Here is a 119230-nt window from a genome sequence, read left to right as displayed (position 1 = left end):
ATAATAATAATAATAGTTGTTTTCCTCATTTCTGAGGGTAGTGTCCCCTTTCCATTAATAACACAATGGTAAGAATTATCTTGGGATAATAATGCAGTGGGTTCTCAGATCCTTCCACATACAACTCGATTAAGAGAACGAGGTTTCCAATCTTAGGCCAGGCAAGAGCAAAGGTAATGCGGCTGCTAAAATCTTTTTAAATGTCCTTGTGCAAGTGAGCCTTAGGTTTTTACCTACCGTCAGATTTTTAGTGTTACTTACCGGGACACTTATCTATAGAAATTAACAAGTAGAAACCTACCTGGTTTTACCCATTGTCTAATACTAGCACAACCTTTCGAACCATTTTCGTACCTATTTTTACGTGATTAATGGTACACTAAATACAAAATGAAGGATTCGCAGATGATTGATCTTTTTTAAAGCCTTTTGTTACAGTGTTCCTTTAAGTACCAATATGATGGCTTAAACCACAAGGAGACGACATCGCGCACATTGTTGTCACTGTCTCACCTGAGTCGTTTACTGCTACACTCTATCCACGGAAGTGGGATTATCTTTGTCATTTGTAAGAGATTGCGTAACAGAAAGAGCCATAATTTCTTACCACGGCTAGAGTATAGACGAAGGTCTCCTGCAAGGATCTCCTTCGATTGTCATCATTCAAATATCGATAACCTTTTGTATGAATTGATCACTTGACCAGTTTAATCAATAGAATCGCCTGTTTCCGCAAATCTTCGTCCGTTCTATAGAACGATCGCGGCGGTTTACGTAATGTCTTACTCCTCAGAAGAAAATCGACATTTGATGTTCTTGGTTGTCTAAAGCTGAAAAATGAATGAACTTTTGTACTTTTACCTTTCAGAAAAATGCAAATTCTATTTTTATAAACAGGCCATGGTACAGGTGCGGTACCATAGTTATGACATAATAAAAAATGTTGATTGATCGTTGGCTTAGAAACTTGGGCTTCAGGTTGACCTGAGACCTACCTGAAGCCCCAGTTTGTAGTATAACGCGTAAAATTTAACTCCTCGCGCGTCACTTTAATTTTTTGTGTCAATTTTCATGTCAAAAGTACGATTTTAGTCCTTATTTTAAAGGTGAACCCGTGAACCGTACTTTTGACATGACAGTTGACCCATAGAGTTAAAATGGCGCGTGAGGAGTCATTTTGTACGGACTATATACCTAAGTTTCTTCTTTTTGCTGTGTTTAGTGTCACTGAAATTAGTATTCAGAGATCGCTGTTTTAAGACCTTAGACCAATTGCATATCAGACGGTTCAAGTTACCTACTTTTTATTTTTTTAATTTGCATGACGGCCATTTTGTAATTTATTATTAACTAGATGATGCCCGTGACTTCATCCGCGTCGATTTAGATTTTTGAAAATCCCGTGGACACTGTTTCATTTTCCGGGATAAAAGTAGCCTATGTCCTTCCCCAGGATGCGAGCTATCTCTGTACCGAATTTTGTTAAAATTGGTTGCACGGATGAGCCGTGAAAAGCTAGCAGACAGACAGGCTACTTTTGCATTTATAATATTAGTATGGATTAGTATGGATATGGATAATAGCGGCACACTGTGAAAATTTCAACTTTTTATTACGGTTCATGAGATACAGCCCGCTGACAGACATACAGACGGATGGACCGCTCGTCTCTATATGTAAGTTTAATAATAGGGTTCCGTTGCCATCCTTCGGGTACGGAACCCTAAAAACGAAGGTCATCAAAAATTCTACAAGGATACCAAAAGCCGTTTAACCCGGTTCTTTCAGGTTTTAATTACCTTTGAACAAAGCCAATCAAAAATCAAACGCCGACAACAGCCTCGGGCCTTTCTCAATTGTATTTTATGTCACACCCACCTCAAAATAGCTCTTATACAATTTTACCGTGATTAATAGCTAACCTAGGTACCCATTTGGATTCTAGACACTACGAAAAAGTGTGAAATACGGCGTTTCGTGAACAAAAGATTTTCTTTGATACGATTCCTTTCCGAAGAAGGATTGTCGTATAAAAAAATCAAGAATGCTGAATTTATTTATTACTAGCTGATGCCTGCGACTTCGTCCGCGTGGAATTAGGTTTCAAAAATCCCGTGAGAACTCTTTGATTTTCCGGGATAAAAAGTAGCCTATGTCACTCTCCAGGTCTTACACATACCCATGCAAACAATCAGGTCAATCCGTTGCACCGTTGCGACGTGATTTAAGAACAAACCAACAAACAAACACACTTTCTCATTTATAATGGGGGGTAGTGATTTTCACTAAAAAAACTTTCAATAAGGCAATAATATGATCTCAACTTTCAACGATGCATTACAAACAAACGAGCCTCAATAGCTCAACCGGTAAAGGAGTGGACTGAAAACCGAAAGGTCGACGGTTCAAACCCCGCCCGTTGCACTATTGTCGTTCCTACTCCTAGCATAAGCTTTACGCTTAGTTGGAGAGGAAAGGGGAATATTAGTCATTTAACATGGCTAATATTCTTTAAAAAAAAACTTCTAATGGCTACTCCATCGTATCGTACCAAAGCTGTTACATAATATTTTAGCAGACAGCGCGAATTCAGTTCATTAGTGCGATACGCTTGTGCAAATTTGCCTCGACGATCCGCTTAATTTGAACGTTCGCCTAGTGCCTACACTATACAACTCTATAACTCTGAAACTAAATTCTATACACTACAGTATCACTGACTTACGCGAAGTTTCTGATTTGTACCTACTGCAAATTTGATGAAGGATTTCAGTACCTACAACTCGTTTTGAGCCTTGAAATTCGAAAGTGCAAAATTGATACTGAATAAGGTATTATTAGGTACATTTATTAATATGCACTCAGAATTTCTTAATTGAATTTAATGTTCAAAATAATAATCATAAAGGAAGTCTACAAATAGGTACTTTATAGTAATCTACTCTTAGATGCACAAATATTATGAACTTGCTTAGTTGACTGTAACAAAAACTTACAAAACATCAAGATTAGATTTAAAAAATAGGCTTAGTCGAATTAACTACATAATAATACTATATTCGATTCATCTCTCATGATTGCAAGTCTGATAGATGTACCTACTCTGTCTCCGTAATGGCAGTTTCGTCCGACAGCTGCATTGATTGTGGATTAAAACCGCAATCGATTGAGCCGATACTACGATCGCAATCTGCTTAGAATGGAATTAATTGAATGCAGCGCTCAAAGTGGGCTCGGACATATTATTGGGAAATATTTTTTAAACTGATAATTTTGTAAGTAACTAATAATTAGAAAGTTAATAGAATATCTATCGAGCATGTAGCGTTTTCCTCGCTGTAGTGAAATGAAAAGTTGTGTGTTTCGCACGACTGCTTTATTTGCGCTCGAGCCTTTGAATCCCTCGTTACGCTCAGGATTCTATTTTTAAACCACTCGCTTCGCTCGTGGTTCAACCTTAGACTCCTTCGCTGGCTCGGAATTCAATACAAACTCTCGCAACAAAATAACAACTTTGCAGCCTTGCATAACTACTTATTGTGAGTTATCGCCAAAAAAACATGGGAATTAAAAACTTTGATGTTTATAAAAGTGATTGCTACATGAGGGGAAAAATCTAAAAACCGTGAATTTGTGGTTACATCATGTAACCAAAAAATTTAGAATTTTAGAAAGAATATTGATACTTATTTTCAACTTTCAAAGTAAGATTACTATACCAAGTGGGGTATCATATGAAAGTGATTTACTTGTACATTCTGAAAAAGATTTTTATTTATTTTTAGGCATAATAGTTTTTGATTTATCGTGCAAAGTGTCGATAACAACGATTGTAGTAGGTACGGAACCCTCAGTGCGCGGGTCTGACTCGCACTTGGTCGGTTTGTTTTAGTAAAAGGAACACAGAATAATTGTCCACCTCGCTCGGCCTATTAAAGACAAAACAATCGCACTCCTCGACGATTATTCATCATCAGGAGAATGGTCATGATAAGCTTTTATTCCATTATCCGTGATACATTCCAGCCATCAGCAAGCGTCGCCGACAAAATGGCCGTCCCTTTTCCCAAAACAATTATCATTATTGTTTCCCACTGTTAGTGTTATTACAATATGATGGGGATTAATTTTCTCGTGTTTCCTTTTGGTTTTCTCACAAGTCACAGCTGATTATAGTTAGCTACTTCATATATTTCTCTCTCTCTCTTTTTATTAACTACTAGCTGATGCCCGCGACTTCGTCCGCGTGGATTTACGTTTTTCAAAATCCTGCGGGAACTCTTTGATTTTCCGGAATAAAAAGTAGCCTATTAAGCCTATGTCACTCTCCAGGTCTTAAGCTATACCCATGCAAAAAGTCACGTCGATCCGTTGCTCGGTTGCGACGTGATTGAAGGACAAACCAACACACTAACAAACCAACAAACAGACACACTTTCGCACTTATAATAGTAAATCTAAAGGAACTCTGAAAATCCAATTATTCTTTTAAAATTTTCCTTTTACTTCATAAAAGTTATGATGATTTGTTTATATTAAAGCCGAAAGTTGTTTTGTTCCTCGCCAAAAGTTTCTTTATCGATGAAAGAACGGAACAAAGTTTCTTAATTTCCGATTCCTTTTGGTGGCAACTTGGCCACCTTTGTGGGCTAAGTTATGTTGTTGTTTTGTAAACTGTTGTTTGGAATCTGATAAACGTGTTTCCTGCCGCCTACAACTTCGAGGAATGAGTGCATATAGACAGTAGACACCCACCTTCTAGTACGACCAAAGAACTCTAAATTAGGTAATACCTATATAGGAATACGATAGAAATGGTAGGTATGTAGTCTTTAGTACGGGAAACGCGCGTGCGTCTACTTATTCAGTTTTATTTTTTATTTTTAGGGTTTCGTACCTCAAAGGAAAAACGGAACCCTTATAGGATGACTTTGTTGTCTGTCTGTCTGTCTGTCTGTCAAGAAACCTACAGGGTACTTCCCGTTGACCTAGAATCACAAAATTTGTCAGGTAGTTAGATCTTATAGCTGAGATTTGGGGAAAAAATCTGAAAACCGTGAATTTAGGGTTAGATCACACAAAAAAAATTAAATTGTGGTCATGAACTAATAATTAGTATTTTCAACTTTCGAAGTGAGTGACTATATCAAGTGGCGTATCATATATGAAAGGTTACCTATAGTTTCTAAAACAGATTTTTATTTATTTTCATGCATCATAGTTGTTGAATTATCGTGCAAAATGTCGAAAAAATACGACTGTAGTACGGAACCCTCATTGCGCGAGCCTGACTCGCACTTGGCCGGTTTTTTTATTGAGCTGAGACACCTAAAATGTGCATTTAAAGTTATAGGTATCTGTCGTCTTTAGTACGAGGAAAGCGAGCGTCTATTCTGTACATATTAATTTTAAGATTTTTCAGTCTAGATCAGACAACTAAAATAGCTACAGTTAACAAAGATATATTTTCCTTTCTTTCTTTAAAATCCAAGTACTTACGTAACTTACGTTGCTATGGAAAAGTCAATGTCTGGAAATAACACGTATTTCCGTTTTGAAATGAGAGCTAGTGGAAAATTCTACGGAGATGCTTTATCAAAATTTTTAGTCCTGATTTACCGTGGCTAATATTCTATTTTAAAATAAGCTTTAAGTTTCTTTGCTGCGTTTTTTTGTTTATAATGTAAAACTCTAGATCTAAGAGCTGGGCCACGGCGGGTTCGAGAATAAAGATTAATTTAATATTTTTTCGCAACCCATTGAGCTATTTAGGTTCCTCTGGTTCTCCTACTGAAGCTGAAGTTACAATGTGCGGGGCACATAATTCAAAAAACCGACAGACATTGGGTCCCGAGGTATTTATCCTTAGAACAATGGCGACCTCACACCGGAAAGCGCACTGTCTACTGCCACAGACAGGGTGCAAAAGTACAATGTTCAAAATTAAAATCCCTCTCTGTAAAAGTAGGTATGGTACGCGACAGGTCAAGATGGCAATCGGGGAGGGAACGCCCTTTACACCCGCACAACCCCATGCTAACGCCGTGCGGGCGAGCGCGGGCGACGAGCGGGTGTGTGGGGTCCCTCCGACTTATGAGTCGGAGGATCGGGGTATGCCCCGATTGCCATCTCAAGCTGTCACGTACTGTACTTGTATAGTTTAATTGAATAAAAGATATTTTGACGGTAGATCCTTTTATACATATAGATTAGGGGATCTATCCCCTAATCTATACATCTTTTATACATATAGATTAGGGGATCTATCCCCTAATCTATATGTATAATAGGAAAAGGTGACGGATGACAATACACAGCTCAAACTACTGGACGGATCGGGCTGAAATTTAGCATGCAGATAGCTAATCATGACGTAGACATCCGCTAAGGAAGGATTCTTGAAAATTCAATCCGTAAAGGGTAAAATATGGGTCAGAAACTTGTGTAGTCCACGCGGACGAAGTCGCGGGAATAAGCTAGTAACATTTATTTTCAGCTTTATCAAGCACCTTCACAAGATTTCCTATGGTCTCTTAGACTATAACACGCTTTTGCCTTTGTCTGTAGCGTCACGTCCACGCAAAGTTCCAATAATTCCACGGTGATTAATGATCAGCCAAATATAAAACGAACGATTTGCAAATGATTAATGTTTTTCGAAATCCTTTTGTTGAGTGCGTCGAGAAAAATTTTGCTTTCATCGTCAATATTCTCTTGATGTTTCAGGAAATTAACCCATGCCAATTAGCGTCAAAGGTAGCTGTTGTGACTGTTCACGGGCCTTTTTTTTACTAATTAGCTTGCGCTCGACTGCAGTCACCTTGTAGCGGAAACCGGGCGAAAATCCCGTGAAAATTTCAATAAATCTGGAGCTTATTCCTCAAGAAAGTAGTATCAATACTACGTCTTGAGAGTGACATAAGGTGCTTTTTATCCTGGAAAATCATACGACTCCCACGGGATTTTTAAAAACGAAATCACAACAAAACAAAATAGAAATCGATATCCCACTCTACTCCTTGTATGGGCTTAAATAATCTGCGGAAGAGTGGAGGAGTCGTCGTCGTGTCCCCCCCCCCCCCCCCCCCCAGATATCTCAATCAGAATTCCAGTCTCGTGTCAGAACATAGCCCCGAAATCGAAATTTCAATCCAAAGCCTCTCTCGACTCTCGAATTCCGTTTGCACCACAGAAATAGCCACATAAAAGAAATAGACTGGACGTTAACGAATTTAAAGCATCATCTGTTTGGACGGTACGCTCTGTAGATACTAACCTCACTGACAAATTTGTTGGGGGACAACAGTGATATTGGGGGACAAGTTGGGAATTTCCACTTCGGCCTTATTTCTCATATTGTTTGTTTGTATTTTGTATTGCGTAGCCCTAATAGGCTATAGGTCCGAAATAAAACACCACTTAATATTTAATAGAACTACAAATATTAATGAACACTCACTCTAATAAATATAAATGTTTTCGGATGTTTAACTTTAAACCAAGTATACTTTCCTGTATTAATTACTATTAATTACTAATTTTCCTTTATAATATTGTCATGCATCGTACGGTGTATATGCGATCACTTTTTCAGTTGTTTCAGGCATAGTCTGTTGGATATCACGCTTAATTAACGCCATTCAAGCCGATTTCGGAACTGGTATAACGGAATTTCAGTTTCAATACGATTTCAGCGGTCTGTGACTGACAATCGAATCGGCAAACTGTCGCTGACAAATTCGTTGGGGGACAACAGTGATATTGGGGGACAAGTTGGGAATTTCCACTTCGGCCTTATTTCTCATAGGTATACTTAGTTTGTTTGTATTTTGTATTGTGTAGCTTTAATAAGGCCGTACGTAAGTCCGAAATAAAGAGTACTACTTCATATTTTAGCGAAGTTCTACTAAATAATTGCTGTAATACCGAAATATTTTGGGATGTTTTGGGATGATTAATGGACTGAGAGCCCATGAGGGCCCGACCTTCGTTATTTTATAAAAGCTAACATATCTATTGCGCATTGCGCAGGGAAGAACGATCAGCGACTATGAAGTGCGGATCATGGTATGGTGGCTAGATGTAATAAAGACGTGTAAAATCTTTCGACACTTTCTCTTGTGTTTTTTTCTTTTGTGTTTTCTTTTTTATATTTTCTTCGAGATAGTATTATAAATCACGTCATGCATTGCCAGACACTTATTATCGTGGCAACCCCCTGCCAGTAGTTTACGGGTGTCTGGTAGGGGTTTGCCAAGGTACGCTCACAGGCTCCAAGTCTATAAGCGGCTGAACCGTGAAAACATAACAAACAGACAGACAGTCACACTTTTGCATAAACAAACGGACACAGGAGCAATATCAGTACCCTTATTATAAATGTGAAAGTGTGTTTGTTTGTTGGTTTGTTGGTTTGTCCTTCAATCGCGTCGCAACCGTGAACGGATTGACGTGATTTTTTGCACGGGTATAGATAAAAACCTGGAGAGTTATAATACCTAATTTTTATCCCGGAAAATCAAAGAATTCCCACGGGATTTTTAAAAACCTTATTCCACGCGGACATCAGCTAATTGAAAAATAAATTCGTTCCCTAAATTTTGGTTTTCCATTAGACGAGTTATCCAGTTTTATTTTTCACCAGGTCACCAATTTTATACATGACTAAATCCAGTCTATTAAAATCCTCGGGCTAAATGGAGCTAACAGCTAACATAATATATTTTTTCAGCGCAATAAAATTCATACCACCTGCGTACTTTTTTGCCGAAAGGGTTAAATTTATTTTTAGATTCATTGCTGCATGCTACGAAAGCGTTTCAATCATGTTTCAATGTATATTATAACAGCTGTCACACGTCTTCTATCAATCATCTGTCACTTCATTTATAAAATCGTCAACTTGTATTCAATATTTTTAATATTCAAAATATCCTCTATTTTATTCAATATTTATTATTAGTACCACAAATATGCTCAAAAGCACGACTGAAGATTTGACTAGATCAAGCGAGAAACGTCCTCGCAGCACCAGCAGGTCTACCAATGTCCCCTTACATTTCACCGTCCACAAAACCGGGTGTCACATTGAGAGTTGCTGCGGAGTCTGCAATCTGTTCCCTGGTGTACTCCTGATAGCTTTCTGCCAAGTGCTGGTTGGATGTATTCTTCTCACTCTGATTCTTACGCATGGAAAGCAGTATGACGAAATGCACCTGACTCCAACTTCGCAATGTAAGATGTTCTAACCTTTTGCTCTTGGAAAAATTCGTCTTATTTTCTTGGATCACGCATTAGCTAAGAATCATACCAGGGTGTCATCGAGAGATGCTGTGGAGTCTTTAATCTGTTCCTCCGTGTACTCCTGATAGCTTTCTGCCAAGTGCTGGTTGGATGTATTCTTCTCTCTCTGATTCTTACGCATGGGAAGCAGTATAACGAAATGCACCAGACTCCAACTTCGCAATGTAAGATGTTCTAACCTTTTGCTCTTGGAAAAATTGGTCTTATATTCTTGGCTCACACATTAGTTAAGACTCAAACCAGGGTATCATTGAGGGATGCTGTGGAGTCTGCAATCTGTTCCCTGGTGTACTCCTGATAGCTTCCTGCCAAGTGCTGGTTGGATGTATTCTTCTCACTCTGATTCTTACGCATGGAAAGCAGTAGGTATGACGAAATGCACCAGACTCCAACTTCGCAATGTGAGTTCTTTCCCCTTTTGCTCTTGGAAAAATTCGTCTCATTATGTTGGACCACAGAGTTGATAGGATTCAAACTACGGTGTCATTGAGAGCTACTGTGAAGTATGCAACCTGTTCCCTGGTGTACTCCTGATAGCTTCCTGCCAAGTGCTGGTTGGATGTATTCTTCTCACTCTGATTCTTACGCATGGAAAGCAGTAGGTATGACGAAATGCACCAGACTCCAACTTCGCAATGTGAGTTCTTTCCCCTTTTGCTCTTGGAAAAATTCGTCTCATTATGTTGGACCACAGAGTTGATAGGATTCAAACTACGGTGTCATTGAGAGCTACTGTGAAGTATGCAACCTGTTCCCTGGAGTTACTGTTGATAGTTTTCTGCCAAGTTCTGGTTGGATCTATTCTTTTGACCTCGATTATAAATTTGTAAAGTATGGAAAGCAGTATAATAAAATGCACCAGACTACAACTTCGCAATATGAGTAATTCTTCTTACCTTTTGCGCTTTGAAAAATTCGTCTCATTTTCTTGGAGAGAGAGCGAGAGAATATCGCACGGGACTGGGATTTTTTTTTACAGATTTTTTTTAAATACTAAAAAGTGATCTTTCATATGGTCTAAGTGGTCAAAATATATCCTACCAAAATATTGCAGTTTATAAAAATTATGCCAAGACCTGAAGTAAGTATATTTACTTTGAAAAGCTTGCACACTTAATAAAATGTTTTCTTTCCAAGTTATGAGCATGGCCACTGGAACAATACTTAGCGGAGTCGCAGGAGCTGGACTCTTGTTGATTGTCGTAGCTCTTACCGAGAACTGCAGAGCTATGTTGGTATGTACTATTTGTTGTGTTCTATATAATTTTTTTACAATAGAACTTTTAGTTCATCATCATCATCATCATCAACCAATAGACGTCCACTGCTGGACATAAGTCTTGTAGGGACTTCCGCACGCCACGGTCTTGCGCCGCCAGGATCCAGCGGCTCCCTGCGACTCGTCTGATGTCGTCCGTCCACCTAGTGGGGGGTCTTCCAACGCTGCGAACTTTTAGTTACCCTAATCTAATAATTACCAATAATAGTGCCAAGAATCTAGCTGCATTTCTAAATAGTTTTTGAACTACGGAACCCTCGGTGAGCGAGTTTGAGGCGCACTTAGCTGGTTTTTTTATATATCACAAACGTCACGAATCATTTGCTGAATCCCGATAGTGCCGAGTGCAACAGCTGTACCATCACTGGCAAATGCATTTTCGGGATATGACACTATTTTTAGGGTTCCGTACCTCAAAAGGAAAAATGGAACCCTTATAGGATCACTTTGTTGTCTGTCTGTCTGTCTGTCGGGAAACCTACAGAGTACTTCCCGTTGACCTAGAATCATGAAATTTGGCAGGTAGGTAGGTCTTATAGCAGACATTAGGGGAAAATTCTGAAAACAGGGCATTTGTGGTCACATCATACAAAAAAATTAAATTGTGGACATGAACTAAAAATTAGTATTTTCAATTTTCGTAGTAAGATAACTATATCAAGTGGGGTATTATATGAAAGGGTTCACCTGTGCATTCTAAAACAGATTTTTATTTATTTTTAGGCATAATTAGTTTTTGATTTATCATGCAAAGTGACGATAAAATACGATTGTAGTACGGAACCCTCAGTGCGCGGGTCTGACACGCACTTGGCCGGTTTTTATGGAAGGGTCACCGCCCCTCTCTGGTGCAGCAAAATAGTTTTGACTAACAAAACATCCCCAGTCAACTATTGAATTCATTGACGTTGTCCTAATATGGAATACCAACAGTTTGAATAGAATATTCAATATTCGTGTACAATATTCAATAGTTGTTTGATTTAGATGTTAACTGTTAACACCGTTAGTTATCTTTATTGGGAATTCCGAATGTAAATACAGTTCAGCGACAAATTTTATTAGGGTACCGGCGACTAAAAATCTTGTTTAGATTTCAAAAAAGTTTTTTTAAAATTATTTTCAATGGTCTCCCTGGCGCAGTGGTGAGCGCTGTATTATCGTTTCTTGGGTTCAATTCTCAGCAATATTAGGTAATAATGGTGTTTTTCTATGCGGTATCGTATCGAAATGCTAAATCGCTTGCAACACGGCTTTGCCGGTAGAATGTTTATTTACATAATATATAGAAGGAAAAGGTAACTGACTGACTGACTGACTAATCTATCAACGCACAGCTGAAACTACTGGACGGATTGGGCTGAAATTTGGCATGCAGATAGCTATTATGACGTAGGCATCCGCTAAGAAAGGATTTTTGAAAATTCAACGCCTAAAGGGGTGAAATTTGTGTAGTCCACGCAGATGAAGTCGCGGGCATTAGCTAGTAAATTATAGCGTTTAAACTACCGTGAGTACAGCCGGGATAGATAGATATTATTTATAATAGTAAATTATAAATTTGCAAATTGTCCCTGCTGGGTATGAAACCCAGGGTGCTTAAGGATAGTGCTCAAAATCGAACTTCTTAGGAACGTTTTTTTTCTAATAGGTGTACCTTCTCGTCGCATCGTTGGTTTGGGTGGCGATTGTATCGCTCGCAGTCACTAAGATAAGTAGAGCCTGCGTGCGCTTCCAGGATGGTAGGTTTTTGTTTTTTTTGGGTTCCGTATTTTCAGAGAAAAAGGGGAGCCCTTATAGCTTACTAGATGATGCCCGTGAATTCATCCGCGCGGATTTGGATTTTTAAAAATCCCGTGGGAACTCTTTAATTTTCCGGGATCAAAAGTAGCCTGTGTCCTTCCCCGGGGTGCAAGCTATCTCTATACCAAATTTGATCAAAATCGGTTAAACGAATGGGCCGTGAAAAGCTAGCAGATAGACTGACGGACAGACAGACACAATTTCGCATTTATAATATTAGTATGGATAGGATCAATTCGTAGTCTGAATGTCTATCAAGACCTTCAAGGAATCAAAACCTATATGGTACAGACTTCCCGTTGACCTAGAATTATTTGACAGGTAGCAAGGTCTTAAGCCCTTCTCATTTTGAAAAAAGATCCGTTCTCCGTAGTGGACCAGCAATGGGTTGATCATGATGATAATGATAAATGTCTCAAATAACACAAATAAAGGGAAAAATCCGAGAACCGTGAATTTGTGGTTGCAATACAAAAAGATTAAAAAAGTGTTATTTGTTATACGATAGTACGGAACCCTTCCTGTGCGAGTCTGACTCACACTTGACTGTTTTCTTTTCATTTCAGCCCCGAAGATAAAAGATGAGCAGCACCGGTTGGCGAACTTAGCTTGCGTCAGTGGTCTCTGTACATTTATTGGAGCTGGTACGTATTGTTAGGGTTCCGTAGTTCCGTAGGTACTCGAAGATTGATACCAAATCCCTTGGCGGCACGGCTTTGCCGGTAGGGTGGTTACTGGTTAGCCACGGCCAATGCTTCCCACCAGACCAAACCAGAAATTTAGAAATTCCAAACCCCTGCCGGGAATCGAACCCCAGACCCCCTACTAATAAGACAACAGCGCTTACCACTGCGCCAGGGAGGTCGTCAAAATAATGATGATGATGATGTTTTCAGAATACAGACTGTTGTCCAGTTTGTCTGTCACAGTCATTTTTTTTAAAGACTATTAGCCATGTTAAATGACTAATATTCCCCTTTATCCTCTCCAATTAAGCGTCAGGCTTGTGCTAGGAGTAGGTACGACAATAGTGCAACGGGCGGGGTTTGAACCATCGACCTTTCGGTTTTCAGGCCACTCCTTTACCGGTTGCGCTATTGGGGCTAATTGTATTGTTGTTTCAGTTATCTACCTGTTCTCGTTCATGGTGGTGTTCAGCTTCTACCACTTCCGCTACGTCAGACGCGCCATCTTGATGCACGAAGCCGAATGCGAATAACACAGATGAGTAGTTTCTCTAATCTGTTGCGAATTACTACAAGCACAGATTTGAGAAACTAACTCATCTGTGACTACAAGAGTATACTAATGCTCATGGCACGGTCGTATCTTCAGAGGGGTTTTGTAGTAGGTACGCTACAGATCGAGATGGCAATCGGGGAATGAGGTGGGGGGACGCCCCGCTCACCCGCGCTATCCCGCACCGGGTTAGCAAGAAAAGAGAAGGCTGTGCCGCGTGTGCGGGGCGTCCTCACCCCAACTGCCATCTCGAACTGTCGCGTACTATAATTTATGTTTGTGAAGAATATTTTACGTAATATGTATACATACATTATGAAAAATTATTACATATTTAGATATTTTTTTTCAAATAAATATGAAATTTTGTTAAATAAGTAATTTTTGAATTTGAATGAATTGAATTTTAAAGGGTGATTGAAACATAAAAAATTGTTATTTATTAGTAAATCGAGGTGCTAATTTTAAAACCCGAGCCATCAGTGCGAATATGAATATTCCCGCATGGTTTTGTACGCTTATAACTGTGCGGTAATACCTATTTTTACTGCCCAAGGGTAGTAAAAGCCAACATTATTTTTAATAGAAATAAGAAATATTTTACGAGCAATAATTGTCTTGTAAAAATTATAGATTTTGACCCAGTCATCCCTACTTACTACGGTTAGTTAAAGGGGAAAAGGAATTTTTTACAGTTTACTTGATAAACTCTTCAAATTCTCTATTACTCAAATCCAGCAAACCCGAAACCTTTTGAAATGGGCTGACGCTGTCGCCATGTCAAGTTTGACATAATTATCTGGAGTAGAAATGTAACGAGGGGAAAATAATGGTTTTTCCCATGGATATGGCGGTTTTTCCTCATAGATAAGCGAGAATTCAATGGTTACAGTCGTGTTTCAACAAACCTTTATCGACTATGTGATTTATTACTTAAAACCCTTGTTATCTTCTTAAATCATCATTATCCACCGACAGGCGGCCACTGCTAGACATAGGTCCAAGCATAGGTCTCTTGTAGGGATATCCACACAAACCAAAGGGGCATGGGTTTAGTAAAAACTGCCATACCCCTTTTTTTGCTGTGGTAGTATGTCTCATCCACAGAAATCCTAATAACAATAGGATTTCTGTGGTCTCACCTTAATGAAAATGAACAAGCGATAAATAACGTTAGTTCGAACTTTGCAGAGGCCTACAGGGTTTCGTGGGCGCCACATTTTTTGCTGCACGCTCTCTGATTAATGGTTTTCTTATTAATTGGGTGCTTACTGCTCGTCTATCGTTTTTCGTGTAATTAAGACCGATAATTTACATGGAGGATTAAGAAAAAAGTGCCTCAATTTATCTTAGTAGTCTTTTTATTAGCAACATCAGCCATTCTTTTAATAAAACTATCACTAGACTATTTCTGCCCACTGCCACTTCAGCTTTACAACCGTTAAGCTATGTTGGTTACTCTGGTTCTCCTACGAATTGATAGAGTAGCTAGATCCGTATTGCCTCGTTCAAAGTTGAAAGTTATCGGTAATCTAGAGATCAATAAAGATATCTATAGTCCGCGACAGATCGAGATGGTAATCAGGGTATGAGGCGGGGGACGCCCCGCACACCCGCACGTTACACACGCTCGCCTGCACCGGGTTAGCGTGGGAGCTGTGCGGGTGTGCGGGGCGTTCCCTCCCCGATTGCCATATCCACCTGTCGCGTACCTACTATAGGTATATTTTGAAAATTTTAGTCGAAAGAAGCATTATTATTGAATGATAAATTCCGCTCCGTTTAGGTATACATCTTCATTTCTTTACTTTAAAAGTTTCAATTTTGATAGAAAGAATTATTACGTAAACTTCTCAGTAAAATTCCAATACGGGGTAGGTACACAAAATTTCACGGGGAAGGTATAAGTCCCGCAAATTGCTATTGCGCTGGAACCATGTCTCATTAAAATTGAAATGACGTCATTTGACGTATATTTAAGTAAAAATATACCATCAGCTCGAAACTTCAGTCTAGTGCTGACGTCACTAAAATGGCGGCCACGCGCATTAGCAATTTGCGGGACTTATAAGGGTTAACAAGTAGGTACTTACCTAATTGCCGGCTGTAGCATTGCTACGCCGTAGTCGATTAAAAATAATGATAAATCCATCGATATAAATGACAAGATATACCCAAGCGAACAAAATTATTCACGGTTTTGGAACCAAATAAATCAGCGCCACCTCTTAGAATAGAATAGAATAGAATAAATTTTATTGCATTAACTGTGTAGGTACATTAGGTGTTATACTTGTTATAAAATTCTAACAGTTTGCCACTTTGTGGCGTGCAATACTGGTTACATACAATATTTTTAAATATTACAATTTTTAACTATTTTGTTTACTAAACTAAAAAACACATCCTAGGTACTTACATACTACACTTACGTCAATAATTTTCATAAAAATACTCATTAATATTATAAAAGGTACTTAGATACTAATGAACGACCCGTTTGAAATCCAGACCTCACTAAGGTTGCATTGGTGCTAAATAAACATTTTAGGACCAATGAGTCGGTGCCATTTTGCTTGTTCAATGGCCCTGTCCTTACGAAGTAATATATAAGTCTATGGATAAATCAATCTCATATACGTTCATCATCATTAATAACATCAACTTTCGTCAAACAATGATTGTATTCGCTCAGTAAACGTATTGAAAGCATCACGGAACGTATAGAGTCGGAACTCTAGGACATTTTCCCAGTTAATTAAGTTAATTAAAACTGTCACGCGGCTTGTATCGGGCGAACTGCGATGTTAACTCGATATTTCAACCTAATTAGGCGATACCGAGCGTTGTGTACGAAGCCGTATTTGGTACACAAGCGCTCGGTGTCTGTGCTGATTTCAAGGTATGGTCAGAGTGAACTACAATGAGGAAACTCTCGGTTTGATCCTGAATCGACGTCCGTCAAATATTAAGCTAGGGTTGACGTGAATCAAAGATAATTACAGTACGTGGCCGACTGATCGATAGATCAGTCAGTCAGTCAGTCAATCGCCTTTTCCCTTTAATATATTTAGATTTCCATCATCGCCTGCAGTACAGCCCCACAGTGACTGACCTTGGCCCCTGGCGCAGTAAATTCGTTCAATTACTGCAGGATACACGATCCGAACAATCCTTTGTGTTAAACTGCTCGCGCGGTATTAGATACTTGTACGGATTACTCGAGCCGATAAATTATTATTTGCATTAATTTTGGAGCCAATACATCCCTCGAGTGAGTTTTCATAAAGGTTCCTAAAGATATTTTATTTGGCCGTTATATAAGTTTAATATTTCACCCTCCAACCCCCCTGCACCCACTCACACCCACCCTGACACCTACTTACTGGATATATGAGAACGTTTTGTCGTAAAAACTTAAGAAACGCGATGGTGCATGATTTATTGACGACGTTCGTGGCATAGTCCGTGGTTTTTGTCCCACACAAAATTATTAAAAAAATAATTGGCCCACAGCTTTTTTTAAAAATCTTAACAGCATTGTGCTCATAGAGATTATTCATCCAAGATTGTGCTGGTCTGGCACTACAAAAAGCCACCAAACAAGAAAAGAAAGAAAGAAATCAGGTTCTGGGTGGGATACGTACACCCATTTCCCAAAAGAAAAAGGGTAGAAATAATAATTATACTTTTACTTAGTAAAAAATAAATGGTATGAACGTAAATAGTATGAAAGTTCTCACGTATGAAAAATGGCTATAAAGCGTCTATAACACGTCGTGGTCAGGTTACAGCGTCGTAAATATCGTGCACAAAGCACTCGCTAACCGTTGCCGTTATATAAGTTTAATATTTCACCCTCTAACCCCCCTGCACCCACACACACCCACCCACCCTGGCAACGGTGGGATCGGATTAAGGAGACATACTTTTAAACGCGATGTTATTCGATGATACGCGATTGCAGTGCAAAAATCCTTTGTGGGGTCGAGTATACCTACGCTTTTATAACTTGACTAGCTTATGCTCGCGACTTCTTCCGCGTGGACTACACAAATTTCAACCCCCTATTTCACACCCTTCGGGGTTGAATTTTCAAAAATCCTTTCTTATCGGATGTCTACGTCATACCTATCTGCACGCCAATTTTCAGCCCGATTCGTCCAGTAGTAGAGATGTGCGTTGATAGATCAGTCAGTCAGTCAATTTTTCTTTTTATATACTTACTAGCTGACGCCCGCGACATGGTCCGCGTGGATTTAGCTTTTTAAAAATCCCGTGGGAACTTTTTGATTACCCGGGATAAAAAGTAGCCTATGTCACTCTCCAGGTCTTAAACTACCTACACCAATGCAAAAAATCACGTCAACCCGTTGCTCCGTTGCGACGTGATTGAAGGACAAACCAACAAACAAACACACTTTCGCATTTATAATAATATGGGTAGTGATTTAGATTCTGAAAGAGTTCGATTTCTATATTTTTCACTCAACACGATAACAGATTCATTGTTAACCACTTTATCAAGGACTAGCTTATGCTCGCGACTTCGTCCGCGTGGACTTCACAAATTTCAAACTCCTATTTCACCCCCTTAGGGGTTGAATTTTCAAAAATCCTTTCTTAGCGGATGCCTACGTCATAATAGCTATCTGCATGCCAAATTTCAGCCCGATCCGTCCAGTAGTTTGAGCTGTGCGTTGATAGATCAGTCAGTCAGTCAGTCAGTCAGTCTTTAGACTATCTAGAGTATTTAGACTAGCGGCCCGCCCTGGCTTCGCAGGAGTAGCTTATTAGAATTTTCGTAGGGATCTGTAATTATTTTGAAAAAAAATACAGCCTATATACCTATGTAGCTTTCTACTGGTGAACAAACAAACACACTTTCGCATTTATAATATGGGTAGTGATTTAGATTCTGAAAGAGTTCTCAATTGCCTGCATACCTAAATTTAAAATGAAACACCGTGATTTTATAAATCGCCGGCATCCTCTAGTTTATTATAAAGCAACCGCAAATATTACAAAGCCTTTTATTACTGGATCCAGCCGTTATAAGTCTCGGCCTGTCAATTTGCAGTCCTATTTGTCCCGGCGGTGTCCCGGTACTCCCGCCATAGCTTCCGCTCCGTTCCATTCAATAATTAATATCGTTCCATTTCGAGTTTCTAGCTAAGACTTTCAACATAAGCACTTAAGTCTAGACTACATTTTTCCCGACAAATAATAAGCAATTGGTTTTAGGTTTAAATTTTTTTTAATAAAGAATGCTTAGCCATGTCCACTATGACCAATATTCCCCTTTCCCCTCCAACTAAGCGTAAAGCTTGTGCTAGGAGTAGGTGCCACAATAGTGCAAGGGTGGGATTTGAACCTCCGACCTTTTGGAATTCAATCCGCTCCTAAACCGTTGAGCTATTGAGGCTATAATATCATGTTTCATAATTACTGAGGTTTTCTATATATTTCACTCAACACTATAACAGATTCATTGTTAACCACTTTATCAATGACTAGCTACCCGCCCTGACTTCGCACGGGTAGCTTATTAGAATTTTCGTAGGGATCTCTAATTATTTTGAAAAAAAAAATACAGCCCATATTTCTATGTAGCTTTCTACCGGTAAAAGAATTTTTCGTGCTCTGTAGTGAACCGGCGATGGGTTGATCATGATGATGATGATAATGAAATTATTTATTGACCGTAGGTTTTCGTGACCCACATCGAATAGTATTCAACTCCAGGTCGATACTGACAATTATTTCTTGACGAAGAAACCCCAATTTTCTAGTCAAAATAAAATGTGATGAAGTGAGCGAGAAATTTCTTTTCAAGCAACTTAAAAAATATTTTATGTTAATAACTTTAAAAGCAAAACGCTGTACTTATAAAGTTTATTTACATCATAAATCGTTACCTAATCTAACTTCGATAACTTTTAGATGGGTAGGTAACATAAAAATCAAATGAAAAATAAAAAACATCTTTGATAACCTCAAGGTAAGCTAAGCATACTAAAAATAATACCGGGTACAGTACGCGGCAGAAAATAATGTAGAAAGATGTAGTAGCGTTTTTGTAGAGCATTGTCTCTGTCGTTGAAACCGAAAAATGTCACAAAGGTATGAGTGACAGAGACAACGCTCTACAAAGCCGATATGTCATCCCAACAAAAATCTAATGTCCGATGTACATTTCTTCTGACGCATACTGTACATCCGGTACAATATGACGTTGCAAATGCCAGATATGTAATTAGTTCAAAAATCTTCAGAAATTCACTACTTACTTGCTAAGTAACTTGTATTTGCATTTTTGTATTTATTTATTTTTCTATTTTAGACTTATACAACCGCTTACAAAAGTCAGATAAGCATAGGACAATACAATAACAAAATAAGACAAAATAAGAATGTAAACTAGAACCTTTTGCACATTTCGTAAACATTAGGTATGTTAAAGCCTACAAGCTTTTAAGCTTATTGAGGAAACTATTCATCAGGAATTTTCTTGGATATTAGAAAAAATACCTCGTGTATTATAAAATCCGATGCCGATCCTTGATCCTCAAAGTTAATCTGGAATGCCTTTAACAACCCTTTGTCAAAATATTATGCGTGGGCTTTGAACCTGAGGACCGTGAGTCAACGCGAGCGCGTAATTGCTTCAGCCCACAGCCGGACGCAACCGACCGACCAGTGACCGAGCACAAATTACTGTTACTGACGTCACTGACTGAGAGTTTGATATCAAATATGAGTGGGCTCTGTGTTAAGCACAGGTTAGTTGCTCAACACAGTCGGACGCAGCCGACCGACCAGTGACCGAGCACAAATTACAGTTACTGCCCTCACTGACTGAGAGTTTGATATCAAATATGAGTGGGCTCTGTGTTAAACACAGGTTAGTTGCTCAACACAGTCGGACGCAGCCGACCGACCAGTGACCAACCACAAATTACTGTCACTGACGTCACTGACTGAGAGTTTGATATCAAATATGAGTGGGCTCTGTGTTAAACACAGGTTAGTTGCTCAACACAGTCGGACGCAGCCGACCGACCAGTGACCGACCACAAATTACTGTTACTGACGTCACTGACTGAGAGTTTGATATCAAATATGAGTGGGCTCTGTGTTAAGCACAGGTTAGTTGCTCAACACAGTCGGACGCAGCCCACCGACCAGTGACCGACCACAAATTACTGTTACTGCCGTCACTGACAGAGAGTTTGATATCAAATATGAGTGGGCTCTGTGTTAAACACAGGTTAGTTGCTCAACACAGTCGGACGCAGCCGACCGACCACAAATTACAGTTATTGCCCTCACTGACAGAGAGTTTGGTGTAAGTGTGAGAATGCCTACTGCTGCACGCAGACAACATGGGTGGCTCCTCCGACATCAATGCAGACAATACACAATCCACAGAAAACATTGTATAGAATTCAGGCATACGTACTGATGTAAAGTCATAAGCACTAAGGACACAAATTCTTATCCCCGCTGAGGTAGTGTACATAATGAATCAATCAAAAAGTTCTCTATTAGGAACCTAAAGTGAACACGTCTTATTAAAAATCCATATCCAATATTATGAACGCGAAAATGTCAGTCCGTCTGTATGTCTGCTAGCTTTTAACGGCTCATCCGTTCAACCAATTTTGACGAAATTTGGTATAAATATAGCTTGCATCTCGGGGAAGGACATAGGCTACTTCTTATCCCGGTAAATAAGTACCCACAGGATTTTAAAAACCTTAATCCACGCGAGCGAACCCGTTGGCATCACTTAGTACAGAATTGAAAAGGACTCAAGCTGCAGCTCCGAGTTGAATCATTTGTAATAAGTACTAAGTAGTGAAGTATTTTCTAGAATATTCTCTCCTCGTTCCTACTAGTGGGTTGCTAAGTATTTGGAATTTTATTTTAAGGAATAGTGAATGCAATGTCCTTAATAGGAGTTCATCATTTCTGATATTGGCGATTTATAAGGACCAGCAAATAAGATTCCAATGGCTTCAGTTTTATTAAAGAAAAAGCCAAAGCAATTTATAAAAAACTAGCTTATACTCGCGACATCGTCCGCGTGGACTTCACAAATTTCAAACCCCTATTTCACCCCCTTAGGGGTTGAATTTTCAAAAATCCTTTCTTAGCGGATGCCTACGTCATAATAGCTATCTGCATGCCAAATTTCAGCCCGATCCGTCCAGTAGTTTGAGCTGTGCGTTAATAGATCAGTCAGTCAGTCAGTCAGTCAGTCAGTCAGTCAGTCAGTCAGCAAGTCAGTCAGTCAGCCAGTCACCTTTCCCCTTTATATATTTAGACTAGCTTATAGTCGCGTCTTTGTCCGCGTGGATTACATAAATTTCAAACCCCTATTTAAACCACTTAGGGTCGGAATTTCGAAAAATTAGGAAATTTCAGTATATTTGCACTGTAATGCTACAGCCTACACTGTAGGTAGAAATATTATAACTACACGTAGCATTGCTACGAGCACGTACCGTAGACCCTTTACGTGTAGATATCACGTAGAGACTAGAGAGGCAATAGCGACGCAAGAAATTAGAAGCCACGATCCGAGTTAGGTATAAATGTACAATTCGCATGGTTGCTATGCCATAGTCTGTCGTGCACAGAAATAGAGCAACTTAAAAAAAACCGGCCAAGTGCGAGTCAGGCTCGCGCACCGAGGGTTCCGTAGTACAGTCGAATTTTTTCGACATTCTGCACGATGAATCAAAAACTATTATGCATAAAAATAAATAAAAACCTGTTTTAGAATGTACAAGTAAAACCCTTTCATATGATACCCCACTTGGTATAGTTATCTGACTTTGAAAATGCTAATATTTGTTCATGAACACATTTTAATTATTTTTTCTGTGATGTAACCACAAATTCACAGTTTTCGGATGTATTCCTTTACTTGTGCTATAAGACCTACCTATCTACCAAATTTCATGATTCTAGGTCAACGGGAAGTACCCTATAGGTTTTCTTGACAGAAAACCTATAGGGTATGGAGAGATGGACAGACAGACAACAAAGTGTTCCTATAAGGGTTCCCTTTTTCATGGTTTTTTTGGCGGCGTCATTCTATATAGTGCATAGTTTTTATTAACTCGGAATCGTTAGCTAGCCTAGTGGTTTAGCCTTTGCCTTCCTATTCGGGGGATCCAAGGTTCGATCCCGGGCATGCACCTCTAACTTTCAGAATTTGTGCGTTTGAAGCAAATAGGATGTAGGGATAAACTCGTGAGAAAACCTGGATGCCAGAGAGTTCTCTACAATTTGTTTTTTAGGGGTGTAAAGTTTGCCCATCCATCCTTGGCCAATATAGTGAACTACAGCCTAAGTTCTTCCCATTATGAGAGACCCGTGCTCATTAGACTAAAATGTGAGCACCTAAATATCATCATCATCATCATGATCAACCCATCGCCGGCTCACTACAGAGCACGGGTCTCCTCTCAGAGTGAGAAGGGTTTTGGCCATAGTCTACCACGCTGGCCATGTGCAGATTTGTAGACTCCACACACCTTTGGGAACATTATGGAGAACTCTCAAGCATGCAGGTTTCCTCACGATGTTTTCCTTCACCTTTAAAGCATCAAGTGATATTTAGTTACTTATAACGCACCTAACTATTAAATTTGATGATTTTAAGCTTATCTCGTGGTTTAACGACATATTTTAATGTAGATAACGGGTCCATACCATGATTGCACGGGTGACCACGACCCGTGCAATTGGGTTGAAATATCGACAAATAAAAACATCAAATTAATCGTGATATCAGTCCCGCAGATTGCTAATGCGCGTGGTCACCATTTTAGTGACGTCAGCACTAGACTGAAGTTTCGAGCTGATGGTAGGTACCTATATTTTTATTTCAGCTGACGTCAAAATACCGTCGTTTCGATGTTAATGAGACATGATTCCAGTGCAATAGCAAATGGCGGGACTTATATGTACCCGTTATCTACATTAAAATATAACTATAGTTTACTATACTCTGATTTTTAATTCGGTGGAATTCTGACGTTCTGATTTTTATCCATCAGGGGAGTTATTTGTATGAAAAACAGTGTGACCACCACCTGAAGTTCGATTTTACCCCAAATTACATTAAATCCCTATCAATATAAAAAGCCCTAAGACATAACTTCGCACTAAAATAGGGTGCAATTTTTAACAGTGGAAAGTGGAAACTGGCAGCAATGGGATCGGTTGATTTGAGGATGTAGTCTTGACTTAGGTATATGTTGAACATTTCTAAGTCTATGTTTAGTTCCTTTTAATTTTAATCATCTTGATGTGCCTAAAAGTACACTCTTAGATTATGATTCAGGATTTTTAAAGAAATTCTTTCACAAAAACCTTGTTCTTTACGAAAACAACAAAAAATCGGCCAAATCAATTGATTTGTTCTCAAGTGATGATCTTACATAGGTACATGCGGCAATTGATTTATGTACTTAAGTTTACCTATGTACAAAATTTAAAGTTTTCTACTTTGTGGGAATTGTTTTATCTCTGGTAACATTAAGAAACGTCAGAATTCCACGGAATTAAAAATCAGACTATAGGTCGTTACTTGGTCACGACGGAAGTATGAAAGTTTCAATACCCTGAAAACAATTTTAATTTCATTGGTTGTGATTTCAGTAAAATTATGGCTTATAAAATGGTTTCACTGGATAGATGGAATCCATTACGTTGAAGCGTGCTTGGAATGTAAATTGGGTACTTTTTAAAATGACTCCGCCATTTTTGTTTTAATAGTGCTTTTTACTTGAATTTGGCTTGTAAGTTATGTTCTCCTGACAGACTTTCAACCACGGTAATTTGGTACAGAGTTAGCTTTCATCCCGGGGAAGGACATAGTCATACTAATTTTGATAGATTCAAATAACACTAACCTAGTTCAATTCACGAAGCGACCACCAGTCAAGGGCTAAAAAGTCAAAAAGCATATAAAAATGCCGACTCAGCTCCTGTTATAACTATTCTGCCGGTATATTTAACAAAACTCGTTCTATTTATCTTTTCCCCCAACTCCACTCCATTAAGAAGGATTCATTTTTAATTAAAAGAAAATTTTTCACAGCGTGTTAAAAAGCTTGGCAAATGGCGTCGCAAAAACGGGCGCGTTCTAATGACCCCGGTGAAAGGCGCCCGAACTGTTAAACTTAATTTTAAAAGAGTTACTGAATACTCTACTATATTTCACGCTTTTGCCACTTACCTTTTTATTTCGTGCACTTTTTAGGGTTTCCTACCAAAATGGTATAAAGAACCCTTCTTAGTAGTAAGACGCGCCCACTACGCGTTAGTCAACACGAAGACTATTATTGACACAAAGTGTAAATATTATCTCCCGGCACGCTCAGTGGAGCGCTTTGAATCGGCACAAAAAATAGCTGTCTTTTTGTATGGCACACTGTTTCCAGCATAAGTACTTGTATGTATTTATACACGCTGAAATTTTCATGGTTGTTTTCCCGAAGAGAAATGATTTTGGCATGGTATTACAACCGATTTATAAATATAAAAAAAATTGTAGTCAAAAATGGCAAATTTACAATCGAGAATAACAAAACTCGAATGATACCTCGAACCAATAGTAATACAGCGAGCGTGCAGGCTAGTTTATGCCGTATCACTACGCGCGAGAGTTTATTTTGTTCTAAACTTTTTCACTTTATTGTTAGCTCGGTTCGAGGTCTACTGAATTACTATTGTTTCTCACACTTTCGAGTTGATACTTTTTTTTAATTATTTCAAAACAAAAACATTTTTATTTTTAAAGTAAGTAACTCGATGTTTCGATAATACTACTGACGGCAAATCGTTCAGCCGCGGGAAGACAACCACTAAAATTTCAGCGTGTATGCCCAGTACAGTTTTCAGAGGATGGATGGATGTAGAAATGGAAAGCTGAAGTTTTTATGGGAACTATTTGAAAAACTTTCTTTTTCTTAATCACTCGTTCATTTAATTTACATTTCATAGTCATTAGCAAGCAAGTAATACGTATAAAGACTAATTATGCACAGGAAGTGAATATGTTGGAAATTTGAGGGTATGCAATGAAGTTGTGAATACGAACAACGGCACAACTTTTAACGAGGATAGTCCCATTTAACTTACCGAGTTCGCGTATTGAAATTCGTGTAAGCTTTTTGATTACAAAGCTGTTAATTAACAAATTATTGTTTATTATTATATGGGCGGTTGCCCTTTGAATTCGTAAACGTATTTTAAACTCAGCCGGCAATGAAGAGAGGTACCTATTGCTCGGAGTTTCTCTACGTGATCAAATCAGAAATGAGGAGATCCGTAAACTATGAGTGATAATAGACAAGTATAGTTAAGACGTCAGATTCGGGAGGTCGGGGGTTCTAACTTCACGTCTAACTTTTCGGAGTTATGTGCGTTTTAAGCAATTAAATATCACTTGCTTTAACGGTGAAGGACAACATCGTGAGGAAACCTGCATGCCTGAGAGTTCTCCATATTGGTCGCAAAGGTGTGTGAAGTCTGCCAATCCACACAGCCAGCGTGGCGGACTATGGCCTAAGCCCTTCTCATTCTGAGAGGAAACCCGTGTTTATGACATACTAGATGACGCCCGCGGCTTCGTCCGCGTGGATTTAGGTTTTTAAAAATCCCGTGGGAACTCTTTGATTTTCCGGGATAAAAAGTAGCCTATATCCTTCCCCGGGATGCAAGGTATAGCTGTACCAAATTTCGTCAAAATCGGTTGAACGAATGGGCCATGAAAGGCGAGCACACAGACAGACAGACAGACAGACGCACTTTCGCATTTATAATATGTCGTAGATGTCGTATTCTCACGGATGACGGATAGAACTCGGATGACGGAAGTGCAGTGTGTAATCGCCGTAATGGAGAGAAGTCGTATCTAATCTAGTGCGTAAGCTACAATACAAATAGTTCTATGACTACTTCGGAATGTATTTTCATGGATTCAGAAGGACACTGGCGCCGATTCTCTCGTCTTTCTCTAAACTAAATTTAGAGTAGGTATCTGCATCTTTCTCTTTTTAATATTGCTAAAAAGGTCGAAACATGAATTCTATATTCAAAGACCCTAAATTTTAGTGCACGCTACGAATCTAAACCATAGGTTTGCGACTGGCAGCTAAAATCACGAGGTTTGAAGGCTCTAAATTAAATTTAATCAGTCAAACTGTCCCCCCAATTGTGTAAGAATAACCATTTAATGGCTATCGCAATCGTCAAGAAATTCTGCCCTTTGATTGGCTGTGAAAAAATGTAAACAGCGAATCAACCAATCAAAGGGCAGAATTTTTGACGATTGTGAGAGATTTAGATAAAGAAAGAAGTTAAGACAGTGGGCTTTAATAGTGATGATCAATAGAATCTAATGACGACTAATAAAAGTTACCATCTATCAATTATTTGAAATGTAGGTAGTTGTAAATTTTGTCAGGTCATGCCAAGTAATTAAAAATTCAAGCAAAGCATCTGCTGTATTATTTTAAAGTACGAATCCTAATCATCTAAACAGGCTTCTATAATAATTTGAAGCTAACAACCTAGTGTTTACTTTTATCTCAATGTATAAAATAAATAGCAAAAGAGGGTAGGTAATAAATACAGAAGTAAAACCAACTAAGTCGAATAATAATTAATCATTTATTGAAAGATCTTTAATACCTACTTTAATCTTTATAGACCTATCTGTATTTTGTTGTATTTCTCAGCATAGGTCTATTTCATATTAAAATGAATCTACCACCCGTTTCCAAAGGTGTTTCGTTGTGTAGAAGAAAGGGCAAAACAAACTACACAACACACATCTTTAAAAGCATTACAACATTACATTATATTTAAAACATATTTGGTACATGGTTATAACAAATAAACATTAAAAGGCAAGTGATTACATACATTACAATTTACAATAAAATATAAGAATACTTAACTTTAGATAAACCGCCGGCCTCGTTTGCTCTGGGCTGGAGAACCTCACCATTCAATTATAATAATTAAACCGTAATTTGTTGTTAACACAAGGATTGAACTAACACCGAATCAATTTCACTTGGAGACTGTACGATACTGTCGCTCCTCTGTCGAGGTAGCTACTTTTATATCTTCCCATCGCAAAACAGGCGGACGTCGACCATCACATGATATTTTTTTAATAATTATTTATGTTGGTACAATGGTAGGTACCATTGTACCAACATTGAGATTGTTGACATTATTATTAATTTACTTAAATAATATTATTTGCAACATGTATTGACGGTTTACCTATTATTGTTTTACTACATTAATTAAGGACATAATATAATTGATGATTTACATTACAATAAGATACTATTAAATCATAGCCTTTTGAGTTGGGTAACATTGACGTTGTATCCTGTCACGGCATAACGATTCTGTTCAAAATATTACTACAAATATTTATTTTAGACTCCAAGTTTATGATTAGATAAATTTTAGCATAATAATCATGGCTATATTTTTAATCGTGATATGACACGGCCATGCTGATAAGTACTTCACTCCCGAAGTACATAGGGAAAAACAGAAGGGGAGAAAAAAAAAGAAGAAGAAAGATCTAGCTAAAAGCTACAAAAAAAAATATCTGTAAGCTAAAAAAAATATCTATAAGCTACAGCTAACTAACCAGTTGCTACCCCCTCTCGGTCCTCCCACCTGCTGTGCGTGTAGATCTAGACTGAGAGGGTCAGCAACCCCAGCAGACTTTTTGCCTCCGTCCTTTATTGCAGGGTACCTATTCCCCTGCTGGTGGGACATAACGGCAAAGCAACAGGGCAGGACACCAGCAGCCTAACTCCCTAACTGGCTGCACCCCATAAATAGGGTCTTGTACTAGACTCTTGCCTAGTAAAGACTGTACGCTAGCGCCGTCCGAACAAGTCACCTAACATTACTAAACCAAAAATATATATATTTTTTTAGCATTAGTATTAGTAATGATTAGCTTGAGCAGCCCTAACTAACTGGCCTAACCGCTGCCCGCCCATAAATGGGTCTTGTACTAGACTCTTGTCTAGTAAATACTGTACGCTAGCACCGTCCGAACAAGGCGTCTAACATTACTAGCCTAATAATTTATTATTTTTTTTTGCGTTAGTACTAGTAATGATTAGCTCCAGGCAGCCTAACTACCCTGCCTAACTGTCTGTCCGCCCATAAATGGGTCTTGTACAAGACTCTTGTCTAGTAAATACTGTACGCTAGCACCGTCCGAACAAGGCGTCTAACATTACCAGACCAAAAAAAAAGAAGATAATATAATATCATTATTTTCCGTTTTCCACATAGTACAAGGTAATGATTAGCTCCAGACAGACCTAACTAACCTAATCCCCTTTGTTCCACTTGAGAATCACAATTTTTTTTTTTTTTTTTTTTTCTTTCTTTTTTTTTGTTTGTTTTGTTTTGGTTCCCCTTCAAGATAATATTTTTGTTTTCTTTCCGTCATTTAATATAAATGACGGCCATTCGGCCATCTTGATAAGTACTTCGTTCCCGAAGTACATAGGAAAATAAAAAAACTGCAGCCAGTGAACAGTGGCAACAAAAGTACCGACATAAAAAAAAAAGTAAGATTGCTCCATCCACAAAACGATATTCAATGATTCAACGTCAATGTTATTGTCATAAAAACTAGGGTAGCTAGACGTCAGACCGAAATTAGAGTAGAAGAGAATGTTTTCTTTGTTGATTATGTTTTATAAACAAGTGTAGTGTATGTATCTCAAACCAACTCAAAACAAGAATAAATTAAAACGCGTTGTAACGTAGGTAGTTATAAAATTAAATGTTCTGATAGCATCACTAAACAGAAAAGAAATACTTGAGTAGGCAATCTGCTTTACGTTGTTTTAAGAAAAAGAAGTTAGTTGATTAACAAAAGTTACTTGAGCATCTCTTTTTAGAAAAGAAAAATAGTTGAATTATTTTAAGAAGGAGAATGAATAATTAATATAGTTTACGTTTAAGTTACATAAATCAAAATAGTGATTTCTTCTTGTTTTGAGTTGTAAGCAAACGGTACGATGCAATGTCTCTAAAGCAAACCTACTGATTTATTCGTTATTTAGTTTCGGTATATCATAACCTTCTAAATGATTTCACATTGTTATATACTTTATTATAAACCGCTCGGTCAATCTGACGCCTAACTAGACTTATTCTTATCTAAATAAATTATACCACAACACGTGGTTTATCTAACTAATTAAAAATCTTTTATGATTACCCTCACAAAAACTTTTTCATAGAAACAACACCACAAAATCGTGGTTTTAAATTTACACTTTTCTTCACACACAACGCACAAAATTGTACTTAGCTTGATCAAACGACGCGACGTTTCAACCGGCGATGCCACACCAGCACCAAGTGCCACTGACAACAGAGTTGCCCCTCGCTTTGGGATCATCGGGCACCAACATCAAGTGCCACCGACGACAGGCGGTAGCCTGTCGCTTCGAGGAGAAGCCGTATCCACGATTGCTGAAAGCATTTGAAAAGTATTAGTATTGCGACAAGAAAAGAATTATCGTATCCCACTTCTGATGAGAGATTTAGATAAAGAAAGAAGTTAAGACAGTGGGCTTTAATAGTGATGATCAATAGAATCTAATGACGACTAATAAAAGTTACCATCTATCAATTATTTGAAATGTAGGTAGTTGTAAATTTTGTCAGGTCATGCCAAGTAATTAAAAATTCAAGCAAAGCATCTGCTGTATTATTTTAAAGTACGAATCCTAATCATCTAAACAGGCTTCTATAATAATTTGAAGCTAACAACCTAGTGTTTACTTTTATCTCAATGTATAAAATAAATAGCAAAAGAGGGTAGGTAATAAATACAGAAGTAAAACCAACTAAGTCGAATAATAATTAATCATTTATTGAAAGATCTTTAATACCTACTTTAATCTTTATAGACCTATCTGTATTTTGTTGTATTTCTCAGCATAGGTCTATTTCATATTAAAATGAATCTACCACCCGTTTCCAAAGGTGTTTCGTTGTGTAGAAGAAAGGGCAAACAAACTACACAACACACATCTTTTAAAAGCATTACAACATTACATTATATTTAAAACATATTTGGTACATGGTTATAACAAATAAACATTAAAAGGCAAGTGATTACATACATTACAATTTACAATAAAATATAAGAATACTTAACTTTAGATAAACCGCCGGCCTCGTTTGCTCTGGGCTGGAGAACCTCACCATTCAATTATAATAATTAAACCGTAATTTGTTGTTAACACAAGGATTGAACTAACACCGAATCAATTTCACTTGGAGACTGTACGATACTGTCGCTCCTCTGTCGAGGTAGCTACTTTTATATCTTCCCATCGCAAAACAGGCGGACGTCGACCATCACATGATATTTTTTTAATAATTATTTATGTTGGTACAATGGTAGGTACCATTGTACCAACATTGAGATTGTTGACATTATTATTAATTTACTTAAATAATATTATTTGCAACATGTATTGACGGTTTACCTATTATTGTTTTACTACATTAATTAAGGACATAATATAATTGATGATTTACATTACAATAAGATACTATTAAATCATAGCCTTTTGAGTTGGGTAACATTGACGTTGTATCCTGTCACGGCATAACGATTCTGTTCAAAATATTACTACAAATATTTATTTTAGACTCCAAGTTTATGATTAGATAAATTTTAGCATAATAATCATGGCTATATTTTTAATCGTGATATGACAATTGCGACAGCGATGAAATGGTTATTCTTACACAATCGGGGGGTGTGTCTGTCCTTTTCATATTAGGTACATTACTAAGAAGAGGATGCAAATACTCTAAATTTTAGGTGTGCTCAGAATCAGCACCAATGCTCTAAGATAGCTAGGTAGCTACTTGTCCGAGAATTTCCACATTTTATTCGAACTGAATCGCAAAGAATGATACTGTATTTGCATAAATTTCACATCGCGGCCGCTTCGTGGTTTCTGAATCGTACCTACTGAAATAGATTTCGGGACATTTCTGAATTCTGCAGAATATTTCCTCGGCCATTGCTTTAATGTAGTTTGAATTTCTTATGCTAACCCACTTGTGCCAAATCGCTAAATCTGGCACAGTTATATTTTGTAATGCGGTTATATTTTAATATAAGTTTTGGTCTAAGAAAATTTTTAATCTTACTCTAAGAAATGATGCAACTTAAGCTCCATATTGCGCTTGCTTAGAAAACAGAAAACGCCTATTCACTCTTGACTTGAAGGACTTGCTGTCAAGCGATTTAGTTTTGCATTCCTCTGGCTCGAATGTTTGAAAAAATAGAAACCTCTAAGCTATAATTTCGTAGAGTCAACCTCAGAAGGAAGGTCTATATCTTACATAGTAGATTTGTAAAGCGTTGTCCTTGTCGTTGAGACCGACAAAACGTCATATAGGAATTTAAACTGTCATATTTTCTTATAAATAGGTTGTAGAGATTGGAGAATAATTTCAAGTGTTAGCGTATTTATCTAGGCCCACTTTTGCGTCCCGATTGCCATCTCGACCTGTCACGTACTATACTCACTCTTTTACTTTATTCTGAAATGTATATAGACAACCAACGTTCACACTTATAACAAACCCCTTTTTACGGCAAAAGGCAAAGAAAAAATGCCAGCATTTTCGTTTCCCCATTTCCAGGTGGAAAATTCTCGTCAAGCAATCCGTTGTCAAAAACAGTGCGGTATTGTTTTATTATTTGCAGACGAACATTTGTGATAGTCAAAGAGACAGTCGTGAGTCAAAGAGATTTTCTTTAGGTCAAATTCATAAAAAAGCGAGTCAAACTTGCCTACACAGGATCGTCCCTCCTCACTCATCTTTTTTTAGGGTTCCGTACCTCAAAAGCAAAAACTTAACCCTTATAGGATCACTTTGTTGTCTGTCTGTCTGTCCGTCTGTCTGTCAAGAAACCTACATGTTACTTCCCGTTTACATGAAATTTGGCAGGTAGGTAGATCTTATAGCTGACATTTGGGGAAAAATCTGAAAACCGTGAATTTAGGGTTGCATCACACAAAAAAAAATTGTGGTCATAAACTAAAAATTAGTATTTTCAAGTTTCAAAGTAAGATTACTATACCAAGTAGGTATCATATGAAAGGGCTTCTCCTGTGGATTATAAAACAGATTTTTATTTATTTTTATGAATCATAGTTTTTGAATTATCGTACAAAATGTCGAAAAAATACGACTGTACTACGGAACACTCGGTGCGCGAACCTGACTCGCACTTGGCCGGTTTTTTATTTGTAAGACGACAAAAAAATCTCCAGATATATGAAAACTGTTGTCTCTTGCACTATATTCAAATTGCTGATATTTCACCTTTGGCCCGCGTATGAATTTTTTGCGTCCTCCTATTTCCCAGCGAACTTTTCCCGATGCAAAAGTTCAGTTAGTTTGAATAGTTTATTTTTGCGGCCTCCACACAGTAGCCGTTAGGCATAGTTTAGGAAATACATTGTTAGGCGTCCACGTAGACCGCGTTCCGTAAGAAAAAAACTCGCACAGGAAGCGTATCATCTCACCGTACACGAAACACTTTTTCGTGACGTAACCACAAATTCACGGTTTTCGGATTTTTTCCTTTACTTGAGCTATAAGACTTACTTACCTGCCAAATTTCATGCTTTGTAGGTCAACAGGAAATACCCTATAGGTTTTCTTGACACACACGACATACAGACAGACAAAGAACAAAATGATCCTATAAGGTTTCCGTTTTTCCTTCTGAGGTACGAAACCCTAAAAATATTTGTAATACCTTTGGCCTAACTCTACCTTCAAACTCTACACTGGTGCGGTTTCAACTTGAGTTTCAATTTTTGTAGAGTTAGGTTATACGTCATTTATTTTATTTTATTTTATATCTTATTAGAACGGCATTGCCACTTACACTAACTAGATACTTAATAATAAATAATTTAAATACAAATAAAGGTACAAGAAAAAAGACATAAAATACAAAACGAGAAAAAATCAAAGGATTTTGAATATGTACGCTGAGAACATTGAATGACATATTCATGTAATGCTCTCAGCGTACTTCAGTAACTCCCGAACCAGTAATAGACCCATCAATAAATGGGTCCTATTGAGCATCCAAAAGCGCGTTGAACGATGCTAATGAACGGGGTATAGGTGACATAGATCTAGCAACAGTGCGATGATGTGGGACCACGAAAAGTTTATTTTTTCGTGGACGAAGATTACTGTTGGATTCAGGGACACGTATGCGACACAGTTGGTCATGAAGTCATAGCACGCCGAAGCAATACAGGCAATTGCACATGCTTCTACTTAGGTACCTTAGCTATAGTATTACTAACAGATCCACCACTGCTTCGTTATGGTGGAATTTCTGAAAATCCTTTGGGGTGTAATTTTTGAAAGTCCCTTGGATGTGGGATTTCTAAAACCTCTGTGGAGTGGAATTTCTAAAAATTTCTCATGGGGGAAATTTCTGAAAATCTTGTTTATACATTTTTAGATTTTTTTCTCGCTTAGTATTTAACTAGCTTATGCTCGCGACTTCTTCCGCGTGGACTACACAAATTTCAAACCCCTATTTCACCCCCTTAGGGGTTGAATTTTCAAAAATCCTTTCTTAGCGGATGCCTACGTCATAATAGCTATCTGCATGCCAAATTTCAGCCAGATCCGTCTAGTAGTTTGTGCTGTGCGTTGATAGATCAGTCAGTCAGTCAGTCACCTTTTCCTTTTATATATTTAGATTACCGTATTGCCATCAAACAAACAAAAAACATAATTAAGTCATTTGTTACATTCTTCTACTTACCTATACCTATTGGTAACTAAATTGAAACAAACATTTACCTACCTTACCTATTTGTAAAACATTGTTTTCATTTCTACACCGTTTTGGCGCACACACACTATATTTATTTTAAAGGCTCAAACACATTCTCGCTCCACTACCTCACAGTTTAGCTAACATACAGTTAGGTAGCCCTTTGTGGCCGAAAGCAAACCATTTATCACTTTAAACGAGAGAAATAAAGCTAAATAAATAAAATTAATCCTAAGGCCTCTAGAATTTATTTCTATTTGAACTTTTCAACTTAAAATTAAAGCTTTTCAAAAGTTGGCTTAGATAAATAAATATTTTAGTACTTTGTAAGTTCTTATTTTATTTCTTTATGATTTTAATGCAGTTTTTACCATTATTTGGTGACGATACCTACGGTGGCTAACGATTTGTATGTATAGAAGAACATTCTAAATAATTTTAAATACATATCAAAAATTGCGGACCTGGACCTGGGCCAGGAATCGAACCTGCGTCTCCTGGGATCGCGCCCGACGCTCTGACCAGTAAGCTACGGTTCGCTTGCTGCCAGTGTCGAAATTTGTGATATGTATGTTCACTCAGTACTCAAGCGACTGTTAATGCCAGTAGCGACACTTTGCAGCTATCGTATAGGTAAAACACTATAATAATTATAAAAATGGACACAGAAATACATAGCGCCTACCTCACATAGTACCTTATAGGTTACTTGGTAATATGATGAAGGTATACTTATTTTGTTTATTATTCGCATAGAATCCGAAAATCATCTAGGTAGGTGAAAGAAGTCGCGGGAATAAGTTTTTCAGTCATTGAATGCAATATTTTGCTCTACTAACTGACCGAGTTTTTTTCTGTTGTCAGCGTAGTTTGCAATTCCCGACTGTCTCTGAAAGCTCTCGTTCAGGACACACATTCATTACCCCACTGTACGTTAGCTAAGCTGTGATAGCCTAGTAGTTTGAACGTCCGCCTTCTAATCGGAGGTCGGGGGTTCGATCTCGGGCACGCACCTCTAACTTTTCGGAGTTATGTGCGTTTTAATTGATTAAATATTGCTATTGATTGCTTTAACGGTGAAGGAAAACATCGTGAGGTAACCTGCATGCCTGAGAGTTCTCTATAATGTTCTCAAAGGTGTGTGAAGCCTACCAATCCGCAGATGGCCAGCGTGGTAGACTATGACCAAAACCCTTCTCAGTCTGAGAGGAGACCCGTGCTCTGTAGTGAGCCGGTGATGGGTTGATCATGACATGACCTACTGACCGAGTTTTTCCTTTCCCGACTGTCTCTGAAAGCTGTCGCCGCCGTTGTTCAACACACACATCCATTACCCCACTGTACGTTAGCTAAACAGCGGTTACAACAAACGATTTTCCCACGGAACACAATTTCTGTATAAATTTGCATCTATATTGGATCACCGTCGCACGATGCGATGCGATTACGAAAAGAAGGGCTTGTAGACATGGACCATTTCACGGATAGCATGTGGAAAATCACGTGAAAAGCCTTTTCATTTACTTAACTAGCAATTGCTATCTTACTTAAAGTAGTCTGTAAATAATCAAGAAGTAAAATCAGTACCCTTATCATAAATGGGAAAGTGTGTTTGTTTGTTGGTTTGTTGGTTTGTCCTTCAATCACGTCGCAACGGTGCGACGGATTGACGTGATTTTTTGCATGGGTATAGACAAAGACCTGGAGAGTGATATAGGCTACTTTTTATCCCGGAAAATCACAGAGTTCCCACGGGATTTTTGAAAAACCTAATTCCACGCGGACGAAGTTACGGGCTTCAGCTAGTTATACATATATCACACCCGGCTTTACTCACGTGTTTAGTCGACGTTAGCCCGACTAATTTCATACCCATCCGGGGCCCTTTTTCACAGGGACTCAGTTCCCGCACGCGTCGCGGTTGAGTCCCTGCGAAAAAGGACCCCGGATGGGTTCGAAACTAGTCGGGCTAACGTCGACTAAACACGTGAGTAAAGCCGGGTGTGATATATAATAATAATAATAATAATAATAATAATAAATCTTTATTTTCAGATACAAATCCAGCAAGTTATACATTATACATTATAATAAAATATGTCTGATGGAAATCACTCACGATAGTTTTAACGCTAAAATGATGTAAAATCTTACAAAATTTGAAAATTATTATACATCTAATCCCGCTTGCACGGTCATCGACCCGAGCTGAAGAGTGCGCGAGCTAGAACACTTTCATCACATTAATGCAGCAAACAATCGTTTGCTACGTTTCACGAAAAGTAAATTTTTTCACTTACAATCATAAGTGCAAAAAATCACTTTCGGTAAAAAATGAAAACCAACCTGCGAAAATATAACAGCGCCAAAAAATGTTGATTTCTACAAACAATTATTGTACCTATAAGTACGAAAATTAAAAAATCCTTTCCATGAAAAATAGCATACCTACCTAATATGAAATCACTGTAAAGAAAAATAATAATTTCACCAAATGAAGTTAATTTAAAATAAGCAATCATGCCCATCTCTAGCTTTTGGTGTTTCCTCTCAAAATATTGTTGTCGATAACGATTATTTATCGTTAACGATAAGTAAAGAAGGGGCGAAGGAGTGAAGTGAAATGAAGTTCAAACGACCATGATGGGATTTTTACGATGCCAAACCACGTCAAACGGTAATTTCTAAATTTTTTGCTTCAAATACGCATACTTACATCTTATTTTTTGTACTCACCTATGTAAAGTTTCTTATGCGCTGATGAATTATCACTACGACACACTGCTAACTCTGAACTAAATTTAGAGTATCTGCATCCTTTTCTTTTTACGAATGCTAAAAAAGGAACAGAACATGACTTTCACATTTAAAGACTCTAAATTTTAGTGCACAAATAGAAATTTAAACAGTAGGTTCGCGACTGCGCGCTAAAATCACGGGTTTTACCATCTAAAAATTAAATTTAGAACTGTCAAACTGTGTCTCTCCTTTTCATATTACATTAGTAAGAAGAGCATGCGAATACTCTAAAATTAGGTTGTGCTCAGAATCAGTGCCACTTGAGCTACTAAGCTTAGTGATTTTCAAACTTTTATCGATGAGTTAAGTATTTGAAACAAATTCAAAAATTTAAACGGAGATTAAACTAATTTAATCACAAAGATTCTATGGGAATCTCTTACAGCCGTACTCAGAGTCGCTAATCGTTACTTAAGATTGAGTTAAAACGAGACAGATTTATGTGAGATATAGCTCTGTCTCGTTTTAACTAAACTTAAGTAGGTAACGATTAAGTGACTCCATAAATTTCCTACCATAAAGCACCATTATAAAATGGCAGCTTCATTGCTACTACCATCTAGCCTATGGGCTGATAAGTAATATTATTCTAGCTTAAACTTCTACTTATGATTAATTTTTAATTCTTATTTACAGTCCAATAAACTGTCCTTAGTTTATTCTAACACGTACTTACAGTTCACTATGTTCTTGTGACCTAGAAAAATAAAGTAGCACAAGCACTATTACACAAACGCTGCACTTATGTACCTACCTTGGTACTTTTTAACACTAATTCGAACGGCTTGGTTCTTTTGAGCCTCCTTTTGATGTCCATGTTATCTAGAAGCTTCACAGCCTCCAAATTAACATGATGGTGAAGTCGATGTTGGTGAGCTTCTGCGTATAAGTGACTCTGAGTACGGAGGTTTGAGTGAAGATTTTAATCTCCACTTAAATTTTTGTTTTTTTTTTCGAACAACTGAGCATATCCTCAAAGTTTGTATTGGTTTAAAAAAACCAACCTTTTATTTCAGTGCGTTTATTTATTATCTATTTACATTGTTCGTCAAAGATATGTTTATTTATTCGACAGTAATTATATTATTATTCAAAGTCTTACGAAATTATTCATTCTTTTATTACCTACTAAGTATCATTAATAATTATAACTATTTTACTAGGTAGGTATCTACTATTAAAACTAAACTTTTATTGATTTGTTACAGTTAGTTAAAGTACATAATATTATACCTACTTAAAAACTAATTTATCAATTTTCCTCATATTTTTATAGAAAAAGAATATTATTTGGCATGTTTTATAAACACGACTAACATTCTCCGTAGCCCTTTCCCCTACAAGTAAACTTAAAGCTAAGAAGTAGGTGTCACAGAGTAGTTCCAACAGGTTTGAATCTACGGAAATGAAATCATTTTTTATAAAGTACTAAACTTACAATAATTAATTACATGTTATTTGGTATTTACAATTATTTACATGACAATCGCAGTATGAGGCTGGGGGACGCCCCGCACACCCGCACGTTACCCGCGGTACTCCACAGCCCGATTGCCATGTCGACCTGTCGCGAACTATACGTTAGGTTTCAATATTTGCCTTTGTTTTTATGTTGGTATTCATCATCATCATGATCAACCCATCGCCGGCCACTACAGAGCACGGATCTCCTCTCAGCGTGAGAAGGGTTTTTGACTTTTGCCATGTGCGGATTGGTAGACTTCACACACCTTTGAGAACATTATGGAGAACTCTCAGGCATGCAGATTTCCTCACGATGTTTTCCTTCAACGTAAAAGCAAGTGATATTTAATTAATTAAAACGCACATAGCTCCGAAAAGTTAGAGGTGCGTGCCCGGGATCGAACCCCCGACCTCCGGTTAGAAGGCGGACGTCCTAACTCCTAACCACTAGGCTATCACAGCTTATGTATTGTAATGTTGGTATTGTTGCATCAAAATTGCAATGTCTATTTGGTTGGGTAATTAGTTAATTTAATCAATTAGTGATGGCATTTGACTTCGCTAATTGTGTTTGATCATGTTCAGGCATTCAGGCTTCCAGCCAACAAATAATGCGGAACGTATAGACTAGTCTAATACCGGCCTCCCATGATGCGTGATTTGCGGACGGACGCGGAATTTTTACAAATATTAAGTCCGGGTTGTTGGTGAACTAAGTCAAACAAATATAAAGTCTGGGTTGTAGGTGAGCTAAGTTATACAAATATAAAGTCCGGGTTGTTGGTGAGCTAAGTTATATAAATATAAAGTCCGGGTTGTTGATGAGCTAAGTTATACAAATATAAAGTTCGGGTTGTAGGTGAGCTAAGTTGTACAAATATAAAGTCCGGGTTGTTGGTGAGCTAAGTTATACAAATATAAAGTCCGGGTTGGAGCAGCACTCGCTGGTCTTGTCGGGCGTGTCCCCGCGGACCCACTTCCCGTGGCAGTGGGGCGCGACGAGCGCGTAGAAGCGCGTCGTGTGACCCGCCACGCCGTGCCCGCCACACCGCCATTTTAGATCCCGTCGCAGAGCTGCCGTCTCGCACATCACGCATACTGTGCTACCTGGTAGAAAAAAAAAACCAAATTATCATCTTAGAGAATGTTTAACAAGTTCACTTTAAACACAGCTAAAAAAACCACGAAGGTTTCAGGTGAAGTGTGTCATTCCGTCAACTTATCAATAAATAATAACGCTTCTCTAAATAATTTACATTGTTTACAGAAGCACTTATTACGATATTAAATCAGGTAGGTACCCATTTAATTCAAACATGAAACTTCCTTTATTTTGAATTCCATTAAAGCATTGATATACAAGGTAATTCTGAAAGCGAGTCACTGTAAGTATTCATCATTATGAACAATAGGCTAGTTGACACTTTTTTTAAGTAGGTCTTAAATGGTTAATATTTGTCCTATTAGATCAAAAAAATTAACACTATATTTTTTTGCGCCCTAAAATCCGTAAAACTTTAATTTAAAAATATATTTTTCTTAGACAGGTGAAAACACTGTCGGCCATTTTTGGCCGATAGATTATCTGTGCTCTGACGTCTGCATTTGTAAACAACAGCATAACCTACCAAAGTTTAATAAACATGACTTCTATACTAGTTTACATGAAAAATATAGTAATTATCGTTATTGTATCATCCGAGAATGTAAAAACGCATCGATAAAGACCACAGGAAAGTTGTGGATTAGAGTGCCCAGTGAAATAAATACACGTAACACGCGAAGACTTGCTTAAAGGGATCCTATATCACTAACGACTGCAACCCAAATTTATTTTTGCAAAGATCACTTTGTTGTAAGTCTTACTTAATAACTTATTCAATTTATATAGAGAAAACGATAATTTTTTACGTTTACTATGAGTTTTTAGAAATATATAAAAACTAGCTTATGCTCGTGACTTCGCCCGCGTGAACTTCATAAATTTCAAACCCCCATTTAACCCACTCAGGGGTGGAATTTCAAAAAATCCTTTCCTAGTGGATACCTTCTCTTTACCTACAAAGAACACACCCACCAAATTTCATGTATCTAGAACCAGCTGTTTAGATGTTTAGGCTGTGCATTGATATATAAGTTAGTCAGGAGGACTTGAAATTTTATATATATGGATACTACGTTAGTCAATAGGGATGACATTTGTTTGTTTACATATTTAATGACGTCACATCATGGCTGACAGCGTTTTCTGAGTTTCAAATAAAAATAAAAACTGTATTTTTTTAAACTGGATTTATATATCCATCCTGCGTTTTTAATAATTGTTATTGATATATTTCGTTGTCTTAAGCAAAATACTATAATAAATAATCATTTATTGGACGAAATTAGATATGAGTCAAGTAGCCTATTTTTAGTTCGAAACAGATCCTTAAATCGCGAAACAATCTTTTAGAATCAAATCGATGCAATTTGTTTATAGAGGTATTGAATTTTTTGTATGAAACAGTTGGTTATGCATCTATAGTCTATACCTACTAATATTATAAATGCGAAAGTGTGTTTGTTTGACCGTCCGTTCTAACTAAGCAACCAATCGGCTTGATTTTTGGCATAGAGATTGTTGAAAAGACGGAGAGTAACATAGGCTTTATTTTTATCCCGGAAAATCAAAGAGTTCCCACGGGATTTTCAAAAACCTAAATCAAGTAAAGACAAAATCACAAATCACAAAATATTCTAATATCGATATGACATATTCGAGAGAACAATATTTACCACAAACATAAGTAAATGTTTCAAACCACCTGTAGCAATAAAATAGCAATGTTTACGATTCTACGAATGAATAAATTAAAGTAACAGGCGCTATGTAAATTTTATATCATTTATGAGAGAGCCTTTACTTTTTATTTTCCACAAATCTTTATATTACAAATGCAATATAAACTACAAGATAAATAATATTAATTAGCAATGTAATTTTTTACATTTAAAAATTGTTTTTTTAGGGTTCCGTATCTCAAAGGAAAAACGGAACCCTTATAGGATCACTTTGTGGTCTATCTGTCTGTCGGTCTGTCAAGAAACCTACAAGGTACTTCCCGTTGACCTAGAATCATGAAGTTTGGCAGATCAGTAGGTGTTATAGCAGATATTCGGGGAAAAATCTGCAAACCGTGAATTTGTGGTAACATTACACAAAAAAAAAATTGTGGTCATGAACTAATAATAAGACATATTTTCAATTTTTGAAGTAAGATAACTATATCAAGTATGAAAGGTCTTCACCTGTGCACTCTAAAACAGATTTTTATTTATTTTTATGCATCAGGCTGTGTACACATTTTATAGATACATTTATCAGCCTGTGTTTGTTTATAAGTGTCGTAGTTTGTGTTAAATTAATGTATTGTGTTTGTTCCTAATAAATAAATTAAAAAAAAAACATAGTTTTTGAATTATCGTGTCAAATGTTGAAAAGGTACGACTGTAGTACGGAACCCACGATGCGCGAGCCTGAATCGCACTTGGCCGTTTTTTTCTACAAAACTCACAGTGTTATAAAAGAAATTGTCCCACGTAAAAATGAGATTCAGATCCATGTTATACATACCTTCACGCAAAGGTTTATAGTCAGAATCAGCATGACAAGCTTTTGAAACCTTCGTCACTTCGAACTGCACGCAATATCTGAAACAATTCCCAGTGTCATTTCAATCAAGATTTACTTCGCATCCTAAACACATTTATACTAAAATCCGCCTTTGTATGGCCTCTATTGCCAATTTATCCTGGTTTATAGGGACGGAATAGGATTTTCGGAACTAACAATTTTGCTACAGTTCTATTTCAGTATGTATCAGACTGGAATTTAAAAAATTTCGTGCAAAAATTAAAAGATCAACTAAATAACCGCTTTATATCCGCACGACCCAGCTTTTAAAGGCTCTCGTAAACTATAAAATAAATAAATAAATAAATAAATAAATAAGCCTTTTATTACTGAAAAAGGTACAAATTTACAATATTATTACAATTCTAAATGTGTAATTAGATACATGCTTTTTGCTTTAGGTATAAGTACATAATATAGTTGCTTAAAGTTACAGTAAGCAAGTTGGTTTACAATATTTTCTGGTTTTTATTTTATAGAACACAATTTTTGAATTTATTAATACATCTGAATATTTAAAATTTTTGATACTAAATCACAATTTTTTAAAAATTTGAAAAAACATTTATTTTTATTTTTATGGTAAGCTGAGACTTATTATGGTATCTATTATTATTTGCTATGTATAATAGTTATATAATACTAATTTACAATTCAAATTTTTATTATTTTTATCATTTATAACAATATTTATATATAACAATTATCTTGCTTTTTATTATATGATTTATTATTATGTTTTTTTTTTTACGATGTTAAAAGAATGTAGGTACTATGTAAATCTCACATTGCATAATATATTAATCTGAATGTTCTTATTTATATAGTGTTATGCCTATTAAAATTTTAATACAATTTGATGAAATATTACTATTCTATACTGTCTATAACTGACAATAAAAATTAATCACAAGCAATTCTCTTTCCTATCTTCATAATAAGTAAGTAGGTATATAGGTTATAGAATTTATAATGGGCATAACGTTCCACATACAAGTAAATAGATAACTATTTTATTATATTTAAGATGACCTAATTATGACAAGTATATTTTTTAATTCCATGTATTAAAGAGTACAAGTACTTACAATGTAACTTAAAATAACGGCAATACCAGTATAAATAATCGTAAACTATACTCATCTTTTAATAAATAACTATTTGGGACTTATACTATGTTTCGTTTAAGAAAATTCACGAATTCTAATAAGCAAAGCAATTAATATAATATACCGAATACCAGGAAGGCTTCACTCAATATTCTTTAAGAACATAAGTATGCGGTACGATGCCGTGTAGAAACCAAAGGGGTATGAGTTTAATAAAACTGCCATACCCCTTCCAGGTTAGCCAGCGTCCATCTTAGATTGCATCATCACTTACCACCAGGTGAGATTGCAATCAAGGGCTAACTTGTATCTGAATGTTAAAAAAATCAGCTTTACCTCAAAATAGTATTTAAGTATTTCAGCGTTTAAACTATCGTGAATGATTTCCATATTATACATATCTTACACCCGGCTGTACTTACGTGGTTCGAACCACGGGCTGTTCGAGCAGCGGCGCACGCGGCGCGCAGTGTCCACCGCGAAGCGTGCGCGAAGTGACTCCTTGAAAAAGGACCCCGGATGGATTCAAAACTAGTCAGGCTAATGTCAACTAAACACGTGAGTACAGCCGGGTATAAGATATGTATAGTCAGTGGCGTGCACAGGATTTGAAGCCAGGGTAGGCATTAGTTAGCTAGGAACCTGTTTACTGGCAGTTTACAATGAAAAATATGCACAAACTATTACAACTGGGGTAAGCAGTGCATTTATGCCTCTATGACCTACACGCCACTGTGTATAGTATTTAAGTACTTACTCTCTATGTGAATTGGATTCTGGATCATCCGGGTTGCGTAAACGCAAGTTCTTTCTGATGTCCACCGTTTCATTGGAGTGCCGGCTCACGGATAGTCCTCCTGGCAGGATCATCGCCGACTCCTCTACAACAAATTAACAGTAAATTTTTAATTATTTTATTTGTCATAGGACAATTAACAGCAAACTAGAATCTTAATTAACTTACACTCATTCCGAAATATAGATAGACTTGGTGGTGTATTACATTAAGATACTAGTGATTTAAGTAGTCCATGAATGCAAAGCATGAGCGCTAAGTACTGTGTATTAATAGATTAGACTTAAGCCGCGAATATCTACCTATACCTACTATTGTATTGCGTTATGCGGCATCATCGATATAAATGACAAGATATGGTCAAGCAAACAAAATTGTTCACGGTTTTGGAACCAAATAAATCAGCGCCACCTCTTAGATACTAATGAACGACCCGTTTGAAATCCAGACGTCACTGAGGCTGCATTTTTAATTTATTAGCTCCAACTAAGCGTGAAGCTTGTGCTAGAAGTAGGTACGACAAAAGTGCAACGGGCGGGGTTTGAACCGTCGACCTTTCGGTTTTCAGTCCACTCCTTTACCAGTTAAGCTATTGAGGCTCTAATCTCATTGGTGCTAAAGCACCAATGAGTCGGTGCCATTTTGTTTGTTCAATGGCCCTGTCCATACGAAGTAATATATAAGTCAATGATTTTTAATTATTTTATTAGTCATAGGAAAATTGACAGCGAACTAGAACCTTAATTAACTTAGTTACGCTAATTACGGAAATATAGCCAATTAATTGGTGGTGTTTTACATTAACACACGAGTGATATAAATAATCATGAACGAATTCACATCTATACTATTGTATAGCTTGTGTGACCTAAGCCCGACAGACTAGGCATCACGTCTCATCAAATTATTACTTAATACTTCAAAAGCAAAGCTGATGGAATCTTTTAATACCTACAATTGGCACCGACTCCGTTGTCTTTCTCTAAACTAAATTTAGAGTTCCTTTTCTTTTTAACAATGCTAAAAAGGGACAGAACATGAACTTTACATTTAAAGACTCAAAATTTTAGTGCACGCTACAAATTTAAACAGTAGGCTCGCGACTGTGCGCTAAAATCAAGGGTTTTAACATCTAAAAATTAAATTAAAAACTGTCAAACTGCGTCTGTCCTTTTCATATTACATTAGTAAGAAGAGGATGTGAATACTCTAAAATTAGGTTGTGCTCAGAATCAGTACCAATATATGGCAGCAATCTTTGCGATAAATACGTAATAAGTATTTTTTGGTATGACGAGTTTCAAAAGGAATGAATCCATACTAATATTATAAATGCGAAAGTGTGTCTGTCTGTCTGTCTGTTAGCTTTTCACGGCCCAACAGTTTAACCGATTTTGATGAAATTTGGCACAGAGTTAGCTTACATCCCGGGAAAGGACATAGGCTTCTTATCCCGGAAAATCAAAGAGTTTCCACGGGATATTTAAAAACCTAAATCCACCCAAGTCGCGGGCATCATCAAGTAGAAAATATAACTTCTATGTTTATTCATCATTGTACCTAAATCTTTTGTACTAGCCAGTTGTTAACGTTTATGCTATGCGTCCTTTAGTTATAAATCCTTTTGTATGTATATACTTGTGTATGTGTAAATGTTGTTGGTTTAGTCAAATAAGAAAAAAAACCCCAATACTTCGCAACTATCTTATCCACAAATCCTTGTCCACTGAAGCGGAGCGGGAGTTTTATGCAATTCTATTGGTTAACTAGCTTGTGCTCACGACTTCGTCCGCGTGGGCTGGGTACACAAATTCCAAACCCCTATTTAACCCCCTTAGGGGTTGAATTTTTAGAAATCCTTTCTTACTACGCCTACGTCATAATAGCTATCTGCATGTCAAATTTCAGCCCAATAGTTTTAGCTGTATGTTGCTCGATCAGTCAGTCAGTCACCTTTTCTTTTTATATATTTAGATCACGATTTCGTTCGTATCAGATCTCGTTTCTCATTTTTTTATTTTATTACTTCTCCCTGAATTTTCTTTCCCCCAGTCGAGTTTTTTTTTTGTTATTCTTATGTGTATTCTATCTGTGAAAACTTGTCATTAGCTTTAATCTTCTTCTGTTTTTACCTATTCATTTTTACATATTAGCTGTAAGTTTTCCTGTTAAATAAAATAAAATAAAATAAAATAAAATAGATATTTGCATAGCTCCACTCCGCTCCTCTCTTCTCTGCACCAGTGGACACACAGCCTTAACGCTAAATTACGTAACACAGACCCCTGAGCTTGTCCTATCGAGTTTACACAGTCGTGTAAACTGTCCAAACAGTTCTGCCGATTAGCGAGAAACTGTCAACAGTTTAAAATTTATCTTTCAACAAGCTGGTGTGTGCTACATGGACTGAACAAGCATTATGGAGTCCATTACACAAACATTATAGATTAAGGACCGGTTCACGTTTATTCCAGTCGCTGGATCCAATAAATTCATTTCAGCGCCAGACTAGTATGTTATTAAAACGTCGCTGTTTACGTCAGAGCTAGTACACGTTGAGCGTTTTGTTTTTAGATCCAACTAACTTATGCCCGCGACTTCGACCGCGTGGACTACACAAATTTCAAACCCCTATTTTACCCCCTTGGGGGTTGAATTTTTAAAAATCCTTAGCGGATGTCTTCGTCATAATAGCTATCTGCATGCTAAATTTTAGCACGCTCCGTCCAATAGTTTGAGCTGTGCGTTGATAGATCAGTCAGTCAACTTTTCTTTTTTTATATTTAGATATTTGTCCGCTCCTCTCTTCTCTGCACCAGTGGGCATACAGCCTTAACGCTAAATTACGCAGCATAGACCCTGAGCTTGTCCTATCGAGTTTACACAGTCGTGTGAACTGTCCAAACAGTTCTGCCGATTAGCGAGAAACTGTCAACAGTTTAAAATTTATCTATCAACAAGCTGGTGTGTGCTACATGGACTGAACAAGCATTATGGAGTCCATTACACAAACATTATAGATTAAGGCCCGGTTCACGTTTATTCCAGTCGCTGGATCCAATAAATTCATTTCAGCGCCAGACTAGTATTTTATTAAAACGTCGCTGTTTACGTCAGAGCTAGTACACGTTGAGCGTTTTGTTTTTAGATCCAACTAACTTATGCCCTCGACTTCGACCGCGTGGACTACACAAATTTCAAACCCCTATTTTACCCCCTTGGGGGTTGAATTTTCAAAAATCCTTAGCGGATGTCTTCGTCATAATAGCTATCTGCATGCTAAATTTCAGCACGCTCCGTCCAATAGTTTGAGCTGTGCGTTGATAGATCAGTCAGTCAACTTTTCTTTTTTTATATTTAGATATTTGTCCGCTCCTCTCTTCTCTGCACCAGTGGGCATACAGCCTTAACGCTAAATTACGCAGCATAGACCCTGAGCTTGTCCTATCGAGTTTACACAGTCGTGTGAACTGTCCAAACAGTTCTGCCGATTAGCGAGAAACTGTCAACAGTTTAAAATTTATCTATCAACAAGCTGGTGTGTGCTACATGGACTGAACAAGCATTATGGAGTCCATTACACAAACATTATAGATTAAGGCCCGGTTCACGTTTATTCCAGTCGCTGGATCCAATAAATTCATTTCAGCGCTAGACCGGTATGTTATTAAAACGTCGCTGTTTACGTTAGAACTAGTACACATTGAGTGTTTTGTTTTTAGGTCCAATATGCCACCTTGAGTAGAGGGCATTTACATTACTGACGTATCCTATTGAGCTTTGCTCTTTAGTTTGTTCCATTTCATCCCTATCCTTGCAACCTCTACCAACTTTTTTTCTATTGGAGATTCTTTGCAGCGTAGTAAAAATCGATATTATTGATCTTCTTAGACCAGTAAATTGGCGCTGATTCTGTTGTTTTTCGCTAAACTAAACTTTGAGTATCTGCGTCTTTTTAATATTGCTAAAAAAAGGACGGAACATGAATTTTACATTTAAAGACTCTTTTTAGTGCACGCTACAAATTTTAAGCATTTACTCGCGACTGGCAGCTAAAGTCACGAGGTTTGACGGCTCTTAATTAAACTTAAAACTGTAAAACTATGTCTGTCCTTTTCATATAATATTAGTAAGAAGAGGATACGAATGCTCTAAAATTTAGTTTTGCTCAGAATCAGTACCAATTATCTAGGTACGTACCTAAAAAGTGGGGTAGATATTGGTTCATTGGCCCTTGGGCGTTGAAAAACGCTCACTTTAGCAGCATACACCGCACATCTAGCTCAACATGTTCATGTTATTAGGGTTAGTGCTCGGAAGTGATTGATTCTGTGTGTCTCTTCTACTGTCGCTATAAAAAACGACGACAGATGCAAAAAAATAAGGTTAAGGACTCCATTTAAGTCAAATGTAAAAAATTTTGTAAAAAATTTTTTTACGGTATACACGAAAAACGTCTAATGTGAACTAGTTCTTACACAAATAGCCATTCAACGCTGCATTGGTTTGTTAGATCGGATATTGTGAACCGGCTTTAATTATTTTAATCCTATTCAATACCCCTTTGACATCCGTTCAAAACATTTTTCTAATAATAATAGTTAAATTTAAGCGCCTGGTCATTTATAATAGCATTTCTCTATCACGCGCAATTGCTCTGGAATCCATGAAGGTGCATTGAAGAGAGGTCTAATACCCTTTGACATCCGTCCAAAACATTTTTCTAATAAAAATGTAAAATTTACGCGCCTGGCTATTTATATTAGCATTTCTCTATCACGCGCAATTGCTCTTGAATCCATGAAGGCGCATTGAAGAGAGGTCTAATACCCCTTAACATCATTTTTTCTAATAAATTTACGCGCCTGGTCATTTATAATAGCATAACTCTATCACGCGCAATTGCTCTTGAATCCATGAAGGCGCATTGAAGAGAGGTCTGACAGCTGCTTTGCATATGAATATACCATCTTTAGATCTTAGATAGTTTGTAAGTAACATTAGTGAGGGATCCTCCAACACAGTCATTATCTGGTTTGCCAATTTTATAGTCATCCTGTCACATGCTCTACTTAAGGATATGTATATCCATTAATTTAGTTTAGAGGTCGTTAAAGAAGAGAAGACCTGGACTAGAAAGGAGAACGGTGCAGTGAGCATAATATTTTTTACCTACGCTACGTACAGAATAAATTACTTTGATGGAAGAAACGGAAATGCAATTAAGTATCACGAAAGTTTACGTTTATTATAGATTATTTTAATGGAGAAAAAAAATTGGAAAACAAAGCAAGCGCATTTTTTTTTGTAAAAGTCTAAATATATAAAAGGAAAAGGTGACTGACGGACTGACTGACTAACTGACTGATCTATCAACGCACACCTCAAGTTACTGGACGGATTGGGCTCAAATTTGGCGTGCACATAGCTATTATGACGTAGGCATCCGCTAAGAAAGGATTTTTGAAAATTCAACCCCTGAGGGGGTGAAATAGGGGTTTGAAATTTGTGTAGTCCACACAGACGAAGTCGCAAGCATAAGCTAATCGTGGAATAAGATTGATCCACTGGCTTACCTCGTAAAGGAACGTCACTATCCGCAGTGCAGCCATGATGCGCTTGGCAAGCTCGTCTTTGTACCAACGATGGACAATGATGGCCGCCATGTGCCGGTGCCTGGACCACTCGCCTGTTTCGCATCATGCTGCCTGACCCGCACGTTGTATCACATTCTGACCACTCTCCCCATCCTGATACCACGCAGTCCATCACTGTAACAAACAGAAAGAATAAACATTTATATCACGGCGAAATTTTTAGCACTGATTTATACTTCTTGCATATATTATTGGAATTGCGTAAGGATGAGTGAAATGCTACTATACCCTATTTATGTCCCATTCACGAGCATTAAAAATGCAAGCATAGTGACGACGTTATCTCTGTTATGTATAATAATATTTGAGATTTAACATAGTGAACTCATCGAAATTACAGTACGTGCCGTCCCGTCGTGACCAATTGGGTTGAAATATCGACAAATAAAAACATCCAATTAATCGTGGTATATAGGTACCCGTTTTTTGCATGTTTATAGTTAAAGACCTGAAGATTGACATAACATGCTAATTTTTTTCTCGTAAAAGGATTCCCACAGAATTAAAAAAAAACCTGAATCCACGCGGACGAAGTCGCGGGCATCAGCTCGTTGTTTAATAAATCAAAAAATCAATTTTAGCTATGAGGGTTCTATACGCACCCTGGCCTGAGAATAAATCCACAACAAACTCCGCTGGGTAAACTACGTCCCTACTAGTAGGTCCCAATCGATATACAGGTTATCGGTGATAACTATAGGGTGCCATTATTGGCAGGGTAGACGTGTTTTTTATTTATTTTAATTACAACTTGTTACTTTTTTAGGGTTCCGTACCTCAAAAGGAAAAACGGAACCCTTATAGGATCACTTTGTTGTCTGTCTGTCTGTCTGTCAAGAAACCTACAGGGTACTTCCCGTTGACCTAGAATCATGAAATTTGGCAGGTAGGTAGATCTCATAGCTGACATTTGGGGAAAAATCTGAAAACCGTGAATTTAGGGTTAGATCACACAAAAAAAATTAAATTGTGATCATGAACTAATAATTAGTATTTTCAACTTTCGAAGTGAGTGACTATATCAAGTGGGGTATCATATGAAAGGTATAACCTGTACATTCTAAAACAGATTTTTATTTATTTTTATGCATTATAGTTTTTGAATTATCGTGCAAAATGTCGAAAAAATACGACTGTAGTACGGAACCCTCATTGCGCGAGCCTGACTCGCAGTTGGCCGGTTTTTTTTTAATGTGAAATATTACAATAAAACATAGCTAACCTTATCTAATTACTACACAAATCATGCCCGCATGGAATGGTGCCAAGAATACAGCCAGTATTCTTTACCTACGTAAGAATACTGGCTGCATTTCCGCGCTAGACAGCCAGGCTGATCCTTTGCACAAAAAATGAGCCAGCCCTTTTGTCACCAGATGAGACTATTAATCGCGGGTGACATGTCTCGTAAAAAAATTTTAGCACTAAGACTCTGTGGCCCTAGGGTATCCACGGCAAACGGAACAAAAATGTAACTCTCGATAAGAGAGGTATACTTGCGCTGCTTGCTGCTTTCAGCTGTTTCTGCTGCGCATCTGCTGCGGCTTCCGGTCTTGACGCTGTCTCCCTGATATGACTCGGGGCCACTTGTTACTTATTGTTAGACTCTCGCAATTTTTCACCTCTCCTGATGAATCATCTCATTAAAACGATTTTTATCTAGTAGTTGAGTATCAAGATAAACCCAAGATTTATTTCTCAATTTTGGGTTTCCCATAATTTCACTTTCATAAGAGTAATGAAATCATAAGGTTGTCGCATAAATTTTTCCGCGCGAATTCTTAAGTTTTGTTAGAAATCTTTTTATTTTAACTTTCATATAACGTTATGCGCGAGTTATTATTAATTCATTGTTTGGTGTCTTTTTTACTTTTCAATACGAAATACTGCTCTTTCCATTTAGATAATAAAATTAAAAACCCGCTCATGCGATAAATAAAGAAATTTCATTAATAAAATATTATTATTAGAAATCGTTATCTTGTCCTTCCGCTCTGTAGATTCAAAAGGGAAGAGGAAAATCACTTACAGGCATCTTACAGCTAGGGGCATTAATATAAATTAATTTCTCTGTTTCCTGCGTAAAATTGTTTTGGTGTTCGGGGAAATATCTTCGATTTAGCTATATGTTTATGGTGTTTAATAAATGCCCGATTATCTAAATATATAAAAGGAAAAGGTGACTGACTGACTGACTGACTGACAGACTGACTGATCTATCAACGCACAGCTCAAACTACTGGACGGATCGGGCTGAAATTTGGCATGCAGATAGCTATTATACCGTAGGCATCCGCTAAGAAATGATTTTTGAAAATTCAACCCCTAAGAGGGTGAAATAGGGGTTTGAAATTTGTGTAGTCTACGCGGACGAAGTCGCGAGCATAAGCTAGTACCTATTTATTATTGTAAACTCCCAGTCTTTTCTCTAAGAAATAGAAGTGTCTATATTACTTTTCTATATCTTGTCATTTATATCGATGCCTATGAACGTGTTTCAAAAAATGGCAGCCCGTTTCCAACCCATAGAAGCTTTGTGTGAATATGACGAAAATTAAATTATTGAGCTTTTCCTACCTGCCTATCGTCTTGTTTATTTGTAAAAAGTGAAACTGACTGACAGACATATTATCTCTCTTTGCTTCGTATTCCTTCATTTCTAAGAGTCATAACCCCTTTAGAATAGATGACTCGATTAAGAGTACTATGTATTTCAACTCTTAGGTTTAAAGATTACTATCGGATGTTAGTGACAATAATCAAGACTAACAATGCAGTATCAGGCGCGAAGGATATGTTAAGGCCTCGAACACCTAACAGTTCTTTAGGTAAACAGTATTAAAATATTTTCAAAATCAAATAATATCTGTCTATACATTTGGATTGACAGAAATACTAACATAATCAGCGTACATAACGTAATTTAATCAGACAAAATCCATTTGAAATACGCACGTGACGAGAAACCGACGCGTGCCGCCGCCATGTTGGAAGCGTAATAAAGGCGGGAAACCACTGTCAAAGGCAATGTGAAATTGGCGGTCTTTCTTTTTTCCTTTTGCTAACCTCACGTAAACCTCTGGAAAAGCATTTATTTGAATATATTGCGTTTTGTTTATATAAGCACGTCTTCAATAAAAAGTTTTATTTAGTAATATCTAGCTTTTTTGCGACTTTGTTCGTAAGGATTTAGGTTTTAAGGTTCGTACGCACCTGAGCGGCACGGCGCGGCGCTTCAGCGAGCTGCACGTCGCGGCACAGAGCGTCAAAATATATTTTCTATCATTTTGTATGGCGCATATCGCACTAGAGCGGCGCTGCACAGCGCTTTACCGCGCGTTGCCGCGCGGCACGGCTGGAGAGAATATTTTGAAGCGCAGCGAAGCGACGCGCAGTGCAGTGACGCTAGTGCGACATACCCAGCGGCGCGGCACGGCGCTTCGCGCTCGTACGCGAACGGGTATAAAAGTGACGCGCAAGTGACGCGAGGTGCCGCGTACTGAAGTTGTAGTGCGGTAGGCACCGTCGAGCGGCCTGAGGTGACGCGTTCTGCAGTAGGACTGAAGCGCCGCGCCGCGCCGCTCAGGTGCGTACGAACCTTTAAAATTCCGACGGACGCGTGGGATGGAAAATTTTAGAGTCTACGTTATAAATAAATATTGCAATTGTACCTTTCATGAGTGTAAAATTATTGGGTAGTACAACTATCAATAATAGCATTATAATCGACAATGCGAGCAGTTATGCCAATAAACTTAAATAAATTTTAAAAAGTGTAATTTCCCGAACCAATTGAATGGGGATTCGAATTCAGAAAACCGTTTTCGTATAGCGCATTATTATGTATTAAAATAAATAAATACAAGTGGAATAAACTTATTAGTACATACCTACCTAAATAATGTATTAAATGAACTAGTTAATGCGTGACATGCGAGTCAATGACAACTCGCGCCACGTATTGTAGGTTAATTTTAGCATGTCAGAAACGTACACGCAAGTGCCAACACCAACTGTAAACCGTTTCAGTTACAATTCTCATAGGTAAACCGACAAACAGTAAATTTTTTGAATACCTACTTCTATATATTACAAAACTTGTAATAATAAAGAGAAAAAACCGGCCAAGTGCGAGTCAGGCTCGCGCAATGAGAGTTCCGCAATACAGTCGTATTTTTTCGACATTTTGCACGATAATTCAAAAACTATGATGCATAAAAATAAATAAAAATCTGTTTTAGAATGTACAGGTGAAGACCTTTCATATGATACCCCACTTGATATAGTCACTCACTTGGAAAGTTGAAAATACTAATTATTAGTTCATGACCACAATTTAATTTTTTTTGTGTGATCTAACCCTAAATTTGCGGTTTTCAGATTTTTCCCCAAATGTCAGCTATAAGATCTACCTACCTGCCAAATTTCATGATTCTAGGTCAACGGGAAGTACCCTGTAGGTTTCTTGACAGACAGACGGACAGAAAGAAAGACAGACAGACAGACAGACAGACAGACAGACAGACAACAAAGTGATCCTATAAGGGTTCCGTTTTTCCTTTTGAGGTACGGAACCCTAAAAAGTGGACAGGGAAACACTTTTTTGTAATATAAAGAAGATAATAATAAAAAAGAAATTAATAAAACAGACGAAACGTCTTTTCCTTAAAAACTAATTACATTATCATGATTTATTAGTAGGTAATTAAAATGGATTTCTGCGTTATAATTAAAATGTCTGTCCAGTGTTCCGGAATACGTCAAGAGCTGGCGAACTTTAAGCTGTGATTTACATTTTACACCACCTGGACAAATATAATCATGATCATCATCATCAGCAACCGATAGACGTCCACAGCTGGGCATAGGTCTCTTTGTAAGGACTTCCACACGCCACGGTCTTGTGCCGCCTGAATCCAGCGGCTCCCTGGGACTCGTTTGATAAATATAATAGCAATGCTTAGCGTGTGCCAGTCCTTCGTAATTTTATAAAAGCTGAAAGTTTCTCTGCGTATGGTCCCCAACACAGGGATGAACGATCAGTGACTATAGAGTTTAGATCATGGTGGCTTTAACATTGTACATTAAACATTTGTACATTTAATTTAAAAAAAAAAAAAATTCACGCCGATTCGATATTGAGGCATAGGTTATAATATTATGAAACATAATTATTATAATAATGGGCTCTCATAATATTTATATTCTTATGTTAAATCAATTTTATCTAAGATTTTTTATATACAGGGTGTAACCAGAACGCTGGCAAAAACGAAGACAGGTGATAGTACTGATTATCAGTTATAATAATACCACAAAAAAACGCGAAAAAATGAATTAAAAAATCTTATATTTTGTAAAATTTCACGATTGCAAATAAAACACCTGAATGGCGCTAGACGTCTACGAACGTTCCGGAAACACCTGAATGGCGCTAGACGTCTACGAACACTCCGAGTGGCCTACCACTCGGAGTCGTAAGCGGGGCATTGACCCGAGTTTTGCACGCTATACATTGCGATTTGCGGGTTTGAAAAATACTAAATCACTAAAACTACTTTAATGAGGCAAATGGTTATTGGTATTAGATTGCGTTTAGGAAGTATAACAATAACGCTAAGTTTTTGCTAGCGTCCTGGTTACAGTCTGTATAAAAATCGTGTTAAAATTCCGAAGCAAGTCCCACGTATAATATCTTGATTCTCAGAAAATCGAGGTGTTAAATAATTTACACCATCCACTGTCGTACGTGAGGCTTCTACTAGCATTAAATAAATGGCGGCCGTCGCGGGGAAGCTCCTCTTTATGACGGTTCAGAAGTATAACACTTACCTCTAAAACTATTATAATACCAGATAACTTGGTCCCACTAGGTACTTAGTATAAAAAGAGATTCTTAAAGTTTCTTAAAGATAAATTTTAAATGATAAGAAGGCTTATGGGAATGAGTTGCTTAACAGCTTTATGATAGTTCTAATAAGTTTAAGAGTTTTTTTTAAGTGGTGATAGTAGAAAAAAATACCCGGCTGAGTTTGTTGTGGGCCTGGGCTCAGACCTGGGCGCGTTTGGAACTCTCGTAGCTTTCGTTTTAAGTTTGCGTAAAAATTATCACTGTTGGCGCATCACGCCGGGTTTTGGGTTATTCTTGATTTAAACACTTGTTTAATTTGCTTTAGTTTTGGTTCAATTATAGTTTACATTCGAGAATCACATCTTCTTTTTTATATATCTTCCAACAATGAGAGAAAGCAAAGTGTCGAACACAAAAGTCAGTGTGTCACAGAGCGGCGACCCCTACACCATTTCGCCACAGAGTAGAATTAGGTAGGTTTTTGTGCGCGCACAATCACCACTATATCTTACAAATCCAACAACTGACAATCAAAAAGTGTAATTTATTACCTACTAGCGACCCGCCCCGGCTTCGCATGGGTGCAATGTAGATACTAATGTGGTGTAATTGAGGTGTATTTGCCTCGGAAACTCTCAAATGAGAGGATTTTTTCCGACCTAATTCACATTATTTCAATTTCTCTAGGGATCTCTAATTTTGTGAGAACTAAACTATGGCTATAAACCTTCCTCTTGTATCACTCTATCTATTGGTGAAAACCGCATTAAAATCCGTTGCGTAATTTAAAAGATCTACGCGTTCATACATACAGACAGCGAGATGCGACTTTATTTTATACTATGTAGAGATTTTGAATAAATTATTTGATTTGATTTGATTAAAGCTAAAGTCTCAGAGCCAAAGTCGACTGGGAGACTGAAAGTTAGTGACCCTGTATTTTCAGCATGGAGTTCGAGTAAACTGAAATATCATTCGTAACCGCAGTTTGTAAGGAACACGAACCACCGCAAAAGTCAAACTTTTTTCTTATCTTATATTTAGTCAGTTCCGACTTTATTTACCTACACAAACAAACGGGAACTTTGGCAACGACGACGGTTATCTTCTTTTTAATCCATACTAACATTATAAATGCGAAAGTGTGTCTGTCTGTCTGTCTGCTAGCTTTTCACGGCTCAACCGTTCAACCGATGCTAACGAAATTTGGTACAGAGATAGTTTGCATCCCGGGGAAGGACATAGGCTACTTTTTATCCCGGAAAATTGATGAGTTCCAGCAGGATTTTCAGGATCGGGTATTCGGGTATCATCTAGTATACTTACACTACTAGTAGCACTACTAGTAGTAGTAGTTACTAGTATACTTAGTATACTTGAGTTTGTGTTTTTTCATAGTCTAAATATATAAAAGGAAAAGGTGACTGACTGACTGACTGATCTATCAACGCACAGCTCAAACTACTGGACGGATCGGGCTGAAATTTGGCATGCAGGTAGCTAATATGACGTAGGCATCCGCTAAGAAAGGATTTTTGAAAATTCAACCCCTAAGGGGGTGAAATATGGGTTTGAAATTTGTGTAGTCCACGCGGACGAAGTCGCGAGCATAAGCTAGTATTTAATATAGACAGATTTGCTATTCCTATATAAATAAATATATAAAAGCTGACTGCCTGAGTGATTGACTGATTGACTGACTGACTGATCTATCATCCCATCGTACAAGAAATAACACTTTTTTGTGATATATGGCAAAATCACGGTTTTCGGATTTTCCCCCATACCTGTGCTGGATATTGCAACCTGCCCAATTTCATGATTCTAGGTCGAAGTACTCTATATACTAACTATATGGTTTTGATTTCCCTGACGGGTCTTAAGTTCACAGACACGACAGACAGATAGTCAGATAGACAGACAACAGACGACGAAGGGAATCTAATAAGGGTTTCTTTTTTCTCTGGATGTACGGAACCCTACAAATGAAGTGTGCAACACGACCCAACCATTTATATACATCCTACCCTCATGAAGAGGGTATTGGAGAGTGATGAGGGACATTTATTCGGACGGTTAATACGGTCACCACGTGGCAAGACGAATATATTCGCCCACATTTTCATATTTTATCATATGAAAAGATGATTATCAGTACCCTTATTATAAATGCGAAAGTGTGTTTGTTTGTTGGTTTGTTGGTTTGTCCTTCAATCACGTCGCAACGGTGCAATCGATTGACGTGATTTTTACATGGGTATAGATAAAGACCTGGAGAGTGACATAGGCTACTTTTTAGCCCAAAAAATCAAAGAGTTCCCCGGGATTTTTAAAAAACCTCATTCCACGCGGACGAAGTCGCTGGCCTCAGCTAGCGATTTCATATTTTATCTTATGATATCAACAAAGGATTTAGGTGTCCTATACTTCTATATGTATTTTCTGTTAATGATAAGGATCTCGATTACTCTAAGCAGTATGTTTGCAAGTGCCCGTGCAAATAAAATAACTCCGAAAGATTATTTGTCACGGAAAATAAAAGAGTTTCCACGAGATTAAAAAAAAATCTAAATCGACGTGGACGAAAGTGCCGCTATCATCTTTTTGCTACAGAGATAGATATAGTCCGCGACACGTCGAGATGGCAAGTCTATGAGGCGGGGGGACGCCCCGATTGCCATCACGACCTGTCGCGCAACAGCTGCAAGCTATTCTGGAGACGGAAATAGGCTTCTTTTAGTTTAATTATTTGTTCTCACGGGAATTTAAACAACCGAAATCTACACGGACAATGGGGCCGATTCTCTTGTACACAATCTCTTAAACTAAACTAAATTAACAGGTCTAAATTGTGTACAATGGAATTAGCCACATTTGTCGCGTAGTCTAAATATATCCTAAATGGAAAAGCTGACTGACTGATCTATTAACGCACAGCTCAAACTACCGGACGGATCGGGCTGAATTGGATTCAGATAGCTATTGTGACGTCAACATCCGCTGAGAAAGGATTTTTGAAAATTTAACCCCTAAGGGGGTAAAATAGAGGTTAGGATGGGTGCAGTCGAGGGCATAAGGGCTAGCTTTACGCTTTATTGTAATATTTTTACATAATCCTTTATTTCTAAATTCTAGCTCTGAGCTTTTTCTCGTACCTTTATATCAGTGCGTCTTTCAAAGGGCAAAAAGGTTCTAAGAGTTGACATGAAAGAACTCTTTCTGGCGACTAATTAAAGGAAGCCTTTGTCTAACGAGTCCCAAGGAGGCTTGCCGCTTACCTGACCTCGATGCTAGCCTAGCTAAGTACTGCTTAGCGTCTAGATATGACCTACTAACTGACTACTTATACTTACCTACGTCTGTACCAGTGGCGTGCAGCTCATAGAAGCATAAACGCACTGCTTACCCTCATTGTAAGAAATCAATGCTTACTTTTTCATTATAACCTGCCGTAAAACAAGTTCATACCTAAATGCATACCCTGGCTTGAACTCCTGTGCACGCCACTGGTTTGTACCTGTGCCACAGCGTAAGGATAGTATTACTGGTATTACAGAGGTGCTAGACTGACCAATTGTGCGGTAAGTGTCAGACGAAGGAGAGACCCGAACAAGTCTACGTAAATAGGGCCATATTCGGCGCCGGGGTGCGAACGTGAGTCTGCGCCCCGCCCTCCATTAAAAGTACTTATAATCACCAGCCCAAATATAGGACGCGACAGGTCGACATGGTAATCAGGGTATTAGGTGGGGGGGGGACCCCTCACACCACGGTTGCCATCTCAACCTGTTGCGGAATATACCTAAAAGCGCAAGCGAAGCGAGCGCGAAATAATTTATAATTTGAATAAAAAAATTCTCGAAAAATAAGTAAAATCTAGGTACTCAAAAAGGTAGAAAGCGGGAGCGAAGCAAGCGCGATTTTTTTTAATATCGCTCAAGGTAGGTGCACATTTGTGTCCTTTTGGGCACCCTCCCAAAATCTAGGCACTCAGAAATTGATAAAGGACTGTGGGGACATTCGGACAGTTGTAGTTGGCTATTCTCTGTTGATATTGTCGGCCGCCATGGCCCAAATTCGGTCAGAAGACCTATCAGCGTCCCGTAAACTAACATTATTCAAGTCGTAGCTTTCAGTGATACCTGTTAATTTTTAATGAAGGCAGTCCTTTCAGTAATTAAGACTGAACTCAGCGGGGAAAAGCGCTGCATAAATTATTATGACTCGGCTAAAATTGTAGTACGCGCAACATTAGTAATAATTAGACCTATGACTTTTATAACGAAATTATTTATACAACTCCTGTGATTAGGGTTGCCAACCGTACATCATCGTCGTTCTCGTCGTCAAGGGATAGACGTCCACTGTTGGACATAGGTCTCTTGTAGAGACTTCCACATGCCACGGTCTTGCACCGCCTGAATCACATAAACAATGAACTAAAAGCTTAATTTGCTATAATCCGCTGAAGCAGATCAAATCTGTATGGTGCAACATGCAGCATGCGACATGCACCGCCCGCCCTTCCACCTGACCTGTAATGTAGACCTTTAATTCAAAATATTTGTCTACATCTCCTGAGGATGCTCCGGTGTCGGAGCGAAACGTGCGTCGCGCGTGTTTTGGGATTTGTGTGGTGCTGCGTAGTGGTGGTGCGTATTGCTTGCCTGGTGGCTGGTTTCCCCTGCATTTTTAGCAGTGGGAGGGCGGGCGGTGCATGTCACATGCTGCATGTTGCACCATACAGATTTGATCTGTTTCAGCGGATTATAGCAAATTAAGCCTTTAGTTCATTGTATATCATGGATTTCCGCAAAGTAACGCCTACTTCTATAGAACATTCAAGCACATAACTCCGAAAAGTTAGAGGTGCGTGCCCGTTATCGAACCCCCGACCTCAGATTAGGAGACGGACGGCCTTACCACCAGACTATTATAGCTATGCCACCTGAGCTGTGCTTTAAGCAGTAGTACTTCTATAGCAGAATCACTAACCATATTTCACTACCCATTTTATGAACTCGAAAGTGTGTTTGTTTGTTGGTTTGTCCTTCAATCACGTCGCAACGGAGCAACGGATTGACGTGAATTTTTGTATGGGTATAGTTTAAGACCTGGAGAGTGATAAAGGCTACTTTTTATTCCGGAAAATCAAAGAGTTCCCACGGGATTGTTAAAAACCGCGGGTTAAAAAAAAAAGTCGAGGTGAGTATAGCTAGTAAAAAAATATTTTATCCTTAACATGGATAATATCATTTTCAAAGTGCCAAAAATAAGTCAGGCTTAGCCGAGGCTTAGCAATATTTCATTTAGCGCCCCGCTGTAAGAAAAATGTTTCGTGTTTATAAAGAGGAGATCCGGGAAAAGTGTACACAAAATTGTTGCGAGCTCCATCCCGGTTAAATTGTGCTTGAATAAAATAAAATGTGGGAGTGCCTGACACCTTTGTGAAAGAGGCGAGAGGAAAAGGGGTAAGTATGGGACCTACTTGCTTTTTACGGTGCCTATCTTCAGAGAAAAAACCGGCCGAGTGCGAGTCAAATTTGTACGTCGTACATCGTACTCGGGCATTTTCGACATTTTGTACGATAAATCAAAAACTATTTATCATAAAAATAAATAAAAATCTGTTTTAGAATGTACAGGTAAAGCCCTTTCATATGATACCCCATTTGGTACAAGTAATCTTGCTTTGAAACTTGAACATACTAATTAATATTTGTTTACGGATCGACGTGTTTTCTTGCATGGGTCTAATTAAAGACCTGGAGAATGACATGACTACTTTTTATCCTGGCAAATCAAAGAGTTCCCACAGGAATTTTAAAATCCTAAAGCTAGTGTAACAGCTATAAATAGACTATAAATTGAACAGAAAATTGTTTGTTCCCCGTGTGAAATTGTGCTCGAATATAATGGAGCGTGCGCGTCGCTTGACACCCTTTATTAAATCTAATACAAGGTTATGTGGCTAACCTTCGGGTATGGAAAAAAGTACGAATTCGCAAACTCACTGTTTTATTGTGATGATAGCGTGTTTTTATCTAAATATATAAAAGGAAAAGGGAACTGACTGGCTGACTGATCTATCAACGCAAAGCTCAAACTACTGGACGGATTGGGCTGTGGCATGCAGGTAGCTATTATGATGTAGGCATCCGCTAAGAAAGGATTTTTGAAAATCCAACCCCTAAGGGTAATAGGGTAAGAGGAAATAGGGATTTGTAATTTGTGTAGTCCTCGCGGACGAAGTCGCAAGCATAAGCTAGTAGACTATAAATTGAACAGCAATGTTTGTTCCCCGTGTGAAATTGTGCTCGAATATAATGTAGCGTGGGCGTCGCTTGACACCCTTTATTAAATCTAACACAAGGTTTGGGTGCCTGACCTTCGTGCTTTGGGTATGGAAATAATACAGAATTGCATACTCACTGTTATATTGTGATGATAGTGTGTTTTTTATCTAAATATATAAAATTGATGTGCGTAGATAGATCAGTCAGTCAGTCAGTCAGCTTTTCCTTTTACAGATATAGACTCTAAAAATGAACCCCATCAGTATTCGGTAGGTATAATCTATTATTCAAAACAAATGAACCTACTCAGGTTCATAAATTGTCTGAGGCTTTAAAAAAAATTTTTTTTTAAAGCCTCCTTTATTTTGTCCGCACAATTTATACAAAGTCTACGACATGGTGCAGAATAACATTTATTTAAATATTGATGTGCCTCCGGAAAACATACAGCATTTATGTATGAAGAAGCAATTATGTACTCACCGCATATATGCGCGCTTCATCCATAAACATGTATATTCCTATGCAATAATGTAGTTTACCTTACCGGATATAGGGGCGCTAGTGTCTCACCCAGCAAGGCAGTGAGCCGCTGCCATCTTGGATGTCATAGCGTTGTGTACTTTCGCCGCGTGCGCGTCGAATCTAAAATTATATCGTTAATCCGTCTTCCTTTGCAAAAAAATTATTTTCAATAAGTGCAATAAATGTGATAATACGGTGATCATGATATATATTTTCTTATTATTTCGTAATATTACCGTGGGGACATTTTGGTTGGACCCCACGTGCGCGAACAATGTCGATAGGCTACGTAAGCTAATCGATCTGGTGTTTCGCGCTTATTGGTGCCTGAGAGGGCTCTTGAAAAAGGGGATACCTCGACATCCAGCAGCGATTCAAGCAACGAGCAGGATTGAGAGTGACTCCCGAGAGAAACGGCGAGAAATTACCAGGTAACGATCGATCCTCGGATCGATGCGTTATACAACCAGGTGAGTTTTCTTACATATCTTATAATGCATTTACCATATTGTGTATCTAATGCAAATGAGATGCTAATTGAGAAACCAAATTAAACAAATGGCGATTTGGTTGACGAACGTGTCGACACCGACACCGAAATCTAAATCTGGATCTAGGTTTCTTTAATACAAATTTTGGCGAGGAAAAGTCCCAATGGTTACCTATAATCGGTTATTGAATCTATTTATTTTATGTACAAAGTTAATTGAGTGCAATTTAAATTTTACGCCAGTGAATCGAATGATAACATTTTATTTCACCCACGTGGCGAGATGTTGGTTATAACAAGACATTGGTTAAATTGCTCATTTAAAGGGGTTTCGTAAACTGAAAATAACGGAGAACTGTACTCACTAAACAATAGCTAACACTTATTTGGCCCCACTGAGGACATCATGGCCGTTACCACCAATGCTTTATTATACCAAACAGAACTCAGTTAAGAATCCAGATACCCCCTTTAATAAATGACTGAAACATTCAGATGATAAAGTCGCCCTTTGGTCTAAGTATCTCCTGCATTTTTATTCTTTTGAATATAATGATTAGCAATAAAGATGGTTAAATAAATAAATAACATTCAGCAAATCATCTTTGTCTTAAAAATTATCAGAACAAACTTTACAAATTGTTTGGGTAACAGGCGAATGTATAGCATAATATATTATGTAAGGCGCAGGAGATGAATATCAGACAGAATTTTCATGGAGATGTTTATTTTAAATACTCTAAGGAAATTTTGGATACGGTATTTGCATATGTCAAAAGTGAATGGTTTCTCAGTGATGGCTGAATGGAGGGTCTTCCACTGGAAGCCTCTCGGACCTCACATATCTGATATGTGAGGTCCGCACCCTTTGTTAGTTTTGGGTGTGATAACCATTTTAAATTATTGATTAAGCTGGAAAAGTACGTCAAATCATTGTGACGTCACATGCCAGTGTTTCATGGGGCCTCGCGTGCTGAGCGTGTGTTTTAACGCTTTATAGGATACTGATTTGACTAGTTGTCAAATACCGGATTGGCTTTTAACAATAGTGACGCGGTTCTTTTTGGATAAAGCAACACTCACTGCGTTTATGCAATCCCCTGGTGGCCCATATTTATAAATATTACAGCTATAAATGCCTACAATTGAAAAACCTATCCAACACAATATGTTACAGGTTATGTAATGACATTCTAATATCGTTGGCAAGCTTTTGGTGCAAACAGTTTTTGTAAATATCAATTACGGTATTTCGAATACCCTAATACAAGAAACTACCCCCGGTAATGCCCACAAAACAAATAATGCAACATGCAACCTGGTCACCTGTCACGACTTAAATGACACAAGAATTACTGGACCAAAACTAGTAGAAGTGGTTCACAAGGAAATGCCCAGTTTTATCCCCGAGCTTTTTCTGCGGAAGGAAAACGTTCGATCGATGCGTCTGATTTTCGACCCTCGAGAACGAAACAAATTTGTGAAACAAAACTATCCCGTCTGATTTGTCATACCGGTTCGTAGCTTTCTACAACAAAAGTTGGACAACCTGTCTAATTTTTGGGTCTGGCGGCAGCGCCCCACCTGTAACATGCTCGGTTGCGGAAACCTTGCATGCGAAGGAATGTCGAGTGCTAGTCTACCTAGACGACTTCCTTCTGGTCAATGAAGACCAATCCAAGTTATGTCTTCAGGCTGCGGAAGCCGTGAGGCACTTGGAACTTCTGGGCTGGCAATTCTGGTCAACTAAGACCAATCCAGGTTATGCCTTCACGCTGCGGAAGCGTGAGGTCCTTGGAACTTCGGGGCAGGGGGATCAATTACCAAAAGCCAACGTCCATACCATGTTGAAGACACCGGTTCTCGTCCGATCACCGAAGTTAAGCAACATCGGGATCAATTACTAAAAGTCAATTCTAACACTCACACAAGACCTACAATACCTGGGTATTCGTTGGCAGACTATAAGAAAATTCAATGTTCTTGCCCATAATAAAGAGTAAAAAACTATCAACGAGACCTTTGAGAGAATTATTACTGAAAATATCTGAAATCACTCTTCACGAAATGCAACGGTTGCTAGGACAGTCAGACTTCGCCAGTTTAGTAACTCCCAGAAGCAGACTACATTCTGATCAGATCCAAATACGCCTCAAACGTTTCGATAATATGTTTTAGACTGCTGAATCCACAATCGTGGAACAGGGAATGACATGGCGGCGCGGAACCACATGTCTCAGGCTGCCAATATGTACACCTAAAACCTGCCATCCACTGCTTGGCGAATAATGCCTCTGATTGGCTTTTAGTGCCCAATTAAACGGGAAATTAATGCCAGAAACTTGGTGAGTGCATCAAAAATGATAGCACAGCAATAGAAGGAACTTTATGCAGTTATAGTGGCAATTGAAGACAGCACAAGAACTCTGTAAAATCGCAAGTCTTAGTTCAATCGAACACTCATTCGTTCACTCACTCGTTCGTTCTAACGTTCATTTTAATGAACAAAGTCGTGGGTTTTACTGATTCTAACAATCGAACTCCCGCACATAACAGATTACATTATTGGCTCAAGGCTGTCACGAGGAAAACCTCCCACAGAGTGTCATCTTTTCCCTCAAGCGCCGTCCGAGATCGATTTGGTTGCAGCACAACAGATTACTGTAGTAGGGAATAAAGATGGTGTGATGTCTTTATCGACTGCAAAGATTGATCAGCAAGTTATAGATGCTTTCAACAGGTCATTGAGACATCAATTTAGCATGGGTGTTTTCTTCTCCAAACTAATTGCCAAAAGTACTGACTTACTTGAACAAGTGCAGCTGGGGTGTACTTAAATGTGGCACGTGAAAGACCTTTGGGCTTCAAGATTTGAAAGCAGAGCTCAAATGAACTATAGAACCTATCAGGGACTCTGATAGATGTCACGACATTACAGTGTCCACCAGACATTTACACGGAAGCTGAAAAAATTGAGGATGGGTGCCCAAATAAAGGAGTAGTCTATACGAGAAGTAAAGAACAGGTGCTTGTTGGAAGCAATTTTTGTCCTACCTACCTACCAGACATCAAAAATGGTTAAACTGGTGCGAAACCTGGTGGCGGTTAACTTTCTATGATCCACATGTGGACACTAGGCAATTATTGACGTGGCTAAACTCAAAATTACTAAACCATTTATCATACAGGACCTTAAGGTAGAGCTCAAGCGCTAACTACAGAAGCTCTCATTTAAGCACACACTTCCCGAGATATCTAGACGAACCTATATGGACAATTGTTGCCCTGGAACGAAGGGTTGACAACTGAAAGTCTGTGTCACCGGGAAAAATATATTATATACTTTATTTGGCCCAAAGACTGACACTCTTAACATAAATACGGATGGACACTTTCAAAACATAATAGTATAACAGAAAACATAATTCTCTATTAATGTACTAGTATACTACAGTAGTACTACATGTATGTCTTTGACACAGGAAAATAGGTCAAGCAGAATGAAGTTAAGAATTTAAATATATTGTAATCTTTTTATCACCAACTGTAATGAAACTGAAGCCGCATCACGTACTGTAATAGATCACTGGAACAGTTCAGTTCTTAAGCAATGTGGCAGCATTCCTGTATCCCCAGGGATTCATCAGTGGATCAACAGTAGTTTCTTTGGGGACAGATAACCAATCAATGGACGATATACTCGTATCTCGTGGTAACTGGAGATTACCAGACACTCTTGTTGAAATCATTATTGCCCGGAGGAGATCTCAAAATAACTGAAGCTTAATTTTCAATATAATCATTATATGGTCTGGTTTGAGTTTAAGTAATCCTTATCAAAATTACAGACATAAATCATTTAAATTGTTTGTCTTTTAGACATTATATTTTAACTTATTAACCCTGGTTAGAAATAACAATAACTTTAATAGGTGACAATGAATGAAGGGGACGTGGTTATTTGATCTAACTTAACGATTAATATTTTTGTTATTCAATTGACAGATTAACTCCCTTTGATTCATCATAGCGTTGTGGGTAATACATTTCACCAGCAGATAACAAACACGTCTTCATACATAAATGCTGTATGTTTTCCGGAGGCACATCAATATGACGGTTTTACATTACAATAAAACCGATATTATGTGCCGAGAGGGAAAACATACAGCATTGCAGGAACTTCTTCCTGGTGAAGACTATGACATCCAAGATGGCAGCGGCTCACTGCCTTGCTGGGTGAGACACTAGCGCCCCTATATCCGGTAAGGTAAACTACATTATTGCATAGGAATATACATGTTTATGGATGAAGCGCGCATATATGCGGTGAGTACATAATTGCTTCTTCATACATAAATGCTGTATGTTTTCCCTCTCGGCACATAATATCGGTTTTATTGTAATGTAAAACCGTCATATTAAATAACGGCTTCTCAAAATTTTTTCCTTACAAAATGGGATGAGAATTTGCACCGTAAATTTATTCTGCTACGATCAGGCAACGACATATACCCACCGTATAAAATAAATAAAAGATCTCTAGATTTAAAAAAAAATTGATACAAAATATAAAACAGAATTTTAAAAATAAGTAATTTATAAAGATTTAAAAAAAACTCGATCGCGGTTTACACTGTATGACGTCTGGTGTTTGTTAAGTGAAACAATCCTAATCCTAATCCTAATATCCGAATTCCTATTAATGTTATAAATGTGAAAGTGTGGTTGTTTGGATGTTTGGGTGTTTGTTACTCAATCACGCAAAAACGGCTGAACGGATTTGGATGATATTTAGAATGGAGATAGATTATACCGTGGATTAACACATAGGCTACTTTTTATCCCGGAAAATCAAAGAATTGCCGCGGGGTTTTGAAAAACGTAAATCCACGCGGACGAAGTCGCGGGCATCAGCTAGTTGAAGAATAAAATTGAAGAAGAAAAACCGGCCAAGTATTTTATGTATTACAAGTATATTATATATCGTATTTTTTCGACATTTTGCACGATAAATCAAAAACTATGGATTCATAAAAATAAATAAAAATCTGTTTTAGAATCCACACATTCCTTTCATATGATACCCCACTTGGTATAGCTATCTTACTTTGATAATTGAAAATACTAATTATTAGTTCATGACCACAATTTTTTTGTGTGATGTAACCACAAATTCACGGTTTTCAGATTTTTCCCCTAATGTCTGCTATAAGACCTACCTACCTGCCAAATTTCATGATTCTAGGTCAACGGGAAGTACCCTGTAGGTTTCTTGACAGACAGACAGACGGACAGACATACAGACAACGAAGTATTCCAATAAGGGTTGGAAGGGAAGGAAGATGGGCTTTTAACTTTTTTTAAGTTAATTAGAGCAGAAAAAAGAGGTTAATGAAAAACACCATTGAAAACCCCCTTTCAGGCATCATTAGTCTTGGCACCTACGCACCCTCGCCCTCATTTGATACAATGCTGTATCCACACACACCGTGGGGGTAAATTAATTTGCGCTGAAGAAAAAAAAAAAAAAAAAAAAAAAAAAAAAAGCGAGAAAATTTACGCTGCCCTTACCCACGCTCCACAGAAAAGTGACTTGATTTACTATTCTATGTGTATTGTACGCGACAGGTCGAGACGGCTATCGGGATGGGGGGACGCCCCCGCTAAGCCGGTGCGGGATAGCGTGGATGACGTGCGGGTGTGCAGTGCGTCCCCCCGTCTCATACCCCGATTGCCATCTCGACCCATGGCGCACTACGTATAGTCAAAGTCAAAGTCAAAGTCAAATGATTTATTCAAAATAGGTAATAAATTACTCTTATTGATGGTCTGGTATGGTGTTAGATTTGTAAGATATAGTGGTGATAATTATTACGCAAACTTAAAACTAAAGCTACGAGGGTTCCAAACGCGCCCAGGTCTGAGAAGAGCCCACAACAATCTCAGCCGGGTTCTATAGTTCTATTTTTTCATAGAAAGACTATCTATTTTCAGCAAATTTCTCAAAATACTTTAACTAAGAAAGGGTCTACGTTATACGGGGTGTAACCAGAACGTTAGCAAAAGCTTAGCATAATTGTTATAGTACCTAAACACCATCCAATATCAAAAATCATTTGCCTCATTTTGTAGTTTTAGTATTTTTCAAACCCGCCATGTATAGCGTGCAAAACTCGGGTCAATACCCGGCCTACGACGCGGCGAACGTTGCGTAAGTAGGCCACTAGGATCAATGCCCCGTCTACGACGCGCCATTAGGTATGAGTGACAGAGACAATGCTATTACAAAGCCGAAATGTCAATCTAAAGGCTGATGTACATTATTTTCTGCCACATACTGTAAACATACCTCTGTAGGGGCTTTCAATAACAATAATTAACCTTTAAAAAAAGGAAAATAAGTAAATAAACATAAAAAGATCCATAAAAACAACTCGTAAACCCATAAAGAATGAACGTTATGGATATTTTTATATCTTTTGTGACAATGTTGAAAATTAGGTACAGTTATTAAAAATTACAGAAAGGTTGTAGGCGTATGCAAACGATGGTGAAATATGAAACGGGATTCAGCGCGTTTCCATAGCATTTTAGTCTTAGTTGATCCGTTAAAATTTAGAATAACTAGCTTATGCTTGCGACTTCGTCCGCGTGGACTACACAAATTTCAAACTTAAAAATCCTTTCTTAACGCATGCCTACGTCATAATAGCTATCTGCATGCCAAATTTCAGCCCGATCCGTCAAGTAGTTTGAGCTGTGCGTTGATAGATCAGTCAGTCAGTCCGTCAGTTACCTTTTCCTTTTATATATTTAGACTAGCTTATGCTCGCGACTTCGTCCGCGTGAACTACACAAATTTCAAACCCCTATTTCACCCCCTTAGGGGTAGAATTTTCAAAAATCCTTTCTTAACGCATGACTACGTCATAATATCTATCTGCATGCCAAATTTCAGCTCGATCGGTCCAGTAGTTTATGAGCTGTGCGTTGATAGATCAGTCAGTCAGTCAGTCCGTCAGTTACCTTTTCCTTTTATATATTTAGACTAGCTTATGCTCGCGACTTCGTCCGCGTGGACTACACAAATTTCAAACCCCTATTTCACCCCCTTAGGGTTAGAATTTTTAAAAATCCTTTCTTAGCGCATGACTACGTCATAATAGCTATCTGCATGCCAAATTTCAGCCCGATCCGTCAAGTAGTTTGAGCTGTGCGTTGATAGATCAGTCAGTCAGTCCGTCAGTTACCTTTTCCTTTTATATATTTAGACTAGCTTATGCTCGCGACTTCGTCCGCGTGAACTACACAAATTTCAAACCCCTATTTCACCCCTTAGGCGTAGAATTTTCAAAAATCCTTTCTTAGCGCATGACTACGTCATAATACCTATCTGCATGCCAAATTTCAGCCCGATCGGTCCAGTAGTTTATGAGCTGTGCGTTGATAGATCAGTCAGTCAGTCAGTCCGTCAGTTACCTTTTCCTTTTATATATTTAGACTAGCTTATGCTCGCGACTTCGTCCGCGTGGACTACACAAATTTCAAACCCCTATTTCACCCCCTTAGGGGTTGAATTTTCAAAAATCCTTTCTTAGCGCATGACTACGTCATAATAAATTCAGTCAAATTTCAGTCCGATCGGTCCAGTAGTTTGAGCTGTGCGTTGATAGATCAGTCAGTCAGTCAGTCAGTCACCTTTTCATTTTATATTAATAAATAAATAAAAATCTTTTTTATTCGAATAAACTTTTACAAATACTTACGAATAGTCGGATGCATCTACCACTGGTTCGGAATGCCTTTCCTACCGAGAAGATATATTTAAGATAAATAATCAAAGCAAAGATAGGCGCAGGCCGATTTATAGGTACCTAGTTAAAAGAAAACGTATGGAAATGGAAACAGACGCCCTGAGAATAATATGACAGAGGGGCGGTATTATATGGGGATTAGACGTTTTATAACCCCTGATACACAGGGCTTTGTGTGACAAATGGTAACCTCACAGGGAGATATTGTTATGACCTCCTTACCAGTAAGGGTGATGAATTTTGTTTAGTATGCAATATCTTTTTCAGTACTTCTTAAGGGTACCATGACTATAGTCTTTTTAGGGTTCCGTACTTCACGGACCAAGTTGCACCCAAAAACTTGGGCTGAATAAAGAACATGGTCAATTTTTGGGTGGCGGTGCCCACTATCTTTTTCGAGGGCTGGATCCGCGCTTGGTTCTGGTTACACCCTGTATATTATTATTAACTATTAAATGAGACAAATCGCTTCGATGATATGAATATAATTTTCATCCACTTTCGTGCCACGGGGGCAAATGTACCAAGCGTGTTTTTCCTATATTTTTGTTTACCCAACATTAATAATATAAAAAGTGTTACCAATTGTGGCGGCGTGCTGCTGACGTGGCAAATTTAATACGAGAGATTACCGGCAGGTGGGAATATGAATATTTCATCAAATTATACATTTCGCATAGCTTCGCCACAGCGTCAACACATACAGTGAGGCAACGCCATTAAAGTTCGGGGACGGTAGTATAATACGCGACAGGTCTAGATGGATGGTGGGGACACATCCGCACATATCGCGGGTGACGTGCTGATGTACGGAGCCCCCCCCCCCCCCCATACCCCGATTGCTATCTCGACTTGTCGCGTTCAATACTTATTAGTTACTAGTTGATATACCCACGACTTCGTACGCGTGGATTTAGGTTTTTTAAAATCCCGTGAGAATTCTTTGATTTTCCGGGATATAAAGTAGCCTATGTCACTCTCTATGGTCTTAATCTATACCCATGCAAAAAATCACCTCGATCAGTTGATCCATTGCGACATAATTGAAGGACAAACCAACAGGTATGCCCCTTTGGTTTCTACACGACATCGTACCGGACCGCTAAATTGCTTGGCGGCACGGCTTTGCCGGTAGGGTGGTAACTAGCCATGACCGAAGCCTCCCACCAGACAAAACCAGTACCTCCTGAGCTTCTACTAAGCAAAATATTATTAAAGTTAGTTCTGCCAATTTCTGACGTTCGGTAATCGGTACCCCCCTCTCCGTCTCGCCTCTGTGACACCGCAGGATTGCTCTGTGTCGACCGACTGTATGGAGTCTTTAGGCTGTGGCTCTATGGCGGAACGGACGGAAGTGTAATATTAAAATGGTCTAGACATGTGTCCGCTATAGCTTAACTTAACTGAAAACCGCTGCCGTGCCTATAGCGTACCATAGCGTTATTGTCGTAGCTAGCAACGGTTTTCAGTTATCATCTATGACGAACCACCTGACAACGCAACACTGCCAACTGGCAACCGACAATGCATTGTTTGGTTTTTGGGTAACTAGAAACGCAATAATTATGCCTTCTCTTTCTTTCTTTCACTGAAAGCTGAGAAGGAGCGGTTATTGGCTACCGGCTTAGTAACTAAGAACTTGGTAAACCAAAGCCGACCTTAGCTCTATTACGCTAAGGCTTAACTGTACAAGTACTTGTCCATTACACTTTGATCTATCATTCTAAATACAGTTAGCCTTAGAGTAATAGAGATAAGGTCCTCTTTGGTTTATCAATCTTTATGAAATGTTTTTGGTTAACTGGACTGTGGCAAACTATTCGTGCAGGCGTCCACTATAGTTTGACCTATGTCAATGATCAAATTAAACTTTACTGCTATGAACTTAAGGTTGTGATTACTTCACGATATTCATGAAAGTAAATTGGTTTTATTTTAGTGAATATGCGCGCGCTAGCTATACAGACGGTATTGATACGGCAGCTAGCTTAGTTACTACTACGGAAACCGCTGCGCGTTGCGCATATTAAATTAGTTGAAACACAACTCTGATACCGATATTCGGCAACGGTTAACAATATCGGTATTGAAACTAAGTAACTGTTGATTAACCGTTGCCGTAAATAACCAATAACGCCCATCTTTAAAATGGTCAGATGGAGGAAACCCTGAAACCCAGCTGTCATAATACGGGCATTATATCACGATTACATTTTTTATGTAGACGGCCTACCTTCAAAGAATATAAAGACCTAATTTTAGAAATGAAAAAGTGTCTGTTCTTTTTTAGGGTTCCGTAATCCGTACCCAAAGTACGGGACCCTATTACCAAGACTCCGCTGTCCGTCCGTGTGTCTGTCCGTATGTCACCAGGCTGTATCTCATGAACCGTGCTAGTTAGTTGAAATTTTCAAAGACCATAAGTTACTTTTTCTCTCGTAAAATTAACGAGTTCCCACGGGATTTTTAAGTACCTAAATCTAGTAGGAAATAAAAGGAACCCGCCAAATACATTACCTCCGCAAGTTTCTCTGAAGTCGGGACAGCAGTCTCCCAGCTTCAAGCAGGCGTGATCGCAGTAGCACGGCTTGTCAGTCAGCTCCTCAATGATCGCGTTCTGGTGCGCCTTCTGCACCACGCACGAGCTGTCCCGCCCGGGACAGCACAGACTCGCGTCCCGGCAATAGTTGGCCCCACATTGTCCCGCCAAATACACCGCACTCGCGAAGCATAGCCAGTACCGAAGCATTGCGAAAATATTATCTGTGCTGTTCTTTTTTTTATTAAATTAATTACCTCTAAAAAGTTTTGTGTTAAATTGTTATTTATTTTATTTATTGGTTATAACTTTGTGGCACTAAATAAAATTATTACCTATTACTTAAATTTATAAAAAATTGACTATTTATTCTTTTAATGCAGTTAATTATGTTTCTGAACACTATTACTCATTGTTTTTTTTAAATGTGTGTTGTAAGGCCCTGTTACTGAAATTTAACGTTCTATTTTGGAATTGCTTTTTTAAGATTATGGCGGGTTTTTCATGCCGGTGTCACGAATCTGAAACAAAATAAAAATAATTGTTGTATAATTATTTTTAGTTAAACAAAGATGTTACATACAGTTACAATCAATTTTTTATAAAGATAAATACATACCTACTTATAAGTTTAAAAATATTAACAGCTACTTTTTTTTCTTAGTACGTCATCTAAGTTAGTTTTTATTTTAAACTAGGCATCTGCTAAGAAAGGATTTTTGAAAATTCGACGCTTAAGGGTGTGAAATAGGGGTTTGAAATTTGTGTAGTCGACGCGGACGAAGTCGCGGGGATCGCCCCCTTAGGGGTTGAATTTTCTAAAATCCTTTCTTAGCGGATGTCTACGTCATGATAGCTATCTGCATGCCAAATTTCAGCTCGAACCGTCCAGCAGTTTGAGCTGTGCGACGATAGATCAGTCAGTCAATCAGTCAGCCAGTCACCTTTTCCTTATATATATTTAGACTAGCTTATGCTCGCGACTTCGTCCGCGTGGACTATACAAATTTCAAACCCCTATTTCACCTCCTTAGGGGATGAATTTTCAAAAATCTTTTCTTAGCGGATACCTACGTCATAATAGCTATCTGCATGCCAAATTTCAGCCCGACCCGTCCAGTAGTTTGAGCTGTGCGTTGATAGATCAGTCAGTCAGTCAGTCACCTTTTCCTTTTATATATTTAGATACATACTTACGCGATTATAATTTGTATTTTTACTTTAAAAAAACGATAACACTTTAAAGTTGAAATAGCTAAGCTACCTATAGTACGCGACAGGTCGCGATGGCAATCAAGGTATGAGGCGGGGGGACGCCCGCACACCAGCGCGTCTCCCGCACCGGTTAACGCAAGGGCTGTACGGGTGTACGGAGCGTCCCCACCCCGATTGCCATCTCGACCTGTTGCGTACTATAAATAAGTGCTTAAATTTTAAAAATAACTAGTACTTTAAAAGTTATACGTACGGTCTAGCTCAGTGTTTATTCTAGAAATGTCTAATAAAATTTCCAAAACACAAAATTGCTTTATGAAATTTTTACGTAAAAAGTCAATAAAAAACGTAAAAAAGCCGACACGTGTTCTGCCTCCTGTGAGGTTTGAACTCACGACCCCTGGTTTACGAGACCAGTGCTCTACCACTGAGCTAAAGAGGCTTGTGGCGGAGGTGCTGAAATATCCGTACGTTAACATCACTTGAAACCAACTTAACTTTTTTACACATACCTACATAATTATATTTTAAGTTTTAACGGTTGTTACAATACGATTAATTTATAAGTAGGTACTTAATCATCATCATCATCAACCGATAGACGTCCGCAGCTGGACATAGGTCTCTTGTAGAGACTTCCACACACCACGGTCTTGCGCCGCCTGAATCCAGCGGCTCCCTGCGACTCGTCTGATGTCATCCGTGCACCTAGTGGGGGGTCTTCCAACGTCATCAGTCACTCAGCAGGCGATAGAGAGAGCTATGCCTGGAATTTCTTTACGAGATCAAATCAGAAATGAGGAGATCCTAGAGTAACCGACTTAGCACAACGGGTTGCGAAGCTGAAGTGGCAATGGGCAGGGCACATAGTTCGTAATACCGATAGAAGACGTTAGGGTCCCAAGGTGCTGGAATGGCGATCTCGCACCGGAAGGCGCCACGTTGGTGCTTAATACAATAACTTAATAATATCTATAAAGTTGAATGGACGGCGTCGATTACAATATAAGATACTTTTTCGAAGCCCTAACGGCGAAAATGCCAAGAGCAAGTACCGAACGGGCGCCCTCCCGCGATTCGGCCCATATAACCGAGAGGTTGATGTGGCCATGGGAGGTGGAGGGTTGTCCCCTAAAGCCCTAACGGCGGTTACGCACTCTCCGATCCGAGCCCGTGAAAATACGTTCCTTTTTGTTTTGTATGAGAGCTTATGACATATTATGTCGAAGATAATCTCTGGTATTCTCACGGATAACGGTCAACGGATAGAACTCGGATGACAGAAGTGCAGTGCGTAACACCGTAAGAAAAGAATAGAAAGTTTTTATTATTCAAATGAATTTTAACAAGTGTTTTTGAGTCGCCAAATTATAAGCTACTGTAAGAATACCTATTTCCTTGAATTTCTCTCGTACAGAATCGCACAGTTTTATATTATAAATTGCACGTATTTGCCCTTTTTTTTGTAATACGATTTTTTAATAGGTACCTATAAGTAGGTACTTTTCGCTTTACTTCATAGCAAGATTCCGTAATCTAAGTTATCGACATATAAGTTAACGACATTGTTCGACTTCAAAGGAAGGTTTAGAGCGGGTAGGTACAAATTATATACGTACGCACCAAATTAATTAATTAGGTATATCGAACATCTAAGTCACGGCATTTCTTTGATGTTTTCCGATGCTAGCAAAATATACCTACCTTGCTTTTCTCAGTGGGAAAATCCATTAATGATTTCTTACTAATGTTTTATACTCGTACAAGAAAAATATAATGTAGGTACGCTTTCGGTACATTCGGTCTTCTTCAACATATTATTCTACTTGGGACCAATATGCTCAAAATGATGTGATTATTTGTATAGCGGTAGTTTATGGGGCTAAAATTCATTCTTGAAGAGAATAATTTTAAAAAATCATGATTTTCATATATTTTTAACATGATCAATTATTAACGCCACGCTGTAGGGAAAGCGAATAATGACGTCACAATGCGTAAACAATTTTTTTTTTAATTTTTTAACATAAGAAACATAACATGGGCACAACAATGCCCATAAATGACCATTTGGAGTTGGACGGCGTATATTTTTTTTAAATATAAAATTTTTAGTGATAAGTTTTTTTAGTTTTTTCTGTATACGTACATAAGAAATATTTTCCAGCAGAAATCACTCTATTTTTAACGTGTTTGTGACGTTAGGTATTCGCTTTCCCTATAACGCACAGCTCAAAATACTGGACGGATCGGGCTGAAATTTGGCATGCAGATAGCTATTAGGTACGACGTAGACATCTGCTAAGAAAGGATTTTTGAAAATTCAACCCCTAAGGGGGTGAAATAGGGGTTTGAAATTTGTGTAGTCCACGCGGACGAAGTCGCGAGCATAAGCTAGTATTCTTTAAAAAAATAGTTTACTTAACGATTGAAAATCAGCCCTGAAAGTTTCAAATTATGTGATATAAGTCCCACAAATTGCTAATGGGCGTGGCCGCCGTTTTAGTGACGTCAGCACTAGACTGAAGTTATATTACATTAGCTGATGTTATATATTTTTTTCGGCTGACATCAAAATGACGTCATTTCGATGTTAATGAGCCCTGGTTCCAGCGCAATAGCAATTTGCGGGACATATATCGAAATTCACGAAAAGTTGGGACCTGACATTTTCAACCATTGAGCAGAAGTTGTAACCTAAGGTAATGAAAGCACTGCGACTAAATGTAAGCTCTGCTATCAGCTATTATTAGAACTTAGGAGTCAACGCAAGACCTAGCTATTAGAGTTCCTAGTTACTAACGAGCGACGTGTGATAATTATCCCTGTTCACTGTGTATGCATCTCGCGGGATGCCTTTGATGTTTTACAACTTGTTTGATCGTTAGGTTAAGATTTTCTTGTTTTGATTTTATGTATTAGGTTATAATGGGGCTGACATGTATTTAAATATAAAAGCCCCTAAATAAATAAAGAAAAAAAAAAAAAAAAAAAAACTTGTTTGATAGTATTTAGTACATATAGTTTTATATAGTACATGAGACCAGAGTAAGCGTTGCGTTGCTACAAATATTTTCTCTATCTCTATATTAATCTACTAGCTTATGCTCGCGACTTCGTCCGCGTGGACTACACAAATTTCAAACCCCTATTTCACCCCCTTAGGGGATGAATTTTCAAAAATCCTTTCTAAGCGGATGCCTACATCATAATAGCTATCTGCATGCCAAATTTCAGCCCGATCCGTCCAGTAGTATGAGCTGTGCGTTGATAGATCAGTCAGTCAGTCAGTCAATCAGTCAGTCAGTCACCTTTTCATTTCATATATTTAGATTAAAAATATGCTCCTGAAAAAAGCATATTACACAATTGAAGATTATCTAAATGATAAAAGAGCGTGCATTTGACCTGCAGCTCGTTCCGGCAACGCACAAGACTGCAAATACTATTTTATACATGACAATCTTGTAACTATATCAAATATTTGAAAAGAGCAACCGCCGAGTTTCTTGCTGGTTCTTCTCGGTAGGAAAAGCATTCCGAACCAGTGGTAGATGCATCCGACTATTCGTAAGTACTTGTAAAAGTTTATACGAATAAAAAAGATTTTTATTTTTATTTTTATTTTTATTTTATTTTTTCAACTAGTTGGTGGTGTACAGAAAATACCTATAAATCCATATAAGTATAATCCATACTTCCATGTTAATATTTATAAATGCGAAAGTGTGTCTATCTGTCTGTCTGCTAGCTTTTCACGGCCAGATTTTAACGAAATTCGGTTCAGAGATATCTTGCACCCCTGGAACGGACATACGTTACTTCCTGTCCCGGAAAATCAAAGTGTTCCCACGGGATGTTAAAAAATCTTAATTCACGTCGACTAAATCGCAGGCATGTCACGTATCTCAGCTATCCTAGTGACGTCTAGCCTCCAAGGGAGGAGAGTGAATATAAGGGACAAAATTTTGTGGGGAGTCAAGAAGGAAACGCCAAGAGCAAGTATGTACCTAGTACCTACCCACCGAAACCTACCGAACAGGCGCCCTCCCACTATTCGGTCCACCATCATCATCATCAACCGATAGACTTCCACTGCTGGACATAGGTCTGTTGTAGGGACTTCCACACGCCACGGTCTTGCGCCGCCTGAATCCAGCGGCTCCCTGCGATTGGTCTGATGCCGTCCGTCCACCTAGTGGGGAGTCTTCCAACATGGCGTCTTCCGGTCCATAGAATAGAATAGAATGTTTTTTTATTCATGTAAACTTTTTACAAGTACTTATGAATAGTCAGGTAGTTTTAATTTACCACTGGTTCGGAATGCCGTTCCTACCGAGAAGAACCAGCAAGAAACTCGGCGGTTGCTCTTTTTAATTTTTCATATATAACATCATCATCATATAACAGATAAATTGGTGGAGGGTCGTCCTAGCTTCATGAGATACAGCTCGCTGACAGACAGACGGACAGCGGAGGCTTAGTAATAGGATCGCGTTGTCACCCTTAGGATACAGAATCCTAATCATCCTGTGTGTAGGTACCTAGTTGAAACGGAAAGGTCAAACAGGTTCCTACAGCAAATAGCTAGCAAATAGAAGGTAGGTACTTATTTGTAAGTCAAATTGACGCATTGTTGTCCCTAATCCCTGCTTGAATAAATTCAACCTCTGTCAGAGAACGATAGTCGCTGTAAGCCTGCCGACTTATAGCTACAATCCGTGAGGTTTACCTACCTATAGTACGAGACAGGTCGAGATGGCCATCGGGTATGAGGCGGGGGGACGCGCCGCACACCATCCGCGCTATCCCGCACCGGGATAGCGCGGGGGCTATGCGTGTGTGCGGGGTATTCCCACCCCGATTGCCATCTCGATTTACGGAGTGACTATTTCAGCGTTGCTGTCTAAAGGAGAATCCACACCTGCGTGATGAGCGGTTCATGAATCGCTCAGCTTACAGGTGCAAGCGTGGATCAAGTTAAGCGCCTCGTTCCGTGTCGCTCAAACCAAGCGGGCGCTTTGCCGGTATGTGTCTCTGTCACCGAGTACGGATAAACGTCTGTGGTCTCTGTCATTAAGCGACTCCGCTGCTCGATTGCGGTAGAATGACAGCTACAATGTCACGATCGCAATCACCTCTCATTGGTTGACGCTCGCTCACTCTTGGCTACAATGCATTGCTGCAACAAGAATGGCACAAATTCAGCCAATCACAAAAATTGAGATTGTAATAATGATCGATGCAAGTTTTACAAAACCGACCTACAGGATGAGCAGTGCTCGTGTGTCTGTACGCACCTTTAAGGAGGATTCACACCTCGCAGGTGCCTGTTTTCATCAAAGGTAGCTCAGTTTGATTTGACTTTTGACATGTGTCGTGTATACCGTATACTGCGAGGTGTGAATCCTCCTTAAAGGTGCGTACAGATACACGAGCACTGCTCATCCTGTAGGTCGGTTTTGTAAAACCTGCATCGATCATAATACAGTATATAGGTACCATCATGTTACCATGTTACCTATTATTACAAAGTGTAAAAATTATCAGCTTTAATTAATATCTAAATAATTCCATAATCTAATAAGGAAATAAGAATTTTGCATCCCCTCCCCAGTCCCCGAGCTTTGCCCCTCCCCCTTTAAGGAATAATTTTCAGAATAATTTAAAACTAAAACTAAGTCCCGCAAATTGCTATTGCGCGAGGCCGCCATTTTAGTGACATTTTAGGACGTCACCACTAGACTAAAGTTTCGAGCTGATGGTATATTTTTATTTCACCGTCATTTCGATGTTAATGAGATTTGGTTCCAGCGCAATAGCAATTTGCGGGACCTATACCATGGCACGATAAAGGTTAAGAGACGTACGAGTTCAGCTTTGAAATGCCGTAAATGCTGTCAATTTGTTAGCGTGAAACGTTCCAAAGAACACACGTAAGTACAACACCGTCTTATGAAGGGATTTGTATGTAAAACACATTCGTTGTAGCTCATAATCCGTTGTATGTAAGAGAGTAGGGATAAGGGGGGCTTTGGGACATAATCCCTGATGGTTTGTTATTTTACTCTGCGCGATGCCAAGCTGTGATAGCCTAGTGGTTAGGACGTCCGCCTTCTAATCGGAGGTCGGGGGGTTTGATCCCTGGCACGCACCTCTAACTTTTCGGAGTTATGTGCGTTTTAATTAATTAAATATCACTTCCTTTAACGGTGAAGGAAAACATCGTGAGGAAACCTGCATGCCTGAGAGTTCTCCATAATGTTCTCAAAGGTGTGTGAAGTCTACCAATCCGCACATGGTCAGCGAGTGACTATGGCCAAAACCCTTCTCACTATGAGAGGAGACCCGTGCTCTGTAGTGAGCCGGTGATGGGTTGATCATGATGATGATACATACATACCACGAATAATTTGGTGTGTTTATTTGTCGATATTTCAATCCAATTGCATGGGTCGTGGTCACGACGGGACGGGACGGGACGGGTGTAATTTCGATAGTTTTGTCGCCGGGCTATAAGCGAGTGTGCAAGTGCGACGAGCAATAAAATTACTCGCGCCATTTGCGCGGTACTCGCTCACGCCTCACGTTCAGTGTGGTTCAGTCCTGTGCAAACCACAGAGTACTTTGTAATATATGAAAGCAAACCTGCGCGCGCGTTACACGTGTTCAAGCTAGCGAGCATCGCTGAACGAATATCGCTGAGCGAGTTTATTTTTGGAAGCTCGTCGTTCAGCGACAAAACTAGTAAAGCGAGTCGCAGCCGGCAGTGTGAACAGTCAGAGAGCAACTTTTGATATGCATATTCGTTTACACGGAATGTACATTTATTGTGCGTTTCTTGAGAGAGAAAATCGCCGATACCTAAGTAGTTGTCGTTTTCTCGCCAGCGGCGGTTCGACCGGTGCCTTAATAATTGAATCTCTTATTATGATCTTTCAACAACCCTTTTGTAGAATGTCCAACAAGTTAGGAACCCATTGTTAAGGCAGGAGGTCTATCGAAATAGCTTTGTCATACCGTTACCCAAAACATTCTGTATTGTTAGGTTCCAAGCTAATTTGCATTTAAATAAAATTTGTTCTAAGACATTGTCAATGCTTGATACTTGAACCAGAATTATATCAGCCTTTATACTTAATAGGTTCGATTGCTGTAAGTTCATAGATTTTAGGGTACCTATAGATTATTAAAGTTGGGATAATTCCCAACTTTAATAATCCAAATATATAAAAGGAAAAGGTGACTGGCTGGCTGACTGACTGATCTACCAACGCACAGCTCAAACTACTGGACGGTTCGAGCTGAAATTTGGCATGCAGATAGCTATCATGACGTAGGCATCCGCTAAGAAAGGATTTTTGAAAATTTAACCCCTAAGGGGGTGAAATAGGGGGTTGAAATTTGTGTAATCCACGCGGACGAAGTCGCGAGCAAAAGCTAGTCTAAATATATAAAAGGAAAAGGTGACTGGCTGACTGACTGACTGACTGATCTACCAACGCACAGCTCAAACTACTGTACGTATCGGGCTGAAATTTGGCATGCAGATAGCTATTATGACGTAGGCATTAGCTAACAAAAGTTTGAAAATTCAACCCCTAAGGGGGCGATCCTCGCGACTTCGTCCGCGTCGACTACACAAATTTCAATCCCCTATTTTACCCTCTTATGGGTGGAATTTTCAAAAATCCTTTCTTAGCAGACGTCTACGGCATACTTAATAGGTATCTGCATTCTGCATGAAAAATTTCAGCCCGATCGGTCCAGTTGTTTGAGCTGTGCGTATCAAATCAACCAGTCAGTCAACTTTTCATTTTATTTTATAATAGATGATGCCCGCGACTTCGCCCGCGTGGATTTAGGTTTTTAAAATCCCGTGGGAACTCTTTGATTTTCCGGGATAAAAAGTAGCATATGTCCTTCCCCGGGATATTAGCTAACTCATCCACCAAATTTTATCAAAATCGGTTGAACGGTTGGGCAGTGAAAAGCTAGCAGACAGACAGACAGTCAGACACACTTTCACATTTATAATATTAGTATGGATAGAAGATCTACATTTGCCATCAAGTACCTACCTAGGTCGTCGTTCTTAATTTGAATAATTTATTTTGAATTTAGAATTTAGACACAAGAAACGAGTTTCCTACCCTCTATTGCAAAAGACCCTCTACTAGGAAAACCCTGTATTGCAGAAGGCAGTTACAAGTTTTCTAAAACTAAGGACTTAATATATTATATCTAATATTATACTAAAATTATAGGTAAGAGAACGAGTTTCCTACCCTCTGCACTACGAAAACCTGTGTTGCAGAAAGGCAGTTACAAGTTTTCTAAAAACTAACCTAATATTTTTTTGTGACTAACCTACTATTAATTATGTACACACGACTAGCGACTGTATAATAATATTATGTATTTCCTAACTTAACGTAACTACACCACCACATTTTCCCGTACTCGGTACTTTATACCACGTAACCACGTTGAAGTAACTGAGTAATAGGGTTGTCAGATGCAGGATCGGATAGCTATTATTATTCTAATTTTAAAATTCAGTCTTTTACACAAAGGCTCTCTATCCTATCATATAGATATTAGGTACAATTTTTATTTTTTATTTTTATTCAGATACAAGTTAGCCCTTGACTGCAATCTCACCTGGTGGTAAGTGATGATGCAGTCTAAGATGATAGCGGGCTAACCTGGAAGGGGTATGGCAGTTTTTATTAAACCCATACCCCTTTGGTTTCTACACGGCATCGTACCGGAACGCTAAATCGCTTGGCGGCACGGCTTTGCCGGTAGGGTGGTAACTAGCCACGGCCGAAGCCTCCCACCAGACCAGACCAGAAATTTAGAAATTATAAAATTCCAAACCCCTGCCAGGAATCGAACCCGGGACCTCCCACTATTAAGACCACAGCGCTCACCACTGCGCCAGAGAGGTCGTCAAATGTAGGCACTTAATGCACAATCCCGGAAAATATACATATATCTCGAATACTCTTTAGCTTGAAACACCAAACGGAAAATTTTAGAAAACCTTAAATCCCGCGGTCAAAATAGTAGCAAAACATCAGCTATTCAAATAGAGAAATACATTATTTAATTAAATATTTTGTCGAATTAATTCTTCAATGTAAGAAGTCTTAACAAACTCTACCTACATAAATACATAGGTGTGACCATTTTTTTCAAAATGATGTATTACCAAAATACATAACAATATTTACGATCTTTTACTAAAAATTAAAAATGCCTCTTTCTCAGCTTTTTATTTACTGCGATATATATTTTTAATTGAGTATTTTTCTGTCTAACGTATTTTTTTTTAGTAAGTTGTTTTGTAAATTGTTTATTTATTCGTTGTTCCGTGTAAACGTGCTCAAATAGCTCCTTATTGCTATAATATAGCTTGCTGCAGCATGATGCTGAGCGGGAGACCTATATTTGGTCACACGATACACTATATTTAGAATATTTTTACCTCTAAGTATAATTATGTAGATTAATAAAATTATTTTTAGGTTTATTGCCTAGTGTCCATTGTGTGTCCAATAGTGATCAATTAATGAAAAAGTTTTCTTTCTTTCTTTCTTTATTGACTGTAAAAAAAATATTAAAAAAACAATTTTTTACACACTAATTGACAACCCTAATCCGTGGTAGCAAGTAGATGCAAAGTGTGTTACAGTTCATTAAACAATCACGCCGCAGCTTCGTTCGAGAATCTCTCGGGAATTTTATATGTCAGGGAACTATGTGTATTATGACTTACTAAGTAATAATATTATGTTCTCGCGGCTATTAATTAACAGGAGACTCTCCGCCACTCACTCCATACAAACGTAATTTGGTTCTCATTTGAATATTAACCAATCAAACGCGTTGTAATTTTGTAGACACGTTTTAGAAACCAATACTAATGTATGTGGTTTGCCAGTTTTTTTTTATAATTTATAGTCGCGCTTGCCTAGAAGATGCCTATTCACACTCTATTTCCGTAAAAATGACGAGTTTAAAAGTTGCACGGGTTTCAAGATTTATATGTAAATTCTTCAGACCGTGCGTTACTTTGAAATTGAATATTTTAAAGGCAATCTGAAAAACAAATATATACCTATATTAGTTCCTAGAACGTATCTACAAAATTCTATTGAATTTGATTGGTCAGTATTCAATTCAAATAATAGCCAAACTACAATTGTATGGAAGAGTGACGGAGAGACCCCTCTTAAATGATGACAACAATACTTGAATGAAGGAATCCTAATTATTTTACGAGAGCAGCGTGACCTAAATGCGAAAGCGCTGCTATATAGGCAGTGGCGTGCCGGTCATAGAGGCATAAAAGCTCTGCTTACCTAGTTGAAATGGCTATGTGCTCATTTTTCATGATGACCTGTCATTAAATAGGTAGTTAGCTAACTAATGCTTACCCTAGGTTGAAACCCTGTGCACGCCACTGTATATAGGTAGTTACCTACGCAGCGCAAAATTAAGGTAGGAAAACTTTTCTGAATACGGTATATAGGTATATATACCAAGTGAGAAAAAATCCAAAAATGTATAAACAAGATAGTATTAGAAATAAGCAATCTCTATTCTCTTTCTTTTCTTTTTTTCTTTCTATCTTACCAATCTGTGTGACGTCATATAAGTTATGCACCTAATAAGATGGCAGGTAGGCGGTAGCATTTTCGCGGCGTTTGACGTGCAAAATTTAGGTGGATTTTTATTGCAATTATTATTAAAAAAACCCGGCCAAGTGCGAGTCAGGCTCGCGCAACGAGGGTTTCGTACCACAGTCGTATTTTTTCGACATTTTGCGCGATAATTCAAAAACTTTGATGCATAAAAATAAATAAAAATCTGTTTTAGAATGCACAGGTGAAGACCTTTCATATGATGATAATCAAATACCATAAAGGGTTTCAAATAGGGAGACGTCAAAATTATTTCAAGTAGGTATCTAATCCAATTAAAAGTATATCTAATCTCGAGATTCTTGACGTCTTAAACACATGCCCTGATCTGATTTACATATTAATTGTGAGCTAACTTTATTACGACAAAGTTTCTGACGGGTTACGGGGGTAACTTTCTTATTAAGGTAGGGAAACTTTTTGAATTTAGTTTAACTAAATAACACGATTGTATTTCATGTAGGTAAGCCAACATAGTCAAGATAGATAATAATAATAATTTAAATATATAAAACGAAAAGGTGACTGACCGACTGATCTATGAACGCACAGCTCAAACTACTGGACGGATCGGGCTGAAATTTGGCATGCAGATAGCTATTATGAGTTTATGACGTAGGCTAAGAAAGGATTTTTAAAAATTCAATCCAATTTAATCAAAATCCAATTCAAGGGGGTAAGATATAGGGCTTTGAAACTGTAGTTCACGCGGATGAAGTTGCGGGCATAAAGCTAGTCTAAAGACATAAAAGGAAAAGCTGACTGACTGACTGGCTGATCTATGAACGCAGAGCCCAAACTAATGGACGGATCGGGCTGAACGAAAATCGGAACTAACGTTGCCGTCAAGTGTCCCCTTTGTTCTTGTTTGAATATTCTAAGCCTTTGTTCTCCAACAGCGCCCTCCTGTCAATGTCATTCAAGTGCCAAGAGAGCCGTGTCGCACTGTAACATTCATTTCCGAGTAAGCTCATATTATGTCGCCAAAAACCTTTATAAGAATTACTAGGTGATGCCCGCGACTTCGTCCGTGTGGATTTACATTTTTCAAAATCCCGCGGGAACTCTTTGATTTTCCGGGATCAAAAGTAGCCTATGTCACTCTCAAGGTCTTTATCTATACCCATGCAAAAAATCACGTCAATCCGCTGCACCGTTGCGACGTGATTGAGGGACAAACCAACAAACAAACAAACACACTTTCGCATTTATAATAGGGGTAGTGATTATTACTAACACATGATGCTCACTGCTCAAATTGGCAAAAATTAAGTTGCTTCAAAAATAGGTCGCCAACCGCAGGTCCAGCGTACTTGTATTAGTTAGAGGTCAGTGGTACTAAGTAAGAAATTGTAACAATAGATTATGTCAACGTTCAACCTTTGCCATCTAACGATAACCGTTTCATGCTAATGCCATGTCACTGACTCTAATAGATAAGCAGTAGGTACCTAATTTAGGTTTGATCTAGTTAGGGTTAAAAAAATGGGGAATTATAAAACGATCGAATACAAAAACTTAGCGACGGATGATGAGACTGTTTTAATAACTTGAGCGGTATTAATTTGAGTAAGCGAAAAATTAAATAAACTAACGACGAATATTGATTAATAATAAAATCCAGAACCACAAAAAGGAGGATCAAACCCCCGACCTCCCGAATAGTTTGTTTGTTAGTCATTCAAGTTTCCTCACGATATATTTAGAAAAGGTTCGAAAAGGAGGATCAAACCCCCGACCTCCCGAACCTTGCTATTACAGTGGTGAAAATAATATTAAAGTAGGTTGAAAAAACTACTTTTTGGAACGCAAAAATGATATTATTCAGCCTGATAGTAGTGGTAAACACAATATTTTTATACAAGCATCCTAACTTTTTTGATAAGGAATACTTCCTCTGATAAAGCTAAACTGGTGCGGTTCATTAAACTTGCTTTGTATCATTAACCTACGACAAATTTCATATTTTAATACCTACTCATTATTGATACTATTTTTTTGTAAATTTTAAATCTTATTATCTTTCCCTTATTATCTTATTATACTGCATGCAGAATATCGAAATAATATAGCATGGAGTAATATTTATTCACGATTTCGCCGCTCGTACTCTTTTAGCTGCATTAAAGCATAAAAAGGGTGCTGGTTTGTCGTTTTAGCTGCATAATAGGTAACATACACTCTCTTTATCAGCCAATGTTCAGCTCTTGGGGCGACTGTTACCTATGTTAATGCTTATATAATGCTGATATAACGCAGTTGTGGGCAGTTAATCAGCTAGTTGCTGAATAATTTGTGCCCAAATCAGAGTTATATCTTCTGAGGATGCTATTATTCAGCTATTATATAGCACGTTTATGCAGCTAAAGTTTCCAATGTGGACGGTAAATCAGTTGATATGCAGCACTTTTGTGTTACTTGGGATCTTATCCCGCCCGCGATATCGTCCGCGTGGATTTAGGTTTTTAAAAATCTCATGAGAACTCTTTAAGTTTCCGGTATTAAAATTAGCCTATAATATGTCACTCTCCAGGTCTTCAACTATACCCATGCAAAAACACGTCAATCCGTTGCTCTGTCGTCGTTGCGACGTGGTTGAAGGACAAACCAATAAACAAACACAGTTTCGCATTTATAATATGGATAGTGATTTTAAGGAAAATACTTAGAGACCACGTAAAACCTCCGGTTCTGTCAGATTACCGTTCCATCGAACTATGAGAGTGAGGAAATAGCACACACCATCCTTTTCAACTTTCGTGAAGCGTTAATTCCACAAAAGGATGATCCCAGATTTTCCATACTGTTGGCAACCCTTCTTTCGAAAGAAAAGAAAAGTTCCTAGCTTTATTCCTCTATTCCAATAAGTTGTTTCTTTATGTAAATATATTTCTTGTAATAGCCAGTTCGCATCACCAAGTTATCACGCTCTACTTATTGCCCTAACTAACTACAAAGTACCTAACTACTTTCATTGTAAAAGGGTTATCCCTTTTTTAATACTCGGTTTTTTGGGATTCGACGGTTAGGTAGATATTTCTTATGATAGGTTCCTACGGTTTGATAAATAATATCTCAATTCGTTTGTATTTTTTATAGAACTTATTTTATAACCTACCAAAATTATTTTGTAAAATCTAAGTTTAGTATTATTTTTGAAACAGCTTATGCTCGCCACTTCGTCCGCGTGGACTACACAAATTTCAAACACCTATTTCACCCCCTTAGGGGTTTAATTTTCAAACATCCTTTCTTAGCGGATGCCTACGTCATAATAGCTATCTGCATTCTGCATGCCAAATTTCAGCCCGATCCGTCCAGTAGTTTGAGCTGTGCGTTGATAGATCAGTCAGTCAGTCAGTCAGTCAGTCACCTTTTCCTTTTATATATTTAGATTTATATTAAGATTATCGGCCAATAATGAGTATAGTAGATAAGTAATGGTAAAGTCATGTAAGGCATAGTTTCACATTTTTAATTGATATCAGCGTTTCTGACTCACTGGCTGGGACGTGGGCGCTGAACTAGATTTGAGGTCAGCTCGATACGAGGACGTCAAAGGGGACATTGTGATAGGCTTGCATGGGCTAAACGAACTTAAAAATCACATTTTTAACTAACCGACTTTTAAAAAACCGGTCAAGTGCGAGTCGGACTCGCATACGAAGGGTTCCGCACAAGAAATCTTAATAAAAGTTTGCAATTTAATCACAAACAATGCCACCTTGAGGTGATTTAGTGAAATAATTATTTCGGGATCACAAATCTTTAATTTATTTGTGATGGAACCACAAATTCACGGTTTTCGGATTTTTCCTTCATTTGTGCTATAAGACCTTCCTATGTGCTAAATTTCATGATGTCAACGGGGAGTATCCTATAAGTTTCTTGACCGACAGACAACAAAGTGATCCTATAAGGTACGGAACCCTAATAAAAATCACGCAGATCATGCCTTAATATATTTTTGATTAGGTACACCCAATTTGCGACCGTGTGTACCCGAACGAACGAACCAATTACTTGCGAGTTGCGACTCTATTTGCTTTATAAGGAAAATGTTTGGTTTATTGGCAAAAAACGTAATGTCGCCAATTTCATTGTTCAAATATTTCCACGAAACTCCCCCGTGTGGTCACACGAGTAGATATTATAAACCAGAGGGGAAGCTTCACACTAGCTCACGCACACCACGACGTGCCACGGACGCTCCGTGCGCCCAGTTTGGCGGCAAACGGAGCGTCAGTGACACGTCGTGGTGTGCGTGAGCTGCGCTAGAGTGAGTGAACCTACAGCCAGCCGCTAATATGAAGCTTCCCCTCTGGTCTATGTATTATCTACTCGTGTGGTGTGGTGTCGGTTTTAAGATAGAATTCATTTAATTTGCTGGTAAAGCTGATATCTACTTAGTAGTGTGACCATCAACAGGGTTACTTCTAAATCCACTAATGTTTAGGATAAGTGGAAGATTATGTAAGTCATAAACAAGTGCAAATCAGACTCGCGCACTGAGGGTTCCGTAGTACAATTGTATTTTATCGACATTTTGCACGATAAATCAAAAACTACTTACTAGATCTCGTTCAAACCAATTTTCGATGGAAGTTTGCATGGTAATGTAAGTACATCATATATTTTTTTAGTTTTATCAATCTCTTATTTTAGAAGTTAAAGGGGGGTGGTGGACGACACATTTTACCACTTTGGAAGTGTCTCTCGCGCAAACTATTCAGTTTAAAAAAATCATATTAGAAACCTCAATATCATTTTTAAAGACCTATCCATAGATACCCCACACGTATGAGTTTGATGAAATAAAAATATTTGAGTTTCAGTTCTAATTATGGGGAACTCCAAAATTTATTGTTTTTTTCTATTTTTGTGTAAAAATCGTAATGCGGATCACAGAATACATCTACTTATCAAGTTTCAACAGTATAGCTCTTATAGTTTCGGAAAAAAGTTGCTGTGACATACGGACGGACAGACGAACAGACAGACAGACATGACGAATCTATAAGGGTCCCGTTTTTTGCCATTCGGCTACGGAACCCTAAAAACTAAATCCAACGGAATGAAGTCGCGGGCATCAGCTAGTAGGTATCTAAATATATAAAACGAAATGGTGACTGACTGACTGACTGACTGATCTATCAACGCACAGCTCAAACTACTGAACGGATCGGGCTGAAGTTTGGCATGCAGATAGCTATTATGACGTAGGCATCCGCTAAGAAAGGATTTTTGAAAATTCAACCCATAAGGGGGTGAAACAGGGGTTTGAAATTTGTGTAGTCCACGCGGACGAAGTGGCGAGCATAAGCTAGTATTAAATATAGGTACCTACCTACTTGAAAAGGAAACAATAGCTAGGTTGCGGTCAAATAAAAGACTCGAGATGCATCTCTCGTAGGGAGCATCTTTTAACCTTCCATTGTTCTTACTTCGGCTCTTTTATGTATAAGTAAATGATACCTTTTTGATGATATTGCTTGTATGAAGTCTATGTATAAATTTCTAATGCCATTTTAGTGACTAGACTGAAGTTTTGAGTTGGTGGTGTATTTTTACCAAAGAATTTTTATGTACCTATTAGGCAGTGGCGTGCACAGGGTTTGAAGCCAGGGTAGGCATTAGTTAGGTAGGAACCTGTTCACTGGCAGGTTTTAATGAAAAATATCCATTGAGCTTACAACTGGGGTAAGCAGTGCATTTATGCCTCTATGACCTGCACGCTACTGCTATTAGGTACTTCGTTGGATTATTACCTCCTATGTCGATGATTTTTACTTAAATATACGTCAAATGACGTCAATAACGTCATATCGATGTCAATGAGACGTGGGTTCCAGCGTACCTAAATACCAATTTGCGGGAGTTATATAACTTATATTTTAATTCCTACTTGTTTTTATGTTTTTAATTTAAGGTGACCCAGGACGCTCGACCGAAATTAGCAGCGCACGTGGGTAACATGTTTGCTTTTCACTTGACATTGTATGAGAAAGTTGAGAGGCACGATGATTTTCACTGAAATCAAGCGCGCGAAAAGGGTTGAGGAAAAGTATTTTTGAGAAAAAACTGCTGAATTTATGTTTGCAAAGTAAAGTTATTTCAACTAATGAATAAATAAACAACGTCTAATGATAAATTGTTTTAGAATTTTCATATCCCTAATCTTATTTATTTACGCCCAAAGTTGTCATTAATTTAGTGTTAAAATAGGAATCTTTTGAGCCTCGTAACTTTTAAATCAATATTTTTTTCAATATTTTATATATCAATAAACCTAGATAATGACGAGGTAAATCGATATAATTCTTAGTTTTGTGCGTACAATATCGAATGTTGTTGTATTTTCTCTCCTACGTTTGTATGGAGAAAGCACCGAACTGAGCTACCTTAAGTTAGGTAATAGGTATTCAAACACCAGTTACAACGGTAAAATGTATAAGGCTCATCAGACATTGTTTCAACCTATTGTACCTGCATTTCATTGAATAAATAAATCATAAATCATACCCGCGACTTCGGCCGCGTGAATACCTATAGGTATTTTAAAAATCCCGCGGGGACTGTTTGATTTTCCGGGATAAAAGTAGCCTGTGTGTCAATCCAGGGTAGGAAGCTATCTGCATTCCAAATTTCAGCCAAATAGTGCAGTAGTTTTAGCGTAAAAGAGTAACAAACATACACACACACACACATATACAAACTTTCGCCTTTATAATATTAGGGAGATTAGTGTGATTACTTCAAGAATTTTTAAATCTACTGTTTAAAATCCGTATTAATGTATCTTCAGATTATATTTAAGTAGGTAGTTTGAATAATTTTAAAATTTCTTTAAAAAATTTCCTTCGGTTTCTGAAAACTTTTCTGACAAAAAAAGTTTGCGAAATGAAACAACATAAAAAAAATCAAAAAGCCAGAGGTGTTTCAACTTTATCAAATTTAAATACAATACCTACTTATTCGAACTTTAAGCCTTAAACGAATTGTTTAGTTTTAATTAATAAATAAAAATAACCGTCGAAATCCGTTCATTTAAATTCCAATTAGAAAATCAAAAATTTCTTTTTAAACTTGCGTAGGTACTAAAAATAAAACAGCCGACAATCTAATAGGTTACTACCAATTATTATTATACCAATTAGCCATCCACCGTTACAATTTTTTTTTATGAATATTAAAATTTTCAAACTACAATAATATTATTACGAATTTTGATAATATTATTAAGTATCTAAAATTATCTGGTGCTGCAAATGTTTATGGGCGGCGGTAAACACTTAACATCAGGTGGGTTGCCTGCTCGTATGCTCTTTTATTAAAAAAAACTGAAAACTGTGTTACTTAGTTTTATTTTTGTTTTCAGAACTTTATATTATAATGATGGCATCTAGGTAGGTAGATACATTTTGGTTTCACAGGAAATAAAAACATAATTTTAAAATTACCACCTACGGACTCTCACAGATAAAAAAATAAAATGAACTTACATCACTATGTAATACACCGAACACCGTATCGTACTTATTTGCAGAGGCGACGACGCGGACGTGCGTACAAACGTCGCAACGCGCGAGCTACGACTGGCATGGCATGGGGAACTAGGATAGGAAAGCTCCCGTCGTTCCCGCTTTTACTTTAGGATGACTACAATACAGACTGATCAAACTTTTTATTTTTAAAAAGTATATTAACCAATGATGACTAATATTCCCCTTTCCCCTCCAACTAAGCGTTAAGCGTGTGCTAGGAGTAGGTACGACAGTGCAACGGGTGGGGTTTGAACCGGCGACCATCCGGATTTCAGTCCGTGCGTTTGTGCACCCATCCGAATCCGGTTCGTATTCGTGTTTTTATGTAGGCAAAAAAACAACGGATCACCGTGTTTTTGCATACATAAAACACGAATACGAACCGAATACGAATGAGTGCACAAACACCAGAGTATCTTATTTTATGGAAATATTATGTATTTTTATGTATAAATAAATATAAAAGTAGTAGGTACCTAAGTATATATTTCTATAGGGGTATAAATAACTGATAAGGAAGTGTACACTAGCAATATGATTTGCAGGTCGGCTTTGAACTTGCACTGTCACTGTGTTGCACTCTCAGCAAGTCAATTACTGAAACCTTTAGTACATACTAAAACTTGCTGAAATTGACTTGCTTACACAGTGTAAGTGACTTGGCAGAGCTGATTTCTGCAAGTTTTATTGCTACTGGACCCTTCGCTTAGGTATTATAATAAATTAACTATCTTTTCTAACTTTATTTATAAGTGTTATCTAATTTTTAATGGCATTTGACCCATCGAGTTGATAAAACGTACATAACTATAGTAACGTAAGATAATTTTTTCTTTCTTTTTTAGTTTTAGTTTCTTTGTCATGTTACGTAATATTTTTTGTGTGCAATAAAGTATTTCTATCTATCTATCTATCTATCTATCTATCTATCTATCTATCTATCTATCTATCTATCTATCTATCTATCTATCTATCTATCTATCTATCTATCTATCTATCTATCTATCTATCTATCTATCTATCTATCTATCTATAACATACACAATCCTTACTTTCTTAATAATAGTATTATACACAGTATGTGGCAGAATATAATGTAGGTACATCGACTTTTAGAATCAGATTTCGGCTTTGTAGAGCGTTGTCCCTGTCGTTGAGACCGACTAAACGTCATATAGGTATGAGTGACAGAGACAACACTCTGCAAAGCCGAAATGTCGTTCTAAAGGCCGATCTACATTATTCAGCCGCGTACTGTAAAGCAGCGGCACCGCTCAGGCGCCGAACCGCCAACGCATTGTGTGACTTCACTACGGCAGTTTAAATAGTAAAAACAACCAGGGCCCTCTTTCCCACTGGGCACTATGGGCACGTGTCCAGGGCCCACGATCGATAGGGGCCCACTAGTTCCTGCCAGATCACCAAACTATAACCGACCGACCGATATATTATTACCGAAAATCTAGAACGTGAATTATCTACTTTCTTTGCCTATTCTAAGAAAATAGTAGGTACCTACTCTGTCAATATCATAGGGGCCCCGTTATTCTAATGTGCCCAGTGGGGTGATTCTCTAACTCAGTGTCTAACACTGAACGATAGCCACAGAGCTCATTTTTTAATCCGTTGGTTTTCTACGAAAAAATATTTTACTACCACCCAGTGAAGCAGCAATGTAGAACCAACCAACCTCGGTGGCTATCATTCTGTGTTAGACACTGAGTTAGCGAATCACCTAGCTGGGCCTCCTATAGGATAAAGATGGCTCTGAAAACAACAGTGTGTAATCAGCCTTATCACTCGCACTACAAGAGGTGAACGCCTCCGTGCTTCGCGTCCGAGATAACTGATAAAGTGTCAACCAGGAAACTAATAATTATACTACGCGACAGGCCGAGATGGCAATCGGGGTGGGGATGCCCCGCACACCCGCACAGCCCCCGCGCTATCCCAGTGCGGGATAGCGCGGGTGACGTGCAGGTGTGCGGGGTGTTTACGCCGCCTTATATCCCGATTGCCTTCTCGACCTGTCGCGAACTATTCATATTTCCGTCGTTAGTCTGTGATGTACTTTATTTTTACTAGCTTCGTCCGCGTGGATTTAGATTTTTAAAATCCCGTGGGAACTCTTTGATTTTCCCGGAATAAAAAGGCTAAGTAGGTACTTTTTATCCTGGAAAATCAAAGAGTAGCCTCGCTATGTCACTCTCCAGGTTTTTCTCTAATCACACGTCATTAATACTCGTAGCTGTTTGCCGCGACTTGGTCCGCGGATTTAGATTTTTTAAGTCTCGTGAAAACTATTTAGAACTAGAGGATGCCCGCGACTTCGTCCGCGTGGATTTAGGTTTTTTAAAAATCCCGTGGGAACTCTTTGATTTTCGGGAATAAAAAGTAGCCTATGTCCTTCCCCGGGATGTAAGCTACCTCTGTACCAAATTTCATCAAAATCGGTTAAACCGTTGGGCCGTGAAAAGCTAGCAGACAGACAGACAGACAGACAGACAGACACACTTTCGCATTTATAATATTAGTATGGATAGAATAGAATAGAATAGATTTTTATTCAAGTAAACTTTTACAAGTCCTTTTGAATCGTCAACTAGTTCTATTTACCACTTATATTTAATTTTTTAATGTGCTCGGGTATGGAGAGACATAAGCGCGGGGACGACGAGGCATAGAGTAGACGCGGGGAGTGCAAGTTGACGCACCGCACCGCACCACACCGCGTTGACGGCGGCGATGAACAAACGCCCTAACTGGCAAACCAGTAGGGCGATTGTCTAAAACCTGCATCAATCATTATTACAATCTCAATTGTTCTGATTGGCTGAATTTGTGCGATTCTTGTTGCAACAATGCATTGTGGCCAATAGTGAGCGAGCATTAACCAATCAGAGATGATTGCGATCGTGACATTGTAGCTGTCAAACAACCGCGGTAGGGCCGCGGGACAACTTACCGATCGGGACACCGGGAAACAACGCTTCAGACCGGGACTTGTCCCGGTGTATCGGGACGTATGGCAGCCCTATTCTAAAGGCCGATGTACATTACTTTCGGCCGCATACTGTACAGTGCGGCAAGGCTATCTTAGCGCGTGGTGAAAATCGGAACTAACGTTGCTGTCAAGTGTCTCCTTTGTTCTTGTTTGAATATGCTAAGCCTTTGTTCTCCAACAGCGCCCCCTTTCAATGTCATTGAAGTGCCAAGAGAGCCTTGTCGCACTGTTCGTAAGATTACGATAGTTAGGTCAATAAGATTTTTTTAAACTGACTTTTTTTTTTTACGGCTCTGGGTTCGAGCCATGAATGTGAAGCTAGTAATTGTTATGTATTCTGTGCTTGTATTTATGCTAGGGAGGGTGTTATTTTTATTCCACTATAAAACAGAACAGCCATGTGGCGTCAACCCCCACCGTGTACAATAATAACTATACGTAACGAAGCGAGTTACCTGTTTTATAGCCAGAATGTTGTAAATGTGGTTAACGGTTGTGATTTTGACAGTCTATGGGAGCGGGTTTTTTATTTTTTATCTAAATATATAAAAGGAAAAGGTGACTGACTGATCTATCAATACACAGCTCAAACTACTGAACGGATCGGGCTCAAAATTTGGCATGCAGATAGCTATTTTGACGTAGGCGTCCGCTAAGAAAGGATTTTTGAAAATACAATCCCTAAGGGGGTATTGAAAGTGTAGTAGTTTTAGAGATTGAAGAATATTAATTATGAGGTAGGTACCTACCTCAACACACACCTGAAACACCCACACAAATATTTTTTGAAATCCAAATGAGTAACACATAAAAAATCAGTCAAGTGCGAGTTGGACTCGCACACGAAGGGTTCCGTAGGTACCATCGTACAAGAAATAACACTTTTTTAATGTTGATCATTGTGTAATTATGCACTATTATTATTAATTGTTGTTATAGCGGCAATAGAAATACCTACACATTCTGTGAAAATTTAAACTCTCTAAGTACCTATTACCTACGGTTCACGAGATACAACTCGCTGACAGACGGACGGACGGACGGACAGCGGAGTCTTAGTAATAGGGTCCCGTTTGGCACCCTTCGGGTACGGAACCTTAAAAATATTATTTTGCGAATATCATTCGAGATTGTTGACGTAGCCAGGTCAGGTCAATATGTGCATATCACTTACCGTTCATAAAAGCTTCCAGCTTCGTTTGTTACATTTAAAAGTGGTAGAATACAGCTAGAAACACACTTTTAAAGCGCCGATAGCCTAGACCTAGTCCCGGTCTGAAGCGTTGTTTCCTGGTGTCCCGATCAGTAAGTTGTCCCGGTTTGCCAGTTAGGGCGTTTGTCCACCGCCGCCGTCAACGCGGTGTGGTGCGGTGCGGTGCTTGGTCAACTTGCAATCCCCGCGTCTACGGCTCGTCGTCCCCGCGCTTACGTCTATCCATACCCGAGCACGTCTCTTCGTCCAGGCTTGCCCGTCTCACCTCTCCCGTGGCAGCCAGTCGAGAAAAAAATTAAAAAATTAAATATAAGTGGTAAATAAAACTAGTTGACGATTCAAAAGCACTTGTAAAAGTTTACTTGAATAAAAATCTATTCTATTCTCCTCGGCTTAGAATAACAGTCGGAGGTCTGGATTTCAATCTCGGATAGATAGAAAGCACCTCTAACTCTTCAAAGTAATGAGCGTTTTAATTCTTAAAGAATTGAATCTTGTAGTAATAAAATGAAGTGATTTTTTGTATAGCGATATTTTATGGTGCTAGATTCTAGAATTTATTATTAAAGAGCATAGATTAATTATTGGTCTCGCAGAACGCTGGCAAAAACGAAGACAGGTGATAGTACTGTACAGTTAGTACAAGATTGAACAATGCATTTATCGTTTATCGTTTCGTTTACTCCTCACGGTCAATGTTTACGTATTGTCCGGCAGTATGAGTTGGCCATAACAGTCAGTATTGGACTCATCGAGTAAAAGAAATAGTAAACGTGATGGTCCAACTCTCGCCACAATTTGTCTCTCTTACACGTTCGCAAAAAAAGGGGGACAGATATACGCTGCCATTTTGTTGAGTTTGGCATTTATTATTTCGTTTATTGACGTTTTTGACAGATTGACAATGACAGATTGACAGCGTGACAATGACAAACAAGTGACAGTCCACCACTTAGTCTATGGTGTGTGTGTCTATGGTAATGTGTCTAAGATCACTAAAAACCTCAAGAAACTTGTGTCCAGAGCCAAATTTTCATCAGATTAAAAAAAAATTACCGCTTTCTAGTCTGTTACTCTGTCAAATGTCAGTAAAAAAATAAATCAAAACAAACCAACGAAACCAACATAACCTTTTATCATAACTGAAACTGAGAGTTGAGACTGAAACAAACGGAACAATCGCTTTAGTTTTAACTAGAAAACTGAAGTTTTACTGATTATTAGGTATATATTATTGTACGTAATACAACTTTGTAGAAACAACTTCGACAAGGAAGCTGACAGAAAAATAAGCTGGGCTGGGCAGCATTTGGAAAATTGCGTCAAGTCTTCAATTCGTCGATACCCCAAAGCCTAAAGACGAAAGTCTTTAATGAATGTGTCCTACCTGTGATGACGTATGGTGCTGAAACGTGGACACTGACAGTTGGCCTTGTCCACAAGTTCAAAGTCGCTTAGCGGGCTATGTTGGGTACTCTGAGGGACAAAATCCGTAACAACGAAATCCGTTGGATGACCAGAGTGACTGACATAGCCCAACGAATTAGAAATCTGTACTGGCAGTGGGGCAGGCCACGTCTGCCGCAGAACCGATGGGGCAGACGTGTTCTGAAGTGGAGACCGCGTATCAGCAAGCGCAGTGTGGGACGACCTCCAACCCGCTGGACTGACGACCTTAAGTAAGTTTACTCTCTCTCTTCGGATCACGCTCACATAATGTACTAATTACTAGGTAATACAAATCTCTTGATCTGAATTTGGACACATAGACAAGTGGCCAGGTTTGAAGAGTATAGTTAAATCATAACATAACTTCATATGTACCTACCTACTTAAATAATTACTGTCTACTAGGTACCTAGCATTAAATGAGTTCAAAAAGGGCTGAGCCATCATTAATAATTATATTTGTTAGAACAGTTTTGACTACTGACCGCTTGATAAATGACAACACATTTTAGACATAATCTTGTGGTACACTGAAGTTAAAGTTGCAATAAAACATCTAGGTAATCTATTACAGAAAGGCAACTCTTTAATAATCAATTCAGTTTTCTTTGTTTAAGACATGTAATTAAGTTCGGGACCTTGAGTTTGAGCTGTATTTTAGTGTATGTATAAAGGTTATCTGTCTATCTATCTGCTGGCTTTTTACAGCTCATCCGTTCAACCAATTTTGACAAAAGGTACAAAGATCTTTCATCCTGGGGATGGATATAGCCTATTTTTAAATAAACTAGGCTCTGAAAATCGAACAGTTCCCACAAGATAAATGAAGTTGCGAGTATAAATTATTTAGTGTGGAGCTTTGTTACATGCTGGAGAAGGAGATAGGCTACTTTTACCCTTTAAATCAGCGCGGATAAAGTCACGGGCATCATCTACTTATTAATTAATATTATAAATAAAACTTAGACCTCATTAAGATAGATAGTAAAATAAGAAGAATAGTTCTTGTCTAATTAGCAATTTAAAAAATTAAAGATCAATAATTTCTATTTTTCAGTGATAACTGTGGACCAGTTAGTTACGTTATGTTAACAGCCTGTGAATGACCACACCACCTGCCTAATCCACTTTGTTAGAAGAATGCAAGTTGATTTTGCTGCATCAAGACTACACTCTACAGAATCCTCATAAGTCATCTAAGTGCAGTAACACTGCGCAACAAACTACAGTTTTATAACAATATAAAAATTTAATAGTAAATAAAATGTTTTTTGTCTCTGCTTTTCTATTATGAACATAGTGTTTTTATAGCTAGTCATGCCATAAGATTCTTTTATAGGCATTTTAATTCATACCTACATACAACGGGCTAGCTTTTGAGACTTGCCGCCTTGATGGAGAAAAGAAGAGGAGATAGGGACGTTCCGGAGTCTCTGGATTCATCCATACAAAATGTGATTGAGTCTCTGGCTGAAGGAGTGAAGGGGTTGACTTACCCCGCCGCCCCCTACCGAGGCTGTTTTAAGTCAATGACAATTTTATCAAAATTAAAAATCATTTAAAAAAGTATACATCCCCGGCGGAAAATCACTCCTTCCAAGGGAATGATTTCCCTCCCCTCCCTTTTACCTCAGCTACCCCCATCAAGGCTGCACGTTTCAAAATGTTCATACAAATAAACAAAATTGAAAATTGCCTGTTACGTTCTCAATAAGCTCATAATTAAAAAAATTGTGAGCTAATCTTTGAAGTGTTGAACCGATTTTGATGAGACTTGGTGCACAAACAGTTGGGGACAGTGTGGCTAATTCTGTTAGACGAGGTCTAAATGTATTGCTATCCTTTTCTGCAGTGCAGGGAGCTTATGAAAGGAACAGCAATACACATAAACCTGTCATTTTAATTTAGTTTTGATCATAGATTCCCGGAAATATCCAGGCAGGCAAATTCCAGAATACTTTTTAACTATTATTAGTATCATCTGAAAACTTACTTTTTTTAGGATGAAATAAAACAAATTAAATTCTTTTGTTTAAATTAGATACTATAAGTAGGTAGGTATGCGTATAAGTATTTTACATCAGCTGTAAAATTCATAAGGTGTATTTAAGTAGGTACATCATAAACAGTTCAAATTATATAGGTATTCTACAAGTCTGATGACCCCCAGGTTAGTTGCAGTCTTGACTCTTGAATTAAGTTAGGTTCTAGTGGCCCTAGCTTAGGTAGCTGGAAGATAGGCAACATAATCTGGTAAGTATAGGTTAGGTACCATAGATGATCTGCAACCTGAAAATAATAATTTATTTTAGAAAAATACTTAATATAATAAGCTAGCTAAATTTGGTAGGTAGGTCCATTTCATACAAAATTTTACTAACTTATACCCTTCTATACTAGATTGTGCCCGCGATTTTGTCCGCGAGAACTACACAAATTTCAATTAGATAGATCAGTCAGTCAGCTTTTCCTTTTTTATATATAGATAAATTAAGTACCTACTTTCTTGTTTGTGAATGGATGCAAGTAATGGTAGGTAGTAGGTAGGTATTTTCTGTTATTGTATGTATGTTTCTTAATATACCTGGTAGGTAGGTACCTACCTAGGTTTCTATTCTGGTGAAAAAATGGGTTGATTTTATCAGATGTAGGTACCAACTTATATGTATAATTGAATCATAAATTAATGTAAGTAGGCACCTACTTAGTAGGAAATTTGAGCCACACGTTTGATGTACCTACCCATAAGGCTTAGAATAATATTATGTAGGTATTAGGTACCTAGGTATAGGTAGGTAATAAATTGTGCATATCTTACCTTTGCCTCAATGATCAAGGTGTGACATACTCTTTGTGATCGATCTTACAACGCTACAAGTAAATGCATTCTGCGAGCTATATGTATGGATGGCTATCGCTGCACAAAATGATTCATCCGAGATGCACTATTATCATTATCTATCATTTTAGCCTGTGGATGTCTGTCTTCTACATCCAGTCATAGCTGCACAAAATGATTCATCCGAGATGCACTATTATCATTATCTATCATTTTAGCCTGTGGATGTCTGTCTTCTACATCCAGTCTTGAGGCATCCTCATTCAGCCACTTCACGTTAGGTACCTACTCTATAATATGAACGGTCCATCGGTCGGTACCCCACTAGGTACTTGTAGGTATGCTGTGGTACCAAATCTCAACTCAGTAGGAACGCAGGCATGGATTGTTCACTGCCACTTCAACTTGCTGGGTGGTTTCGACTATGTGAGAACCTGTTTCTTTGACGGATGCTCAACCAAGTACGACAGGCATGGATTGTTCACTGCCACTTCAACTTGCTGGGGGTTTCGACTATGTGAGAACCTGTTTCTTTGACGGATGCTCAACCCAGTACGACAGGCATGGATTGTTCACTGCCACTTCAACTTGTTGGGGGGTTTCGACTATTTGAGAACCTGTTTCTTTGACGGATGCTCAACCCAGTACGACAGGCATGGATTGTTCACTGCCACTTCAACTTGTTGGGGGGTTTCGACTATGTGAGAACCTGTTTCTTTGACGGATGCTCAACCCAGTACGACAGGCATGGATTGTTCACTGCCACTTCAACTTGCTGGGGGGTTTCGACTATGTGAGAACCTGTTTCTTTGACGGATGCTCAACCCAGTACGACAGGCAAGGATTGTTCACTGCCACTTCAACTTACGGGGGGGTTTGGGCTATGTGAGAACCTGTTTCTTTGACGGATGCTCAACCCAGTACGACATGCATGGATTGTTCACTGTCACTTCAACTTGCTGGAGGGTTTGGGCTATGTGAGAACCTGTTTCTTTGACCGATACACTGCGCACATCACAAATTACGCCGCTGAACCAAATTTAAGTTACACAATCACGACGGTTAGCTTTGACTACCTTCCCAAACATTCTCCTTGCCTCCGTGGGCAAATTAAGGCACTTCACTTATTAAATTTCATCATTTTGTTTAATTATCAATAAGCTTTCACGCTTCTCTCACCGAGTATTTTTTGGTGAGTTACAATTCGACTATCGACTCGTATCCATAAGCGAAAATGACGTCATTTACTAGTTTTAGGACGTCAAACTTAGGACTCGTACTGCCAAATTACTCGATATTGGTATTGGTGTAGGTAAACGCAAACCATTCTCGATGGTGACGTAGTTATGTGGTAATTGGTATCGTAAAGTTGAAAGCTATACTCGCAAACACTCGATCATCTTTAGTTCGCAATATTTCCGCTGTGTCGCTGCCTGTAGATGTATGGAAACAGTCGATTTCGACTTTGGTATTTTTAAAACTATGAAATCTTATACTAACTGTACTGATGATATGATACCACAAAAAACGTGAAAAAAAATATATAAAAATTCCTATAATTTTGTAAAAGTTTACGATATATTTCAAATTAACTGACATTAGAGGTCAACGAACGTTGCGTAAGTAGGCCACTCGGATTCAATGCCGCGTCGTAGGCGGGGCATTGACCAGAGTTTTGCACGCGGTTTTGAACATTACGGGTTTGAAAAAACTACAAAATGAGTCAAATGGTTAGGTACTGGTATTGCATAGTGTTTAGATAGTATAACAATAACGCTAAGTTTTTGCTAGCGTTCTGGTTACACCCTGTGTATTTCCATTAAGTAAGCCAGAAACCAAACGCCTACCCAGTGGCCAGTACCCTGGCTTCAAACCTTGTGCGCACACACCATTGGATGCAGGAACATGTTACCCCGTTATATCGCGTTTTTAAAGTATATTTCCGACCATTCCCCCACAGTGTAACACTTATAAATCTCCGAGAATAGCTCGCTAAAAGCTCTCCTCTCCACTGGGTTCTGTTTCACCGCTCATACAGTCGAGAGCTCTAGCAAAACAAACGGAAAAATTATATCTAAATAAGTATGAACTTACAAAAAGTACAGAAATAGAAAACACAAGTAGGATAAGGTAAAACTACTGCAAAAAAACCCGGCCAAGTGCGAGTCAGGCTCGCGCAACCAGAGTAATTATTGCGCACTACAGTCGTATTTTTTCGACATTTTGCACGATGAATCGAAAACTATGATGCATAAAAATCTGTTTTAGAATGCACAGGTGAAGACCTTTCATATGATACCCCACTTGATACAGTTATCTCACTTCGAAAATTGAAAATACTAATTATTAGTTCATGTCCACAATTTAATTTTTTTTTGTGTGATGTAACCTCAAATTCACGGTTTTCAGATTTTTCCCCGAATATCTGCTGACAGACAGACAGACACAACAAAGTGATCCTATAAGGGTTCCGTTTTTCCTTTTGAGGTACGGAACCCTAAAAATACAGAAATAGAAAATACAATTTTCCATTTTGATAATTTCCAAAAACCGGCCGAGTCGGACTAGCACACGAAGGGTTCCGTACCATAGTACAAGATATATAAGTACCTAAGGCTTTTATGTAGAACACTTCAAGTTACTGCGATTTATTAGTAGGTACCTACCTAAATTATTATTTTCGAGAACATATTTGAATGTTTTTTTGTGATGTTACCACAAATTCACGGGTTTTGGATTTTTTCCTTTACTTGTGCTACCTACAAGGGCGGATCCAAGGGGGGGGTCACGGGGGTCATGACCCCCCCCCTGGGCTGCGTCCAGGACCTAGGTGGACCACTAATTAAAATTGTTAAACATAATGTTTTATATTTTTATATACCTAGATTTTATGTAAGTTCCTTCAATACTTAATCAATTTAATATAATATTTTGTATGATGGCAAAAACATTATGTTCTTGCGAACAAACGCATCCAAAATTTGAATTTTACCGCGCCACCGCTACGTTTCATCGAGATGTCGTGTGTCGTTCTTCAATTATTGAAGAACATCACACGGCACTTGCCCAGGGCCCACGATCGATTGGGGCCCAGTAGTCCCTGCCAGATCACCAAACTATAACAGACCAACCGATATTTTTATACCCAAAAACATATTTATTTCGATAAAATCAACGGTCAAAAAAGCCATCTCAAACAAAGGACCGTAGAGATTGTTAAATAGTCTTATATCCGATCTTTATTTCCTTTACGCAAATGATAGAATATTTCATTCTTTTTCACACTTTTTAAAAAATTCCCGACAGTAAAAACCTCTAAAAGTAAAAAATAATATGTATTATATACCTATAATGTATTGGTCGGATTGGTCCTTTACGTTTATTATTTATAGTAAAGTTTTTATTATCCAAGCGCTCGTTGCATCTGGGGACCCCTAAAGATAATAGAACTATTCTTTATACAACAGATGACTTTATAGTTTTTAGTACAAAATTTTTGGCATTTATCTATATCGTAATACAATATTTCTGACATTTATCTTTTCTTTTTGTAAATAATGTCATAAATTTTGCGCTCGCTTCGCTCGCACGTACGGTTCACTACGATTAAAAATCCCTTCCGAGATGCAAGCTATCACTGAGTAGTACCTACCTACCTACATTTGGCCGTGAAAAAGTACCTAACAAGATGATAGACAGACAGAAAATTTCGCGCTCGCTTCGCTCGCGCTTTTGCTCTGTATTAGTTGTTGCCCGCCCGCAACCTTGTCCGCATTGATTTAGGTTTTCAAAAAACCGTAGGAACTCTTTGATTTTCCGCATAAAAAGTGTATGCAGGTTTCCGGGACGAAAGCTTTCTCTGTGTAGTACCTGGTCAAAAAGATAGACCGTCAAATGGTAACAGATAAGTAGATAGACACGCTTTCGCATTTATAATATTAGTAGCTACCTTATGATTTTTTCGTAAATATATGAAAAATTTCGCGCTCGCTTCGCTCGCGCTTTTACTTTATATTGGTTAATGCCCGCAACTTCGTCCACATAGATTTAGTTTTTTAAAATTTCCGTGAGAACCCTTTAATTTTCCGGGATAAAAAGCCGTTTCCGAGTGTAAACTATCTCTGAATAGTACCAAATTTTGATTTAGAATATGGACTTTGAAAAGGTAACAGATAGATAGAAACATTCGCATTTATAATACGTCTTGAACGTGACTTATCTGCTTTCTTTGCCTATTCCAAGAAAATAGTACCTACTCTGTCAAGATCATAGGGGCCCCGTTATTCTAATGTGCCCAGGGCCTCCAATAGGTTAAAGACGGCCCTGCGTGCGGGTGTGCGGGGCGTCCCCCCCCCAACCCCCGCTCGTCATACCCCGATTACCAACTCGACCTGTCGCAAGAGGTCGAGATGTTGTGACTTGACCACGACTATGTGACCCCCCCCTGGCACCAAAGCTGGATCCGCTCTTGGCTACCTACCTACCTGCCTGCCAAATTTCAAAAAAAAGGTCAACGGGCAGAGTACGTACGTTACCCTAGATATAAGTTTTCTTGACAGACACGACAGACAACCAAGAGATCCTTTAAGAGTTCTTTTTTCCTTTTAAGGTACGGAGCCCTAAAAATCAGTGATTCAGTTAATTGAATGCTATTTATTATTATTAATTAATCGACCACCTCTACTATCTTATCCTAAGATAGTATTTACACCTGGTTGATAATGTCCACAAAATCAGTATATATTAGGTCGGCAAAGTGGTAACGTATCAATTGAAACAGATTTGAAAACAATGCATCGAGCAATTGTTGTGTTTTGTGTATTTCTTGTGATCGTGCAAGGATGGGCCCAGACGACCACTGTTAATAGATGTAAGTTTTCTTCTTCTTCTTCTCGAGTCGACGGTCACCTCAAACATGGGCAGCCCAAAAAGCCGCAACCGCGATAGCTCGGTCTAAGGTAGCCGTCGCGCGTCGTCGTGGTGGAAAAAATTAGTCAGCCTACTGACTTTGTTCATGTAGTAGCTGCTTGCAGGGACGCTGGGTGCTTGTGATCGGTATAAAACCAAGCACCACGTGGGGAGGCTCTTTTCATGTCCCCGATGTGTGTAAGATGCGATATATGTAAGCTTTGGCCATAGAGTTATTTGGCCTTTGAAACCATTTGTTTCCAATACATCATCACTGTCACCATTATTGTCCATCAATATAGACGTAAGGACTTCCACATGCCACGGCCTTGCACCGCCTGAATCCAGTGGCTCCCTGCGACACGTTTGAAATAAAATTACTCTGACATAGCATTGTTGCAATGTTGCCGACATGAGAGATGGAACACGGTTACAATTTTATTGCTCCTTGTTCTTATTTTAGGAACAAGGCTATGAAAAGTAATGTTATTTATCTATGTTTAATGAACTTATGACGAAAAATAGAGCTTAAAAGCGATAATATTTCAAAGGCATGCATGATCGTAAATGCGAATGTTACCTACTCACACAGCTTAGCTAAAGGTGTTTCATAAATAGGAAACTTTGTGCTAATGGCCCCGATTCTCTAGTCTCTCTCTAAACTAAATTTGGAGTGTCTGCATCCTTTTCTTTTTACTAATGCTAAAAAAGGAACGGAACATGACTTTCACATTTAAAAACTCTAAATTTTAGTGCACAATACAAATTTAAACAGTAGGTTCGCGAGTGCGTGCTAAAATCACGGGTTTTACCATCTAAAATATAAATTTAGAAATGTCAAACTGCTTCTGTCCTTTTCATATTACAATGGTGGGAAGGGGGTGCGAATACTCTAAAATTAGGTTGTGCTTAGAATCGGTGCCAGTGGGGCCGATTCTCTTGTACACAATCTCTAAACTAAACTAAATTAGAAGGTCTAAATCTAGTGCTATCCTTTTCCGCAAGCAACATTATGATAGGGATAGCAATAGGTTTAGACGTGTCATTTTAGTGTAGTTTAGAGATTGTGTACAAGAGAATCGGCCTCAATATAATTTTATTTTCAGATTAGAATCAATTTAAAAATATCGTAATTATCGTCTAATCGGGGGTTCTCCAACACTGCGCTTTTCGGTACGAAGTCGCCGTTCTGGCACCATCGTCGACCGCCGTAATGATGCTCGTACGTCGTTAAGTGGTTCTTATTTCACTGCTGAAAGTAGACTTTTAACACAGACGTGCAATTCTTGAAAATTCAAACCCTAAGAGGGTAAAATAGGGGTTTCAAATTTGTGTAGTCCACGCGTACTAAGTTGCGAGCATAAACTGGTCTATTATGAATCGGATTAATCAGCTGAACACATCTCTCCTCTGCGCTTAGGTGGAGACCGGTGGGGTTATTACGCGACAGCAGTAGCAATGCGACAGTTCATTTGCTGTCTCTCTTCTTCTTCTTATTTTGCTTTGTGGCTATTGCTGTCTGTCTCTAGCCGCTGTTACGTGTGGCGTTTGACAGCAATGCTCGCGAGATTTACGTCTGTGGCAAGCCTGTCGCGGGATACGTAAGATCACCCCGCGGGCCAGCGCCGTGCCACACCACTGGTCGCGATGACGACAAAGAAAAAGAATTTAATTTTGTGTTTATTTCAGGCAGTGTTTCCATATGTAAATTGAGAATTACCGTGTTCAAGGGTTAAAATTACGGTGTTTCTAGATTAAATTACGGTGGATTAGCTAAAAGAATACCGTGTAAATTACCGTGTCATTTTTAAAAGAAAAAACGTCACGAATTAGCTTTTTAATCAGCTATTAATATTATTCTGAATCTGACTCTCCTAGCATAGCAATATCTTTTTCATATACGGATTTATTCATATTAATATTTTGTTAAATCTCATTAGTTTTACATTTTACTCTTTCCTAATTGCTTGAATAAGGACGAAATACTACTATTACGCAGTATATTATGAATTTTTAACGTGATTTTGTATAACGGTGACACGGTCAAGGTAATGGCCATATTACCTTGACGGTAGATTAGGGCTGAATTACGGTGCATCTACGGTAATTACCGTGTACATGGAAACACTGAATTTTCAGGCATCCACAGTGGGGGGCAGCCCCCTTTGAACGCGTTTGTACATGGGTGTACCAAGCCTCCCTGCCAGTTGCCACAACTAGGTGACCTGATCGTCGATGTTACTTTCGCAGCACGTAAGTTGTAGATATCTATTTCCATCCTACCTATTCTATAGACTGTCAATTTTTTTGACAGAAGAAAAATACATTTTTCATACGAAGAGAGTTAATCGTTTCTAATAAAATAAACATAGACTTATATATACCTAAATAAAATAAAGTAAAAATATTTTTTATTCAATTAAACTTTTACAAGTACTTACCTACTTTTGAATCGTCAAATGCATTGACCACTGGTTCGGAATGCCTTTCCTACCGAGAAGACCCAGCAAGAAACTCGGCGGATGCTCTTTTCAAAGATATGATAATATAAGTACCTACAATATCATGCCATAAAAGTAATTACTGTCCCGTGCAGCTAAACGGGCTCTTTAGCTTCGCAGCCCGTTTAGCTATGTATAATGTATATATTTTCTTCAAAATAGTATTAGAAATCACGCCATGCATTGCCAGACACTGTGTCGAGGCAACCCCTTGCCAGACGCTCTCAAAGTTTAAAAGTTCAAGGGTGTCTGCCAGGGGGTTGCCACGACACTAAGTATCAGGCAATGCATGACGTGATTTCTAATACTATCATTCTGAAATAAGTATAAAAAATAGACTTCATACTTTGACGTAAGATTTTTTACACTTTTATTGGGGACGATTCTCTTGTACACTTTCGATTCTTTTGTACACAATCTCTAAACTAAACTAAATTAACAGGTCTAAATCTAGTGCTATCCTTCTCCGCGAGCAACATTATGAAAAGGATAGCAATAGATTTAGACGTGTCATTTTAGTGTAGTTTAGATATTGTGTACAATGGAATTAGCCACATTGGGGCCGATTCTCTAGTACACAATCTCTAAACTAAACTAAATTAACAGGTCTAAGTCTAGTGCTTTCCTCTTCCGCAAGCAACATTATGAAAGGGATAGCAATAGATTTAGACGTGATATTTTAGTTTAGTTTAGAGATTGTGTACAAAGGAATTAGCCACATTGTCTAAATTAAACTAAAATGACACGTCTAAATCTATTGCTATCCCTGTCATAGTGCTGCTTGCGGAAAAGGATAGCACTAGATTTGGACCTGTTAATTTAGCTTAGTTTAGAGAATGTGTACAAGAGAATCAGCCCCATTACCCTGTTATCTCCCAAAGCCACCTTGATCCAAACAAACATTCCTACCAGTGTTGGGGACAATGCACAGAGAAACTTTCTGCTTCTATAAAACAACGTAGGTCTGGCAGGCACTGGCTCTCTCTCTATAATTTTTTACGCAAACTTAAAACTAAAGCTACTGCTCTGCAAAAGTCGTAAAAAAAGGTTGTTCTTAGGTATACCTAATTCAAAGCATTTTTTTTGAGGCTCAAGAGGGCTAGAATTCAGAGCCGTAAAACCAGTTTCAAAAAAAGGTTTTTTTTGTTCACAGCCCGCAAACTCAGTCAAATGACGACTGCATTGACAGCTTCTGTCAACGTTGGCGGCATCGAGTTCAACGTACCTGTTAACCTGCGAGAGATCGCCAGTACCTGCAACTTCTTGACGTTGCCTGCCACGTGCCCCATCCAGGGTGGAGAGATAACTCACTATCGCTTTAAATGGCATATTGAACAATTTTTCCCCGTGGTAAGTTTTTTTTTTTTTTTAAAGAATATTAGCCAAGTTGCTGACTAATATTCCCATTTCCCCTCCAATTAAGCGTAAAGCTTGTGCTAGGAGTAGGTACGACAATAGCGCAACGGGTGGGATTTGAACCGGCGACCTTTCGGTTTTCAGTCCGCTCTTTTAACCGTTGAGCTATCGAGGCTCTAAGTACCTATACCTTTGTTCCTAGGGTTCCGTACATCAAAAGGAAAAAAGGAACCCTTATATAGGATCACTTCGTTGTCTGTCTGTCTGTCTGCTACGTTTTTTGACAGACACAATGGACAGACGGACAGGCGGACAACGAAGTGATCCTATAAGGGCCCCTAATTCCTCTTGAGGTACGGAATCCTAAAAAAATTGCCGTTTTATTGGTCTAACACCATCTTCGCATTATTGCCTTTCTAATGAAACCGGTTTGGGGCACATCGGCTGGATGGTTTCAAAGTCTATAATGGACACAGGTAGTAACATTTTGTGTTTTATACCTATACTATCTCATGCCCGCGACTTCGGCCGCGTGGATTTACGTTTTTCAAAATCCCGCGGGAACTCTTTGATTTTCCGGAATAAAAAGTAGCTTATGTGTTAATCCAGGGTATAATCTATTTCCATTCCCAATTTCAGCCAAATCCGTACCGTAGTTTTTGCGTGGTTAGCTGCGTACGCATTTAGCGCACAGGCTCGCGCGGCAGCCTCGGTGTCCAGATCGCGAGCGATGGCTCCCGAGGCAGCCTCCCGAGGCAGGCTGAGCCATCATAAGTCCGCGAGTATTCGAAATGGACAGTTGAAGTAGCTTTGCGCGCGAGCCAAAACATAACCGTCCCCACCTGTCACACAGCACTCACTGAGGCACCTTTGAGCGCGTCAAGTTTACCGACAACAGATGGCTCGGGCCGTCGCGCTTCGGCCGAGCAAACGCGCGCCCGAGGCAGCCCGAGGCACGTCCACACCAGCCGAGGCACTTGGCTCGCGAGCCTGTGCGCTAGGTGGGTACGCAGCTATTGAGTAAAAAACATCCAAACATCCACACTTTCACATTTATACTTAATATTAATGTTAGGAAAGAGATTGCAAAGCTTACCTACCTGGTCGAGATAGCAATCGGGGTATGAGGCGAGGGGACGCCCCGCACGTCACCCGCGCCGGGTACGCGCGGGGGCTGTGCGGACGTGCGGGGCGTTCCCTCCCCGATTGCTACCTCGACCTGTCGCGTACTGTACTCTCTAAATCCTTTAATGATACTTCCAGGGTACAGTTGCGAATATAGAGCTCAGGGTATTGGACAACGAGAGCAACAACGAAGTGCTCTGGTGCATCAGATTTCCCGTCCGAATCCTGCCGCCCGCATCGGCACAACAAGATCCAACCCCAGTATTGGCGAATTAAAAAAAATCATCGAAGATTTTTAATAAAAAATATATGACAATATAAAAATGTGTTTATTTTTTATTTATTTACCTACTAGCTCGGTCACCCCAAATAAAGCAAATAGTTACCAAGAAAATCCAACCCCAGTATTTTAAAAAATTAAAGATTTTGAAAGTGGCTTTAATTTCACCGCAATTGGGCACATAATGACACCTACAATCAAACTGTGACTTTTTCATTGCCATTATTCACTAGTGCGTTATAGAGTTTTATTTTTATTTTTATTTTTATTGGTTGAGTTGCTTTGTTCTTAAAAAAATTCAATGACACCCATAATCAAACTGTGACTTTTTCATTGCTATTATTCACAAGTAAGTTATAAAGTTCCCTCTGCCAACCTGGGCACTATGTTAGACCATACGACACTTTCTGTTCTCATTGGTCTTAGGCTTGGCGCCACAATAAACCAGCCTCACCGTTGCCACTGCGGTGACTGCGTTGACGCCTTCGGCCACCATGGGCTCTCCTGTTCGAGAAGCGCTGGACGCTTCTCCCGCCATAGTACCCTTAACGACATCATCCGGAGGTCCCTTGCCACCGCCCATGTGCCAGCTGTACTAGAACCTATTGGTTTGGCACGTGGCGATGGCAAGAGACCTGATGGTATGACGCTCGTACCGTGGAAGATGGGCAGGTCGCTTGTTTGGGATGCAACTTGTGTAGACACTTTAGCTGCATCCCACATTCAGGCGACCTCCTCTATGGCGGGTGCAGCGGCCATCAGCGCCGAACAGGCCAAGAGGCGCAAATATGAAAACCTCGATGGGAGCTTCGTATTCGTGCCTTTTGGTGTGGAGACCTTGGGGCCGTGGGGCCCGGGGGCTCGAGCTCTTTTTGAAGAAATTGCGAAAAGAGTTATCGAGTCAACCGGGGACCCGAGAGCTGGCAGCTACCTTGGTCAAAGAATTAGTTTGGCCATCCAAAGGGGTAATGCTGCCAGCATCTTGGGTACAATGCCTCGCTGCGGTGGTCTCGATGAGGTTTTAGATTTAATTTAATTTATTTTAGTTTTAATTTAATGTTGTTTTTTTTAGATTTAAGTTTATTAATAGTTTATTTAATAAATTTGTATTTAAAGTTATGAAGTTTTTATTTTATTTTATTGGTTGAGTTGCTTTGTTCTTAAAAAAGTTTCAATATAAAAAAACCGTGTTCCATAGTACAAATAAATTTTTAGCATTATTTTCTTCACAAGTGTGTTGAAAAACGTCGTATGATACACGTGTGTAATGTGTATTGATGATTATCGTCCTCGGCTATCTTAAGGTCCTCACCCAATCTCTCAAGTCTCACCGGGTCTTAATGGCGCCTCAGCGGTAATCACCAACATTGCACACTTGTGCCATAATGGGGCCGATTCGCTTTCACACAATCTCTAAACCTAAACTAAATTAACAGGTCTACATCTAGTGCTATCCTTTTCTGCAAGCATTATTATGAAAGGGATAGCAATAGATTTAGACATATCATTTTAGTTTAGTTTAGAGATTGTGTACAACGGAATTAGCCACAATGTACTATTTATTATTATATTTTACTTATTATTGCCTTGATTTCATAGTTCGGGTTTCATGCATAGTGCAGTGAACAAAAGCCTTCTAGTGTTTCCTGAAAACTCGATACATCGTAGGTATTTCGGATTAGAAAACCCTTTGTTAGGTACAGTACCCGTAGTACAAGATTTTACGTCTCACCAAACCAAACCAAATTCGAGAGTCGAAATACTTCCGCGTTACAGTAAAATGGACCTAAACAGCCTTGAATTGAAGTCAAATATTCAATGCCACTGATTTTAATTTCGCAATGTTTCCGCTTGGAGCGCTGGCTGTAGAAGTGTAGACAAACTTGAGCTTTAAAACAAGGCATTTAAGATCCAGTTTACTGTAACGCGGAAGTATTTCGACTCTCGAATTTGGTTTGGTTTGGTGAGACATAAAATCTTGTACTACGGGTACTGTTGTTTGTAGACGTAACTTAATACAAGAAGCCTTGCGTGACAGAGTTTAACGTTTGATGGTTTGTAACGAAATTAGACGTTAGAAACAAGGTACACCGGCAGAGCTGAGCCACGCGGCGTTTTTAGGGTTCCGTACCTCAAAAGGAAATAAGGAACCCTTATAGGATCACTTTGTTGTCTGTCTGTCCGTCTGTCCGTCGTCTCTCTCAAGAAAACCTAAAGAGTACCTACTTCCCGTTAACCTAGATTCATGAAAGGCAGGTAGATAGGTCTTATAGCACAGGTAAAGGAAAAATACGAAAATCGTGAATTTGTCGTTACATCACAAAAAAGTTAGCCCTAGTCTGTAATTTCACCTGGTGGTAAGTGATGATGCAGTTTAAGATGAAAGCGGGCTAACCTGGAAGGGGTGTGGCAGTTTTTTTTGTTTAATAAAACCACGCCCCTTTGATTTCCACCCGGCATCGTACAGGAACGCTAAATCGCTTGGCGGCACGGCTTTGCTGGTAGGGTGGTAACTAGCCACGGCCGAAGCCTTCCACCAGACCAGACCATTATAAGATTCTAAACCCTGCCGGGAATCGAACCCAGGATCTCCCACTAATAAGACAACAGCGCTTACCTCTGCGCCAGGGAAATCGTCAAACCCTGAACTTCTAAGAATTAGAAAGAGAATCACAGTTTTGATAATAATATGATAATTTATTCAAATTAAACTTCAAATTTTTCACAAAATATCATTGACAACTTGTACTGGAGATATATCCTGTTCTTCATTCGCGTCAGATATGGCACGCACTTCATTCGCGTCAGAGATAGAACGCACTCCATTCGCGTCAGATATGGCACGCTCCGGCGCGGGCGGCGTGATCCGGATGGGTAGCCTGATGCACCAAATCAGTTCGCCGTTTCTATCGTTGTCCACTATCATGAACTCCGCAGTCGCAAAAGTATTCTGGAAGCAACAGTTAAGGGATTTAGAGAGTACAACTTTTGAATAACCTAAGAAAAGAAATTCTTCGTACAGTCAGTCACAGGGGGCGCACCTAGGATGACGTAGCACTCCGATCTCTACAATGTTTTCTTCTTTCTATTTCTCATTCTCAGGTGGTCCCACACAACGCTTCCTCCATCCCCTCTGTTATGAAGAATGGCGTTTCTATTTAGAGTGTGGAGGTAGTAGATAACTTTTCGAAGTTATGTGCGTTTGAAGCAATTAAATATAATTTGCTTTAACGGTGAAGGGAAACATCGTAAGGAAACCTGCATGCCTGACACTTCTCCATAATGTTCTCGAAAGGTGTGTGAAGTCTGCCACAGTGCTAGCATGGACGACTGTGCTCGAAGCCCTTCTCATTCTGAGAGGAGACACGTGATTAGTTGTGAGCCCGTGATAGGTCGATCGTGATGATGATGTTGATGCAGGATCTAGGAGGACTAAACAGATACGCAATGATAGGAGAGGAGGCGGCGGGAATCTCCCGTATCTGTGACGTCTGCCCCAGAATGTGGAGAGTGACTTGATGGGGGCAAGGAAGCAGAGAGAAAAGAACTTGTAGGGAGTCAAGAAGGCGCCCCGGGATAGAGCCATCGAGCAAGTACCGAATGGGCGCCCTCCCGCGTTTCGGCCCATATAACCATGAAATGAAGCCATGGGTGGTGGTGGGTTGATGGGCAGGCTGGGTTGCGCGAACGTGTTTGGCCCCGTAGCCCAGCCACCAGGCGATGCGTGGATGAGTCCGACATAACCTCCGTGCCTCCCCGGGTGCGGTGGCATCCATGAGGATTTCCCCACGGAAAAAAAAATGATCCATCTTACCACAGGGAAAAAGCGTTCAATATACATCTTAAGGCGGTACTTCACGATCTCCCCTTCCAGGATGGGACACCAGGTGTTAGTAAAGAAGTTGCAGGTCTTAGCGTATTCGCCCAGGTCGTAGGGGACGGTCATGTCTATGATGATATTAACGGTTGCCGTCGCAAACGTCGTCATGTTGCTAATGGTGCGGGCTGAAAACAATGTTTTATTTTTTTATTTTATTCAGATACAAGTTAGCCCTTGACTGGAATCTCATCTGGTGGTAAGTGATGATGCAGTCTAAGATGGAAGCGGGCTGACCTGGAAGTATGGCAGTTTTTCTTGAGCTGCCAGGAAATACGCCTATCCTGGCTTCAAACCCTGCGTTCACCACTGGTAATACTATGTTTGGTAACAGAGATCAACAGGGGATACCTTACGTTGTGGAAAATCCTATTACAATGTAAAGGATATTGAAATGATAAGCAAGCTTGGGAATGAGTTGCTTAACGACTATGTGATATCTAGTTCTCATAAGTTTCAATAATCTTGTAAAGTGGTGATAATAAAAAGAATACCCGGCTGAGTTTGTTGTGGGCTCTTCTCAGACCTGGGCGCGTTTGGAACCCTCGTAGCTTTAATTTTAAGTTTGCGTAATAATTACCACCACTATGGGCCGGTTGTTTCAACAAATTTTGACGGACACGTAACGTAACCTTTAAATATAGCGCTAACGAACGTAAGTAAAGAAAAAGCGTTGATTCAGCATCTATTAGCGCTAACGTTCGTTAAAAAGTTACGTTTACGTTAACCAGTGCTGGCGCCATTGGTAATCGTCAAATCAGTTCGTAACTTCATACTTCCTACATACGGAATGTTTTATTAACAAATTATAATGGAATCAATTTAATTCAATGCTTTTAATGGTAGTTTTTTTGAAGATAAAAGAGAATTTGTAAGAAAGAAAAAGTATTTAAAATGCGAAGTAGCAATATTAATAACTATGTATATAATTTGATATACTTAAAATGAAATTAAAAAAGGATATAAGGAGAAGTAAGTTAATTTTAAGGGTTAGTTTCGCAACCAAAATAACAATGACGAACACTTAAATTAACAGATGTTAAAGTTCGTCTACGTCTGTTAAATTTTAACGAACGTATCTTACGAAGACCAATGGTTTGAAACAACCGGCCCTTAATCTTACAAATCCAACATCTGACTGTCAAAAAGAGTAATTTATTACCTATTTTGAATAAATTATTTGACTTTGATTTTGACTTTGACTTTATTCTAAATATGCCTGACCATGTCCTATAGCTGTTTTGTTAAAATTGAGATAGCGAGCAAACGTGCAGGCGGGTCACCTGATGTTAAGTGATTACCGCCGCCCATGAACATTTTGTAGCACCACAGGAAGCGCGGATAGGGTTGCCAGGTCTTAAAACCCAAAAGCCGAACAGACCAGCCAGTTTAGCCGGACATTTGGGCAAAAAGGCCGGACAACCTTTTTTTTACCCTTGGAAAACAAAACTAAACAAAACTCTAATGAATGAACGAGTCCTATTTTAATAATCGTCATTGCTTACTTTAATTATTATAACTGCAAAATTATCAAATTGAAAAATCCCAACAAGCTGGACAGGCCGGACAGGCCGGACACCGTCTAATTTGACCGCACAAGCAACCAATAAACCTGAATATGTCCGGCTTTGTCCGGACGCCTGGCAACACTAAGCGCGGAACTAGCTGGGGTAGAAAGTAGAGAAGGTCCACATAGCCATGTACGAACGCATTTAAATTCAAATTCAAATAATTTATTCAAAGTCGATACTAATATTATAAATGCGTAAGTGTGTCTGCCTGTCTGCTAGTCTTTCACGGCCCATCCGTTCAACCGATTTTGACAAAACTTGGTACAGCGATAGCATGCATCCCGGGGAAGGACATAGGCTCATCCCGGAAAATCTATATATATAAAAGGAAAAGGTGACTGACTGACTGACTGACTGACTGAATGACTGACTGACTGACTGACTGACTGATCTATCAACGCACAGCTCAAACTACTTGACGGATCGGGCTGAAATTTGGCATGCAGATAGCTATTATGACGTAGGCATCCGCTAAGAAAGGATTTTTGAAAATTCAACCCCTAAGGGGGTGAAAGAGGGTTTTGAAATTTTGTAGTCCACGCGGACGAAGTCGCGAGCATAAGCTAGTCAAAGATAAAGATCTTAAGCCTCAATAGCTCAACGGGTAAAAGGAGTGGACTGAAAACCGAAAGGTTGACGGTTCAAACCCCGCCCGTGCACTATTGTCATTCATTTAACATATCTAATATTCTTTAAAAAAAAGTTCCCACGGGATTTTTAAAAGCTAAATCCACGCGGACAAAGTCGCGGGCAACATCTATCAGGTAATAAATTACACTTTTTGATGGTCGGTTGTTGGATTTGTAAGATAATATGGTGGTGATAATTACTACGCAAACTCAAAACAAGCTACGAGGGTTCCAAACGCGCCCAGGTCTGAGAAGAGAAGATCGCCTGGAATATTATGTTATGGAATATTTTAATTTGTAATTATTGAACATGTTTTATATGGGTCCCTGTCCTGCAATAAAATTATTTTATTTTATTTATTTATTTACTAGAGGATGCCCGCGACTTAGTCCGCGTGGATTTAGGTTTCTTGAAAATCCCGTGAGAACTCTTTGATTTTCCGGGATAAAAAGTAGCCTATGTCCTTCCCCGGGATGTAAGCTATACCTCTGTACCAAATTTCATCAAACTCGGTTAAACCGTTGGGCCGTGAAAAGCTAGCAGACAGACAGACACACTTTCGCATTTATAATATAAATATGGAAGTATGGATTAATACATTCAATAGGGGATATCTTACGTGCTCTAAAGATGACATCGATGACCGCATCCTGTAGCTGCGGCAGCAAGCATGGTGGCTCCCCACAGCCATGTACCAGCACGTTGAGAGGAAGGTCGCCTGAATGGAGGATGCCTGTAAGCAATAGGGACAGATGTTATAAAGGTGGCTCCACACATGCCGCCGGGTTGGGCCGGCGCGCGGCGGCTTTACCGGCGGTATGAAAGCCAATTTTTTATATCATTGCCGCTGTAGGCCGCAGAAGCCGCAGTATCGCTGTGGTTATCGTTGAAGTTAGTGGCGCTCGGCCCGCGGCAATGCCGGAGAGTAACATCCGCGGCTTTGTTGTGTGCCGCCGAATGCCGTGAACAAAGCCCGGCGGCACGCGCGCCGCGCCCGGTGGGTCAGCCGCCGGGCTGGTGTCGAGCCACCTTAAGAGAGCCATGACCGTCTATCGCAGGGCGCAAATCAGTGGCAGATTTTTTAACTGTACACGCTGAAATTTGAATGAACCTCCTCCTCGCTACGCTCAGGTTTCTATCTTTGAACCACTCGCTTCGCTCGTGAACCTTAGAATACTTCGCTGGCTCGGAATTCAATACAAACTCTTGCGATAAAGTAACAAGTTTGCAATCTTGCATAACAAATAACAAATTTTTTAATTTATTCTCTTCAATAATTATTATTCTAGCCCCATAAACTACCACTATACACACATAACACATAAACTATCACATCATTTTATCTATATATATAAAATTCAAAGTCCTGACAGACTGACTGACTGACTGACTGACTGACTGACATAGATACACACAGCTTAAACCGCTGGT

At 38.7% G+C, this 119230-nt stretch overlaps 4 protein-coding genes and 1 non-coding gene across 6 annotated transcripts; 2 read left to right on the top strand and 3 right to left on the bottom strand.

Moving 5' to 3' along the window:
• Nucleotides 1–8909: 8909 nt before the first annotated feature.
• Nucleotides 8910–13604, top strand: LOC117985158 (uncharacterized). The gene is made up of 5 exons (XM_034971850.2): nucleotides 8910–9234; nucleotides 10441–10538; nucleotides 12234–12324; nucleotides 12952–13029; nucleotides 13510–13604. Exons 1-5 carry the CDS (start codon nucleotides 8973–8975, stop codon nucleotides 13602–13604), a joined length of 624 nt encoding a protein of 207 aa, XP_034827741.1. The 5' UTR covers nucleotides 8910–8972.
• Nucleotides 13605–38378: 24774 nt separating this feature from the next.
• Nucleotides 38379–93092, bottom strand: LOC117985021 (somatomedin-B and thrombospondin type-1 domain-containing protein-like). 2 transcript variants are annotated; one of them, XM_034971698.2, is made up of 6 exons: nucleotides 93005–93092; nucleotides 73554–74096; nucleotides 49977–50171; nucleotides 44362–44485; nucleotides 42436–42512; nucleotides 38379–39926 (listed from the first exon to the last, which is right to left on the bottom strand). In XM_034971698.2, the coding sequence occupies exons 2-6, from the start codon at nucleotides 73783–73785 to the stop codon at nucleotides 39727–39729; spliced, it is 828 nt and encodes a 275-aa protein (XP_034827589.1). In that variant the 5' UTR covers nucleotides 73786–74096; nucleotides 93005–93092; the 3' UTR covers nucleotides 38379–39726. The 2 variants fall into 2 exon arrangements, with proteins under 2 accessions (XP_034827589.1, XP_069357041.1); XM_069500940.1 differs by lacking the exon at nucleotides 93005–93092 and adding an exon at nucleotides 79715–79733.
• Nucleotides 75161–75232, bottom strand: TRNAT-CGU (transfer RNA threonine (anticodon CGU)). The gene has a single exon. It is a non-coding gene; the product is annotated as a tRNA-Thr (tRNA).
• A 13223-nt stretch (nucleotides 93093–106315) lies between the features above and the next one.
• On the top strand, nucleotides 106316–111717 carry LOC138402740 (uncharacterized). Its single transcript, XM_069500604.1, has 4 exons — nucleotides 106316–106421; nucleotides 108599–108712; nucleotides 110114–110310; nucleotides 111580–111717. The coding sequence occupies exons 1-4, from the start codon at nucleotides 106343–106345 to the stop codon at nucleotides 111715–111717; spliced, it is 528 nt and encodes a 175-aa protein (XP_069356705.1). The 5' UTR covers nucleotides 106316–106342.
• Nucleotides 111718–114443: 2726 nt separating this feature from the next.
• Nucleotides 114444–118842, bottom strand: LOC117985297 (uncharacterized). Its single transcript, XM_069500603.1, has 4 exons — nucleotides 118761–118842; nucleotides 118419–118532; nucleotides 115536–115726; nucleotides 114444–114671 (listed from the first exon to the last, which is right to left on the bottom strand). The coding sequence occupies exons 1-4, from the start codon at nucleotides 118840–118842 to the stop codon at nucleotides 114444–114446; spliced, it is 615 nt and encodes a 204-aa protein (XP_069356704.1).
• Nucleotides 118843–119230: the final 388 nt, after the last annotated feature.

This window comes from Maniola hyperantus, chromosome 9 (assembly GCF_902806685.2).
Source record: "Maniola hyperantus chromosome 9, iAphHyp1.2, whole genome shotgun sequence".
Classification (NCBI taxonomy): Eukaryota; Metazoa; Arthropoda; class Insecta; order Lepidoptera; family Nymphalidae; genus Maniola; species Maniola hyperantus.
This window is presented reverse-complemented; position numbering and strand designations above follow the sequence as displayed.

What these genes read in the sequence shown, in the direction of transcription:
- LOC117985297 (XM_069500603.1), bottom strand. Translation starts at nt 118,842, where the DNA reads ATGGCTCTCTTAAGGTGGCTCGACACCAGCCCGGCGGCTGACCCACCG. An exon ending in GCCGCCGGGCTTTGTTCACG is followed by an intron (nt 118,533 to 118,760) that starts GCATTCGGCGGC and finishes TATTGCTTACAG; the next exon opens with GCATCCTCCATTCAGGCGAC. An exon ending in CGATGTCATCTTTAGAGCAC is followed by an intron (nt 115,727 to 118,418) that starts GTAAGATATCCC and finishes CATTGTTTTCAG; the next exon opens with CCCGCACCATTAGCAACATG.
- LOC117985021 (XM_034971698.2), bottom strand. Translation starts at nt 73,785, where the DNA reads ATGCTTCGGTACTGGCTATGCTTCGCGAGTGCGGTGTATTTGGCGGGA. An exon ending in CTTCAGAGAAACTTGCGGAG is followed by an intron (nt 50,172 to 73,553) that starts GTAATGTATTTG and finishes TGTTTGTTACAG; the next exon opens with TGATGGACTGCGTGGTATCA. An exon ending in TAGTGACGTTCCTTTACGAG is followed by an intron (nt 44,486 to 49,976) that starts GTAAGCCAGTGG and finishes AATTTGTTGTAG; the next exon opens with AGGAGTCGGCGATGATCCTG.
- LOC117985158 (XM_034971850.2), top strand. Translation starts at nt 8,973, where the DNA reads ATGCTCAAAAGCACGACTGAAGATTTGACTAGATCAAGCGAGAAACGT. An exon ending in CCTGACTCCAACTTCGCAAT is followed by an intron (nt 9,235 to 10,440) that starts GTAAGATGTTCT and finishes TTTCTTTCCAAG; the next exon opens with TTATGAGCATGGCCACTGGA. An exon ending in AGAACTGCAGAGCTATGTTG is followed by an intron (nt 10,539 to 12,233) that starts GTATGTACTATT and finishes TTTTTCTAATAG; the next exon opens with GTGTACCTTCTCGTCGCATC.
- LOC138402740 (XM_069500604.1), top strand. Translation starts at nt 106,343, where the DNA reads ATGCATCGAGCAATTGTTGTGTTTTGTGTATTTCTTGTGATCGTGCAA. An exon ending in GACGACCACTGTTAATAGAT is followed by an intron (nt 106,422 to 108,598) that starts GTAAGTTTTCTT and finishes CTGAATTTTCAG; the next exon opens with GCATCCACAGTGGGGGGCAG. An exon ending in TTGAACAATTTTTCCCCGTG is followed by an intron (nt 110,311 to 111,579) that starts GTAAGTTTTTTT and finishes TGATACTTCCAG; the next exon opens with GGTACAGTTGCGAATATAGA.